A 121,896-nucleotide genomic window follows, 5' to 3' on the forward strand; every position below is an offset into this window, starting at 1 on the left:
GGCCATAGAGAAATGAAAAGCTGCGAGGTAGAATGAGTTTTTAAATTAATCGAATTTTTAAAAGTCAAATGACGGCATTTCCAAGTTTGTTTTCATGCGACCAGATCTTAACCTCTCATCGCTTGGATATTAACTGTCAATCTGAGATAATGCTGCTGCTGCTTGAGAACAACAGAAACCAGGATTATTGTGCTTCTAATGAATCGTGGGTCTCGATCCTTTACTTTACGGTCAATGAAGATCACTCCCCGCCATCCAGCCCCTCTCTCTCGCTCTCTCTCTCGCTCTGTGTTCGGAGCCCTGCATTTTAATGCCGGTTTCATAACTGTGCCTCGACATAATAGAGCAGACACAGGCGCACTGCTCCATGATATACAGTTATGTAATGCAAACTGTTTCCTACGTGTTCCGTCGCAGTATTCTTCTCTCCTCAGCCTCCACTTTGTCACATCAAATCAAGTCAGCTGAGCATTTATAGCTCCACCGTGGAGGACATTTTGCATTTTACACGCCGCACTGTTGCATTATGGTACGTTCCGTGCCAAGCCGTTTTGTAGTCGTTGGCGCAAGCGTGTGTTTGTCTTGGGCAGGATGTCAAACTATTAGGAGTGATCCATGTCACCTTCATTCTGCACAGTCGTAAGAGTTTATTTCCCTTTGTTCTTTTAGCTGTATTTGTGATGTGCTCCTCCTTCCGTTGCTTTCACTTCAGTGCAGGTTGTGTTTTGCATTAAAGGAAAACGTCCCCTTCTGTTTATGCTATGTGGCCCGTTTCCCCCATTAATGTCCAAAGAGCCCATTGTGCTCTAATGAAGAAGAAGCTGAAAACTTTTAAAGGCCCCCTATTCTAATTCGAAACAAATGACTTGTGGGAATTAATAACACTACATCTTTGAATAATTTGTACTTAGATTCTCCTGTTTCTCTTTCTAAGGGCACTTGTACTTCTCCTCTCTCTGCTCTGGCTTCACTCCAGGATCACATCAGCTCTGCAGAGCCCCCCCCCCAGATTTCAAATTCAAAGTTACCAAGAACCCAGTGACTGCTCTGAGATGTCAAAACACTGCACAGCCCCGAGCTGCTCTGTGGAATGGCGTACAATGTTCGAAGCCTTAATCACCCCATTCGCTAAATGTTTCACTGAAATTTAATCCAAATCCAAATGAGCTTTCAGGCTTTTTTTCCTCCCCAGCACATGTGCCATTATCTCTGTGAAACTGGAGGACACGAGATAGTACATGCAATCACCACTTTCATGTTTCCTGGAACATTTTCTGCAGAACCGTGGTATCAGTGTGACAGAGAGAAAATGGCATATTTAACAGAATTGTTTCTTTTTTTGCTCAGAGTGACTGTAAAGGATCTCATTAAAAATGACCCTGAGGCACGAGCTACATCATTTGATGCTAAAACGGGGTCTAGTTAAACAAACTGGTTGAGGAAGTGTTCAGCTAGGAAGTCTGCAGTCACAAGCCCGAGGGCACGTTCACATAGAACACAGGCACAGAAACACATCTCTCTCTCTCCTGCATGAGTTTGTACATTAGACCCTCGCAGGGTCTCCCACGGCTGAGCCAGACATCCTGTGCATGAATTAAACAGACGCCCGGAGGTAGAACAGCTCCGATCGATACGAGGAACAAACAAGTCGAGACCAAAGCGTTGATGAAGCAGACATTGATCCGGGCGATCCCACGAGTCTGTGGAGCTGGATCCACATCCAGTGTTTCTCAAGTGCTTTTATTTCATTCCCCCAGAAATGAGTCCAGAGTCTCACAGCACACTCAGCGGGACGTCCTTTTGCAGAGTTCCTCCTCTTAGCTGATCTCTGCTCAGTGACACACGGACGTTAACCAGACCGCTGGGCTTTTAAACCGTGTGGACCCGGCTCAGGGTTTTTAACCAGAGCAGCAGAAACAATCCTTTTAAATTATTTCAGCAGAATACTAAGATACAAATATTTTCTCACTTGTTACTATCAAACTGCATGTGAAGCGATCTAATGAGGTTTACTTTATAAAGAGCCTAAAGTTGAATTAATGGAAAACTACATTATCTAGTCATATTGTAATTATAAGAGGATATTTTGATCTTCCATATGTATTCTCCTCCAGCACTAATTTGTTCTCGCTGGCTACTCATCTATAACACAGAGAAGATATGGCTCCACATTTAGGGAAATGGATTCATTTTCTTTCTTGCCACTGATTAAAAAAGATTTATATGACTGTCAGCTTTTAAACTTGTATTTTAATTCAGGAGTTTATGTTTAAATGAGTGGTATTCAGACCTAAAGCAATTCATCAGTTAATCAATTTACTGACGGACGATTAATCAGCCCCAATTTTTTATAAGCAATTAATAATTTAATCAATTCATTATTTCCAACCAGGTTTGTACTGTCGGCCTGTCTATACAGGACATTTACTTCAGACTCTGAAGTTATTTATTTTTCTCATTTATATTCTTCAAGGATGAAATAATAACGAATAGAGAGAAGATCAGCAGATTAGAGAGTAATAAAGAATTTATTGTCAGTATCAGAAGAAAATAAAGTTAATAGAACAATTTCTCCAATTTGTTCTAATGTTTCTTTAATCATCAGCCCCACTAGCTCTGGTGAAGTCACAGGGACCAGTGCTGGAAAATATGTAAAACCATCTTTCACACTCATCGTTATGAAATACCCCAGTATAAATGAGCACGGTCGGGGGTTATAACCTTTACCACACACCCCCATGTCCCTGGAGCTTTCACTTATTCATGAGAGTAAATGGAAAGGAACATGTATTCTATGTGGGAGGGCCGATTACAAGTTTCTCCTGCTATTTCTTTAAAACTCTGGCCCCAGACCAACTAAATGAGTTAAAATGTTGCTGTGGTTTAATCCTGGAGGATGCAGTGTCAGCCCCGTCAGACACCTCCACCTCCTCCTGGTTCACCTGTAATTGGTAACAGTTAAAGGTTCAAGTGTGTAGAATTTAGTGACATCTAGTGGTGAAGTTGGATGTTGCAGCTGACTACCTCTTACCTCACCCTCCTCTTCCAAACATGAAAGAGAACATGTGGCAGCTGCAGTTGTCATAAAAACTCAAAAGGTTTAGTTTGTTCAGTTTGGACGATTCAAGTATGAAGAGATCATTCTCAAGTAAAGAAAAGAACAATTTATACAATTTAGATGATTACCCACATCACTAGGATTATTTTATAGAAGGACAACAACATAAGAACCCTTCACCTAAATCTTACACACTGAACCTTTGAGTAGAAACCGATTGGCAGCCTGGTGAAGTGGGGGGGGCGGCAGACATGCGATTGGGTCGAGTGGGGACTGACCTGACGCTGAGTGGCACTAGAAAAGAGTTTGACCGCTGAAATCGATGGATCCAACTTGACCTTCAATCGAGAAGCTCTTATCGTGTCTGGGAATGTAAATTTACGAAGCAATGAAAAGAAGAAGATTAAGACGAAGAAGAATTAGATATTATATTATACTGCGTCTCAATTTAGCTGCTGAATCCTTCGGAGGCTGCATTTAAAGAGTGGTTGCGTCAGAGTGGAGCAACTAGGTGTCGTGTCTTTCAAGCAGCAGAGTGTTGTCGGTGTCGATGTTGAAGGAAGGAAACCACGGACCCAGTACTTACATGTATACAATGTTCATAACATGGAAGTAATACAGGTCAGGACGAGCTCTAGAAACTCGGAGACAACACACAGCCAAATAGTGAAAATCTGCCTTGCCTCTGCAAGACAAGGCCTCTCATAGGGGAGATGTTTACCACAAACCTAGAGATAAAATGACCTCACCAATAATCATCTGACTAAATATGGATATGTTTTGGGACCTTAAGTTGAAGGTGCCTGCTAAATCTTTACCCATCCATTAGCAGGTCAGAGATTATTCCAAAAAGGGAGAGAACTAACAAAACACATCTGAGACGGATAGTATTTAAAAAGCCTCAGAATTTAAGAATGAACACGCCTTAGATGTTAACAGGTCATTATGGTTTATAACCATGTTAGAAAGATCGATTATCTATATATACGACATAGGCTTTCTAGCTTCGAAGTTCTGCATCAAATGTGGCCGAACAGATGCGTCCTTCCATCCGGGAGAAACAAAGGCTCCAATGGATGGGTCCTTCCAGGCCCAACTCATACCAACCTATCCCATTATCATTCTGTGAGCAATGGCACAGTATCACGCTTCAACTGAGCCGAACAGCGAGGTGAATGAGAACACCATGTAAGTTAACACAGCTACAAACATACGACCTGCACAATCAACATCTCAATTTGAAGAAAAAGGGGTAACCCTGAAAACCTCCATGATCTGTTGCAGGATTGTTGGACTGTGTCTGTTTTAGCCACTTGTGCCTATCAGTCTGACAGCTGAGTGTCTTTGCACTAACTCATTTCCATTGTGTTGCGTAAGAGACGCAGCTGGAGCAGATGCGTGGTGTTTGCAGTAGATACAGTCGTCTCTGGGCATGGGAGCGTGTCTGAGTAAATCTCTGTGTGAACAGCAGCAGCCTGTGAGATCCATCAAACCGCTGTAGGTTTCGTCAGCCACTACAAATCCCATCCAGTGTGGCTGAGACACAGATTGAATTGCAGATTCCTCAGCAGCATATCCCTCAAAATCCCCTTTTCTGAAATGCTTTGTTAAAACACACTGTTATGGGTTTCTTCTGACCTTTTCTATAATTGCGATCTCTTCGCCTGCATTTTCGATTTCAACGGCACAAACCCCGGATGTTTTATTTCCTACCTCTGGGGTTTGCATAACTACAGAGCGGCGAGGACCCTTGTTCAGTGTGTAAAAGTTAACAACATCCCCGAGGAAAGATAGGCTATGAAAAGCAATTAGACCGTCTGCCTGAACCAACGTTTAAACAGCCAACGGTTTGACACAGGAGAGTCGGCTCTTATTAGATTCCTGTGCTGTTGTATCAGTCGCTCCTGAGGAAGCCAATAGATGGATCCGCCTCAGCTGTTTGCTTTTAAATGAGTCCTCGTGCAGCGGGAAGACGCTCTCGGTTAGCGTCGTGTTTACGCCGGTCGACTGCCCTTTGAAGTTGTTTGTGTCTGAGCTGGTCCAAGAGGATGTGCACCGCTGCCCACGAGCAAGGCAGCCACATCAGAGGGAGCCGGATTAGACGTTTGGTTCTGTGGTGACGGACTACAGTGTGTAAGATGTGGCTTTGGAGACGCTAGCTGCGGGTCCTGAAGGCCGCGGATTTGGAAGGAAGGAAGTCTGGAGTCGCCCTCACTCAATCTCATTAGAAGCACATTCGATTTCAACCCCCCCCCCCCCCCCCCTTGACCACCCACTCAGCTGCAGGAGCGACCCTGCCCAACGCCGTCTCATGGAGCTGCTCCTCCCACACACACGCAGGCGCTCAGACGAGAGGGCAGGGATCCAGCTGTGGCTTGAAAACCCTCGGATAAGTACGTCCAGGAGAGCAGAAGTCGATGCTCATAATTAGTTTCATTACAGTAAAGTGCATAAGCGGCACAGCGGTGCAGTAATCCTCCCGTGGTCGAGCGTGCCAACAATCTGCCCGATGCAGTCTGACTTTTATAAAGACGACAGTTAGAATCAATAATATTTGATTGAGCTCAGGAATGTATTGGTCATAAAATGAATTATTAAACTTCATTTCAAAGGTCAAATATTAACTGGTTTCAGCTTTCTAAGGATAAGTTTATATTTTTCTAATGATTTTAGTTGACCACAGGCTTTGACAAGAAAGCGGACATTAAATATTTGTTTTCTGTAAATGTATCGGACCAAACTTTTGGACTTTCCAACAGGTTAACCATCAAAACAAATATTTTTACAAACTACTAGAAATTACAGGTAGAAAATACCTTCAGGTTGAGGCCCAAATAACAATAGAATTAATCAAATCTTTTTTATAATGCTGTATTGCCTTCACATGAAATAATATTCATATTTTTGTCAGTTTAATCAAGCTTCACCAAATTCCACACGCTCCGCTCAGTAAAAACACGATATTTTCGCCTGAGTCTCTCTCTCACAATTTTAAACAAAGTTTGTAAAATCCTGGAACCGCACCAAAGTTTCATGGTTCCCCCAAGTTCTGTAGAAATCCGTTGAGTTGTTTTTGTGTTATCTCGCTCACAAACAAACAAACAAACAAACAAACAAACAGACAGACAGATAGACAGGTAGAGATGAAAGAGTGGATGCAAGCTCTCAGAGACAGTGAGATTACAAACGAAGAAAAAGGGCCAAGAAACAAAAAATACTTTAAAAGGGAGCGGCGCTGAACAACAGTGAGGATATGAAGGAGGGAGAGATGAATTATAGCTTCCCCCCTGGAATCAATAGTCTTTCGAATCACGGCCCCGGCGAGCTACAGATCTTTTCCTGAACACAGCAGCGGGGGTGACTGATGTAGAGAGCACAGCCTCCCAGACAGACCGGAGAGAGCCGAGCGGGACGTGGGGATGGTCCTCGCCTGAGGGAACAGGGACGAGGAAAAGGCAAAACAGACTCCAAAGACAAAGACAGGATCAACATCAGGCCAGATAAACACAACGTTCTTTCTCCTGTTTGTCAGCTTCTTTCAAACAAAGTCTCCTTTGAACAAAGGGGGTGAATGCACTGCGGCAGGGTCTCTCTTAACACTTCACTGCCGCCTATAGTCCTGCACGCAGCCGCCTCATCGCTCCTATGAATTTAACCACCCTCTGGTATAGAGAGAACACTTAGTTTCACTTTGCCCAGCGAGAGATGCAGTGACTCAAGCCGACAGGTGTGATGCTCTTAGTGGTGCTCGTCCCTGAGACGGATTCACCTTACACCCATTGTCCAAAGTCATCTGGACTGAAAAAGGACGATCACTTGGTTTTATCGCCCTCGTTTCAGGACCGGCTTCGTGCCTCTCCAGCTTGTTATCGTCCGTCCATCATCCAGCTGTTATCCCATCTGTCCCGCACTACATCTCCAAAGACCTCTGACTGAGCTGAAAGGAGAAGTTTGGGATAGACCCTTAGTGGTGCTCAAGCACTAGCCTTTTTGCCCTGGATGAGAAAAGTGCCCCTTCTGCTGGAGCCCAATTTTGTCTTCATTCATAGATATTTAAGAATAAAAATGTATCTCTCTCTCAGCAATTCCCCCCAAATGTGTTTTTAAAATCAGACGGGGCATTTATTTGAGTTCTTGTGAGAATTTCGCCCCCGACACGCTCCGCGGCTCTCATAAGCCCATAAGACAGGTTCACTAGTTTTGTTTCATTTAAAATCGTAATTATTGAAACGAAAGGTAGGTCTTATGTTGAGATACTTGACAGTCTCGTGAGGTATATTGTGGTATATTATTAGTAAATCTGTCAGTTGGCCTTGTTTGGTCTGTTTTTGCCTGTTATTCATTTATTTATTCAATTTGATAATTTGAGTTAGTTAGTTTGTTAACAAAAATAAATATGTAAGTTGAAAATATCCTACTCTGTTTTTTATTTATTTATTGTTATTTTTTAATTTCAGGAATAATTTTGGCGATGGGTGCCCTTTTTGGGGGGTTTGACCACTGGCCCCCCAACATGTCTGTGCACGTGCCTGTTGCTTATAGAGTTAGATGAGAAGGCTGCTTCAACTTAATTGTGTGTGTGCACTAATTAGATAAAGCTACGGCCAGCTGGTGCTAACTTAGCTTAGCATAAAGGCTGTTTAGCAGTAAATAAAGTCCCCAATCAGCATGATTAAATCTAATTTACAAGTTTATCTTATTTGTTTCATTTGTTGTGTAAAAATCTGAATTTCTGTGTTTATTGGTTTCAGGTGTATCTGCCTATCTGCCGCCTCGTCCACGCCAACGCAGATATTTAACAAAATAAAACATTTTCCTCTGAGCACAACATTTTACTGTATTCTATTAGTTGTTTCCTTTAGCCTGATACTAAAAGTGTAACTGGAGAATAAAGCACCGGATGTTTGGTCTCATCACTTGCCGCCACAATTAACTCTTCATCACTGAAGAGAGATGAATCCTAGGTTGGCCTGAGGTGGATCAATCCACTGGAGTCTTCATTGCTCAGGGGTATTTAACTTTTACAGACATGAGATTGGTGTCAATCTCCAATCAATCAAACTCTCAGCAACAAAGCAAATCCACACTGTCTATTTCCCAAATGGCAAAACTTCTCCTGTGCTTGTTAAATCGCTCGCCACACGTCAAACACAAGTGGCCTGATTTCTTAAGATCTAAAGAAAAGGATCCGTGTCTCTCCTGAATTCATGTTTTCTATTTGTCACATTGTCCCGAGTGAACAACTGCAACCACCGCACAAACACGTTGACACATTTGCTTCTAATAGGTTCAGACATGTTTGCAACGTTTTGCCTTGTTGCTCTGATCGCCGAGGATCCGGGAAGGAAGTGATCCCGAGAACTGAAAACAGCTGCTGCCATTTAGACCGTGACGTTCAGCCCAGGAGGCAGAATCTGTTGCTTGAGGAACTCGGACCGAGACAAATTTAAAAGCAAATTCTCTGCACAATTGATCGCAACACTTTCTACACTCTATTTCTTTTTGTGCACACGTTGCCGTTTCCCTGTACCTGTGGGACCTTGTGGCACCTCATTACTGACCTTTATAGATCAATAACCTCTATCAGTATGTAAACATTGTTTGTATTTACACGCTTTTGAACTGCTGGCTGTTAATGGTGAAGAATTTGCACCCCTGGATCACTTTGACATCTGTGCCTCAGAGATGGAACTTGTGACAGAACGAGCTTTGTTTTGTCTCCTCTGCCACAGTCTGAAGACGACGCTGAAGAAGAAAGTGTCGGGCGATGTGGTCAACCTGTCCGGCATCCCGCTGTCCGGCCGGGACGTCCACCGCGTGGCCTTCTACCTGCAGAGCGGCAGCGACGCGGTGACGGCCGTGGACCTCAGCTTCACCGAGCTCCAGGACGAGAGCTTACGGCTGCTGCTGCCTCACCTCGGCGGCCTGCCCAAACTCACCATACTAGCCGTCAATGGCAACCGTCTGACGGTGGCCATCCTGAAGGAGCTGACCGACACGGTGAAAGATCCCAAGAAGTTCCCGTGCCTGGCCTGGATCGACCTGGGCAACAATGTGGATATCTTCACCGTGCCGCAGCCGCTGCTCGTGGCCCTGCGGCGACGCTTCGGCCTGCGCAGCAGCCTCCCCACCATCTACGAGTACAATGAGGCGCAGCCATTCGGTCGCTACAACCCCAACATGGAGACCTCGGTGGAGGAGCCCAGCCTGTGCGAGGAGGGCGAGGCGGAGGAGGACGACAGGGAGGAGGAGGTGGACAGGCTGGAGCTGCGGGCCTGGGACTTTGGTGCAGAAAACGTGTCCAAAACTGTCCCGCTGCACTTCTGTGGGAGGTGATCGCACAGAGCCGCTTCCTTTCAGACTGACTGGTATCCCTCTGTGTAGCCTCCTGTGTGGGCTGGTGCCAACGCGGCACAACATGAACCCAGTTTCTGATAATAACTTGTTGTGTTTCCCTCCGGATGCTCTGACGTCCAGCGATGTGACGCAGACCGTTTGTACAAACACATCGATTCCACCTCCATTTGTCCAGGAGGAGTCGGACTGAGCTGAACAGACTTTCTGTTTGTCGTCTTTTGTTTTTGCAGAAGCTTCCCATTATCTGTCACTGTCCACTGAAGCAGCTGGGGGTTAAGTGCCTTGCACAAGGGCAGAATGGCAGTGGGTGTTAAAGATTTTGGGGGGATTATTACTAATTCACATTTCTACCCGATCCTTCTTCTCTAACCACTTTGCTCCTGCTGCCCCTTTAATGTGAAAAGTCAGAATAAATCAAAGCAACTAAAAATCCCTCACTTAAGAAAATCAATCAGTTCATTTTCTGCTCATGTTTTTTTGCTTTCGACAAACAGTGTCTGAACATGAACCTCAATCAGTGAGATTATGTTCACATACAAATATTCACCTTTTCCTGTTGGTACAAAGAATTTACTAAAGAATTATTTTTGAATATAAATAGCAACTCATGGTAAATAAATGAAGCGTCCTGAACACATCTTAATTTTAAATCCAGAGCACCTCTGCCTCAGAACACGTGGATCCTTTGATGTCTTGGCCTGACCCATGCAGACGACACAGACAGTGTTCGGTCGCGAGCTGCTGAGGAACCGAGCTCCGCCTCCAGCAGGTCTCATTAGACCCGCTCAGTCGCAGATGGCGAGCCACATATCTACCCCCCCCCCCCCCCCCCCCCCGCAAATAGGACTAGCCCCTGATAATTTTGTCCACTGGTGGTGACTGATTCTATTTATACAGCGAACTCATAAGCATCGAGAAATGGATCCTTGCTGTAGCATGAATAAATTGCAATGTTTTTTTGCTTTTTACTTCTTTATATGTGTAGGTGTTATTTTTTCCATTTTTGAAAAACATGGACATATCAGACCCCACAGACAGAGAGCGTTGAGTACACAAGATCTGTTCCCTATTTATTCGAATAGGAAAGACCTCAGTTTAAACTATAGACGGAGGAGAAGATGGATGCATCTTCTCGCAAACGCCACCATCTCGAGCGTAGGGAGCCAGAGTCTGCACATGTACAGCCAATCGGGGGATTGGAGCCGCAGCAGCGAGGTGGTGATGACACACACACTCGACCAATCGCAAATCAGTCTAAGTAATTATTACCAAAGTTACTTGAAAAATTGACGTGATAAGAAATACCTCAATTGAGAGAAACTAATTATTTGTCATGTAGCCACCAGGGGGCGATCGAGACGCTTTGGCTTCACTTTTGGGGACCTGCCATGACGTCCATCTTTAAATTTAGTCAAAGGTGTCAAATTGCAGCATGTGAAAGCAACTCTACCAGAGCCTGTGTCGTTTCCTGCCTACAGATGTTTTCTCTCCATGCTAATATTCAGGAAAAATCTGTTTGTGTTTACAGGGATGTTAATGAGCAGGATGCTTGGTGTGTGAGTGTGTTTGTGTGTGTGTCTTCATGTGTGTGTGTGTCCATGAGAGTATAATTAGTGTGTGCTTCTGTGTGCATGAGTGAATTCTGGAAGTGGAGAGTACATTACTACCTTTGATCATAGAAATATAATGTTTACTCATTTGCACTTTAAGGACGACTCTGCAGAAGCTTTGTTTTTTAGGGGGAACTTGTTGTTGACATGAAAACACACTGATTGGCTCACATCCTATCACTGTTAGACGAATCCTCAGCATTCATATAAATCACTGCCATGATAAATAAAAAAACACACTGGTACACGTAGTTGATTTTGTCCTCATGAGATCGTGGCTTGCTTTTCAAGAAACAATGTTTGCCTGCTGTTGCTTCAAAAAAAAACACGGTTTGAATAAAGTGGGTCTTTTGTGGACTTCTTAAGAAGTTGGAGCATTACTGTATTTATTGTACCACAAAATTATAACATGATGCCCGAATAAAAGTGACTTTATTGATGATTGAGCATGTTGTTGTGCAGCATATCAAACAATATTTAACTAAGACCACATGGTGTTTTGTCAAATCTGGAGAAAAGTAACTGAACATTAGGCTTTTTTTTTTTATTAAATTTTTTTATATTCTCCTGGAATTCATTCGTTTTGATATATAAATGCTTTCACCTGCATTAAATTATACTTTTGGGTTTTCTATGATACATATTCATATATAAATGTTTTCACACATCCAACAATATCATTTAATTGGATTCAATTTTCTGTTCATCTGATGAATGTAACTCAAATGTTGACTTTATTTGACGTTTAGCTCTTTATTGGTATTTACTGTATAAAGTACATATAATAATAAATTGATTTATGAAGTGGGTTTCAAGGTGCCCAATGCTGCTTTACAGAGTTAACTAGGAGAAGAAAATACATTATAATTAAATAAATAAAAATAAAACCAAGGACAATGCTGAATATTCATGCGGAATATATATTTAGCTGCTATATAAATGCTCCACTGTGTTAATGAGTTGGTCACTGAGTTTGGAACTGGGGCAAAACCATTAAAGGACAGAAAAGCCGATGAGCTAAAAGACGAAAACGTCGAAAGATGAGTCTTTGTGTTTTCATCACTACAAACTCTTTCACATCATCTGAAGCCATTTTAATACAAAGATATAGACACATCTGCAAAAGTAAGTTCTATACGTTAAACTCAAGTCCTCCTGCAGATGGGGTGTATTTATGGTTTTGCTGTGTACCAGGATTATTTAGCTGCTTTTTGAAAATGAGCGATCTGATTGAAAAAAATATGTAAAAATCAAATCTATCAAGAGATATCCATTCACCCGTATTCTCTAAAGCTTCCTGGGGGAGCTGGAGCTCCATGTCTTAGGAATGTGGGAGGAAGCCGGATTTCCTACATTAAGAACCCACGCAGACAGGGCAGAACATGCACACTCCTAAAGAGACATATAACACAATGATTTTATGTGTATAAACAAAGAGAGGTGGAGCATTATTTTACATTTTACATCGACAAATCTTGCTCCATGCACTTGAGCCTTCGCCACACATAATTTGGACGTTATATGAGGCTTAAAATGCTCCAACACTTCAGGGAGACATTAAGAAACTCTACCCCTGCACCTGGTTTCCACGTCAGCATTTCATATTGTGTGTGGATGAGAATGCCGCCCTGTATGGACCCGTCAGAGGCTGAATAATAGCAACATCCTGCTAGCGAGGCATTTTCAGTGTGTGTGTGGGGGGGGAGCTGGAGCCATCCATCTTCTATTCCCAGTTTGTCCCTCTGAACAGAGGAGTGTCAAATTACACAGGATTCTGGGCTGGTTTATGGCCGACGCTCAAACAAGCTGCCGACACACTGCGGTTCAAATCGACTCGGTGCAGTTTATCAAACACAAACAGTGTCTCGTGTACAGTCGTGGGAAGTAGAGCATATACACAATCAAGTAAATACAGTACAACAATACGGCGCAGTAGAGCAAACCGCCAAGGCCCAACAACCTGCACCAAATTGCACAAGAAAAACAAATGGGCAGAGAACATCACCCCCTTGGTTCGAAGTAAATATTCTATGTAGCCATGTACTGCTTTCAAAATGAAATAGGTCAATATCAATTCAGTCGGTAGAAATAGAAATATATATTGACTCTTCTCCAGGACAATGTAGTATTAAAGTATTACAGTTTAATCTGATAAAGCTCTGCACATGCAACAGAAACATTAAAATTGTACTGATCGATTATTCATTTTACACCCAGCTTTGAAATGGAGATGATTGCCCATTGTTTGTGTATTTTGTCTTTTCCTCATTGCGAATGAGTTTTGCAATCAGATGCTCAAGTGCATTTGACCCAAAACAAACCATCCAGGTGAGTCATTACCCTCAGCCGTCTGACGGGAGCAGGACGCAGGTTGGTGCACGGCGACGTGGGAGGCAGACGGAATGTTTTCATTCCCAGAGCAAACTCCCCCACATCTTCCTGTCAATAGAACAGAGCTCGGTTAAAACCTCATAAGACCATAATACAGACCGGACTGGCTCACGCTGCAGTGCACGTAGCACCAGTATGATAATACAGATCCCTTAACTGTACTGTAAAGCAAATCACTGGTACCGCGTTAAAATACTAATAAGTATCATCGGCAAACTACATTTTAAGGTTACGTGTGATTATTCCCTGCCACTAGGCAATCAGTTTCTTATCAGTATGAGTAATCTTACAAGTCCTGAGATGATTATCGGAGAAGGGGCCATTTCAGATTTCACAATCTGAAATGTCCTTTAAGCAACATCTTCCTCTGAGAGTTCATAGCTTTCTCATTACTAATAACCAGCTAGCTAATTGGGTATTCAACAGAATGGCTGTAAAAATAAATAATTGTAATGGCTATTCAAATTATTGACTTGTACGTTTTTCCAGAGAAGGCAGGAACTGAGGTACTTGAAGTTCAAGTGCAAGTGGTACTAGAAGTTAAGGAGTACTTGAGTAAAGTGCATTTACACAGTACTTCTGTAAACCTTCTTCCCACAAATGTGTTTTATTCAAAAACAAGTCACTTGATATTATTTAAATCCGTTTCAGAGAGTTTTTTTATTAAATTTATTGCAATTAGTTGTTTTTTTGTATTCAACTTCTCTGTATGTACTACACTATGTGAGTGAGTAACTTTATGTTGCACTTTTCAACACAAGTGATCAAATGTATGCAGAATAAAGAACCAATGACAAAACAGAGCTGGAATATTTGAATCAAGTACATTTTTTATTATTTTCAACTCAGGTTTCTTATACAAATGATTAAACATTTTCCAGGAATGGCAAAACAAACGTAAAACACGAAGAGAAGTGGAGTGCTGTGATTTGGAAAGAATACATGCTCCATCTAGTGGCAATCATTGGCATCGCAAGAACAGCTCCATGTGAAAGACAAAGAAAGATATGTTTATTTATACCAAACACATGCACAGACATGCACTACACACTCATGCAATGGTAGGTAAATTTAACCTCTGCATTTTACCCATCTGTGTGCAGGACACACAGAGCAGTGAGCCACCATGTACGGTGCTCGGGGAGCAGATGTTGGGCGAGTAAGGTGCCTTGCTCAGGGGCACTAGACAGGGTACGGAGACTCTTGGATTTTTGGACAGATCAATCCAGGTTCGTCTTTTGTTGTCTCTCCGTGGAGTCGAACCAGAGACCTTCTCTGCCAATAGTCCAAGTTTCTACCACTAGACCACTGCCTCTCATGAAATGGGGCAAGTCAGAAGAAAGGGTGGCTACATCTGCTGTGTGTGTGTGTGTGTGTGTGTGTGTGTGTGTGTGTGTGTGGTCTGCCCTGCTCTCACATAAGGTGATTAAAACTCTGTTACCTCATCAGTGAACCTCAGGTAGACAACAACTCCCATGATTCCACTCTGCTCCACAACATCAAACTAGGTTTTTTGTTGTTGTTTTGAATGAAACACTCCTAGTTGTTGAAGTTACATATTGGACCTTTACACACGGTGATCATTACCAGTGCAAGAACAAACCACCACACACTGTTCAGGTCAGAAGACTTTCGTTTTCCTTTTGCACGTTTTTTTACATTTATGCATCTGGTGCCTCAACCACTCTCTTGTGGTGAATCCAGCGGGGATCCCCTGCTGTGTTCACACACGGGATTCTCCTGGATTTCCACAGACCTTATACAAGGAGCCAAGTAGAAAGTGTCTCCCTCGGATGTTTGCGTTCATGCATCTCCTCTGAGTTAAGTGCACGTCTGACAGCAGCTTACATGTAGGTATCTTGGGATGTATCCATCAAATGGAATGTGTGTGTTTCTGTATGTAAATCTGAAGTGGTTATTTGAGTCTCCTTGCTTGCTGCTGCTCATGTTACACAACTCTGTAGACAATTGGGTGTTGGACTCTCTCCAAAGATCTCCCACGGAGGTTGATGTCATCGTCTGCTTCTCATTGAAAGCTGTAATGGTTGAATTGCCATATGGAGAACAGATTTCCCTTGGAACGGTATCAGTCATCATCTGATGTGTGTTCCAGGACCTGTTACCTTTATCATAGACTGCATAATTAGAAGCAGAGCGATGGAGTGGGAGGTTTACATTGTGAAAGAGCTGCATTGTGAAACTGGGTGAACCTGGGATGCAGCTTGGGGGGAGTAAGCCCTGATCTGAGGTAGCATGGGAAGAAAGAGGGTGTTTCAAGTGTGTGTTCACTGTTCACTCAATAAGTCTGGTGTGTGTGAGCAGGATAATAAATCCAGCTTCTCTCAGGTAAAGATTTGCTGCTTTTCACCATTTCATATCATAAAGTGAATATTTGGGGGTTTTCAGACAAATAATCACAATGAAGAAGTCGAGTTGGAATCACAGAAATGTATTCTTTTAGACCAAAATATGAAAGTTCTAAGTTTTCTATGAGCGAGTTGTATAGTTTTTTTTCATGTGTATGTAAAAGATGAGTGTGACCAAACAGCCTTAAACCTCCTGAAGGAACTGGTCCACTTCAGGTAGTTTAAAACTGGGTCAGACATCTCCTGGCTGGTGTGCACATTCATCACATGGAGCCAATACAACAGGTGGATGGTGGGAGGAATGAAGGATTTCTCTGAATAAACATTAATTAACTTGTAACCATCCGTGCCAGACAACATTAAATAAGGTGACTTACATAAATCTTTGCAGCCACAGGATCGACAAAGCAACTGCATCCTTCAACAAGAACACAAACAAATATCATCACCAAGCGTTAGGGGCTATTAGGGACCAATAAACATTAATAACATAAAGTGAATTAGGGTATACAATAAGGTAACATAATGCAAAGTAAGGAAATAAACTCAACAATAGACACAATGAAATCAAACAAACTTACTGGTGCAAGTCTACATGATCTCAAACGAAGGAACAAGGCTGGTGACTCCCAGACCCTCCCCTTTCAAATCTCCTCCCCTTGACAGGTACGAGCCCTGGACTCACACAACGGGCCTTTATTCTGGTTTGAGATTCTTTAACAGATATTCTACAAATGTAAAAGTCCCAAACACTGATCCTGAAGTCCCTCAAATGCCTCATGAGTCGTCTAGTACCGACAAGCATTTTGTAGGTCAAAGGTCACAGTGGGCCCACAAAACATGCTTTTATGATCTAAAATCTGCCTTTGGATAATTTCTGTTTTAACTGGTTGACACTTGAAAAAAACACACAGGGCAGAAATTCAGTGTGTGGGTGGGGGCGGTAATCTCCGATCAACGTGTCGAAACCTGCACGAATATTTACAGGCACATCTACCCGGAGTGTTTCTATCAAAAAACAGACACGTGAGGGAAGAAATGTGTTCACTTCCATGTTCCAACACAACTTTGAAGTTTGAACACTGTGGATGAATATTCAGGCCGGTTCTGAAGCTGTAAAGTGTGTCACTGGGGGCCAGGAGGCCTCAACAAGTCTTTTTATGCTGCTGTGTGACATTAAATCAACATAGTGGGGTCACTGTTTGATATGCGGAGATGGCAGAGAATTGAAATGTACTTAGGCAGCAGCTTAACACTGCAGTTGCATCACTGTGGGTTGTGATGTCTCCTGCACACGTGCAACAGTACAGTCTTTATGATATGAGCTGCATTATAGAGCCAAAACAAACTTGAGGAGCCTTCTTTCCTCCCCCTGAGGCTCAGTTATCTCTGAGTGATGACAATAACGATGATGCAGCGCTATCTGCTGCCCCCTGCGGGCTCACTGCGAGAACTGGCGCTGTGATGGAAGAAGAAACACCCCTTTAACCTCCTTTACTGCAGGCAGCAGCCTTGTTTACCTACACACAAGCACTGGAATCCACACATGCACGTACATAGGTTAAATAGGGAGGTCAAATAATCTGTACATGCAGCTAGTTTTGGTGTGAAAAAAACAGAAATAACACTGCATGCGTTGATGTAGGTTGAAATTAAGATTAAGATTAAGATGCATTTATTAGTCTCAAACACATGCACAGACATGCACAGGCACACTCATGCAGGTAAGGAAATTTAACCTTTGCTTTTGACCCATCTGGTGCAGGACACACAGACCTTATATAATAAATACAGTTGATCTGATAAAATTGCTTTTGCAAAAGTGGTAAATTCTGCAGGGAAAATCCAAAACCCTCACATAAATGTCTACAACCTAGAAAAACCCTAAACCTAAAACCTGAAAAAAGGACTTAGCCCCAAAGAATCTTAAACCTAAACAATTATAGACCTTTAAAGAAATGTAAGCCTATAACAAATCCTGCATAAAATAATACATAATTATATAATAAATCATATTTGAATCAGGGCTCATGCAGTTGAGCGCATTACTTTCCACACGTACATGTGAAACCAAAGCTTTGAACGTAGCATGATGCGTCCGTCGGGCACAAACAAGCGTGTTTACGCACGGCGTAGAACGCCCACTCCGGCGCTGTGCACGAGCGGATTGGCTGCTAAAGATAACGGCGACTCTGTGCGCGTTGTGGTTGGCCGCGGCTCTTCTGGCCATTACGTTATGCTTACTCCACACACACAGGCAGTCGGAGAGAGGGAAGACGTAATGGTTTGATTCCCTGTGCACTTGCCATGGTCGTCGTCCTGACATTACTCGGCAGATTCCTCGAACGGGAGGTCCAATGAAGGTACGCGACTCCATCTGCGGTTGCTTTGTGCTTCGGATTCGAAAGTGATGCGGGTTTATTATGTGGGGCTTTGCGCACGATGCTGCACTGCGAGAGGAAGAGGAATACCTCCGTCCTCACGTCAATTAATGTTGTTGGTGTGACACTTAGTTGCGATTACATCAACAGGCGTTTTGCGCTTTTACGCATTATTGGCTGCTTGGGTTGAACTTGTCATCAGATATCCACTCGCCTGCTGCTGCTGCTGGTCCTGCTCTTGTCCGTATGATTTCCATTTTCTTGGCGAGTGTGCAACCCCTCTGGAAACGCTCTCCCCTGCGTGTCATAAACACTAGGTACAGTGTGTAGCCTTTAAATGAGCCCGATCTGACCCCAATGAGATAGTTCATTGGACTAAAGCCGGCGGAGCGACGTCCATTCACCGCCAGGCTCTAATCCGCTCTAATGAGATAGAGACTGCGGTCATTGAGAGAGAGAGAGAGAGAGCGTGGGGATGTTTGGGAGACGTCTCGGTGTTGACACACACACACACACACACACACAAGGTTCGGATCTCCTCTCAGGTCCGGGGCCAGTGGAGTCTCCCCGCTGTCAGACGGTGTGTGGCTCCAGCTGTGGTCCTGCAGCTGGAGCAGAGTCGGGCTGCAGCAGCGGGAGGAGCGAACTGGGGGGGGGGGGGGGGGTCTGGGCAGCTCGAGCTGAGCTCAGGACCTGGTAATAATGAAGATGTTGGCGATGATGTCATCGGTGCACCGGTGGAGGCAGGTTTGTGGCTCAGTGAGAGGTTAGACAGAGCTGGTGCCACCATCATCCACCACCACCATCAGCATCAGCATCATCAGCATCATCAACATACATACATGCATTATGTAAGAGTAATGAGCTGCTGTTTGATGCATCTGGCACTGGATCACATGTAATTGCAGTGAGGATGTGTCCTGCTGGGTGCGCTGGTCTGTAAAACATCTGTTATTGCAAAGTAATTACATGCACATACTCAAATACTTTGCACTGGAAAAAATACAGCCACTGTACTGTACTGTATTTATTCTCTCTGACCTTCATTTCATAGAGAAGCATTATCATAATTGTGTGTGTGGTGGGGGGGGGGGGGGGCTGTCATTGCAGGTACAAGCTTACTAGCTATCTAGTCCTGTCCAGTCACATAAATCTATATTTAAATATCTCAATGTTCTTGGGGTGAATGAGTGTGGTCTCTACGTGAAGGAGATGCTGGTGATTGGTTACTTTAACCAAATCCACATTTCATAGTGTGTGTTTTGGGAATAATGTCATTCTCGAGTTCAGGTTTTCAGTCAACATTGGACAAAAATATAGTTATTTAGTATTTCAGCTTTCATACACATCCAGAGTATTGCAAGGTTTAAAAATCACTTCGTACCTTAGCTAAACACTTTTTTCTAACCTAAGTATATATTCTTGTATAATCAATTTACCTGCAGAAAATTATCATCACTGTTTCCCTATAAAACAAAAAGGACTTTATTTTTTAATTTTCTAATCTGATTCAAATTGAAAAGCAGCTGTATAGCCCCTGTGGAACAGACGGTGTTAGCGTAGCTCACATCTACTGCCCTCACAGTGTATGTGTTATCAATACCAATCAGTGATGCAGTCCTGGGCTAAATATTTTAATGCAAATTCATATTTGATAAACATTTTTAATTCTTTCCTTTCAAAATCCATCTTATCTTTTCATATAAACTGGACGTCACAGACGCAAACACTAATCTCTGCTGAAATTATAAAATGTCCCAGTGCTGCAGCTCAGCGGCTCATGCTCATATTCCCGATGAGAAATGTAAGTTGACTTAGGGCTGACTTCTAAAGTGGATGGAGAGGTCTAAAGCTGTAAAGAGAGTCCGGGGGCCACGGCAGATATCTGGTGCTGGTTGTAAAACAGTCTGGTTATGCTTTAATATTCCAGGACAAACTCTGCAGCAGTCAATATGTGTTTGCATCGCCGAATCGAAAGCTCTCTCCAGGCTAGATCCTCGCCGAGTCCTCCTCTGCCCTCGGAGTAAACTGTTTAAACATTTTACTTTGCAGACACAAATCCAAACTTAGCCTGTAGCCGACTTTAATGTGCATATCTCTCTCCAGACTCCCTCTCTGCATGTGATGTCCGCAGGCGGCAGCAGACACGACTGAATCAAGAACATCTCGCGCAGGATTCACTAATGTGTAGTCTAAAATTGAGTCTTATCATTTTAGACAAACAACGAAAGGCCGTAAATTAATTTATTTATTGTCTCTGGCGAAATTACTCCCCGGTCCGAACCGTCGGGCGACTGGATCCACTTTCACCGGCGTCAGTGACATCACCAGAGAAATAAAAAAGGGTTCAGCCGACAGGGAGAGGAAATGAAATGTGAGAGAGAGACAGCTCCCGATGGAGATATGGTGAATGATGACGCTTTATGATAGTGCACAGATGTTTACTCTGCAGGCATCTTAATACTCTCAGTCTGGGTTATACTGTCTCTATGTATTGATCGCTGCTGATGTGTGCAAAAGCATAGACTGTGATTGAGCCTTGAGATGATACATAGCATTAGACAGAATTTGCCAACTAACAGAAAGATTTGTTATAACGTATACAGATGTAAGTCCTTCATCAGTTTAGCTCTCCATCCATCCATCCATCCATCCATCTATTCATTCTCTTCCATTTATACTTTGAGGATCGCACGGGCAGCTTGAGCCAATCCCAGCAGACTTTGGGCGAGAGGCGGGTCACACCCTGTAGGTCACCAGACAATTCAAAGTCTCAAGTTAACACAATCCCAATCTGCATGTTTTTGGATTGTGGGAGAAGATGCCATCTCCACACACAAAGGCCAAGGTCAAGCTGGGATTCGAACCAGGAACATTCTTGCCGTGAGGTACCACTGTAACACATTACCTCTATGAATCAATATTCAGACTCAAGATAGACAGTGTACAAAAACTGGATCAATATATATGCAGCAGGACTAGAGAGTAGAAGTTCTCCCCAAGTTCTGCAAACTAATTTGAATGTGTGAAATTGGTGGATTTCCCTTTTAAATTGCTCCACCGAGGTGTGGTGGACGGGTTTGCAGGTCAGGCACAACTGAATTATGTCAATATTTGATTTTATGAATTCTTCAGCAGAGAAGGTCCCCGGTGCGAATCCCAGCTTGGTCTTTCTGTGCAGCGTTTGCGTGTTCTTCATGTGTCTCGTTTCCTCCCACAGTCCAAAGACATGTAGAGTGAGGAAATAAATTGTCCGTAGGTGTGAATAGTTGTGTGTCTCTGTGTGTTGTCCTGTGATCCGCGAAGGATAAACTATAAATTATAGAGTTTTGCACTAAGGTAAAAGTATCTATTATTTTGCTATGAAGATATACATTTGTGATGAATCATCAATGTGAGGGAGTACATTGATTTTATTCCTTTTATTTTAATAGTCTATCGTGCAGAGATACAGGAAACATAAGGAGAGAGATGATAAGCTGTGGATGATTCCTGTTTTGTGGTTACTCACTGTTACCATTAGACTCAATGGTTCTGGGCACCTGGTTGTTTTTAGGTGTTTAATGCCCTTGACTTGATTGACATTGACTTTAATGCATCAATGTCACGAGTCAACTTTCTCCGGTTGTGTTCGGTATAAATCTGAGAGGGAACCTTTTCGGCAGAGGTTGCTCAGAAGGCACCTGACGCTGCTCGGAGGTAAGAAGTCTTATCTCACGGTTTCAGACTCGTTTCAGCTCCAATCTCCACCCATTTACACCTCAATATGGTTCCGCCCAGTATGTTAACACCTGTCTGTGTTGATACAGTTTTTCTTTTGAAGCTGTATTCCAGGGGTCAGATAACCGTTCGTGGACTCAGGCCTGAACGAAGCTGATTATCATTCCCTGGTGGTTCTTCTATTTAAATCTGTGGCACATTTACTTGTTGCTGCCCTCCCCTCTCGCTGGCCCCCTGGTTTGTTTGTGCACTGCGTCCTGGTTGTTTGCTGGTCGTGTTCCAGCAGCAGTGTGAGAAATGTCTCAATTATGTGGCCCAGTCCCAGAATTCCCAGTGTCCGGAGGTGATTGGAACCAACAGAATCCATCACTGTAATAAAGTATTTCCAAGGAAACATAAAAGATACAGCTGACAAAGGGGTTCTGGTGTTTGCTCTTGTCCCTTGTTTGTGTGTGTGACTCCCTGCCCGCAGAGCTAACCGGGCGCTAATTGAAGTGACAGAGGGATCTCTTGCTGCTGGCTCACCGCCGGATAACACTGTTTTCATTGGAGGGCTGCCGCGGAGGATGCACTAAATATTCCTTCTCAGTTGCTTCACTCCCTCGCGAGGAGGTTTTGTATCTGACCTGCGAGACTTTTTGAGCAGCCGAACATCGGGTCAAGTTTAGGCCTGGGGCAAATAAATCAAGTTGTTATGCATCCTGGTGTTAATGTGTGCGCATAAAGCTACGGGAGTCTGGGAAGCAAGATGCTTGTGACAGATTGAAATCAGGAGAAGATGCATGAAGCTAAGAATAGTCTGTTAACATCAGATGAATTAATAGCAGCTAATAAATGACATTTAATAATTTATGAAGCAGAAAGATGAAACATTTACTTCTTCTAGCTTCTCAATTTTAAAGAATTTGTGTCTTATCTTAGTGTCAATATTTGTATGTTTTGAAATGTTGGTTTGATAAAATAAGGTTTTTTAAAGATGTCACCTTGAACTGGGGGGCAGAGGTGATGAGCATTTGTCTCTATATGTTTTAACTTTTGTTGACCAAAGGATGAAGTATTTAGTCGCGATATTAGTGTGTCGGAAATCTAATAAATGAATGAAATAATAAGTGAATGGTTTGAAACCCATCCTGGACTGTGCGACTGCAGCAAGGGGCTGGACCTTCCTCCACCTTCTTCACCGTGACTCCACATATAGTGCCTGCCTCCTAAGATTACGTAACGAATCCCTAAGTATATGGAGTGAGGTCAGATCACAGGGTGTTTGTGACAAGTCGGAGCGGAGCGCCGCCTGAGGAAGAGATGTGGCAGCACCCTGTGAACTCCCTTACTTTCCCGCACAGAGCCGGGGAACCACAGAGGGCCCACATTATGCTCATGTCAGCTATTGATTCTGCAGGCCGGGGGGAACAACAGAAGACATATTCTCCTCCTCGCTGACCTCCCTTCCTCCCTCCTTCGTCTCATCAGTATGCTCCAAGGGGCCGGGCATCCCATCACGCCATCTTTGCTCCGTGTCTCCGGCCCGTCTCGTGGTCAGCAAACACATCCGGCCGAGTCCTTCCGTGTGGGCTGGAGCTGCTCGAAGTCACGGCTCTAGTTTGCACGTTTTCCTCAGGTCAATATAAGATTCTCACCCTCTCATTTGATCGTCACGGTGCATGCTATCATCTGCTTCATTTGTGGCGTATTTATTTATCAGATTGTGCAAAATAATGCAGTGACTGAGAAGTTTAACCAAGGATCTCTTTGGAAAAATGTCATTAATAGGAGCTTTCAGAGGCTTCTCCTGCCTAATTATCTCTAACCTCGAGGACTGTTCAAGAGCACTCTCGGTAATGGGCTGTCCACTACTCCCCTCCTCCCTCGCTCCCTCCCTCCCTTTCTTTCCTTCTCATTCATTCATCCCTCTTGTTTTAGTCTCTCAGCCTTTGTACCAGGAGAGAACGTGTCCCAAAGACATGCAGGGTACAGTAGAGGCCGGGGGTGGATGATTCATTATGGTTTAAATTAATTAGTAAGGGCACCAATAAAAGGAAAAAACTCATTTATAGAGCATGAGGTGAATTGTTTTAGTGTGAGAATAATAATCAATCATTCACATTTTATTTGTACAAACCACATTCCATAATCACAATTTGATTTATAACACCCTCTGCCCTTCACCCTCGACCAGAGGGACGCGTCCTCCTGACTGTTAAACTCGGATTCAGTCTCTAAATTATTCCATGTGCTCGCAGCGTTGAAGGTTTTGCAGACAGTAGTGAATCATTTCACTTTTTTTTTGCCCTGGATTTTGAGTCTCCGGCGCGAGCAAGCTGCCCTACTTTGTCTGCGGAGGTACTGCAGGCGCTATTCAGGGCTGAGAGAAATCCCCAGCTCGTCTGCTTTTCAGCTATTTACACGTGATTCTGCTAAAAAAGACACAAGAGCCGATCATCAGATCTTTAGCGGAGATAGAAACGAATGAGTAATCATTTAATTACCTCAACGTTGACATGATAATTGTAGTTTTTACACAAACACAATTCTGTCTCCATGAATTCAGAGGACATTGATTTCCTGTAATCGTACTCAAACCTTAAACATAGTTATTATGTGCTTAACCCTAAAGCTAAACTAGGCCTAAACCTTAACATTAAAACAGGTCTTCACCTTAAAATCGAATGATTTACGTGATGGGAACGGGATTTTTGTAACTATAAGTAAGACAAGTCCACATAATGTGAATGTGTAAACAGAGTTAGGTCCCCACAACATGGGTAATACCTGGACCACACACACACGAGACACAAGCACAATAAACAACAACATCACAGCGTGGTAACTAATTTAATCAGTTTATATTAATCACAACATGATGATGTTGGAATCTAATTCATAATTACTTGTACTTTGTTCAATCGTTACTTCAGTGCAGAATGCAGGATGTGGAGTTCAGGGTTTGAATATTTCATAAATATGTTGTTTAGCTTCAATGAGGAGCTGGAATGAGCCGATACATAATACATATGATTCTGTCTGTGACTTTCCCTCTTTAAAGCTGTGGAAACATTTCTCTAAAAGTTTCCCTGTGTGTTTCTATCTGTTCCTTTAGGCCGGGGCATCGTCCATGTGGGCGTCATGCTGCGGGCTGCTGAACGAGGTGATGGGCACGGGCACGGTGCGGGCGCAGCAGCCCGGGTTCGGAGCGGGCGCCGGGCCCTTCCGCTTTGCCCCCAGCGCCGGATACTCCACCTACCCGCCCACCAGCTCAGGGAGCGCCGGCCAGCTGTGCAAGGCCTGCGGACTGGCCTTCACCGTCTTCAGACGCAAGGTACACAGGAGCTGAGTGAACCAGGTTTCAGGGACAATACCAGAGATTGTTTTAGGAGAGATGTCCAAAACAGCAAGTTGACATACCAGCTGCCTAGCCCCCCCCTTCCAGGTCAGAGCAACATCAACATGAACTGCAGGGACGAGGGAACCTGCTTAAATAATCCTTCACCTTCCACATTTAGTCAGTGTTTTCTTTTTTAGATGTGTGTCTGAGTTATGCAATCATTGCGTGCAGCGGTGAGAGGGACTGCTCATTCATGGTGCATTCAAGGAAACACTGACATCCGTAATTACTGATTCACTTGCTGAGCAGAGATCCTCTTAATGTAAAATCCTGGGAACTAGGCCTTTCAATTAAGTGAATTAAATCCATGTTATATTAAATCCTTATTTCACAAATTTGTCTCTATTTTTAAGGTTGTATTCTTTTTGGGAAGTGAACAACCTCAGTATCTCCACATGCTGTATCACACATTTAACACGCTATTTAAGAGTGAACGGGAGTACAAAATAACCGGGTCAGACTGACATGAATTGACTGGATTAGAGCAGTAAGTGGAAAAGCACAGAACTCTAATACACGAACAGTTACAGGATCATCATGTTCAGTGCAACATGCACATATAATAAAATAAACAGAGGCAGCACGTTCTGCACTGTGACAACAAACTTATCTCAAGTTCAAAGTCTCTGATGAAAAGTACATTTACTCAACAAACTGTACAAGTACCTCAAAACTCTACTTGTACTTTATTTCTGATCGATGGGACTCACTTCATTTCAGCATTAAATATATGTTTTACTCAACAACACTCAACAATAGTTACTACCTTTCACATGCACATACACACAGGAGTCTAGTTGCTGTTATCAGTTCCACCGTGGAGGGATTTCTGCTCTAGATTTCTAAAGTTTGTGGGCAGCAGCAGACATACATATTTATTCTGGTATTTCCAGGGGTCTCTGCCAGTGTCAGAGTTTAATGCCGGCGTGTCCTCGCCGCTTCAGATCGCTCTATCGCCATGCAAACACCAGGTGCCCGTCTGCCGGCGGGTCGATTCCTGCATGTTTGTGTGCGAGCGTGATATTTCCACAAAATGAAAAGAGACGTGCCGGAGGATTAAGGGCCGATGATTGAAGAACTGGATCTGTTGCGGTGGAAATGTGCTTGTGCGTGTTTGTGCGTTACTGATAAGAAGATGTTTGCCGTGGTGGTCGACCTGCTCCCCTGCACGTTTGAAGTGTCAGTCCACTCCAATGCTCTGTATCAGTGTTCAGCCTCTAAGATGTCAGACATCACCAAGAACTGCTGACAGTTGAGTCTTTTTTTACTTTATTCTTTCCCTAAAACTCGAGCGCAGGATATGAGCTGCAGGATCTAATGAACACAAGATGAAATGTGCAATGATAGAAAACAGCAAGAAACAGTGGATCCTCACTTCAGAGAAACTGGAACATGCAGATTTTTTGGACATTTTTATTTCACAAATAACTCAAAGAATTTCTGATCCATTTCCAGCCAATCAACTTGGCACCTGAGCCCTCATCTATAAATCACTGACATCCAACTACATTGAAAATACAAACATTCATCAAAGAAATTTCAAAATCCTTTTTTTAATGTTTGACCTGATGGTTGTTGTCCAATCTTAACCTGTTATGTACATTCAATATTTTTCTTATTGTTGCTTTGTTGTAAATGTCTTCTACTTCTTTTATGTAAAGCACATTGTCTTTCATGAATCGTGCTTTATTAATGAAGTTCGTTATCATCAAAGTAAGAAAAATGTCCACTCATTTACACAAAATTGAAAACTAATCATTTAGTGAATCGATAAAAAAGTGTTCTCCTGTTATCGTGCAGCAGCTTCAGTGAAAGTTAGTCAATGGTGAATTATTGTTTTTCAAACTAAAACAACGTGAACAGATACTGTCGCTATCTCAGTTCCATCTTATGACCCACTTTCCTCAGCTCAAGTTAATTAAATCCCTGTTGCGATTCATTTATTCATCAAAAGTGACGTGTGGGATAAATAGTTTCTTATGCTCACAGAAGGCCGACATCAGGGCCAAATTACCAATAATGAAAAACACATTTTCTTAAGTGAATGCTGTGGATTGAATTACTCTAACAATGAGTTTGGTCGCTTCAGTCAGATGAAAAATTATCGCTTATCACATCATGCCAGTCGCTGACTCTCTTCCTCTCTTCCTCTCTTCCTCTCTTCCTCTCTTCCTCTCTTCCTCTCTTCCTCTCCTCCTCTCTTCCTTGCCTCCTCTCTTCCTCTCTTCCTCTCTTCCTCTCCTCCTCTCTTCCTCTCTTCCTCTCTTCCTCTCCTCCTCTCTTCCTCTCCTCCTCTCTTCCTCTCTTCCTCTCTTCCTCTCTTCCTCTCCTCCTCTCTTCCTTGCCTCCTCTCTTCCTCTCTTCCTCTCTTCCTCTCCTCCTCTCTTCCTCTCTTCCTCTCTTCCTCTCTTCCTCTCCTCCTCTCTTCCTTGCCTCCTCTCTTCCTCTCTTCCTCTCTTCCTCTCCTCCTCTCTTCCTCTCTTCCTCTCTCTCTCTCCTCCCCAGCACATCTGCTGCGACTGTAAGAAGAGTTACTGCGCCCTGTGCTCGGTGCTGCAGGAGAACCTGCGCTGCTGCACAACCTGCCACCTGCTGCGCGGCACGGCCTTCCAGCGGCCCCGGCTCATGCAGCTCCGGGTCAAAGACCTGCGCACGTACCTGCTGCTGCGCAACATCCCCACGGACACGTGTCGGGAGAAGGAGGACCTGGTGGACCTGGTGATGTGTCATCAGGGGTCGAGGGAGCCCCAGAGTGCGGTGCTGGAGGTGGAAGAGGACGAGGAGGAAGAGGATGAGGAGGACGAGGAGGAGGAGGAAGAAGAGGAGGAGGAGGACACACACGAGGAGGAGGAAGACGAAGGGGGAGATGACACAGACAGTCTGCACTCGCTCCCCCACTCGCACGCCGCCTCGCCCCGCTCCGCCACACGCTCCGCCTCGGAACAGTCAGTCCTCTCCGCCTCTCTGGGAGATGTGCTCAGCCCGAGTGACAGCTCAGGGACCACCAGCCAGGTCTGATGCACACACACACACACACACAAAGATACACACTCTCACACACACACACACAAACACAAAGATACACACATATAGAGGCAGGCATTCACTCACTCACTAATCTCCATATGCCATACTTCTCTCACATCTGCCCTCATTCTATCCAAGATAATTAGTTTCAGAGGTGAAATCAACTTATTTACAAGTTTCCAGTCAGGACGAGGCTCCTTCCCCTCAACTCCCCAGCAAACAATGTCTTCCCTTTCCATTACTCTTTCCATTTCACCTCCATCGAGGAGGTTTTTTGTTTTCACCCCTGTGTATGTTTGTTGGTTTGATATCAGTTAGCAACATTACACAAAATATACAGGATAGATTACCACCAAACTTGGAAGGATGTGGAAGGAACCCATAAAACACAGTGACAAACCACATGTGATTTTCTTTTTTTTTCAGTCTCTTTAACATTGCAAGTTTCGACATTTTCATTAATTTCCCAGTGAATAATTCAAGGATGTGGATGAAAACAACAGAACACATTTAAGGAGCTGATATCTTGATAACTTGATTGAATTTAAAGGCGTGGGTTGGAGTATCGCTCCACTGAGTGGTATTCAGGTTTCTCTCTTTTTGTTCGTCCTCTCATGGTGCTTTGCTCTGAATGAAGTGTCTCTGCATGAAAATCCACAAACTGGGAGGATTTGATTTCCCTCCACTGACATACAGGAAGTGGAAATGTGGTTGATAGGTTCAGATTAGAATTAGAGGTTTGGTTCATGCATTTAGTTCTAATGGTTGAGGTTCGGGTGAGGAGACACTGGATGTGTTATGTAAATGAGTGTCCTCACAAAGATAGAAGTACCAGTGTTTGTGTGTGTGTGTGTGTGTGTGTGTGTGTGTGTGTGTGTGTGGCTCCCGGACCAGCCGGCGACGCAGCTTAAGCCCTTTGCCTTTTTTAGGTCTGTTACATATAGGCTGAGTCTGTTATGTAACAGCCACACAGGTTGAGAGACTCCCCACAGCATCCCAGCTGCAGAGATACAACACAAACACTGGAGTTCATCCCTCCTCTCATCCGCTCATAGATAATATCCCTCTGTGTTGTTTTTTTTCCTCCTCTCACCCTGTGGGACATGAGGGCTGTAAGATCCTTTTGTTGTTTGGGTTCTTTACTAGCGACAGAACTATATTCTCCAAACCCACGTTTCAGTTCAGACTTTGATTTCTGAATCCAACTTGCACGTTCCAACACTGCTGATTTAAATGTGTCGGGGGGGGGCCACAGTAAAAGGGTGTTCACCATCTTGAGCCAATTAAACTGGCCTAACGTTCACCACAGGCAAGATCCCTCAATGTGACACAGGCAGTTATAGGTGTGATGAGTAATATTTACAAAATATCCCGACTTCTTATAGAACTAGACTGACACTCAGTCCCTTTAAGGTCAGCCTGGAAGAAATTACACACTCATAGATGTCAGTCCCTCTGTTCATCTCATAGTGTTAAATAAAGTGATAACAAAAAAATCCTGGATCTTCCCCTTTGTCCGGAACAGTGCCAAAATTGAAATATTTCTTGGCGGTTGTCCCATCCTTTCAACGAATCTGTGAGTAGTTTTTACATAATCCTGCTAAAAAAAATACTAGAAGAAAACTCTGACTGGACACTTTATCACCATACTGCACATATATGTACATGTATTGAGATCATCCAGAAAATTGTACACAGCACTAGTTCACAGATATGCGTCACAACATTTTCAGAGTTGAAAAAATATCTAGGATCTGCAACGTTAATGGAATCCACTCTGAAACTTATTGTGTTTGGTGTAGTTCAAATGTGATAGATATTGAAGGGACAATGAGGAATAAATCAGAGTTTGTGCCACTCAGTCACTCTCTTGAACTTAATCATTATGCTGAGCTGAATAAAATATTCTTTTAAACTATTCTTTTAAATGGTGAACATCAGACTGAGTCCCTATAACTCAAACAGCGCATGTTTTTACGAGGAGGGATTTCATAACGTGTGATGAATCAGTTACTGTGTGTCTCAATGGGCTGAGCGGTGACTAATGAGAGTTTAAACACAATTGAATTGACTTCAGTGTTTTGATCTCCGCCCACACAGGAGCATGAGGATACTCCAACGGCGTCCCTCTTGAACCTGGAGCCCACAGAAAATATCGTAGAGGTGTGATGCCTGTGTTTTTAATATAAATATATACGTAGAGCTGAACGATGTTGATAAGTAAAAGAGGCTGATCCTGCAGTTCCGTTTCCCGTGTGTGTTGTAGGTCAGTCCGGCCACACAGAGGAGGATCAGGGCTTCCCTGTCTGATCTGGACACCGAGGAGGCGATAGAGAACCTCTCCGTCCGCCAGCTCAAAGAGATTCTCGCCAGGAACTTCGTCAATTACTCCGGCTGCTGCGAGAAGTGGGAGCTGCTGGAGCGAGTGCACCGGCTCTACAGAGAAAACGAGCTGAACAGGAAATCGAGTGAGTTGGATTTCACTTGTTTGTTGAATTTGTGTGACCTCCCGTGTTCCGTCTAATATAAAATACTGTTTTCTCCCTTTTTTCTTTAGTGGAAAATGTGAGCATAACTACAGGTAATTGTCTCTCCTAATTTACTTGTTGCTTTTTACGTATGGAATAAACTCCCACCTTGCCTTTAATCTGTTTAATTCAACACAGTTTCCTACACTAATACATTTTCTCTTTCACTGCTCATTCTTATCTCTAAAGTGGTTGCATATCCTCCACCTCTCTGCAACAGTGGTGTTGGAGGTAAGATGTCTTTATCATAAAAACATGTTTTGCATCACCTCCATGAAGTGATACCGCACATTTCACTTTTTCACATTTCACATCTCTGCATGATCCAACCCTTTGTTAGAGCCCGGCTGATCTGGAATACAAATATTTGAATACCGATATATCTGCTACATGTTAGCAGGAGAAAATCAGATATGTTTTTAGTGAAGATCTATAAAATATTTATATATATATATATATTTTTAATACCACAGGATCTTTTTTCTCATTAAATTATGACTTTAATTCGTAATACTGTGGCTTTTTTTCTTGTTAAATTACGACATTATCCTCATCAAATTATGAAAACCGTCAATATGGCCCTAATACAATTAAAGCATAAATTGTGTTATTACTGCAAATTAAAAGAAAACAAAAATACAACCAGATTTAAAGAACTTGAATTAGAATTGAACTAGAATAATTGTGAATCTTTCCTGCATAGTTTATTCTGTTAAACGCAGACAGCGATAAGTCTGTGAAAGGTTTTTTTATCTGCCAGCTGATAGATCGGTCGGGCTCGAGCCATTTTTACCCTCTTGATCCTTTTTATCATCCTGTGCATTATCCCATTATGGTCGATTGAGTCATTATCTCCTGTCTTTCTCGGCGTCTGCACGTTCTGTCACTCGTGTCTCTCCTCCTTTGTGCAGCGTCTCGTTTCATCCTCTCGTCCCGTCGTTAATGCACTCTCTCTCTCTCTCTCTCTCTCCGAGCTCTTACCTCTGAGATGAGTCATCGCATTACTTCAGTGGCAGCGCGTCTCCGTCAGGTGTAATTACGTTCTCAGACTTCCTCTGGTTCTCCTGTTGACGTGAAGGGCTTGACGATGGTATTAATGGTTCGCGGTGGAGGGCCGAGCCGACAGGCCGCGGCTCTGTGGGCCTTCTGCAGCGGCGAGCAGCAGGAGCAGATTTAAGCCAATGAGCTGATCAGTCAGCTGTCAGACGTTTGACTCCTGTGAACCAGTGATGGATTAGTGGCACATTTTGAACAAATGTTTAAAAAATGTTAAATGTAGTTTCCATATTCTTGGTTTCAAATGAGCAGAATTTACATAAGCTGTCTTTTTGTTGTTGTCACTTTCGGTCTCATCACACGATCTGCAGCAGCAGATGGGGTTTTACTTTACGTCCATGTTGGTTATTAGCTCCATCGAGAAGGGTTTGTTCTCATCAGGCTCGTTGCCCGCTGGCTATCGTCTGAATCTGTTTCTAGAGATTAAGTTTTCATTGGTAGTTAGTTGTTCAGCAGGATTGAATTTGGTGGAGGACTGGGGCATAAATGAAGGAATGAGCCATTCCACTTTAGAGCTGATACACAGATGAATATCAGTTTTTGGATACAGCTGCATGTGCGGAGGTGTCCAGGGCTTCGTGCATCTACTTCAGCTCGGATTCTTTAGCTGATTTATTGACAGACGTGGTATTTATAAGAATTTGTAAAATGCTGACAAAACATTTTAAAAAGGATTTGTAAACTTTATAAGTAGTGAGTATAGAATTAGATGAGATGGTCTACTGCAGGTCATAGCAGGGCCAAACAGAGGTGAATGATGTTACTGCAGGATCGGAGGAGTTATGTTTGTCTGTCTTTTGATTAGGGGAAGTTGTTTGATTTTGGTGCAGATCTGAATGAGTGGGGCGGATCCCGGATTCTATTACGTTGTGAGAAGCAATTTTTCAACATTTTCGTGGATTTCTAAGAGAATAATTTATATATCTTGACAAAAAAATGTGACACATTTAGGCTGCTGATGTTTAAGAGGGTCCAAACAAATCTGGATTCTAGTGAATTTGAATGTGTTAATGAAACTGCTGTCACTGTAACCTAACTCCATCTTTCCCCCCACAGACGGTGTCAAAGCTCAGCTGACTGCCGACGAAAACCTGTGTCGCATCTGCATGGACGCCATCATAGACTGCGTGCTGCTGGAGTGCGGCCACATGGTCACCTGCACCAAATGTGGAAAGCGGATGAGCGAGTGCCCCATCTGCAGGCAGTACGTGGTGCGGGCCGTGCACGTCTTCAAGTCCTAAAGACTCCCGGGCGTGTGAGCGGCGGAGCGCCCCCCCCCCTCGGGCGCGCACACGTGGGGCCAGAGCTCTGACTTCACCACTGAGGAAGAAGTGCTGTGTATGACGTCTCACACGGGGGGGGGGGCTAATGCTGCAGCGGGCGCGAGCAACTCCCCCCGGAAACCAGGCGGTTGCCTCTGGCCTGGTCTGGTTCCCCCTCCTCCCCTCTCTACTAACTCATGCTCCAGTCCCACTGCTCCTCCCGGGTGGACCGTCATCAGCCGCACCGGGAAACAGACACACACCCTCTCTCTTCATCTCTCTAGGGTCTGATAAACACACAGCAGACCCCCCCCCCCCCCACACACACACACACACAAACACACACACACACACACTCACCCCTGCCATCCCTTTCTACTCTCTTTCGAGATCCTACTCGCAGGAGAGGAGGTGGAGAGGACGGTGACTTGAAGCCGAATCGGTTTGTTTCCGACGCAGCGCGGTGAGAAATGTAAGACCCCAGGGGGAGAGTGGATACGGTTCACACAGTCATGCCACATGACGCCGTGCGCCTCTCTCCCTCAGTGTTCTCTAGGATGTGCAATATCAGAGAAAAAAAATAATTTCAAGAGACTTACTCACACGTGTTTTTAGTCGTCTCACACGCAGGAGGCTGTGAGGTGCCAAACGTCATGCCTTTGTCTGATGATTGGGTTTAGGATTTCACATCAGTAGCGACATCTCATAACCAGCAAGCTCGGTGTGATAGTTTACTCCCTTTTTTTTTTTTTTCAGTTTTCTCAAATGAACTTTAGGAAATAAAAGTAAATGTTTGAACACCTACTGTGTGAATGTGCTCGGACATTTCCCTCGACCAGAACGCGGCGACATGCTGCACGGTGTTCCTGTTGAGGGTGGGAGTTTCATTCTTGACCTTTGACCTTTGAGACAGCAGTACGACGGAAAAACGGAATCATAACTTTGGACTCGTTCACAGGCGGTCATGGAGGTGTTTCAGTTGACTTGGAGATCACAGCTGTGTCTCAGTTCAGGGCCTGCGTCCTTCAGAGGCTGCGTTTGAAGGCTCTTCCAAATCGACCAATGAAATGCTTCCTTTCGTCGCCGAGAAGCGAAGGCTCCAAATGGCGGATCCGTCTTGAGACAAACTATCCCACTGAACATCTACTAATACACACGTTGAAACAAAACCAAGGGGCATAAAAACAGCTCTGTTGAAAGGTGACACCCGTAAGATGATGGAGACGGTCATCCCCTGCAGACCAGACCTTCTTGTTTTAATCTGGCCTTTCGGTCTCTGCGTGGCCCAGGAAGGAGCTGGGGTCTCCTTGGGGTTGTGTAGACCGCGTCCTCCGGAGGTAGCAGCCCATGAATTGGGACACAGCTCATACGATGCCCTAAGGAAGAGGTTTTAATGACCTGTTCATCTTTCATTTTAACAAAACTAGTTGGTTTGGAAACAGGGGCCACGCCTCAAACATACCTTTAATCACATGTCAACATATATCTGGTCAACCCTTCCCGCTCTGTTTGTCTCAGATTCTTCGACTCATCATTTCCCTTCCCTTCATCCCTTCATCCTCCCCTCCCTCCCTCTTTTTCGGTGTGGTGCATGCCTCTTGCATGTCTCGTTCTCGGTACTGGCTGGCTGGGGGGGGTTTATAACTCCACACTGAGTCTCCCTCCGCCTGTTCGCCGGTGCGTCCTCCCCCACCAGCCTATCGGACACACCTTCACCCCAACTCTCCGAATGCAATCTATCGATTTCCATTCAAAAACCTCGAAATCCGATATGGTTGGGGTGTGGTCCTTGCGAGTGAAACATCTTCCACCGAGCAACACCGTTTGAATTCCACCTACCGATTGTCCCTGTGTCCATTAACGTAGAATCTTAGGCAGGTTCAAGGTGCTACTTCCTCTTCTCTGTAGCGTAACGCCATCATCCACCTCTCTGTCACGTCCTCACTGTGTCCTTCCAGACATCGTCCACAGCACGGAGAGAGGTCCAAGAACCCTGGTTTACTTTAACCTGTTATGCAAACGAAACACTTTCTGTTCCTCATGAGATTCGGTTAACTCAGATGTCACTAATCTATCCGTGTGTACAAAATGCCTGTGGTTAAAAAAGAAAGGAAAAAACAAACCCAACTCATTTGCTGTTCGGCGAATAACATACAGTAGATAGTTTATATTGTCGTTTACTGATGAGTTATTAAATGTATATTTTTCCATGTACTCGGGGGACGACGTGATTTAAGATTCTGATCAGTGCGGAGGTTTGAAAATAAAAGATAATACACTGTTTTTTTCAGAATGTATTCCTGCTGGTTTGGGTCAGAAGAGTTCCTCATGTGCTCTGACGCCGCCATGGCCTCATTTCCTCCCACAGCGCCTCTCACCATCGTTCAGATCGGAACCCGACACCGGAGCTGTGACACTGTAACTCGGTCAAGTCTGTTTGTTTGTGGACGCTGCTGTTTCTCAAAGATGTCATTCATGGGCAGCTACAGTATTACCAGAGTAGGAGGGGTATCATGAGCACTCATAATCCTGGATCTTTATATTTTGGAATGTTGAACCTTTTTATTTTGGTAAACAAGAGAAAAAAAAAAAAGATTTATTAGATTCAATAAAATGCAGTACTACAAACCAGACCTGAGAACACCCCTCTTCATTGTGTGATCGCTCACGGCCGTGGATGTTGTGTTTCCTGCGCTGATTGTCTGATTGTTAGCAGGGTCACGCAAAAACTAGCAAACCAACTTTATTTAAACTTGGTGGAAGGGCGGGAATAAGTCCTGGATCTTTATGAAAATATCTAATATGTGCAATTTGGTGCAGATCCAAATAAAATCTGGATCTAGTGAGTTTCATACTGTTGACTGGGACTGTTGGGGCTTGTTGTCACTCACATGTAATAGTGATGTTCCAGTAATGAATATATCAGCATGTTGCTTATATTTTTATAAAATGCTTATAATCCTTCAGATTTTTATGTAATTTCTATTCCTTTCATTGTCAATCATTCAATGGATTTATATTCTGTCATTGCTCCTACATGTTCGGGGTCGGCCATTTTCGCCCTGGATTCAAATTGTCTACCTACAACCGATGTTTGCTTGGTTTGACTCCCAATAGATAAATAAGATCCTCAACTCCTCAGGGCCGAGTGCCGAAGTGTCCTTGGGCAAGATTCCAAACGCCCCTGATTCCTGTGTGAATGATGTGTGATAGAAAAAAGCGCTGTATGAATGTGACTTGTAGTTTAAAGCACTTTGATTGGTCGATAAGACTAGAAAAGCGCCTTTATAAATACTCATGTATTCCTAACAAAGCATTTTGTTTTCTGCAGCATTTAATCACACTGGCTTTTACCATGGGATCTTTAAAAAGCCAAATGACCGAAACCACACACAGTTCAGTAGTTTAAACGGATTTAATATCTCAAAGGTTGACTTTAGAGGCTTTACATGTACATTATGTACAAAGAACATTTACATTAACGTAGTAAAATCTTCTAATGAGACGTGGTTCTTTAATAAAAACAAATATTTAAATGTAAACCTCTGTTCAACAGCTACACCAAATGCAAACCCGTCAAATCATTAACGTGTAGCCTTTTTAGAAATGTATAAGTTCAATTAAGAACAAATGTGTGTATCAAGTTGAATATTATGACGATGAATACAGGCACAGAGTAAGAACAATGAAATGATGCCATAGGTTGTGATGTTTTTTTCTTTTAAACACAATTAAGTAATAAAAAAATAAAACTTTCAAGAAACAATTTTGAAAGAAAAAATAAATGTATGTCACTGGAATGTGTGAGTGAGAATAAAGAACAAAATACAAGTCCACAGATTTTTCAGATGATCGACAAATTGTCTAATATAATTTGAGATGAATGGACACGTGGTGTCTATAAAATCAGAATTTAAATAACTGTATTGCTGAAGCTTGGATTATTTAAATTGTTACTAATATTGTTTTGATATAATCTAATTAAAGACAAGGTCATCCTTCGCCTTTAGAAACAGAATGCACCACTAAACTAACCAAATATCTGGGGTCAGGACAACTTCGGGATATACAGTATAAGTTGTATAATTTTTTTTCCTTTATCATTTGGTGTCTTGTCTGTTTGACTGATTACACCTGAGTTCCAGCGCCTCATCTAAAAGATTCGTGTGAATTTAATTTCCTCCTCCTGGACTCTGCTTCCTCTTCATTAGTCTCATTTATTTATTTTTTTTTATCACGTGGAGTTCAGCTAAGGATAAGGTGTAGACAGACGGTTATAATATTTATCGGTGACTAAATCTACTGACTGTGTTGTAAATGTTTCTTCTCTGCATGCAGCCTCTAAAACGCTTCCTGTCAGTGATGGTCGACAGACACCTTTGTATACAGGCGTGTGTCAGTATAGTTCAGTAACTAGAAGCTGTTAGTAGAATTAGCAGAACGCTTGAGTGTTGGAAAAATAGGCTTTATACACATTCATATTAACTGTATCAGTGCAAATGCTTTTCTTTTTTTTAAACTTCTCTCCCACGAGGACATGGCAACGTATGCAAGTCTCATGAAAAACAAAATGTACAGTGCCTTTGTCCAATCGGAAACCAGGGCACTGACACGTATATAATAAAATATAAAAACACACCCGCACAAACACAAGCTACCGTCCTACAGCTTGGCAAGAAAATGCCTCTCGACAACAAGAGCTTAACAGTAATGCCGAACGATTATCACCCCCCATGGTGCGATACTGTACACTGGTGCATTCAATACTGCACATAAATGTAGGAAACACTTTCTGATACAAAAATAGTACTCTATAATGCAGTCAACTTTGCATTGGAACAAAAAAAAATAATAAAAGATACATCAATACAAAGGAATAAATAACGTATAAACAAGGTGCAAACATCAACAAAAAAAGAAATATTTTTGCAATATTGCCTTCACTGGACGAGATTTCCATTTTCTTAGTTTTTTACATTCGGGCTTAGCAGCACAGCTTCCCTTTATCATCAGGCTGCACAGGAAGAGACAGCTCCCCCCCCCCCCCCCTCTGCTCAGTAGTCTGCAGAGGACGCTCGGCGCCGCGGTCGTCTGCTGCCTCCATGTGGACAGTAGCTCCACCACTCGGTAAATGTCAAAGTGCCTCCGGCGTCCCTCTGTCTAGCTGATCTTCTGCAGCAGTTTCTCCTCGATCAGCTGGAACTGCACGCTGACGGACATTTCCGCGACGAACTGGTCGCACCCTTCCTTGGTCACCTGTTTGCAGTATCGCAGGTCGATGTGACATATGCTCCCGCAGCGCTTGAAATAGGTCAGTGACTGGTCTGTGACCCTGTTGCAGACTGCACGGGGAGAAATGAGGTTAGAAGAGAGGGAACAAGTGATGCGTGATGGGACACCTGCACCGACAAAAGCCACAACATGGATAAATCAAAACCTTTTAGAATATTTGAGGACATGAAATCCGAAGGCCTGATTATGCTCAGCGATGTTTTGGGTGATGGATGAAGAGGCTGATGCGCCTCCCAGGAAAACTAAATGCTTTTGCCTTTCAGCTGTATCCATAATGATTCACTGCTTTACACACTTAATGGCAATCCAAAGAGATAACAAGTGTACGGTCTGATTATTTTTAGCTTTGAGTGCACGTCCCAACGAATGGTAAAATCAATTTTCATGTAATTTAATACCTCTGATACAGCAGCAAGAAGTAACAACACTGCAGCCTTCGGAATGATCATGAGGCTGAATCAACACTTATAAAAACAGATTGAGTACAACCTGAATATATTAATGAAACAGTCCGACCAGGAACCTTTTGGTTTTTATTACCAAAGCTGATAAAAGTCTGTGAAATGGCGCAGGGGTCCTGTGCTGGAAGTAAAAACTATGTTCTTTGGAGGGTGTCCTGCAGCATCGTGAAGTATGAGCTTATTTATAGATTTGTGTTAAATGAGGTAAAAACACTATATATGATATGTGATATACATCAACATTGAATGAATTCAAACGTCATCCCTGAGTGGAAGTGAGACAGAAGCAGGCGGATTTACAGCCGACGAAGACAAGCTCGTACCCGACAGGTTGATGTCGGTGAGCGAGTCCCTGGTGGTCGTCCCTGCAGCCGTCAGGGTGTTGACCGACTGGTCCGTCACGTGGTTGCAGTAGCTGAGATCCAGCTTGGATAGCGAGGGCATGTAACGGATGATGAGGCGCAGGGATGTGTCCGTGACGTCCAACCCAGCCAGTCGCAGGTCCTCCACGTTCCTGAGCTTACTCCTGTTGTCCAGCTGACCTGAATGGTAACGTTTAAAAATGAGTGGAGATCAACAGTGAGCCAGAGAAAAAGGACAGCATTTATGTCTTTGACCATAGAATCATGTTACAATCATGGTAAAGATGGAATTTTGTGGTTGCTCATGTGTCTATACATTATGAAAACTAAGATATAGTCTATACCAAGGTCCGCAAACTGGTGGAGAGATGGAGCAGGGACCCCCTACTGTAGATATTGTTTAAAATGTGTTTTATATTAAACTGGGCTTGGTGCCATGTATAAACATAGCTACCCTGTTATTGTGCATTCAATACTAAGCTGTTAAAATATTACACAGGTTCATATATTCATGTTTTAATTTAAACATGTGCAAGGTACAGGGTGCCATGCCACTGCCATCTATAAACATACATCTTGCATACAACACTGATCTATTAAAGTAATTCACAGATTCATGTTTTTATTTTAAACATACATGTAGAGGAGACAGTGAATCATCAAGCCATCTATGGATGCCACACATACTCCCACATCAGTGAGATGTCGGACCCTGATGGGTAGCACACAACTTTACTCAAACCTTGGACAGATGGAGGTTGTCAGGCAGAGTTTTAAATCAGCCTCTCAATATGTTGGCTGCATGTTAATGTGTATTTAAAGACATTTCAATTTGTGGGGAAAAGATTGGTTAGAAAATAAATCAAGTGACCCCCCTGCAGTACCTCTGCGGACCCCCTAGGGGTCACGGACCCCTAGGGGGGGTCTCATACGACTACTATGATTTCTGCAGCTACAGACTCGTTATTCTCACAAGAAATATATGCCGATAATTAAATAACTTTCTTTCACTCCTCCACTCATTTCTGAGACAGTTTAATCAGAGTGTCAGTACCTGGCCTGTTATCAGTGGGGGGCGACAGCAGGTCCCTCATCTGGGCGTCTTTCAGTCCCTCCACCCACTGGACATCCAGAGTTCGCAGGAGAGGACAGCTGGAGGTGCAGAGAGCAGAGACGGCCACCCAGGAGCATCCTGACAGCAGCAGCACACGCAGACCTGCAGGGACAGCCAAGACCAAACATCCTGTTACACCACGCTGCATCTGTTGTGTTCTGTTGTAAATTCGATTAAGGCTTTTGTGCGGACGATAGATTGATCTGATGAACAGTCTAGTAAAGAAATAGGCCCCATTTACAGGCTGTCTCCAGAGTTTATCTGAGGTCTCAAAATCAAACAACACAGATGCTATATTCACATCTGAATAACTGAATCATCCAGAAAGAGAAGAGATAGATGAAATCCTCTCCCTGGCACCAAACACACTGAACTGAAATCTAAAGTAAACCGTCTACACTCAGGAGCCTCGGGGGACACAATTATCCATATGGAGGAGACATATGGGAGCGTGTTACTAAAACTCATGTTCAAAAAGTTTTATCTCTCACTTCTTAAAAACTGCAAATGCAACATAAACACCAGGATAACCGCCTGTAGTATATTATGTTCTCCAAATTAAATTCACTGATAAAATGGGCAGAAGGTTTATAACTTTAATGTTTGCCTTTATTTTTGACAGATGTTGTGATACCAATTTTCCCTTCCTGATTATGATACCTAGACTTTGTGTACCAATCAGATATCTGAGCATTTTAAATAACGACTTGTTTGATAATGTTTTCTAACAGCTGTTTGCTATAAACCCTGTACGGAAGTGATGATAATCAAAATCAGAATGTCTCTATTTATTAAACTGTCCATGGTTAAATTACTGGTGTTAATGGATACTACTGTGAGGTTGTGTGGAAGTGAGTCACCATCTCCTCATCTCTCTATAATTAATCTGTAGAGTAATTATCATAACCACTAAGAATCTGCAGAGTTGGAAACCTTCACTTTATTCCACTTATTATTTTTAATATGGAATAATTATACAATGAGATAACCTGAACATGAACTAGATATTTCTCAACATGTACAGCTTTTTTTTTTGGTCTTCCTTTGATCACGTTTCCTGTGATATTTAACAAACACACACAATTATGTCGGCCAGAGCAAAACCTGCATCTCATCTCATTTACTGGCTGTTTATACGAACACGAGTCCAGCGCAGTGTTTCCTGGTCGAGTGTGTCCTCACCTGGCAGCCTGTTGATCAGCCAGCTGAGCTGCTTCTTGGAGATGTTGGTCCAGCTGAGGTCCAGAGCGACTGGCTGTCTCCGGATGATGCCGCTCAGCATGAGGGGTGTGATGGACTTACATCGGTTCAGATTGATGCGCTTCCAGAGCCGCTTGTCACAGCACCTGGCGAGACAGGCAGCGGACACTTTCCCATGAGCGCTGTGCGGTGAAGTGCGGACCCAACATGTTGTCAACCCCGCGGCACATCTTGTACTCACCATCTGTTCCAGGTCCGGCAGACGCGCATGCACACGCAGAGGTCCCTGTGGGTCAGGTGACCGAACACCGTCATCCACACCTCCCGTCGCATCACGTGGGCTTCGCCGTCGCTCAGCGGCAGCCGGTCAGGTGGGGGGCTGATGGGAGGAGGGCGGATCACATGGCGCTCCATTTGAACGCATTTGGGCGGCGACCTGCAGGGGAGTGGTCGGGGGCACATGGGCGTGATGGGTGCGGTCCGGTTCCAGCCGAGGGGCGAGTGGCCACGTGGCGTCCCGTTCACCTCCCGCCCCCGATGCCGCAGCCAGTCACCCAGGTCGCCGCTGCCGTTGTTGAGAGGCCATCGAGCCTTCTGGTCATCTGCTTCGTTCTCGGGCTCAGATTTGATTGGCCTGTGGTTTTGATTGGTCAAGCAGTCCTCCGCTTTCAGTGGCCGTCTGTTTTGACTGACCACACCCTCCTCCATTTTCAGGGCCCTGCGGCTCTGGTTGGTGGTTGAGTCCTCTGTTTTTAGTGGTTTACGGTTCTGATTGGACAAAGAATCCTCATTCTTTACTGGTCGCCGATTGTGATTGGCTGGACTGTCCTCTGACTTCACTGAACCAAGGTTCTGGTTGCTCAGACGGTCTTCGGGTTGGAGAACCTCCTGGTTGAACTCTTTGCTCAGCTCTTTGTTGGGAAGCCGCCGCCGCTGATGGCGAGATCTAGTCTGAGTGGAGCTCTTCTCCTGAGCTTCTCCTGATTCGCTACTCGGTCCAGCTCGTGGAGAGTTGGAGGAGGAGTGGTCACTTTCTCTGACCGCAGATGTTCTCAGCAGTGGATTTAACATGACCTTGGCTTTGTTCTCTCTACCGTCTCTCTCTTTCTTAAGCTTCTCCTCTTCCAACTCATCTTCCTCTTGGTCCTCGTTACCGTACTCGTTTTTCTCCTTTCGATAAATCCTGTCCAAGCAGAATCCATCTCCTTCACGATCGTCATATTCCTCATCACCGTGAACCCTCTCAGTCTTGATTTGACGCAGGAGCTTCTGAGTCAGGGGATCATCCGGTTTCAAAAGTTTCTTCTAAGAAAGAAAAGGAGGGAGATAGTTATTGTAAGTACTTAGAATTTAGATTGAGTGTGAATTTAAAGGCACTTACCTTCTTTTTTACAATCACAGGTTCATCATTGGTGTCGAAAAGTTTCCTCTTTTTCCTTAGTGGGTTGTCCTCCAGCCTTGGTCGGGGCGAACCATCCAGAGTCAACAAAGGGGGCCGTTTTTTCGGGGGCTCTTCATCGTTCCTCTTGAGGACGTCTTCCCGCTCTGCCTTCCTCTTCACAGCAGACGTGGTCGTCAGCGCAGTAACCGTTGCGGTAGCCACCAGGGGAGAGTCGGGCTCCTCCTTTGAATCCCGGATTAACCGTGTTTCTTTAAGCAGCGAGCCGGGAAGGTTTGATGCGTACTTGAACCCTGGCCCCCTTTTTTGCTTTGAGGCCAAAAGGGTGGAAACAAAGAGAGCACAACTTTATTTTACTCGCTCTGAGATTCTGAGATTCAGACTCATCCAAAATAAAGTCCATACAGATGCTTACTTTCCCTGTTTTCCCCGCATGGTTGCACTTCGGACACTCCCAGCAGTTTGGCAACTCATCATTGACGACTCCATTGGAATCTTTTACCTGAACGAAAGGCGCAGATATACAGATTACTATGAAAGTCAACAACAGCTCAAATATTCAAAGTAAATTACGGAAACATCAATATGTTCCGGGCGGATTACCTTGAGACAGTTGGGATGAACGATCTCATTGCAGATGGAGCACTCCATGAGCATGAGGTTGAACTTTTCTTCCTCGTCCTCCACAGTGTCCTCCTTCCCTGCCTCTCCACACACCAGACACACTGCTGTGTGGGGAAGGACAGGCTGCGGACAACACACAGTCAAGTTGGAGTTTAGGTCTCTGGTTAAAGTCCTGGTTGGACCATTATCTGCATGTCTTTACCTACTCTCTCACAGTTTCCTTCACTGTGATTAACAAACAAGCTAACCCACACTTATACAATATCTATTAGTCAAGGTTCTTTTAAAATGCTGGTAGCTTTCTGCAGGCTTTTGAATATGTTATCAGTGGATTAAACGTACTGTATATAAACACCATGTTGTTTGAAATGTGAAGGAGAACATGTCAAAGTGATGTCAGAACATTTCACAGCCTTGGGTTTTAATCGCCCACTCACATTATCCAACTGGGAGGCCAGAAAGTCAGAAACACAGACTTTTAATTTTAATCATTGTTGCTCTGAAACCCTTTTATAGATCTTTACTCAATTATATTCATCCTGAAAACAATATGTCTTGAATTTTACAACATCCAACTAGGTGAGATACTTTAAAGTCAGACAAAGTGGCTTAAGACCTTCAAATATTGGAGCAGAAGAAACTTTCCAGTGATTGGTCATTAAAACTGAATCTATCCGTTTGTACCTTATATTTTTAGTTCCAATCAAACCCTGTCTTCTCTACATGTCACTGTCCATGGTGCTGAAACACTCAAACACATGATGAATGGTCCCTCTAACAATTCTGCTGCTGCCACTACTACCTGCTTTATTATCATTAATTGTATAAGTACTCACACAAGTGGCGTAACTAGAGTAAGTAACGATCAGCTGAAACACACTACCATCAGCTTGTACTACCCTTACAACCACGTTTAACACCCTAACAACCTCAAAACCACACAAACAAAGTCAAGCATTTGAAATTAAAGGAAAAGTACAACCATTAAGAGATCATTAAATTAGTTGTTTCATATTTTGGGGAATGCACTTAAAAGATTGATATTACTTCAAAGTCTGTTCACTAACAAACACTTACCAAGTTCAAAAACAACCAGCACATCTCATTTATGTAATTCATACACAGGCAACCTTGTAATAATGACATGTTATAATAATATTGAAAATAATCTAAAGTTTTGTGTTTATTAAACATTATTATTTAATTTTCCTACCATGGAGCATTGTCAGCCTGTTTCCAGCCTTTATGCTGAGCTAGTCAACTGATGGTTGTAGCCTCATATTGAACAAAACAAACTGATCAAGAGTCTTTCACAAAATGACAAAAAGAAAAGTTCACAATATGAACAGGGTACTTACTGCGATGCACTGCCTCATGATGCAGGACTGTTTCATGCGTCCCGGTCCACCAAACTTCTTCATGTCTTTACAGAAGTGACACTCCCCGCACTCCGTCCGCAGGCACGCCTCACACTTCCGACAGCGGGTCCGTCTTCTCCTGGCACCAGATGTTCCCCGACTGGCTGACAGCTTGACTGCAGAGGCAGGGGAGGCTGCCATCTTGGGTTTCGGCCGATTGGGAGGCCGGGGCTACAGGGACCACAGGGGATACAGTGTCAAGAACCTAAATCCATCAACCAACAAATATTACACCACTTGATTCAAAGATCACATTAATTACTGTCTTAAAACGTTATTATTCTGCTATTTATTAAGTATGCTACTAGAAGTAGATGTTGAATACTATGATATATGATAGTATTACATTATGATGAGCGTATTAATATAAGAACAGTGAGGTTAAGGATCCTTATCTCACTAAACAATAAATGGCCATCAAACTACTCTATTTATATCATTGCCTGCACCAAGATGGTTATGGTTTAACCCCTGTCCATTTGTTTACTGGTTTGCGGTTTCCGTGAAACCCAATATAAGGATGTGATACGAATTAGGAAGGAAACCATTACATTTTGGTGCAGATCCAGAAATTGGGTTTTCACTTTCTTTAGCATTTTGAGAAAGATTCTTCAACAATTTCTCTGATTTCTCACAGAATATTTCATGGATCATGATGAAAGAAAACAGGCACATCATCTAGAGGACTAATATTCATGAGTTTTTACAATTTGGTGCAGATCCAAATAAGTCATAAGGTTCCATGGGGGGACCGTTAGGCCTTTGTGGGGGTATGCGCTCTACTGAGTGACATTCTGGTTAAATCTGTGAATTGTTAAACCAATTAATGAAGATTCATGATGGAAGGTATAAAAACGAACTAAAGTGCAATTTAATCCAATGTTCTGAATTACATTGAATTTCATTTAATAACAGTTTTATGCCCCTATAATAAACACTTACAATCACGTTATATAATAAGAATGAACTGAAACAATACATAAAATTCAGATGGGGTCAGTGTTACAGCTGGATGTGTGGGGTTATGCCCGTTCTGATTCAGGGTCAATAGTCAAGACACATGCAAAACAGCACCTGCATCTATATATACACACACGTAATATATAATCTCAATCCAACACAAACCTGATAAAAACACAGCGTGCATAAACACATTATTCACGGCTGTTAAAGCACAAGGAGAAAACAAACACATCAGGAAACGTCCCCAGAGGCGTCTTCCAGATTTAGCACTTCACTTGCTTGCATGTTTGTACTTCAAAGAGAAGCTGCACTTATGGCTTCATTTCTCACATGGATCACCAGGACCCCATTACTCTGTGTTAGGGGGGCGTGAAGGCTGATTCATAACAGAACACATCAAATGTGCTCTATTTAATAAAAGCGAGGAATGGAGATGAGATGCTTTTGATCTGCATCATTATTGCTCTTGTGTTTTTATATTTTTGCTTCTTTTCAGAGCTGAGAGGAACCAAAACCTCAACAGTGCGTTTTTTTTTTACCATGAAAACCACATGTCCAAATACTGGCAACCGTGAGACGTGAGAAAAGATGAGGCAAGAAATAAACAAAGAGCGGCTGAGGACCACTGCAGCTCTTGGAAATGAAGATCAGATTTCTTTAGTTACATCGGCAGGGCAGATTTTCCTAGCGTCAGCATAGCAACAGCCACATCCCGTTCCCTAACAGAACAGTCTATGACACACAGACTTGTAACCAATAAGAACTGTAATGAGACCCTCTGACAGAAAAAGACAGCAGCCTCAGTTTTAGGCATATTACAATAATTTATTCTAACAATAGCCATGAAACAGACTGACACAGGCGGTCAGATATGTGGTTACCAGACAGGATTAGAGGGAAATATTGTGGTGGTGGGTGGGTGTGGGGGGCTTGTGCAGTCTGTGTAGGACTGTTGTGGGGGTGTGCAGGGGGAGGGGGGGGGGGGTAGCACTGGAATGAGACCAGAAAAAGAAATCCATTGCAGTGGCTTAAGCAACAGAATCTGTAACCCTGCTTTTGCAAGATCCAAGTGGCTGACAAGTCAAACTGCTCATGTCAGAGCACATATACCATATTTATAATGGCTATTACACCTTCAACTTTAACTCTAGGTGAGCGGGTTAAACAAAAAAAATGACAGAAGGAAAAAAAGATTAACAATTTTAGATGTCCTCATTGTCCCCTAAATCCCCTCCAAACCCCCCACTGGCTGCTAAGTGGGTGATCACTCAAGCAGATATCCCTCTGACAGACTTAAATAACACAAGACAACAACACCACTGATGGAATTAACCGCCTCTCGGTTTAAGTCACTACCCTCTGTGGCGTCTATGCAACAATATCTTGACCAGAAAATATGACGCTGGCAGCAATTTAGTGAGTAATTGTTGTAGCCAGACATATCTAGTGTACACACGTGCCTCTGTTGGACAGTACAAGAGACCAACTAGTAATTTCTTTGCTCTTCACAGCTCATTCAGCCGGGGATCACTATGAGAAGCAGTCTCTTATGTTCACAGACACAGCCTTGGAAGCTCTCGAGCTGCTGTGGAGAGCAGCGGAAATCAATTACTGTACATGTACTTAACATCACCCTGAAGACAGAGCGTACAGATTGAAGAAACAAGTTGCTTTTTCTATCAGAGCAGAGGAAATTCATGATTACATAACTGGTTGCAACAGAAGAACACATGAAGTGTACGCTGACATAAACAGTTTGTTGTTGTTGTTGTAGTTTCATGAAGTTTTTCAAACTATTCGGACCAAACTTCATTATTTCTCTGTCCCTCGTCTTGGAAAATGCCTGGAACACCAATTGAGTTGGCAAAAAAAAAAAAAGGGTTCACGAGTTCTTGGAGGGATTACTTTCCTGTTAAGCTTTAGAGGTGGCATATGTTGTGAAGCGAACGCTGCATGTGTAACATGTGATTGCTCTGTTACAGTGTGTAGAATGGGACCAAAGTCAAACCTCTAAGAACAGGAAAACGTAGAGCAAGAGTTACACACAAACAAACAAACGGTTTGTCAATAAGTTAAAAATAAGTTAAAATTCAGAGTAAATTACACTGTTTTCAAGATGTTGGGAAAATATTGTGCTAGATGCATGGCTCCTGGAATGTTTGACTTTTGTGGTACCTAAAGTAAGTCACTCCCCCTGCTGTTGCAACAGAAATTCAAATAGGAAGAGATAAAACAAATATATTCTACAATCAGTGTTTTTCAAATCTGACCAAATTATCGTAAAGGGGTGTGGTTCCCAGTTAAGTAAAGAGATATAATAAAATTACCAAAGACATTTCTTGCTGTGTAAGCAACTCTCAGATCCACCTGACACTGACACTGAGCAATATAAAATAAATCCCTCCAGGATGACCGCTCTCCTCCTGGCATGATGCCCTGTTCATTTTATATTCTTCAGATAATCCACATCCTCAGCTTTTACAATCAAACCATGAAAGATTCATCTTCTGAATCTACATGAATTCCCACTCCTCTGCATCTCTCCTTTCAAACAACCAATAGCAGCCCCGAGGCTCTGAGCTGTATAAACACAGCCCTTCTCCTATTGCTGGATTCGCCGGACAAAAACACACAAGCATGCACACACACACGCACAGATGTACACAAACAAAAACCTTAAAAACAACAAAGACTACAACAAACACCCAAAAATAATCAAAGACCGAGCTCAGAAGGTAGACTGAATTAATGTCTCTCCAGGTAGCTCCATTTCCTCGCTGCACTGGGATGCTGCTCACTGCTCTGTCTGGCACAAGCATTCCTCCGGTGGCCTCACTACGCCCGCCTGCAGGGGTGTGATGTGCTAACCTGCTCCGAGTCTGAGTCGTAGTCCTCATCATCAGCGCTCAGCGACATGGCCATGGCTGGTTTTCACACACCGTCCAGCTCACAGCAAACTGACATGGCTGCAGTCTCCTCCTCCTCCCCCTCCTCCTCCTCCTGCTGCTGCTGCTACTGCTGTCTGGCCTACAGCCCTCCCTCCCGCTCCAAGAGCTCCACAATACCACAAGCAGATGCAGGAAACACAGACGAGCCTGCCTCATTTATATGGATCAGCTCCATGAAAAAGAGGAGGGGTGCTGGGAGCCACAGGGCCAATGGGAGGCTGCTGTGCATCAGAATATTTACTGGGGGGGCGTCCACCTCTATCCAGTGGAAAGAGAAAATGCAAAAACGGCGTGGTCATATTCATGACGGATGTCACAGGGATGGGAGAGCCGGCTCTGCACCGGCAGCCAATGGAGCCAGATGGCATCTCATTACAAAAGACAAACACAAAGAGGCCCCATGGCCAGCAGCTGGCCTTTGGAGGGATGAGTGGGGAGTTGGGGGGGGGGGTCCAGAGGGTCCACGAGACCAATAGGAATCTCAGCACATCCTTCCTCCTGTTGAGGCTTCTCTCCCTGATACACCCGTCATGTGTTATTTGTTCAATCAATTATTCACAGTCAATTAAAGCATGAACCGTATACAAAAGATAAAACAGATAAGTCAACTGTGGCAAACTTCACGAGTTTAACTTTATATTTTACCTTATCTGGGCTGATAAACTCTATGATAATTTCTTTCCCCACTATAGTATTTATTTGTGCGCTTTAAAAAATATATTTTCATTTTATAATTGCTATTTTATTTTGAATTGCCTTCTTTTAATTTAGTCTCTGTGTTTGTTGTTTTAACTGTCTCTGCACAGCACCTTGAATCTACCTGTGTGTATAAATAAACCTGCCTTGCCTAACTAAGAGGAATCTGAAAATGAACATCTTGGCATCAATTTATTCTCTAGACAAGGTCAAGCCATTATAAAAACATATATATATTTTCCCGATTAGACAATGAATGAAAAACCTTGATTCTAACACTCTTTTCTCTCCTGATCAGCTCAAGTCTTGATAAAATCAAAAGCGAAGTGATATCGACGTTAAAACATCCAAAACGCTTACTATTATGCTTTTTCTTATTTTCAGAGGCAAATATAATATGTCTAACACGGTCAGAGTTTCAGAAAATGGGCTAAATGCATGATGGAGGTGCATCTGGTCCAGGTACTGGGAAACATAACCCTGCCCGCCCAGCAGAGGGACACACCTCTACCTGCTCGGAGCACAGCTACATTTTTTGGAAGGTTCCTCAGTAGGCCCCTCAGAATGTGCTTTTTTGTGTGTAAAGGAAAGTTGCATTTGTTTGCTTTTCCTAAATGTTAAGCTTTATCATAGCTTTAAGTGATAATCAAGTCCAAATCAACCATATTTGAGATATGAATTCATTTCAATATCAATTGCTGTAAGCTGCTAAATGAATATATACTGCCACAGAAACTGTCCCAATGCACCTGAAGTATTCTTACCTTTACGGTTTTCTTAGGCCACAACACCACAGGAAGTCCAGTGATCGCTAACTTCGGGTCGTCATCAGCATGTTCTTTTAAAACAAGCTAGACAGGCACAGGGGACAGAGAGAAATGATGTGTCACAACTATCCAGTCGTATCTATTACATCAAGCATATTCATGTTTTATAAATGTACCTTGATGTCGTCCAGCAGGGCTTGTGGGTTCTCTATTCCCTCTGGGACACACTTCTTGTTTTCGGGCAGTGACTCCAGCTTCTCAACCAGCTTCCTCAGTCCGCTCAGTTCAAACTCTGTCAAATGAGTCCATTTATTCGGAGACTCGGACACCGGAGAGTCCAAGGGGGTTTTGGGGAAATCTAGAGAAGTGGAGCCCGGATTACAGCTGTCCTCGGAGTCAATCGATAAAACAGCTTTGAGGTGTTGGCCCCTCCCGTGGTCAGGAGAGCAGGGGCCATCGAGGGCGGCCCTGTCTGCTTTCTCACCCTGGTCCTCCCTCGCTTGATTCTCGCACGAGTCCTCGTTCATGTCCTGGCTCCTCGAGTCGGAGGACGGGCTCTCCGTGTTCGCCTTCGTCTCGTAGTCTGACGGCACAAAAAAACAAAGAATAGTGAAAACATGCTGCGGAATTAAGTCTGGTGGCTGCAGAGCCCGTTGGAATGCAGCAGGACAGATGGAGATCAGAAATTTCATCCATTATTCACATCTAATAAGAGATTTAGTAACTTGAGAGAGCTAATTAGAACCGCAGCACAAGACTTTAACAACATGGGAGGGCACACAAGAGATCTTACGAGACAGCTGCACTCTTTACTCACCAATCAGCGCAGGCTCTTTACGGACCTCCAGAGAGAGGTAGGAGCGCTTGGTCAGGCAGTGCAGGTATCTCTCCAGGACGTACCAGCATATCTCGTAGTAGAAGGGGAAACGGAACTTGGAGTGAACCTGAAAACAGAAACAAAAAAACCTTAGAGATTGTATGTACATTACCGAACCGTAAATCACACTGATACAAAAAAAATGTCATTCTTTTTATCACAAGAAGAAAACATTAAATTCTGGATCTATTGAACAAATTGGCGGCACTGAAATGTTTCTGTTTCTGGTTCAAGTGACAGAAAAAAAATGCTGCATAAAGAAGTTCTATAGTTTGTGTGAATTGTCAAATGTGAAATGAGCTGTAAATTGCCTTGAGTGATCTACAAGACTAGAAAAGTGCAGTTCATTTACAGTTTGAGCTGGAAAGTGCTTCTTTCTTTCACATTGAATAAGCAACATTCAAGGTCAAGTGCCCCTTCGTGTCTTTTCAGAGCACACGAAAAACTCAGTAATAAGAGTGAAACAGATCCGCCTGACTTCTGCAGCAGCAGTCTTTTGGTCAAAGCCAAATATTTTTCCTTTGACTCCTGATTTCTCTTGAATATCCACTACACCGTCTCCCACTCCTCTCACTGTGTCACAGGTTAACTCATTTATTCCAGGCAGAATTCATTGTATTACAGTGCCGCTCAGAATTCAGCCACACTACATTGTAGTCTCCTACCTTGGTCCTATTCTCTATCTCATGGATGGTAAGCTGCATTGGGATGTTGAAGCTGTGCAGAATGTTGCCTCCGAACACCAGTGTGTCCTCGGGAGTGTAGACAGCATGAATCCAACCTTAATGACAGAAATGCAAAGGTAAAACACACATTTATAAAGAGAGAGGGATTAAAGCAGATTCATGCAAAGCTTAATAAACTGGTATAATGATCAAGTAAAGCTTTACATACAAGTGGATTAGATTAAGTGGCAGCTAATCTTTTTTTTCTCCAGGCAACTCTAAAAAAAAAAACAATGCCAACACACCAGAAGGGATGAAGAAGGTGTATCCTTGCTTAAGCTCCACTCTCTGGCATCCGTCCGCTCGGTCTCCCAGGAAGATATCGCTCTGCTTGCCAGACAGGACCCAGTCCTCGAACAGGGCAAGGTTATGAAGCGTGGGAGGCACCAGCCAGAACACCTGAGGAGAGGAATTCTTATTTAGTGGTGATGCTGTACAGTTATGGCCGGGTGAGGTGAATAATCAACTCTGTGCCCATTCTAAACCTGCCTGCCTGACCATACACATGCCAAGTTCTCAACGGTTCTCAAGACGTGCATTCAACATACAGATTAGACAGCCAGACATTCCTGGAGTTATGAGATGAATTGTGGGTTCATTCCACCATTTATCTTATATGTTTCGAGTAACTAGTATGAACTTACTTTCTGTCCCTTGAAAAGATGATACCAAACCGAAGTGCCCCCGAAGTCGATGTGGAAATCTGTGTAGCAGCCCTTCACACTCATCAAACAGTACCTATGAGAGAAAGACCATTCACAGGAGGCAAATTGTATAAATGAGATGAGTCAGAGTCGACAGGTTTGTCAGATTGACATTCATAGAAATATCGGAAAAGGGAAAAAAAGGCAGCTCAGCCCCTTATAAGACAGCAGTGATATCAGCTGTGTTTTAACGAAACATTAGCTGCCGATAAAAACACAGTCCATACAAATCACTCACACTGAGAGCTGCAGCACGGAAAATGGTTCTCAATAGGACATCTCTCCTCTGGAAGTTAATTGGGGAACAGTTAGCGCAGCGAGACATAAATGATTCACTAATTCAGCCAGACTGCAGCAGCTCTGTTTATCTAAGAAAAATCTATGCCAAGGAAATCTTTACACTGGATTATGTTGTGCATCCCACTGAGGCCGTTTATTAAAACCTAGTTAGCCCGTCTGAGCAGAAGTAGACGTGAACGTAGCAATTAAATTGTTAGTAAAGGTGTTGAATGATCAGGGCAGGTACAGGTCGTTCTGCTCCTTCTTTCTACAGCACAACACTTGGTTTGCAAGCTGCAGCTACAAATAACAAATGTGGTTCAGAGTCTGCTGTCCAGAAATTTTAGGCTGTGACATGAATTAAATTCTAATCTAAAACGTCTGCAATATCATCACTCGTATAAATCATCCCAGTTATACTGAAGTATTGTGAGGCTACAGCAGCCCGGGAAACATATGACCAAGACTCCTGCTAAAAATCTGAACGTTGAACCCTAAAGTCACATGTGAGAAGAATGAGGAAATAATTAAAAAGACAAATCACATATAATCAAAATAGTTGCCAATAATTGCCTTTTATTTTGAAAGAACTGATTGGAGAGCAAATCATGTACAGTACTTTTCCCCTCGAGGACAAAAGGATTATTAACTAAAGGAGAGTGAAAGACAGAGTGGGATTACTCAGGCAACATAGTGACAGGGAGGAATTTACAGTTTGGAAATGTTAACCACAGTTTAACTGCAGGCACTTGGCAACAGTGTCATTTCTGATAGAGCATTAGTATTCTAATAAAGTTGTAATAGGATACAAATTATTTGTTGCATTATCACGTCTACATCACCACTACACATCCCTTTGATAGTAAAATAACAGATCAACTCCGCTGGGGGGAATTAAACACTAAAGGGGTTAGGGGGCCTCCCTGAAATGTTGTTAAAAACGTCTGCTTATTATTTCATCCAGTGCAGCCCTACTAAAAGCACACACCTAACCTCAGTGGACGCTGTTTAACAAGTATAATTAAAATGATTAAATATAACTCAGGAGAGGGACAGAGTGGAAGAGCGAGTGGTAGAGCCTCTGAGTGATGGAAGGTAATTCGAGGTTAAAACAAATGGCACGATTGGTTTGGATTCTTAGCCGCGTACTACTGCCCAAAGCTGATTGGCCGAGAGGTGTGTGTGTGCAGTCAGACCACGGCTGTTAAAAGACCGTCCTCCACCATCGAAACGCTCTGCTGCCTAGCAACAATCAGGAGCACTCACAGGAGGTGGATGACACCGATAGTACTCAGCGCTCGGCGGTGATGGAGCGGTGCAGGAGACGGATTTGTATTCAAAGACCAGGAGGCAGTTGTTTACATCTCACTCTGTGTCACCTTTTACTCTCCGACTGACAGAGAAGCATTTCAGCTCATTCATACCTTTGCACTTTGGGGTACTTCATCTCGGAGATGACATTGGTGGCCTCTGTTTGGCTGTGTTTCAGATCCGGAGGCCACATGTTGTCCACCCAGTCCACTTGATCCACCTGCGAGAGCAATCAAAATGTCCCTGTCAGCCATCAACATGTTCTGTCAGTCAAACTTACTCTCTACCAGGGTCACGTTTATAAAATCCTTCATCACATCACACATAGTGCCATGTTATCTTACCACCGTGGGCCGCTTGATGAGGTTCTCCAGCTTGGTGTGGCTGAATTCGAGGCTGATGACATTGAAGAGTTTGTCCCGCTCTTCCTCTGGTGTCTCGTAATATCGGACAAACTGAGCCATGGTCATTTCAGAGCCTTTCTGAGTGCTCACGTCCATGACATCCACAGACCGACGACTCCCTGCAAGAGACAACCGGGTGAAAATCACAGACCAGTGCTGGAGGTGTCATTAACATGTGATACAATCTGTCTGTAGGTTTGGATAAAAAGAATAACATACTATTTTAGATCTATGCATGGAGATATATTGCATTGCCGGATTCTTATTCTTATTTATACATGTAATTCATTATCTTTTCCACTAGATGGCGAAACTACACACCAGCCTTGCTTTGACTTTGTTTCTCTCATGTTTCACTTTCACTTTATAAGAAAGTGGACACACACACACACACACACACACACACACACACACACACACACACACACACACACACACACACACACACACACACACACACACACACACACACACACACACACACACACACACACACACACACACACACTTTTAATTGTAGGCAGACGGTTAGCAGAAAGACAGGTATGTGTGTACGTTTGTGAGTTCACTAATTAAGTATCAGAATAAAGATGATAAACAATAAACCAATAACAGGGTTACAAAGTATGTCATTTAAACAATTCATTTAAAGAATGACAATGACATTTTAATTATGTCAATCGGCCCTAATACTTGTCCCGAGACATAAATTAGGATGCTGATCAAACAATACATGTTTAGGAGAACTCATATATTTTAAGTGGATGTCTTCAAGCAGGCGAATAAGCTTTTTATAACTTTTTTATTGCAGAGATTTGTTTCATGACCATGATTATGAATGATTATTAATTCTTATTTTGAACATCTCACTCCTTCACTGTGTACTCAAGTAGTTTTAAATATTGTAAGGTCTGTTTGCGACATCAGTAAAACATGAATGCATGAGGTTTAATGTGTGTGTTGTTGTTTGTAGTATTCAACTTACCAACTAGACCTTTGATTTCACTGACTGTAAATTCTGGATCGGGCATTCTGTACATGTGAATCAAAGAAAGGGCAAGATGACATTCAATGAATTGGTTACAGACAGAAAAAACACACATAAATATAGAAAAAGTACAGTCAAAGATTTTTCTGACCAACTAAATTGACAGAAATGGCTTCTCACCTGATGCCAAGTCCATCTTTCTCTTTGAAAATGAGCGGGATCCTGAGAGCCTCCCTTTGCACATATTCATAAGTGAAGTCTGGAACACAGTGCATAAATGTTTCGGACCGAAGAAAATGATAGACATTCAATTCATAACAACTACATTTGTCCCTGGGGGGCATATTCTTGACATTGGGCAATTCTAAGGCAAGAAGGGCATGTCAGGACAACAAGTTAAAACAAGTAAGATAACAACGTTGACTTCAGTGCAATATCCTAGACAGGTAATACTCAGTGCAGTGAACTAAAATGATAAGTAGGAGTGAAGTATATGACTGTAAAAGAACAGTGAACAGGATAAAGGCTGTGAAAACTGGTTGTTAGAACCTAGATAAAAACTGAATGATTAAAGGGATCAGTTAAGTAATAGTGCTCTGAGGTAAGTAATAAAAAGAAAGTAAAGTTATATGCATGTCTCTCTTGTATTGCAAAATGCATAAGAATAAGAATAAGGAACATGTCAAATCAGATAGAAATGTTGTGTAAGTAGTCAGTTACCTTTTCCCTCCATCAAGTGGACGAAGTTCGCGCTGTATCTGTCACTGACGAGCTTCTCCTCCACGCTGAACCCTCGGATGTTGGTGATCTCCTCCACATCGGACGGGTCCTCGTTCTCATCATACATCCTCCGGCAGATGGAGCGCTGCGATCCAAACATGTACACACATGACACAACAGTAGAGACACAAAGGCCCCTGCATCTGCATGTAAACACATCATCACAGCAAACTGGGAAGTCATGTATTAACTAACTTTAAACCGGGATTGACTACAGGCTCATCCTCAGGTTGTGCTGCTGGTGCATTAAGGTTTTTTTGGTGACATTGTTTTCCCTTGCATGTGACGTCAAGTGCAATAATCATGAAGCGACACTTGTCCTGATGAAAGGCAGCAGGTTTTCTAGTGTGTGATGTCCCAGCAATGATAAATGTTTGCACGTTTTCCCTCACGTGTCCCGACGCGCTGAACTGTGACACACATTAAAGAAGTTGTAGAACGTAAAGCAAGCGGAGGTGCCTCGGTCTCCTGCAGCACTGACCGACACCACCTGCGTCTGTAGTTGCAGACGTTAGCTTAGCTAAGTAATTAGCTCGCCTCATGAGCTAACGACAACACGGCGGATGGGGGGTCTACGCACCAGCCTGCGTCCGGATTCAGGGCACGTCTCCGCGGGGTCCGCCATCCTCTCTCGTCGGCGCCGTTTCCCCGGTGGCTCAGTGTCGGGGGAGCATCCCCGTGCGCGGCGGGGTCGCGGCAGCACTTAGCACGCTGCTCGGGTTCAAAACAAGGGGAACCATGTTTTTGTGTGTGACGTCACCGCCAGAAACCAAAACATTGTTGGACGACGTCACGGCATGAGAAGCAGCACACATGACACAACACCGATCATATGTGTGCACAGGGCCTGAACAGCTCTATGTGTCAATATGTCATCCGGGTCATAGCGCCACCTACTGATCAGTGTGAAAAATAAGTTGTTGTGATTATTATGAATTTTTTTCTTGGGCCCGCTCAGTGCTATCATGAATTTGTCCATCTTCTTCCTGTGCTTAGTTTCTCATGGGAATGAGCAGATCATCCAATCCTTAATGTTAATGTAAATGCTAAAGTTTGGCAGGCTGTAGTATTGGCAGGACTTCAACCACTTATTCATTGCACAATATCTAATACTATGTCAATTTAAAAATAAACTAAATAAAAAAACGAAAAATTAAAAAAATATTTTAAAAATATATGTACTTTTTTTATTGAAATAACATTGATTAAATTCAATTAAATTTGTTTTAATTAAATTAATAAAAACACATCCTGCGCAGAAACCTACTGCGCACAACCTGAACCCATGACCTTCTTGATGAAGGACGGCGACTTTACCAACTTGGCCACAGTGCCAGCTGATATCTGTTAGGAACTAAAAGGAATTTAAACTAACAAGATTTCAAAGATTTATGCAGAAAATGCTGAGTTATTTAGAGTTTCCTCCTCTCCATGTTTCTTGTTTTATTTCTTTCCCTTCTCTCTCTCCATCTAGCTGCCCTCCTCTCCCTTCACAGTATTTTCTCACCCTCGTTTCATTCTCTCTCTCCCTCCCTCTTCGTCACCTCCTGCTCTCAAAGTTGAACGCGGAGTTTTCAACTCATTCAAACTCACATTACGTGATTGACTTGTTATTATAACTTTCATAATAATATTTGCTGAGCTCTGCAATAATAATTTCACTGTATTTTTGTATTGTTGTATTACTGCAAGTTGAAGGTGTGAAAGACCAAGGCAAGGCTTAGACATTTTGTTTCATTCTTACAAATAATCATATATATGCATGGTATTTTATTTATTTAACTTGAATCAATTTTAACTCTTATATAAAGGCTAAGCTAAGAGCTAGCCTCCATTTGGTCCACTCCAACCTCTCAGCAGCGGATGTTGTTCTGTGAGCGCGCTGGCTTCTGGGTAATGTAAGGTGCAGACACGCTGTGCAGACCGCCCTAGAACTACACAAACCGCTTCCGCAGTTCAAGGCGAGGGTAAATGTATCGTGGGTGAACACGTTGACATGTTGATCGCTTGTTTCCGTCGCGAACAGGAGTAAGAAGAAGGAGTAACTGCGCCGGCGCTGCATGGCCGGTCCCCGGACACAAAGACACGACATGAGCCTGAACGAGCACTCGCTGCAGGCTCTGTCCTGGAGGAAGCTGTATCTGAGTCGGGCTAAACTCAAAGCTTCCAGCCGGACATCAGCTCTGCTCTCCGGATTTGCCATGGTAATGCTGTCCCCCGACATCACCCTGTGCGCTCCTCTGTGGATGAATCGCGTTATTACAGAGTAATAACATATTTATAAAGTTGTGTTGCCTGTTCTCCTCCTCTCCAGGTTGCTATGGTAGAAGTGCAGCTGGACAACAGCTACCCCTACCCCCCTGCCCTCCTCATTGCCTTCAGTGCCTGCACCACCGTCCTCGTGGCTGTCCACCTCTTCGCTCTGATGGTCAGCACCTGCATCCTGCCCAACATCGAGGCGGTCAGCAACGTCCACAACCTCAACTCGGTGAAGGAGTCTCCACACGAGCGGATGCACCGACACATCGAACTGGCCTGGGCCTTCTCCACAGTCATCGGTACTCTGCTCTTCCTGGCCGAGGTGGTTCTCCTCTGCTGGGTCAAATTCCTGCCCATCAAGCCCCTCAAGTCCAGCAATAATACAGTGTCGTCCGGCGTCGCTGCTGCGATCACCTCCACCTCCATCATGGTCCCCTTTGGTTTGGTCTTCATAGTCTTTGCTGTGCACTTCTACCGCTCCTTGGTCAGCCACAAGACTGACAGACAGTTTCAGGAGCTGGAGGAGTTATCAAACCTCACCAGGCTTCAGAACGAGCTGGACAACAGAGGGGACCCTTCCATCTTGCAGTCTCCAAGCTCACATTACCCATAGAAAAGCAATGTGGAGATAAATCTATGGTGGAACTCCTAGAATATCTCCAATCCAGAAGCCTTGTTATTGGTTCTAAATTTTTTCGTCTTTTTTTTTTTTACAGGAATGAAGATATATATATCTTACGTCTTTGTTGTGGAATTTACATTTGTAAAAATAGTTGTATTTCTAAAAGAAATGTTTGATCAACTGTGAACTCACCAATCTACCATGACGCATGTAACTTGACAATGTAAAGTCTTAACTGTGATAGTTGCTTGATTTTATCTCTTAAATTATGGCAGAGACAATCTGATCAATAACTAGGAATCCTGTCTGATACCTGCTGCCTTTATGTATCTGTTCGTCAGTGAAGACTTTCTTGGTTATTATATATATATTACTTTGCTGTGATTAATGAACCACAGGTATTTAACTCTTTCCTCTGTGTTCACCGTGCACACGATTTATTGTAATGCTCACTACTTGTATTTGTAACACCTGTATTTTTTTGTGTAGACTGGATCAACAGCTGCCAAAACTTGAGTATGGTACGAGTATGCTTGCTGACATGTTTTTAGCTCAGGCTGTGGCACTATAATAAACACTTTTTTACCAAGTGTCATTCAAGGTTTCCCAGTTTAGAAAATAAGTTGGATTTATTATCCCTCTGATGTTATCTATCATTGACACAGGTTAAGCAAGTCACATCTCAAACTTTTGAAGTTTCTGAGTAGTTTTATTACACAATATTTAGCACATATGTTTGTCCTTTTGCTTTATAGCAAACTGTGCCAGTCCTGTTGGATGGTGAACTTTCAGTCATTCTCCTGACACTGGATTATTTTAAAGAACACTTGTCTCCTTACGCATGCTGCATAATCACATTTTGACTTGTGTGGAATACTTATTGGACTTACACACTTGTCTTTGCTTCTTTTTGTAAAGCCAGAGCCCTCTACCCTTCCTTGCCTCTTGATCATCTTGTTCATCAATAGTGATCAGCGTAGGTTGACTGGGCTTCCCTCAAAACCAACTCCATGTCCACCAGCTGGATCTGTAAAAGAAGATACTGTACGTTCATGAATACCCATTTTTTATTTTGTCCTGGCAGTAATACTAAGTGGTTCGGTAAAATCAGCCAGAGTCAGAATATCGTACCTGTGGAATTTGATACTTGCTCGGAGTTGGTGTTACATCCCTCTCCGACAGGGTCCCACATTTTGCTACGCCATCCACCCAAAAGCCTTCATAAAGTCTGCCTTTATCAGAATAGTTGAACTTTCCATTACCGTTCTTCATGCCATCTTGCCACGCGCCTTCATACCAGTTTCCATTTGCTTGGACACAAATTGCAAAGTCAAGATTTCAATATCACAATCTTTGCTGACTAAATTACAGTCTGCTTTAGATTGGAGTGTATGTAAAGCACATTGCTCTTACCAAATCTTATGATGCCCTGTCCATGGCTCTTATCCCCCATCCATTCTCCCTCGTAGACATCTCCATTCTCGTAACACATTCTCCCCCAGCCGCTCCGATGGTCCTCACTCCACTCCCCCTCATAAACAGCAGAATTACTATACAAGTATTTCCCGTACCCCTGAGGGAAAGAATGTGACACAAAATATATCACAGTGTATTGACACTTAGTTATCATGTGCATATATGGCTGTATATCGGATACGCACATGTTTCTTTCCATTTTTCCAATCTCCAAAGTACTTCCTCTCATACTTCTTTGTTTCTGGCTGCAGTACACTGTAAGTGCCGTATCCATCCTGTTTTCCAAATCTCCACTCTCCTTCATAAATAGCACCAGACTTCTTCCAAACTTGAATTCCCGTTCCTTGAAAAGATCAATATACATAAACATTTTAATTGTCGTGTAATCAACCTATATAATGAGCCACAACCAAACATTCACTAACACAACACAGTATCCAACCGTGCTTGTTGTTGTCCTGCCACTCCCCAGTGTATTCATTCCCATTGGCCGAGAAAACTGTGTGCCGCAGTCCACATTTCTGTGACTTCATATCCAACAGTTTCGAAAGTGACAGTGTCTTCTGAGATGTTTTGACCAACGGCATGGCTGGAGGCAGCTTGCTGAAAATCCTACAACAGAAAACAACTGTTAGCGCCACGCCGACTAATCACACATTACACTCCACGCCATCAAGTACAGACCTTGATTTTCCAATGCATATCAATCTGTCTATAAAGTATATACTGTTATATTTCAAGTTCTGTTTTGTTGATCTAGCTGAAAAAGTTAAAAAGTGGTGTACATATTTTCTTGTTATTATTAATGGATTGTAAAATAATACTTACAAGCATCAGATGTGCAAACGCAGCTTTGTGAAATGAAAAGGAGGTGTTTCGTAGTGAATACATAATGTATTGGTCATTTGTGACCCATGTGTGTAAAACTGATATAGAAATACAAAATTCACGTTTGTTTATAACGGAAAATAAGCAAGAAAGGAAAATAATGATTCGTGGTCATCAAAAACAAAATATTTAATGAATAATTAGAATATTAAATGAACAAATACATTTATTTCTAAAATGTAACAAAGAAACACTCTAGCATGAAGTAACACAGGAAATGAATAGGGGTCATTTTTGCCCCATGTTGTGCATTAGAAGGGTAGTGATACAAAAATGTTTTTTAATAAAAAAGTAACAAATGAAAAATTACAATCAGTATTTGTGACGATCAATTGTGATGATCGTCACAATCAGAATCAGAATCAGAATTCTGATTCTGATTCTGATTCTGATTGTGACGATCAAAAACAAGCCGGGTCACTTTTGACCCATGTTGTGTATCAAAGGGTTCAACTGAAAGATTAACACTTGTTTGTGACTTATTATAGACTTTAAACTATATAAAATAACACTTCAAGGATTCATTATGCGAAGAAGTCCTTGTTGTTAGTTTGCTTTAAGGTCACTGTGTCATTGGTCATGGATTCCTATGATGTCTCAGCTGTTGTATCAGGTCCTGAGATCACAGGTGCTTCTATTGCATTCATTGTTTTTTACAAAGACAGTGCTGATTAAATGTTGCAAGTGGTGCAAACAAATGCACATGAACTCACATTTAGCATCATTAGTTTGAAGCTGGTCTAGCACTTGCTATTCACCCGACTGACAAACAGCACTGCAACTTAAAACCACACAGTCTATGCTTAAAAGCCACGTGAGTTTAGCGAATCAGACACTAACAAAAAGAACACACTCACACAAAACAGTACTTGTACCTTGGTGTTGTGTTGGAGTTTACTTTCTTCGACTAAACCAACTCAGGTCGTGAAGCTTCGGGATCAAACCAACACTGGTAATAAGTTAGCAGCTGTATCCTAGCAACACAGATGTTTACCGGATGGCTCAGTTAAAATAAAAAAATTAATGATATTAAGAGTTATTTTAAAATCACACTCAAACTCGTCTTCCGGTTTGAGTTGATGCGTATCAATTGTTGTGGGTTAATTTTATTGTGGTTTAAACGTGTGTTCGTGGTGTGGGATGTGCGCATGCGCCTTGCAGCCCATTTAAAAGCAGCGTCTGCTCGAGTGACCCGGAGAGAAGCATCCCGTCCTCCCCTCCACCGCAGCGGCTGCAGCGCCATGTCCAAACCCAAGTTCCAGACGGAGTGGGAGGAGATCGACGAGGAGCACCAGCAACTACAGGTGATGGAGGAAAAACTCACGACACCGACCCCGGTAGATTGAGTAGCTGAAGGTGCTCGTGGATTGGGGCTAGCTGTGCGCAAAGGGGCTCCCTCACTTTGGCTAGAGCTTCCCCCTTGTGACCGCCATTCATTCGCAGCTCCGAGCTACTGTTGTTAGCTTTGCTGCATCTTGTGTTTCACTTCCCTGTAACATCTCCGTGTTTTAGCAGCTGGCGTTAGCAGCAACTCGCTTGTTCTTCCTGCTGGAGTGAGATAAAGCCAATGAGCAGCTACTGGGAGTTAGCTAGCCCCCCACTCCGCGACACTGGGGAAGCTGGGGACTGTAGATTGTTCCTTCAGAAGTTACAGGTGGTGAAGTGCAGGTGTTGGCTATTGCTGTTATTTGCTAAAGTAAATGATATTGTGGTCCCTGAACGCAGCACTGTGCAGCCCTGCCAAGCTAGCTCAGGTTAGCTAGCAGGCTAACTTGAAAACAGCACAAGAAGGCTAGGATATGTTTTACTTTGAAGCAACAAAGCACCAGAGAGAGAGAGAGGGAGAGAGTCCTCTCCTCATGGCAGCATCACACATCTGAGTCATGGATCGGTGATGCTATCATGATACCCAATCTGGAGCTTCTCCGCTGGGAGACATGATGGAGGTGACTGTCAAGCTCCATAGAGAAGCTCAGATGTGTTGGTGAATCACGGAAGTCACGTTATCCACCTGTCTCTCACTGGCAGTCGGCTGCAGCCCTCCACGTTTTTGACGTCTTAACATTCGCAGCTTGCCAGGGTAAAGTCTGTGTGTGGTTCTGTTTTTTTAACTTAGTTTGATCGACCTTTAGTGAACCTCTGGAGTGATGCCTCCCTCTCCAGTTGGCCATGTGCATGTTGACATTACTGCTAAGAGGAGAAAGAAAAAAGAACTTGTGTGATCCACCTCTATTGTAAACACAAAGATCACAGTGTGACTATCGGTCGGTTTACCTTTCCTCCCAAAAGGCCAGGATCTCTCTCTGCTTTCCAAAGTGTGGCAAAGTTGAAAGCATGGATTGAACAAAGTTACAGCAGATAATTGATTGCTCTTTTAACTCATAGCCTAAAGAAACCAGTGTTTTATTTGGTGCATAATCCAGTATTTTACATTTTGGGGATCTAGAAATAACACGAAATACAATAAAAGTATTTAACCAAAGAATGGCCCTTTTTGGTGTCTTGATTCTTGAAAGTCCTGCTCGACAAGATAACATCCAGATGTTTCAAGATGTGACTAAGTGTTGGAGATACTATGAAGTCAAGAGCTCACTGAAAAAAGTTGGGAACCTGTGGTCTGGTCTTGTGACACAAATGCATGTGAACAGGGATTTTAATATTTCACCACATACGAATCATGGCTGTTTGTACTAAGAAATAAACAAGATTTTCACAGCATGACGCATTTCTGTCTCAATCTCTATTCACCAGGAGCTTTTCAGTGTTGACTGAATATTTGAAGCTTGGCAAAGATTTGTATGAGGTTAAGAAACTTCATTCTGCAAAAAAGAAATGGGTGTAACTTTCCATCCGTCATCACTATCATTTTGTTTATTGTCCATTCATCAGTCGGCAGATGTTCCTCATCTTACAGATTTCTTTTTGTTCACTTTGGTCCACAGGAAAGTCACAAAGTATACAGACACAAACTTGAGGAGCTCACCAATCTTCAGATAACGTGCAGCAGCTCCATCAGTAAACAGAGGAAAAGCCTGAAGGACCTGAGGTACAGCTTGAGCAAGTAAGTATTGCCATAAAGGTCAATGTAGAACACTGCATGTTTGTTTTTTACTGTTAGTCTATAGATGCATTGCTGTCTAGATCATCAGCTAGTCTGTCAAACTTTCATTCAAGAAAATGGTTGTGCAGCCAATCTAATGCTAAGAAACATGTTTATTACCGTTCACAGTCACCATGTATGAAATAACAAGTAGTAGAGGAAAAGTTCATGATTTTTCCAACTTAACAATATACATTTATTGTCACATTTGTAAATAAATGTACTTCCAGCTGGGTTCGGGTTATTTTGACACATAAATGTCCAGAAATTGTTCTGTGGATCTTGAGATCCTATCGGCTTCCCACTCAACAATACACAAAATGATGCAACGGCATCTGATTCTCCAGGTTGTGGTTCCCTGAACTTTGAATAAACTGGTCAATCGGCTCAATAACTGCATGTCCCTGTAAGTTTCAGAAAAAAAAGCTGCAACCGGCATTACACAGGCCAAGAAAACGGCTCATTCCAAAACAGGCGGGTTTAGTAAGAAATATGCAGTCAGTCTTGAAACTCTGGAACGAGCTGCCTGAGCTAATCAGGTCAGCGGAATCTGTAACCTCCTTTTTTTTTAATTCTTAAAATAGAGCTTTTCCTAATTTTCGTGACCGTCCATATTGCCTAATAAATCTTAATGATTATATTGACCATCACAGTTTTGGTGGGATTATATTCATGGCAATTACTGGAACTTTTTTTGGTGATGTGGTATTTCTTTTTATTCGGACTACGGTGCAAAATACTGTAAATGTTTTAACTCTGTTGCTTTGTTTTAATTTACTGCTCTGTGTAAAACTGCTTGGGTTTAGATAAGAGCTGTATAAAGGTACCTTATAAAGGTATTATACCGACTTGTATCATGTGGAGGGTTCAGATGTTCTTCCTCTTTACTTCCCCACTCACCACCATCTTGTCTGTTCTTTACAGATGTGCGAAAACGTGTGACGAGAAAGAACTGAAGCTGATCGCGGACATCAAAACACAAATCAAAGATAAAGAAAATGTCTTTTTTGATATGGAGGCATATTTGCCAAAGAGGAACGGGTCAGTATTTCTTCATGTTGCCATTTCATCTCTGTCACTTTAAGTTTCTCGAAAGTATTTATATTTTTATTGTTGCTTTCTTCTGTTTCTAGACTGTACCTCAATTTGGTCCTGGGCAACGTGAACGTAACACTTCTCAGCAACCAGGCAAAGTATGTAAAATGTTCGGTCTGGGACTAGATTTGTGTGTTTGTTGTGCGTCTCTCATTGTCTACTTGTCTCCTGGGTATTGACATAGATTTGCTTACAAAGATGAATATGAGAAGTTCAAGCTTTACATGACGATAATCCTGATGTTTGGAGCCATAACCTGCCTCTTCGTTCTCAACTATCGGTAAGATTCTTATCATCCCACTAAAGCGTTACTGTTGTGGATGTCAACAGAGTTGCTCACTATTTCATTTTCTCTCTTTTTGTTTAGTGTCACTGATGAAATCTTCAACTTTTTGCTGGTGTGGTACTACTGCACCCTGACCATAAGGGAGAGCATCCTCATGAGCAATGGCTCCAGGTGTGTTGCAGCATCAGTCCTGTCACTCTGCTGTCGGTGGAAACTGTGGTGGAAACCTGCAGGAGCACTTGCTCATTTTTTTATTTCTATTTTCTGTTTAGTTGTGATATGATTTTATAATTTGGAAAAAGTGCTTGCTGAACTCCTGAGCTACAGTTTGAACGTGTATTCATGTTGTTTTTTGTCCTCAGAATCAAAGGTTGGTGGGTGTCTCACCATTATGTGTCCACCTTTCTGTCTGGTGTAATGCTGACCTGGTGAGTTATGTTATATATAATCTGACTATTGACCTAATCCTGAATTATTTCCATTAAGAAAAATGTAGGTGTTAATTTTAATCTGTTTCTTTTACCTTGTGTCTCCTCACAGGCCGGAGGGGGCCATGTATCAGATGTTCAGAAGCCAGTTTCTTGCTTTCTCTATATATCAGAGTAAGATTATTTTTTTACACTACACTATAATATTGTTTACTTACAAGTCTGGGTAAATAAGTGTAATGTTGATTTTGTAAAGAGTGATGGTGTTTGGCGACAGCTGGTTGATTTGAAGCTTTCCTCCTCTACAACTTTGGAAAAAAGAACTATTCTACATTTTAGATGTTTTCAACTACTACTCAGATCTGTACTTTTTTTATATTCGAATTCAAAACTTTATTTCATAAAAGAAAAATGATTGTCACCTCAGCATTTTACCATTAAATGCGATGTAGTTATGCAATAAAGATATGATGGCTCTGGTTAGACTTTACTCTGCAGAGAAACAATGATTTAGCACAGATGTACTACCACTAGTGTCAATTACACAAATGTTTGGTTGAGTCTTCTGTTTCACCAGAATAGAGAACGGAAGACTGGTCACACACTAGTGGTTACAGTCATGCTCAGTTTATCACATGTGTCGACTAATGTGATGGGCCTGTGTGGTTATGGTTTGAGTGGTTATGTCAAACTGTTTTTAAATGGTTCATTTAGTTAATCACCCGACAAATTCAGTCTAAACTGAAACAGTGCTGCTCTTTCGTTGTCTTTTCTTTTGCTTTAAGATAATAAAAGCATTATAGTGTAAAGCTTCTCATCACAGACTTCTACTTGGTGTTTTTTACTGGGGGGGAGGAGGTAACTGATTTGAGACCTAAATGCAATCATCTGTGTTTCATCCCTTTTGTCCCCCAGGCTTTGTTCAGTTCCTCCAATATTACTACCAGAGCGGCTGCTTGTACCGGCTGCGAGCCCTGGGAGAGAGGAATCAGCTGGACCTCACAGTGGGTGAGTTGGCAGCTATTTTGGGTGGTTGTCATTTTAATCGTTTGAACTCTCGAGCCATTTGGAACGTGGCGTTTGAGGGGAGGGGGGTGAAAATAGGGTAAAGGTGAGCGATGGAGACAGTTGTTGCTACACAAAAGATGTTTGACAGAGGATCTTATGTGAGTGAGGCCTCAGTGAGTTTGCCGCTCTAAGGTCAGAGAGAGAGAGAGAGAGAGAGCACAGGGATCATCTGTGCCTGGTTGTTACAATTGTTCTGTGTCTCTGCAGAGGGATTCCAGTCCTGGATGTGGAGAGGCCTCACGTTTCTTTTGCCATGCCTCTTTTTTGGTCATGTAAGTCTAAACCTGTCTTTCATTTATTTTTTCTTTTGATCAAACCACAGCTTTATCGCTTTAGTTTTAAATCAGAAAGAGGGTGTGAAACATTTTACTCCTGAATTTTATTAACTTCATAAACGTGTATGTTTAAAGAGCATGTAGTTAAACAGAGAGTTTTTCTTGTATTTGATAAGGAATATTATTTTGTGCAGCTATAGTGTGCAGAAACATTCTAAATGGCTGTGCCTCCTGTTCCTTTGCAGTTTTGGCAGCTGTACAACTCGGTGACCCTGTTTCGCTTGGCAGGACATGAAGACTGTAAAGAGTGGCAGGTAAGGATCACATTGGCACATCCAAATGACAAATGAAACCTGAAGCCATTGGTTAAATATCACGACTCGAAAGGACACAACACATCAGGGACTTGATTTCTGAACACACACACATACTGACTTTATTACTGTCGACTCTGTTAGTTTGTTTTCTGTTTTCCCTCCATCTGCTTCAACATGCCCTCACCCAGCTACATTTGGAAATGGAGACATGGCCATGGTCGGAAAAATGCTTGTTCACACTTGTCTTCAAATAAAACAGATTCTCCTCTGTCCCCTTTCAGGTGTTTATGTTGGCGTTGACGTTTCTCATACTGTTCCTGGGAAACTTTCTCACCACTGTAAAAGTTGTCCACCAGAAAATCCAGCAAAACCAGGAAAAGGGACAAAAAACTGACTGAGACATAAACTCAACGAGACGCCTCAAATTCTTCCAAACGGCCAGTAACTTTGAAGCAACAGGCACAGATGGCTTGTGAGACTGACCCCAGTACGATCGGGCCGGGAGAAGAAGAAGCTTCTCCCGGGCTTTGATTCCTCCAGCGGGCTCCCGCCGGAGTATCTGGAGATCAGGCTTCCTGCTTTCTTATGACTCGTTGTTTGTGTCACTGCTCGGTCGGTCTCCACACAAAGCGTTGTTCACCTTTCTAAGGATGAGCCGTTTTGTTTTATCTCCTACATAAAACAAAGTGAGTGGAAAGAATGTGTTGTATTTGAGTGTTGGTGTATGTGAGTCTGTCTGGAAGCCTTTGTTCAAATCATATACAACTGAAAAAGAGGGCAGGTAGCGTCAATATACAGATGGGTGACAAATTAAAGGAAAAGCTTATTGTGTCAGCCACCAGAACGGCTTCAGTGTGGCTCGGCATTGACTCTAGAAGATATGACTGGAGGAAAAAACCCAGCTAATGATTCACACCATTTTCCTACTCGTCAAACTATTCAATGTGCTCTCTGTGGATTTGGGCATCGTACTTTCTTTCCAGATTTTCCTCTAACTTATCACCCGTCTGTAATTTGCCTTTTGAGGACCTAACATCTGTTATGTACATACTTCATACTTCTGTGAAGTAGCAACTGTCTTTGTCTCAGTCAAAACGTGGACATGGTCAAATTAGCACTGCGCATCATTTCTTCTACGAGTAGTTCCCAAACTCCCAATCGAGCTGTTGCACTGCTAACCGGTGTTGTTACCTGTTTATTTTATTTCTAACTAAACTTTCGTTCTCAGTCAAATAGATTCAATTTAAAAAAACATAGACTTGATACTTCCAAAGCAGGTTACATTCAGCTTCCTGAAAACAAATTTGTGTGATGTTAGAACGCAGCACTGTTGTTCCCATTAGGCAGCGTTTGCATCAATGTGTGTGTGTTTGATCTAATCCCTAAACTCTGGCTCACACTTGGTGGCATTGCAAGGTTTTCATGTGACTCACTCACTAGCGGTTCCATTTTATGACATCATTAGCATAATGCTAACAAATTGCAATGTATAGGTAGGTCTATCGTGTTTCACTCTAAATTTTAACTTGTGTAGGAAGAGCTTTGAGCGTAAGAAATGTTTTGTCACAGAGGTTCAAAGGTCATGCAGAGTTTTTTGGATTTGTCATCACTGTGCTGCTACCGTTCCCATTTCCTTCTGCAGTGATGCAGAAAGAAGTAATGATCAAACGCTGCTATTAGCACTGCTACTGTGAGGCTACGACGCACACTGATGAATAATCATGTGCTGGATTATTTTTATTTTATTCAAGTAGACGTAATAAATTAAATATTTATAAGAATTAATTAATGAATGGCCACTTCCATGGCTTTTACTCTCGTTCATTGTCTTGGTGTCTGGTTCACATTTCATGTTTAAATATGGCACTCAAGGGTGTTTTTGTCCAGGGGGCGGTGGGTTCAGACGAACAGCTGTAGTGGTGTCGGGTCTCTGTTGCCTTATTCTCCCTCCAGCCTGTCACAGTAAAACACTGCCCTGCTTCTTTTATTTTGAAAATCCAAAGACAGAAATTGTCTTTTCTTCTCCTCCAGCCTCACCCCGTTTCATACAGTAGTGCTGCTGAGGAGGGTCACAGTATTTACACATCACTTTTATTGATGATTGACGAGTTACAGACTAAAATGTTACATGAGCTGCCAGGATGCACAACACAGTGAAAGACTTCCTTGTTTTTATGATGTAGCCGATGCTAAATAAATGTTTTCATCAATCTTCTTGAATCTGTAACTGGTGCCTGAACACGATCAGTGGCGAGAGACGGTGGACAATTTCTCTGTGTACATTCTTGTAAAGAAATATTTAAAAACACGTAATTGCAATTTCTTCACTCAAACCTAAAGCAACTTATTTTAATTCAGTGTTGCCTTTGTGACTCGACTCTGATGCATTCCAGGTTTTTAACACTGGTGGGCACTGTTGGCAAAGATTAGAACTTCAGTTGATGAAGTGAAAACATTCGAGGCCAATGTTAAGATTTACTGAAAATGAACTAACCCTCCTTTTTTCTTAAGATTTAAAGCTACAGATCCATTATCAATTCAATTTCAAAAACTATTTTATAAGGGTGCTAGTTTTCTACCGAACACCATTTAAACGGGGCAGACATTTAATTGATCCTATAAAAACCTCTGGAAAATGTATTAAATAAGAGCTGATTTCAAATTTCTCCAATAAAACAAACCATATAACTTTTTTAACTGAAATATAATATATCCGTATAAAATAAGTAACCAAAAAAATCTATATTGCTTTCATTTCAAGTTATGTTAGACTTGCACATATCTCCACCCGGCCATTTCTTGCAAAATCGACTTTCCTGTTGCATCACTTTCGGTAAAAGGAGACGAACTCATGACTCAGTGGTGCCTCAACTTGCAGGAACAGAACCATCTCTTGGTGTCTTCGTGAAGTCATCACCTGTGGGGCCTCGTCTGCAGAGTGGGCTCCTCAAGGCTCCGTCCCTTCCACTTCACAAAACCACACATGCCTTCTTCCTCCTGCACTTGTTTTTTTTCCGACAGTAGGCCAGAGCCTTTTTGGCAGCCTCTCTGAAAATGTCCTCTACGTGCTCCTGATACTTGGCCGAGCACTCGAGGTAGAGCTCTGCGTTCATCTGCTGCCGGATCTCTTCACCCTACATCCAAAACCAAGAATTAGATTCTATGCCTGAAAGATAAATGTGCATTTCCATTCATTTTGCTGTAGTACAGCTAAAAGTGGTTTAAGCTTCTGGCTCTGGTGCATCGTGCTGCAGTTTATATCCTGTGACCTCAGACTGAGGTCGTTCCACAGATCAACGCCTGCACACGTCTTCTTGTCTTACCTGCGTGTATGTGATGGGAGACAGACTCAAGGCCTTCAGCTTCCTGGCACACTCCTTGTCCTTCCGGAGGTCGGTCTTGCAGCCAATCAGGATGACCGGTATGTCCTGACAGAAATGCTTCACCTCAGGGAACCACTGACGTTGAAAGGGAAATAATTAAATGTCTTGCACGCTGAGATGGAATTCTGTACGTCTGCTCGATTTAACTTTGCAGCACTTCTCCCTCTGTTTGCACTGAGAGGAGTCATGGGGTCAACGTCCAGGCCTGCATGAGTTAATCATGGCTCAAAGAATGCAGCCGGCACAAACACACCAGTCTCTGACAATCATTTACAAACTGAATTTGAACAGCAAACCTGAAACTCCAGTTGAACGGGCACATTGTGGTTTCTGTTTGCCTGCATGTGGAGCTCTGTGTGTCGGTCAATGGTCTGAAGAGGTGATTACCTTTATCAGGACATTCTCAAAGCTGGTTGGGTTGGTCACGTCGAAGCACACCAGGATCAGGTCGGCCTCTTGGTAAGAGAGCGGTCTCAGTCTGTCATAGTCTTCCTGTCCTAGAAAAAGGAAGATGAAAACTACGTGTCAGCCGATAGATAAGTTATAATTTATACGTTTACATTTTTGTGCGGGATGCAACGGCTTGAGCTTCAAGATGCAACATGTGTTACAAAGTCGGAGGCGACGAATAAAACCACATCCTGGCCCCAGCTTCCTTTCCGCTGACGTAAAGCACCCTGCTGCTCTTACACTAAAGATAAAGTGTCAAGACTTACTGTCATGGGTTTTCCTGAACATGCAATGACTTTAAAAAACTTATCTTCCATGGCAAATTCATGTTTTATGTAACCCAGAAACACTTCATGTTGGGAAATGAGTGGAAATTTTGTCTTTACCTAGTTTTTAAACCACTAAAGACTATGTTTTCTCAGGCTTTATGTGATAAATGTATTTTCTTTAACCTGAAATGATTGTAGGGGAACTTTATCCAGATACATTTATATTCTGACTAATTCAAATTCAATTAGGCACTTTAACTTCTCACAGTCTGAATAGTTTTATAAACTTTCTGTACATTTATCGTCACTAAAGCTTGTTAATAGTTTCTACCAGTCTTTGACTTCCCGAGAGAAGATTCAGACGATGCTCTGCCGTTAATGTCGACCTTTACCACTTCCTCTGTGTCCCTGCGTGTCAGAACAACCAGATAAAGACACAACGCACAGTGTCTAGATGCCTGAACTTTAATATCTGAAAAGATAAGACACTCTAAAATAATTCCTCCAACACCGGCAGTAAACAGCGACTGACCTCTAAGTCAGTGTGTGTGTGTGCTCTTTATCTGCACAGATATAATAAATATACTCCAGGCAGTTGTTCAACATCCCCAAATTGCTGTTTTTTCGCTTCATGTTAAATGTACTGAGACTTCATGAAAGTTCAACACGGATGTGATTCTTACCGGCTGTGTCATACAGGTTTAGCTGTATCTCTTTTCCTCCGAGAGAGATGGTGCTGACATATTTTTCAAACACTGATGGAGCATATTTCTGTTTTTGAGACAAGGAGAATATGCTGCTTTTAGGGTGCAGCCATGAATTGACTTATTCTTTCCTATGTCACATTTGTTTGTGTATCTAATCTTGAAAAGGACATTGTCACTGTATGACACAGCCTCTCTTACCTCTGGAAAATTTCCTCGAGCATACACGAGCAGAAGAGATGTTTTCCCGCAGCCTCCATCTCCAACAATCACAATTTTGAGTTCATCTCCCTTCTTCGTGGTGCCATTACCAGTCCCGGCACTGTTCTGTGTCATGTCGACCTCCAGCACCAGTCACACAGTTGCCAGTCGGGCCAGGGCTGAAGACGCTCCCTCCAGATTCAGCTTAGACACATGGTGAATCTTTATTTGGAAAGGCTGAGATGGTTTGCAGGCTTGTTTTATGAGAGAGGAACAGACGAGCCTCATGGTTTACCAGGTACAGCTCGGCCTCCTCACCACTTCCTGTTCCTGTCAAACCGAGGCTGTCTGCAGTCGACCCCCCCCCCCCACACACACACAGACTCCACGCTTCTCCCCTGTCCCGTGGCCGCGCTGCTCAATGAGGCAGCATCTCTGGGGTATGAATAATGCAGCAGCATCTGAGTGTGGCTGCACCTACTTCCTCTTTTGCCTGTGCTTTCCTCTTTCATTAAAGACTGGGTGGGGGCTTGATGTGAAGTACTGCCTCCGTCCACAGAAGTGTGCATGAGGGATAACACTGAAAAGGTTCCTCTTAAGCTGGAGATAAGTCAGCAAGTATTGTTGATGTGTTCATGGCAAGTATGTTCTGATGGTAAACTGGGAAGTCATGTGGGGCCTGGAGATTCTCTGGTGACAGTGAAAGAGATAAATGAGTGTCTTGTACCTTTTAGTTTAGAGTCATGTACTAGATGTACTGGAGCTGGTGTTTTATGTGAACTTTGCCTCACCTCTCTCAGGTCACTTGAATATAGACATGTTTGAATCTTTATGGTAAAAAATCCTTTAATTTCAATCCATTAAATATCAGTGAATTATAGTATATAATCAAATTTGTATTGGTTAAATGTATACCCCCGAAAACACCATTTGACCACGTTGTTATTGGGTTATATACAACTAATGGTAGCATCCATTCACGTCGTTGGTTTGAATCCTCGTGGTTACAGCAAACATGTTCTTCTACTTTCACACGGTGCTGCTGAACACGCCAGTGACATCACAGATTGGGCGTCAGGACAGGCTTCTCTCTCTCTCTCTCTCTCTCTCTCTTTCTCTCGTCCCAGCGTGTGACGTTCAGGAATCTTATCCAGCAGCACCGAGCAGAATGAAGTGATAGTTTGGAGATAATGCAGAGATACTGTCGCATACCACTATACTGTTTTTTTATATTATCTTTATGGAAGGCCGAAGGAGACAAGCTACTTTAGCGCAAGATGACTTCTAAGACATGTATGATATTAAGTGACATTTCCCTTTAACACAGCTTCAGTTTATAAATAGGGTTGAATGTTGTAATCATGGTTAGAGGCTATCAAAGACAACAGGGCATGCAGTGTGATTTTATTCATTCTTGCCTTTTCTGTCACCGCTGCTTATCCAATAACCTGGATGCCCGGGATCTCCTGAACATATCATTGTGTGCAATGAAATTAAATTTTATTCTTAAATTTGGGAATATGTGGGTTGACTACCATGGGTGTCAGGAGAGAGCCGATCATCAAGACTCAGCGTGCATATTCAGAAAGCACAACAACCCTTTGCAGATTAATCTAGATTCAATGTCTAGAGTCTAGTCGCTGAGAAAAATTCAAACCGTTGTAGGCTAGAAAGTCAAATCTAAAGGTTACATTTCCGCGGTCAGTGCCAGGAAAGGATGTATTAAGTTGGTGTGTTGGAGCGCCGAACCCTTTTGAGTAAGCTGTCCCTTTAAGAGGATAAGCTGACACTGCCCTATGCCTATTTTAAGAAGAGACACATAGTCTTCCAAGTATTTAAAACACATGCAGATCTCCTACAGCCATGTCTGTGGGTTTAGGTGGGGTGTGCTTTCAATGTGTCATGACTGGTGAAAATACAGTGTTAAATCCAGGCCTTATATCATTTGAAGCTCAAAGTTTTCGGTGTAAATTCATCAAAAAGATATATAAAAAACAAAAACAATCTGCTTCAGTTTCCACAACAACAAACCATAACATGGGTGTATATTCTATTTATTTAAACACCTCAAATTCACAGACAGGTGAGAGTATTGCCAAGCACAAACCATACTGTGAAATATTACACTGACAAAACATAGACATGCAAATATGTAAGAGCTAGAAAGAAGGAAAGGCTCATGTAAATTAAACAAATACAGTACCAGCAATCTGCATGGATAACGCCTTGAATAAGCAAGTGTGCCCATGAATAATCAAAAAACACAAAGCGCAGAGGATACCTTGTTGGATTCAGTGAACAATCCGTCAGAATAAAAGGCTGCTCATACAAAGAAAGACAGAGAGGAGGTGCATTGTCTGTCTGAGTCCAGAGAAACAGCCACACACGGTGTCCCATATGCTTTACAATAGAGTATTGTGCAGCACATGCTATAAAAAAAAATCCCTGTATAATAATAATAATAGAAAAGTGCTTGTTTGACTCAGAAGGTGAAACTGTCAACCTGAATAACTATTTGTAAAAAAGGATATAAAATTGTCCTGTGCAAAATATCCAACATGTAAAAGCACCCATTGTCACTTCATGAACAAAGAACAGTAGTCAAAAAATAGTTATTCGCCATGCAAGCAGAGAGACAGCTGTCCTGAACGAGAGAGGCCAATCCTCTGTGTGGAATATTCCAGTCTGTCAGCAGCTTGCAGAACTGAATGGCGCAACCCACCGGGGAGGAGTTTTTCCTATTTTTTTGTAAAGCCAGGGCCTAAAAATAACCATATGAGCAAATTCAAAGAGAAAAGCCTCCACTAGTGTTAAATATTCACCTTTGTAACGCAGACTTAACCATCGCAAGTTGGTCTCCATTGTGTAAGAGCTAAAAAGTAAAAAACAAAAATACAGGCATACTTGAGGAATGAGGGATTAAAGAGAGACAGAGATAGAGGGAGAGAGAGAGGGGGTGGGGAGCTGCCTCGTGACCTGCAAATGAAGGAATGCGCGCTTGGCAGCCGGAGCCGAGAGTGGAGATCAAGAAAAACAGGCCTCTGACACCGGCCACGATTGTAATGTCCTGAAACGCACTGCGCACACGCTCACAGCACCGTGCGTAAATGGCACAACGTGGAGAGCCCCCTGTTTTACGCACGCGAACATACGCGTCCCCCCATGCCTCTGTTTTTTTCAGCTCCTTCAGCAAACAAAGAGTAGAGTCGCATCTCGTTTGTTAGTTTGATGCGGCCTGCAGCGTTTGGAACACTCCATGACGGTGATCCAAAAAGAGCGAGAGAGCGAGAGAGAGGTAGAGGGGGGGGGGGGGGGAAGCAGGCGCTGAAGCTCGCTGCAGACTCGATGGTTGTTTATCACGCAGATGGAAATCTAAAGGGGCTGCTGCTGTAGCCATGGAGGAGGAGGAGGAGGAGGGAGAGGGTTCCTGGTGACCTTATATGGCGGTGTGGGGGTTCTGCAACACCATGGCAACCGGCCAGAGCTCTCGGATTACCGCCGTTGCCAGGGCGCGTCAACCGAGCGAGCGACACTCAGACAGGCGCGTGCTGACGCGTCCTTCCTCTTAACAGCGCCCTGCGCTGCGTTTATCTCTTTATTTTGACTTCCTATAAAAACATACATCGCTTCGGGAGAAAAAACAACCCCCCCCCCTCTCCCGGTGTCGCTTGGTGCAAAGACTTCACGTCGAATCACAGAGAAATGTCCTCGGAGAAAGAGCGTCTCCCCCCCACTCACACACGAGCGAGCGAGCCTCACCCAGTTATGGCGCAGCAGCATTTCACAGCACAGTGCTCGCCTTTGTCTGCAAAGAAGCCATTTTGAGACAGAGAACAGCAGAGAAACCATTGAACAAGTTTAGCCACATCACCCAAAGGTGTCTTCGTCAAAGGGAAGCAGTGACACATGCAAGATTCCTCCCTATAAGACTCCTTTTTTTTGCTCGTTTAAGACTTGGATTACATGTTTTTGAATACTCACTGTAAGTCTACAACATCAATCCAAATATGTATAAAAATACTGGTACTCATTTTTTTTTAACAAATAAGAGTTTTCACGATAACATTTAAATCCACATGTGTGATCTGTCATGTTGTCTGTCCTCTGTGAGAATACTTACGTGTTAAGACATACCAGCTTGGCAGATTTAAGTGAAACAGCTCAAAATCCATCACCTCTCAAAGAAAAACATTTCCATGTCTAGGTTAGTTTTTCTTTACACGATGTAGCTCAGTTGGAAATGTTGAAATGCAGGAGGTTATACGTGACTGCGATCCAGTCGTCAAGGAGAGGAGGGATAGTTTGCATATTGCCCACACGAGATGATGCTTGGAGATGCATGTTCGCTGGCAGAGAGGCAAATGCCAGTGATTGAAAAAAAGTTTTTTCAAAAGAGCTCTCTATCTGTCGTGCTAATGGATTCCTTCCCTTCACAGGAGACGCTCCCTCGCCCTTTATTAAAGCCATTATTAGAAGATCCGAAGATGGAGCTGAAAACGTCCCTGCCCTTGCGTTTAGGCCTGTTAACTGCATTTCACCAAAGTGCTGAGGTAAATATTTTCACCCTGAGAGTTTTCCCTCCATCTGTTTCCTCTTTGGTTTAACTGCCTTTTTTTTTACGTTATTGAGATTGTTATGAGGACAACCTGACTGGGCTTTGATTGTGTTTTAAATCTGGCCTTGGAGCAAGGTCAGCCGTCGTTTTACACATTTGGTGCGTAAAAGCCAAATGGACGGCACGGTCCCTACACCGTGCCCGAAGTTGTCTCCCCCGTTGTGGGCCGGGTATAACTCAAGTCATCATGGTTGTTAAGCGTTGCTGTTGTGAGAGGAAAGTAAGTCATTAATCAAAGCAGAGGGATTATCAGTCAACAGTCCAAATCGCAGGCGGCACAATATACTATTTTACGGAACAAAAAAAAGGGGCCATTAGTTATGCGTGGCCTGCTCTCTGTCACTATAGAGGAGCAGTGGTACTGTATAACACCTGGATGCTGTATATGTCGATATGTCAGCATGCCTGGGAACACATTTGGAATTAAAGATCAAAGTTTCTATGTAGTAACATTAAAGCCAAGAAGATATATTGACAGTAAAAAAAAAATCACTTTTAATAACAGTAAATGCATGCCTCACATATTTTTTTACATTAATGAAAGATCAAAAAACACTGTGAAATAATTATAAAAGAGTTGAACTTACTCATTGCTACTCCTATCCTACACAGGCCATAAAGTGCAATGCCAAACAAACCAGCCATTACACGTTTTGTCACTTTAAACTGTGTTTTTCTTTCCTCCTCCTCCTCTCTCTCTCTCCAAGACCATAAAGCTGTTTATTCACAACAATTTTGGTTTCCCTTTTCTTTTTTCACTTAAACGAAATATAAACACTATTATATTGGGTGTGCCATGGCCTAGTTAAGACAAAGGTCGATTCCAGGCAGAGGAAAAAAGGCTCAAAATGTCACATCCGGCACATTCTCTTCCTTCTTCTCAATCCTTTCACAGGATAGTTTTTAATCATAGTCCGTGAGAGATGAGGAAATCGAGTGTAAGATCCCTCTTTGGAACAAAGGAAACCCATATAGGCCACTGAGTCCTGTGTGTTTTTGTTAGGAAAATGGCTGCCGATGCCCCCTCTCTCTGCTCTGCGTTGAAGGACTCCTGATCCTCGCTTCTAATAGTGGACGGCTCCTCTGCTGCCGCGCGCTGATTGGTCCGTCGAGCCGCCGCTGTTAACCAGCCAATTGCCCGAGCACCGCAAAAACAGCAGGCGACGTCAAACTAAAAAAAAGTCCCAAAAATTTTTTAAGAAATACACACCAGATATTTAAAATCCACGCTGCAATCGTATCGGTATGAAAAGCGACATAAACACACGAGCGGCTACACATCCGGGTTGGCACTACTTTTTCTCTTCTGAGTGGATTAGTGGCAGACGGGGAAGGATGTAACAACCCGCCGCATTCCTACGGTTCTTCCGCATCGTTTAAATCAACTTAGCAACATCCGATCTTCGTAATTTTTGTTTTAAACAAACATAAACAGCTAGCAGTTAGCCCCACGTTAGCTCCTTTGTTAGTTCCCTCCGCAGCGAATGTGTGTTTTATTCGCCTCAAGCGGCGGTTCACTATATACTGACCCCTGTGTATATCTAGCTTGTGTTTGCCATCTGAGTAAACTCAGTCGGCAGATTCGCCACACACACAAAAAAGAGAGGGTTTAGCGACGCACGCTTTCTGCCGCCCCCGTGATTTCCTTATCTATTCGCACTCTTCGTTTTTAACGAGTCGCCTGAAAGCTCGGTGATTTAAAACAGAAACCCCAAAAGCTACGGTAAATAAAAATGATAATAAATGACAAGCGGAGGGAGAAGTAAGTTTGCGCCGAAAGTGCGCCTAGCGTCGAGGCTGGTGGGCAAGCGAGCCTGGCGGTGTATTGTGGGAGAGACAGGAGCAGCCACGGACCGGAGAGGCACACAATATGTGCTGGCTCTCGCCGAAAAGGAGGCAGTATTCTTCCGGCGAAATCATGTAATGTAAGCGGCGACCGGAGAGCGATTCGTGTCTTTTCATCAGTTCGAGAACCCCCCCTCCCTCCCTCCTCGAGTCGGATCGGACGAACCATGTCCAAGCCCGGGGAGAGAAACAGGTTGAGCGAAGACCATGGCAGAAAGCAGAGTTCAAGTAAGCTGGTTCCTTTTTCCCTCTCTCCTCTTTCTCCAGCTTCTCCTCCTCACCCCCGGTTTCCCGTAACCGGAGGTGAGCTAGGTCCCCACCACCACCAACCCCCGAACCACCGGAGCCATGCATCTGTAGCGTGTGTTTTAAAGTGTCCGCGGTGGGGGGGGTGGTGGTGGTTCACGGGCTCGCAGCAGCAGCCGTGTTTAGCGGGTTGCACTAACGGCGGCTCTCCTCTCTCCTCTCCCCCCCTCGTCGCTGCAGGTCTGGCGAACGGCATGGACGGCCACCCCGGTGTCTGCGGCTCGGCGGACAAGCGGAGTCACCACTGGAGAAGTTACAAGTTGATCATCGACCCGGCGCTGAAGAAGGGCTCGCACAAACTGTACCGCTACGATGGACTCACTTTCAACATGCCCGTAAGTGGACCGCCGGGGGGTTGAGAGGGGGACACGGCCCCGGGAGTAACCGAGGAGCCGAACCTCCTCGACCGGACACAGTGTGGCGGTGTCGCCGCTGCTGCCGCGGACATGCTCCGGCAGCATCCCCCCTTAAAAACACACAGCACGTCTGGAGTGTTGTAATCACACGACGCGACTACTTTGCAACAAGTTATTGGAGTGTGAAGCTGGGATGGATAACATTGTAACCCCCCTCTTCTCCCGCAGAACCCCGGGATGGGCCCGGTGGACATTGTCCGGGACCCGAGGATCGGTCGCCTCTGGACTAAGTACAAAGAGATGGATCTACCGGTGCCGAAGTTTAAGGTACATCCTCTGACAGGAGCTGGGGGGACCGGGGTCTTTTATCCCGGTGGGAGCAGGGGTGCTGTCAGAAGTTGCAGACACACCCCCTCCCTCCTCTGTGGGACGACAAGTGAAAGTATGATTTGTGAGAAAACCCAAAATAAATCAGACGCATGCTCCATCTTTTAGCTGTTTCAACCGGAGTGTGTGCACGTGCCTGTTCGTTGTCACCACTGCGGCAGGTCCCTTATCTCAGCTGTCAGGACCGACCCCACCGGGTGCAACATTAACCCCCGAAGCCACTTAACGACATTAACCACTCCCCCCCCCCCCTCCATTCTTCTTCCAGATCGATGAGTGCTACATCGGCCCCGTGCCTCCCAAGGAGGTGACTTTCGCGCGGCTCAACGACAACATCAGGGAAGGATTTCTCCGGGACATGTGCAAGAAGTTCGGGGACATCGAGGAGGTGGAGATCCTGTACAATCCGAAGAACAAGAAGCACCTGGGCATCGCCAAGGTGGTGTTTGAGAGCGTGAAATGCGCGAAGCTGGCGGTGCTGTCACTCCACAAGACGTCTGTTATGGGAAACATCATCCACGTGGAGCTGGACCCGAAAGGTAAACAGTGATTCACTCGTTCGGGGGAGGAGAAGACGCGTGGACTGTATTTGTCACGCGCGATCGAGCCTGGTCTCTCCTCCTCTGCGCTGACAGCTGAGTGTTGTGTGGATTATCAGGAGGGACACCGGTCACGTTACTCGATGTATAGGCGCGTTGCCTGGTGACGTGGGGGGAAATTGAATTTGATTGAATAGTAAGGCTGCTCCCATGAGCCCGGAGCTGTGGGAGCACTGGGGTCCCACTGGGCTTAATTCCAGACCTGCAAACAAACACAAACCAATCAGTCACAGCCCCCTCCCGTCTGCAAGGTGTCTGATCACTTACTTCAACAGTAATTAATTTCCCAGTAAGTCAAACTGTTGTTTTTTGATTATCTGGCAAAAACTACTATCAAGACAATGCTGTGTATTTATTGTTTACCTGGCGGCACCTTTGCACCTGTGCTTATTGAATCTGAGGAGTAATAAGGACTGATATTTATAATTAACGTTTGCATCATTATATGTCTGTATAGATGTTTTATCTCGATTTATTCTTGCAACATTACTTTAACGAGTGTAGATACTGAGCGGGTTTGTGTTGTCATTGTATGTCATTTAATAAACATTGACTCATGGCAGATCATCTTTCAGATTGCCATATTTACATAAATCATATTTATTGATTTACCCTAACCCTAACACACAAGCGTAAACAGTGTTTACAAAACAGTCAGACAGGAAACTGTTGCAAGTTCATGCTGCTCCTTTTACAAATGTGTAGAAATGATCCGATAAGCTTTATTTAACATTCACTGGCTTTATACCCGCTCTATGAACTTGGTGTCTGACCCTGTCCATGTTTACTGTTTTGCAGGTGACAATCGCCTCAGGTACTTCCAGCTCCTGATGAATGGCAGCTACAATCCGATGAACCTGCCGGTGGGTGGCGAGGAAGCCAGAGACGTTTCCCCTCGTAGCCTAGCTGAGGCCATATTGGTAAGAAACAACATTCTTAATACCTTGCATGTAATGGTAGTTGGATATTAATGTATTTCAGCGCAGTCTTAGTTAAACGTTATTGTGCACATGTGATTATTTAATGGTTGTGTTACCTTTTCGAACTGAACCAATTAACCAGTCTGAGCTGCCATGCTTATCTGTAATCCATTTCATTGGGGCAGCAGGTGGTGGAGTAGCGCAGAGGGAATGTCATCCAGACCCTTGGCTGTGGACTGAAATCACAAAGCCACTGAAATATGTACTTTGGCCTCGTAACATGAGCTCACCCAGGCATTGTGCCTAGATACTCTTATCCACCAGTTTGACCTTTGACATCCTGCAGGTGTATTCTGTGAAGCGCACCTATTGGTAACTTAGGGGAAATTGTCCCACTATTATCCATACCTGAACTAATACAGTTATACGATAGGTTCTAAGGTGCAACATGGAGACAGTGGTAGAGGTTTGTTCTGCCTGTGACTTGTCCTGATCCTGTTCTTCTCTTCCAAAGGCCTGCGAGCCCATCCGCAGGTTGTCAGAGAACAGCGTGTCGACCGGGGGAGCGGCGTTGCCACCCAGCAGCTCCTCCACTCCTCTGTCCCAGGATGCGGGCTTCTCCAGCCTAAGGCAGGACACGCCCCAGTCCCAGGGAACCCCTCTTACCCCACGCCAGTCAACTACGCCCTTTTCTCAAGACTCTAATTACTCCAGTCGGCAGTCCACGCCTGCGTACCCGTCCAGCCGACCCGAGAGCTCGGGAGGCTACAAATCCCGGAGACACGAGAGTAAGTTCCAGGATGCGTACAACCGCAGACCGGAGAGGCCTCAGTACCGAGGCAACATGTACCGAGGCTCAGGATCGGAACAGGCTCCCTTCAAACAGCAGCAACACACCCCACCTGAACCTCCACCTTCCACCCCGTCTTTCCCAGCGCCTCCCCCTGCTACGCCCACCTTCAAGTCGAACTTCTCACCCTACCAGGCTCCGCCGCTCCCTGCGTTCCCCCCGTCAGAACCTGCCTTTCATCAGCCACCGCAGAGGGAGGGCGATTACCTCCGACCACCGCAGCCGCCGCCACCACCGGCTGACTCTGACTTCATGCCCGGCAAGGAGAGACCAGAAACGCCTCCGATTCCCGAGCCCCCACCCGAGCCCGCGGGCCAACCGACCACCCCTCCTCCTCAAACGCCAGAACGCTGCCCCTCCCCTGGCTCCCCCGCGCTGGATCCAGAACGCAACAGCCTGGACTCCCGCATTGAGATGCTCCTCAAAGAGAAACGGACAAAACTTTTGCCTTTCCTCGAGGAGCGAGAGTCGGACACTGAGGTGCTAATGGAGGGAAGTCCGATTTCCTCCTCGTCCTCTCAGCTATCCCCAATTCCACCTTACGCCGGCGGCTCTCACAGTGGGCTGCAAAACTCCCGTCCCTCCAGCACAGGCCTGGAGGACATCAGTCCGACCCCGCTGCCGGACTCTGATGACGAGGAGCCGATTCCGGGAACTGCCCCGCTGGTCAAGAAAATCACTTCTCCTGTCCACGAGCAGATGAGCACCAATGACCTGCAGGATGGACAGTTTCGAGGCCACACTCCCACTGATAACATGGAAACGGTAAGACACAGTGTTCAATGATACGAGTATAAATACAGCTCGCTTATTACACTGTTAAAGGGACTAAAATGATTGTTTTGATAGTTGTGAGGTGCTGGTGTTTACACAGAGCTATGAATGACAGTTACTCAGAGGACACAGGAAGTGAGGTTTGGTTTCAGTGCGAGGTTGTAGTAGTAAACTTTCCCTTCTGGGGTGCTTCTACGGTTTCACAGTGACGGCACCACGGAGAAAGTTGTTTGCTGTTGTCAGTTTTTGTGCAAAAAATGAAAATAATCCTTAAAGAAACAGTAAAAGTAGTTTTTTAAAGTTCAAAAGTTTCATTGAAGCTCAATTAAATTCCGTAAAACGTCCTGTCTGCACAGGTTAAAGTGCTAGAACATGAAATGGTTAATGCACAACTCACAAATACCTTCACATTCCCGTGAAACTGAGCTCCTGGTTTGTAGAGTTACACATCTGGCCCGTGATGGTGTACTTCTCCACTTGCTGCTGTTCTCTTTCAAAGAGAAAGAAGAGCCCTTCTGCTGTTGGGAATTGCACACTCTCGTTTCCTCTTTCTAACACTCGCCACACTCGGAGGAAAACACAGTTTGGTCGTTGGGCCCCATTCATCACCGCATTTCCTGTTTTTTTTTCCGCCGAGGCTGATAGTGGGATTGGCTGCAGCATCTCTGCTCTCACAATTCAAGTTATCACAAAGCAAACAGTGCCAACAGGTCATTTGAGTAACGACTCCACTCCCATGCTGAGTAACCTCACTAGTTTAACCATTAAAACAGTTTGTGACGGATACGTCTTTTCTAGTATTGAACACCAGGGAAGAGAGTTTTGTTCTGTTATGTTTAAGTCTTTCATTCATATTTGCTAATATTGGTTTTTAGGACTATGTAATTTGGTTCTTGAACAAACAGCTTTGTTTTGAAACATGCTGACCAACGACTTGTGTTTGACCGCACTCTTGCGTCGTCTAATCTTTGATCTAAGATCAGCATTTAAATGTGTGATGCTCTTATTGTGGAAGTTTGTCAGAGGATCAAACCTCAATCAACAGCTACAGTTAAACCATTACTCAGTCAAATCTTTTATCTTACTCTTTAAAAAGTTAATCACCTATTTTGACTTGATCTTTTTATGCAAAGCTCTTCGATGGCTGCTTGTGTACAAACGGTATCATTACCTTGATTTGCAACTAAAACTCAGGTATTGTCTCAGCACCAGTATGGAAAATTATTTAATTTTAAATTCATTCTAAGGTTAAATATTTAGACGTGACAAAACAATCTTAACTCAAGTTTCACTTACGAGCTGTGACCTGAGCTTTTGATCTAACCTGAAGGTCTTCACACTTAAGGGATCCTAATTAAGGGAGATATGAGCTGACTGTGCCTTTGACCACCAATATCTCCCTCATATTAAGTGAAAATAGAAGTTAAAGTTTTTTATAGGAAATAACCTTTTGTTATTGTGCTTATAAAGCTTATAACGTCGTCGAGTACTCCAGAAAGTTTGTTTTTTTGCTAAGATCTGTGACAGTGAGGCACACAAGTGTGATGATTTGACACAGACTGACCCCTAAGTAGTGGGTGTTTGCACAATTTTCTCCGGAGATGAAAAAAGTCCGATGATTGTTCTTGTGTAACCTGTGAACAAAGTGATGTTCTCTTAGCACAGTCCTGACAGGCTGTCCTCCTTTTCCACACAGTGTCATCAGTCGTCCGGCGAGGACATGGAAATCTCGGACGATGAGATGCCCGGCACTCCGACCAACAGCGGCGAATGTGACAAGGGCATCGTGGTCAACTCGGCGGTGTCCCCGATGCAGACCATTACCCTCCACACCCCCGGCTTCCACCCTATGCCACACCAGGCCGCCTTCACGATCCCGCATCACCAACTGTCCCTTCACGCGGCCGTCCAGGGGCATCCCGCTCACCTGGCCGGTCATCCCGGAGTGCCTCACCATATGCTTCAACACCTGGGTCCCTACCCTCATAACATGATGCCACTGGTGCAAATGGAGCTGATGAACTGCCTGCGCTGGGAGCAGTGGAGCAACGTGCCCATGTCGTTCCAGATGCAGCAGCAGATGTTGAGTCGCATCGCTCAGACTAGAGGCCCCTACCCCTATCCGCACTTTATTGACAGTGGTGCAGCGGGGCAGTTTGCCGGGCCCTACGCCCCTCAGTCTCTCGGTGCGACGCCCACCAGCGGCAGTGCAGCGGCACCTGGACAGCAGTGGCAGCAAGCCAGCGTACCAAAGTTCAACCCCACGGTTCCTCCTCCTGGATACGAGGGGAAAAAGGAGGATCCACACAAGGCCACTGTCGACGGCGTGCTACTGGTCATCGTCAAAGAGCTGAAAGCCATCATGAAGAGGGACCTCAACCGCAAGATGGTGGAGGTGGTGGCTTTCAGAGCCTTCGATGACTGGTGGGATAAGAAGGAACTCTCGGCAAAGGTGAGTCTTTCATTTCAACCCCTCGAGATAAAAACACTAGAGGTCACATCTATACACATCTGTTTTTATTAGTATCAGTTAAATCATCTTGAAAAGCTTTCTTCCTCTTTCTTTTAACCTTACTGGAGACTGATTTTGTTTTGTTGTTTTTCCTCAGACATCTTTGACTCCAGTGAAGGGCACCGAGGGTAAAGAAGAAGAAAAACCCAAACCCAAAGAGACCATTGGTTCCAGTCTGCTGGAGAACTGGAACAAGGTCGAGGGACTGGGCTACGAGGGAATGGGGCTGGGGATCAGTTTGCGTGGAGCCATCCGTCTTCCCTCCTTCAAGGTACACACTTAAACTCGGATAGAAACGTGGATAGAGAGGAAGTGTCTATACTCTCAGACTGTTGCAATCCACTGGTGTTTAATGATCCCATGATGTTTTCAGGTGAAAAGGAAGGACCCACCAGAGGCCGCAGCAGCAGGCGACAGTAAACGAGCCCGACCCTCCACTCCAGTCGATGACGAGCTGGAGGATGAAGGTGCCCCTCTTTTGTCAATGAAGCAAAACACAAGCAAATGCACGCAGTGCTGAGGTTTCTCCTCTAAACTGAATGTTTGTTCATTTCTATCAGACCGGGATCGAGACCCAGCCGAGCTCCCCTTGGACGATTCAAAGACGGACAGCGACGGCATGTCTGCGAAGAGACGGCACGCGCGGCCGCTGGAACTGGACAGCGAGGGAGAGGAGGAGGTGGACACGTCCGGGAAGGAGGAGTCGTCGTTGTCGGACATGGCGGATGATCCTGTAGTTAGAGACAGGCTGTCGTCGGGCAAAGTAAGCTTTCTCAAAAACCACCACTCATTGCATTTGCTGATTACCGGTGCATTTTTGTAATAATATATCTGATCGTCTCTCAAGGAGAGTGGTGATGATGAGGGTGACGATGAAGACTCATCCAGCGAGAGCGCCTCCTCGGAGTCGTCTGATGACGGTACTTTAAATATCTGACAACAGAAGTAGGTTCATCCATGAAGTACATTCCCTGGAACTCACAATATTTCTTTGCCACTGTTTCTTGCAGAAGCCGAGAGTTCTGCTTCGTCCAAGGTCGGCTCGGACTCCTCGGCAGAGAGCTCAGACTCGTCCGAGAACGAGTTGAGCTCAGAAGAGGAGGAAGACGAGAAGGAGGAAGTGGAGACAGTCGGTGAAGAGTATGAAGGCAAAGGGGCTGTGACGTCCACGACCTCCTCGTCCTCGTCGTCCTCATCGTCTGATGATGAGGCGGAGGCCAAGCCCCCGAGCCCACCTGCAGGACCTGTCCTAGAAGTCAAGGAGGAGAAACGAAGCAAGGAGGTGTTCAGCAGCAAGATCAAACGCAGACCTCCGAGTCCTGTGGAGGAGAAAGTGGACCTGAAGCCGCCTTCACCTAAAGACCCAGGTAAATATCTTTAACAGCTTCTGTAGAGATCATGTGGAACCTTAAAACAAATGCATTTATTATATTTATCTGTTCTTGTCTTGTAGTCAAAGAGCGAGACGTTAAAGATGGCATCCTCCCCGTGGTGAAGTCTGAACCTCAGGAGCCTGTAGCCAGCCTTCGGCCGCCCACGCCCACAGGCACGGCGCCCGACAGCGACCAGGAGGCGAAAGCCAAAGGTAAACCCGACGCCAGGGAAGTAGCCCGCACCCCCGGTCGATTACCTCCACCCCACTTAGATCCACCTGTCCCCAAACCCGTCTCCACAGCGTTAATGCACCTCCCTCTCCCTCCTCACCCTGCAATAGAAGGTCGCTCCCTCCTTCATCCTCCCCCCGGTCCCCTGCCTGACCTCCCACAGCGGCCCAGGCTCCCCACAGATGAGGACATCCCTCGTACACCGGGTAGGGATCTGATGGAGCGTGCCCGCAGCCTGGGGAAGTCCCAGAGCACGGACACAGTGCCCAACACACCGGGTAGTGACGCCCCACTTACGGGCAGTAGCCTGTTGCTTAGCTCCCCCCACATCCCCGGTAGCCCCTTCTCCTACCCCGCTCAGTCCCCTGTCCTCAGTGCTGGAGTCCCCCGAACCCCAGGAAGAGACCTAACCTTCACCCCTGTCTTCCCTGACCCCACAGCACTAACTCTTAATAGGAAAGTGTCCTCTGAGAGCCTGGATGATAGACCCGTTTTTAAGGAGCCGCCCATTAGTGCACTGCCTAACCAAACCCTCTCCACCGGCACAGAGCGCTCAGCTAGTGTCCCTGAAGATCTGCCTGCTGGTCTCACTCTAGACGTCCCCGTGCCATCAGACACCGCTGCTTCCAAGAAGAAAACTGGACGAACCAAAGGCAAAAAGGGGCCGGAGTGTTTGGAGTCCGAGTCCACCCCGTTGCCTCATGACGCACACCTCGGAGATCTATCCACGCAAATCAAGTCGGCCAAGTCTCCCGACCACCCGAGTCTGGACTTCCGGGAAGGAGACGTCAAGCCTCACCCGGTGCTGCCAGCCGAAGACGGCTTCCTGTCCTACGAGGACGAGGCGCACGTGGTCGTGAAGCCGCCTCGGAAGGCGCGGCGGCGCTGGGAGGAGCTGCTGCTCAACAGCCTGTCCCCCGTCGCCACGCCGCCTCGGCCGTACTTCAAGCGCCGCTCTGACTTCGAGGAGATGACCATCCTGTACGACATCTGGAACGAGGGCATAGACGAGGAGGACATCCGGCTGCTGCAGATCACCTACGACAAGATGCTCCAGCAGGACAACGGCAACGACTGGCTCAACGACACACTCTGGGTCGGCCATCCTTATATCCTTTACTGCTCCAAGTCTAATATTTATGAAGTTGATCTTTTTTGCAGTTGTTACTTTTCAAAACAAAGTTTCCCGTTAAGGAAAGAGAAATCATTTGAGGAGTTCAGTTCAGTTTTAAATTGCCTTATTTGTCTTTTTAAAGCTGAGTTGTACCCTGTGTATCAACTAGCAGCCCCCTCTGGTGGTGAAACTGTGGAACTGGGATTAACTACCGCCAGTGTCTGTTTTACATTTACATTTCCATTTGTCATTTAGCTGAAGCTTTTATCCAAAGCGACTTACAATAAGTGCATTCAACCCTGAAGGTACAAACCCAGAACAACAAGAATGAACAAAGTACAATTTCTTCAAAAATAAAGCAAAACTACAAAGTGCTATATGTGGACCTATATGTCTGTTGAGTGTTAGAAGTGTTTTAGGTTCAAAGGCTTTTCAGTTTCTCCCTTGACTCCCCCGCACCTACCAACATCCCTGGAGTGAAGAAGAAGAGGCGAGACGACGGCATGAGGGATCACATGACCGGCTGCGCCCGAAGCGAGGGCTACTACAAGATCGACAAGAAGGACAAGATCAAGTATCTTCAGAGCACCAAGCTGCAGCTGGAGGAGCCGCCGGTCGACACACAGGTGAGGCGGGGAGATGACGGATTGTGAAGTCACATGACAACGTGTATGTGCGACGCATTAACCTCAAACTCTGTGTTCTCTGTGCAGGGGATGAGTATTCCTCCGCAGGTCCACGCCTCCACCAGATCCGGCTCGGAGCGGCGCTCAGAGCAGCGGCGCCTGCTCTCCTCTTTCGCCTGCGACAGTGACCTGCTGAAGTTCAACCAGCTGAAGGTAAAAAACCAATGGGATGTTTGATTCACCCTGGATCTCATTTGATAAAAGCACTCGACAAAAAAAAGATATGACGGACGAGCACAACGAACAGGCAGTCAGCTGTGGGATTTGATTTTCAAAACTCGAAACTTCAACTTCTCTCCCATGTGTCTCGTTCAGTTCCGTAAGAAGAGGATCCAATTCCGAAGGTCTCACATCCACGACTGGGGTCTGTTTGCCATGGAGCCCATCGCTGCGGATGAAATGGTGATCGAGTACGTCGGACAGAACATCAGACAGGTGAGAGGCTGTTGATATGAAGTGTTTCTCTGTGAGTCTGTAAACTGACTCTGAAAGGGCCTTATTAACTTCATGTATAGATGTAGTGCATGTTTGCTTAATCGGGTCAACCCCTTGCAATCTTTGAGTTATGATTGGACGATCAATAAATCAAACTGACGGAGACAATCAACTAAGCATGAAGCTGATTTGTCTCCTAAGGACCAAACCTGTTGAAGTATTGAAAAGTAGCAGGACAGTTTAGTTCATGAGCGTCATTTAATTTCATTAGAGTCATTGGGACAATTGATGATAATTCGATTAGAGAGTTCCTGTATTTCTGTCTGCTTCCCTTCATTTCCCAGATAAAACGATCGGTTTCCTTTTTTTGAAGTTATGAAACGTCTAACAGTTACCGCTCATCATTTCCAGGTGATCGCGGACATGCGTGAGAAGCGCTACGAGGAGGAGGGCATCGGCAGCAGCTACATGTTCCGAGTCGACCACGACACCATCATCGACGCCACCAAGTGTGGCAACTTCGCCCGTTTCATCAACCACAGCTGCAATGTGAGTCGACTGATAACTTCATGATCACTGTTGCAAAGTACATCAAGTAGAATTAACTTCTATTAAACTTGAGTACTTTTCATATACTCTATACTGTTCTTTCTACTTAAGGTATCTTCAATAGCTACTGAGAACTTTGTGATCTTTTTCACACTAAACAACACTAAGTGTTTAAAGATACTCACCATCATTCAAAATAAAAATATAAATTTAGATCAAATGTGTATATATATAAAAATATTAGAATATTATTACTCCAAGGTTCTTAGGACATTTAAACAAAAGTATTTTTCAGGTAACATGTTTTTGCAGAATAAACTGCAAATTTACCATTTCACTAAAAATATTTACAAACTTTTTAAACAACTGCAACTAAATGCTGCTCACACTTTCATGCAGTAAAAAAAAAAATGCCCAGCCTGCAGAATTAGAACTCTGTACATTTTTGAATTCACGATGCTAAATAAAGTATTGTAGAAGTATTTTTAACATAATTCTATTGCTTAAGGAGATTACCTATATATTCGTTCCACTCCAAACCGAACAACAACAACCATGAGGTGTTCATGTTTATCCTTCTGTCTTCTCTTTCAGCCGAACTGCTACGCGAAGGTCATCACGGTGGAGGCTCAGAAGAAGATCGTGATCTACTCCAGGCAGCCGATCAACGTCAACGAGGAGGTCACCTACGACTACAAGTTCCCCATCGAGGACGAGAAGATCCCCTGTTTGTGTGGAGCAGAGAACTGCAGAGGAACCCTGAATTAACGTCCGGTCGACGGCAGGAGAATCTCCTGCAGGGCGGAAAGAGAGAGTGTCGGGGGGGGGGGGCGCGGTGCAGACTCCTCGACGAGGAGAGGGAGGAGGAGGAGGAGGTGAAGTAGGGGAGGGTTTGCTTGGGAGCGAAACCTGCGACCGGCCTGGAGAAAGTTTAAGCTGCCTGTACGGAACTCTTCATATATTTAACTCTAGATTGTTTACGAATTATGGTGCTCTTGAAATTGAAAAATTGCATAGTTTTTTACGAATGACCCAGAATTTACAGAAGACTTGACATTCCCTCCCCGCCCACCCCCCAACCCCCACCCCCTCCTCTCAGCGAATTTCAGTATTTCAGCACGGCTCCTTTCCGCCTCGAGTCCTGGTTTGTACAGTTTTACACTTTTTTTGTTTTGTTTTCTTTTCATTTGTCTCATAAGCTTTACGTACACCACACGTGATACAGACTCACACGATCAGCTGCTTACTAACACTGTTGAGACGCACAAGCCCACAAGGGAAAACACCGCCTCTCTGTGAGGGGTGGGGGGGATGTGGTCGGCTCCCCATCAGTTGTCAGATGGCGATTTTTTTTTTTCCCATCCTGCAGCATGCGGGGGGGAAGCCACTGACTGAAACCCCTGCATTCTCGCTCCTACCTCCTCCTGAAATGAATCAAACTGATGAAAAGGAAAAAAATCATGAAATCCTGCCACAGAAATCTGGACATCATGGGATATCCCCCCCCCCCCGCTTTCACCAGCCAATGACGGCTCGAGCTGCTTCCTGTCGGTTTATGCAAAAGTTAAAGACGACGTGAAGAATTTGTATTAAGGATATTCCAGTGTTTTCCAACTTTTGTTCAGAGGGCTTACCTCTGACTTGTTTCCTTCAAAGACACTATATTTGTGTTTGTGTGTCTGAGAGTGAGAATGTGTGTGTGTGTGTGTGTTGAGCTTCTGATTCGAAGTATTTATCATGACATCTTGAGAGTATGTGAGTGCACCGCCCCCTGTAGGCCACAGCACAGAAGGCCGACCCATCATGGAGAGCAAATAAAGTCAAATTCAAATCTAACCCAGCATCCACTGGGCAACGTCTGGAAATACTTGTCTTCAGCTTTGGAAGAAAGAGTTGTATTCTCGTTTTCTAAGTGCCATACGAGTGCGTAACTTGCAAGTTGACGGGCGGGGGAGTCACCTGCAGGCGGGGCCACGTGCACAGAGCTGCTGCCTAACTCTCTCTGTTGGACGTTGAGGACACTGTGACTCTGCCGGTGTTTCATGTTCCCCGGTGTTGCCACGACTCTGCGGAGGTCAGAGGGTCGTTCATCCTTTATAACGTCGTTCAGATAGAAACTGAATGTCTGTGAATGCACTTCTGCTTTACGCCCTCTTCCACACGCCCACTACCCCCCCCACTCCCCTCGAGACCAAGTCAGTCATCGCTTTTCATTCAGTTTGATCCGATGTTTATATTGTATATGATTACTTGTACAGAAGATCTAAAACTTTTTTTTATCTTCACAGGGTTAACACTTTTAAGACGCATCGTTCGCTTTCTCTCTCTTCTTTTTATAAAACAAAAGACTGAGTATTTAAAAACAATTTTCAGGGATCAGTTAAAAAAGGAATATCTGAGGGTTTCAAAGGTTGTTTATTTAAAGACAAGGTCCCCTGTGTACAGGAAACAAAAGTCTCCGGCTCCCTTTTGGAAAGATTGTTTCTTGTAGAAACGTCTTCATTTTCTGCCCCTTTTTGCTTTGTAATCCTGAAATGTGTAAATACTGTAACTGTGAATACGATATAAATATATATATTTTTGTTCCCTGGGATTTGCTACGCGAACACAGCTCAGAGGTGGATGTAACATAACGGGGCGGGCGCTGAGCTGGTAGCAGGAAATTCAGCTTGTGTCAAGCTTTGTTTTTTTATTTTCTGTTTGTAAATTCTATGAAAAGTTGTTTGCGGTGTGGAGAAAAAAAAGGTGCAGAATCGGCATGGGAGGGGGAGTGAAGCATCGGCTCGTCTCATGTCTATTTATTACACGACAAATGTATGAAAAGGAAAAATAGTGGAAATAAAGCGATTTTGCATACATCCATAAACAGCTTGTTTGTTTTGTTTGATCGAACCCACAGTGTCCGACTGCTGCTGACTTTTCATGAATGAAAACAGTCGACAGCAGCTGATCGGACAAATGACTCAGTGTCAGGTCACTTTGACCAGGAGCAGGTCATGTGACCCCACCCCCCTCGGACAAGCTGAATGGAAGGATGGAGAGAAGGGGCGGAGGGAGATGGATGAATGGGTGGTAGGAAATAAGTATGGGTGGATTAATGGAAGGATGGAGAGAAGGGGAGGAGGGAAAGAAGGAAGGATGAATGGCTGAGAGTAAGGGTAGGAGGGAAGGAAGAATGAAAGGATTGAGAAAAGGGAGGGAAGATGGATAGAGGGATGGAGAGACGACAGAAGGGAGGATAGAAGGATGAATGGGTGGAAGGAAAGAAGTACGGGTGGATGAATGAAAGGATGGAGAGAAGACAGAAGGATGGAGGGAGGAAGGAAGGAAGAAGAGAAGGAAGGATAGATGGACGGAGAGAATATATGAAGGATGAATGGGTGGAAGGAAAGAAGTACGGGTGGATGAATGAAAGGATGGAGAGAAAACAGAAGGATGGAGGGAGGAAGGAAGGTAGAAGGGAAGGAAGGATAGATGGATCAGAGGGAGGGAAAAAAGAAAGGATGAATGGATGGAAGAAAATAAATGGACGGAGAGAAAAAAAAAGGTTGAAGGAAGGGAGGGAGGAAGGGAACAAATGATGAATGAAAGGAAGGAAAGAACGATGGAGGATGATTGATGGATGAAAAAGAAGGAAGTGGTGAATGATTTAAAACTTGACACGTGAATGTTTCTAAGTCTCATGTTGTGATTCCTCAGGAGTGTGACTCCGGTTCGTCCAGTTTCACTCTTCATTTCCAACTGTGTCATTGATCAACTGTGATTGAATTCAGTGAAAATCTGCAGCGTGACATCACCTCCACACAACCCTGGACTCCCATTCACCCAGAGAGAGAGAGAGAGAGAGAGAGAGAGAGAGAGAGAGAGAAAAGACTCCCAGTGTGCTGCCCCCCCCCCCCTCCCCTCTCTATCTGTATGCTCGTGTGTGTACGTGTGTGTCGCCTCGAGGCCGTGACAGGAGGAGGATGGTGTGACCACACGCAGAGAGGATGGCAGAGACAGAGACAGCATGGGCGCCCAACTCACACTCATCTCCATCTGCTGAACGAAATCAAACACACACACACACACACACACACACACGTCTCCACCGCGCAATCTGATTGGTCAGATGTTGTCACTCCAACTGTGCTCCCTCTACTTATTTTATAACATCACAATTTGATGATTACATCTTTTTGCTTATGGTATTTTTGCCTTGATAACATTTTCTGGGGGATTCCTCTAGAAGCTGTGTGGGGTCTCAGATGTGAGTAATTAAAACATTTTCCTGACTTTACAGCAGGTCTTTATATAATCCAGCAGTAATTCTGAACAGAACATGGTTAAATATGTAGATGCCTCCGATTTTGGTTAAAGTTTTAACTGATGGTCCCAAAAAAAAGGTTGGATTACAACACTATTGGCTGTAAAAGTCACATTATGGCCACATGTACAGGAAGCAACCACATATGATGTTCATAACCCTCAGTTATGACTCAGAACTGGAAACAATTTTATATCACTATTCAGAAACAACAGCGAATGACACAGAATATGTTACAATGGCTTCAGTAAAAAAGGAAATAGTGAAGAAGGATCTATCATGTGTTGTTGTTCTTTATTGTTTTTTCTCTCCACGGAGGATTTGCTGAGTTAATCCATTAATTTGCATAGTTGAAGTTGTTCTTTGCATGATGCTTGTTTACATGGAGGCCGACAGACAAAAGTTTGCATGTGGGAAACATTGCATCACATCAACAGACATGCACTTCACTTTATTTTAGACTCTTTATTGAAGCGCTTTAACAGGAGACATTTCAAATAAAACTCTGAAATTCGTTTTAGTCGCACCAACTCAAATCAAATGAACACTTCTCATCTGTGTTCCCCTCGCTGGCGCTCACAGGAGGTTCTGCTTTAGTTGATTATTTGATGATATGAAAACCAGGTGAAATGTGATAATTGGCAGCTGTGACTGACTCGTGATTGGTCGAGTGTTCGTTTCTTCATTGGAGCAAGATGGCAGCGTTAGTGGCTTCACTTCTGATCAGTGGAGGGAAGTGGAAACGCTTCATCTGTCTTTAAATACAGGCTATGAAATCCACATGTTAGCATGCCATCTTTAGCTTTATACAAAGGTTTTTAAAGTTTTCTAAAAATGAAAATGTCTATTAGCGTGCTTTAATTTTACAATATGTTGAACTACAAACGATCTCAGTCCCAAAGTCAGTAATAAAAGAAAGCAATGAAAACTGTATAATAAGCCAAGATTTGAAGAATGAGCACCTGTACAGTGTGAATAACGGCCTTCAGTCATAAATGCACGTATCAATAGCCCCAGGGCTCCTTTCACATAACTTTAAAGTGTTAGTGAGGCAGGGTACAATCATGAAAGTTAAGTGATAACAGTACTTTTCCTCAGTTTTTAAAAAATGTATTCATTGCTGGACAATCTCTACAGATCTGTAAACTCTACCTCAGGTTCAGATGTTTCTCTGGTCACAGAATAAAAATTGTGAATCCCTTCTTGTCACGTTGTTATGATTTGAACTTGAGGCAGCGCTAAAGAGCCGAGAGGAACCCTCCCAGTAAAACCATCCGAAGCAGCTGCAGGGACACAGAGGACCCGAGGGGACGCCCGGCCGTCCCCGCGAGGAGCCGGGCGTCCCTGGATGCGGAGATGGTGCGGCTGAAGGTGGGGTGCACGTGTCTGAAGTTGTTCTGCAGGGGCGTCACCTGCTCTGCATCCTCCTCCGTGGAGAAGATCTGCGAGGTGAACTGGGCCAGCTGGGGGGGGGGGGGGGGGGGGGAATAACAAACACAGTATCACCCAGGAAGCCAAGTACACCTGTACTAATGGACAGTGTTTTGTGAGACGACTTGAGATTTCCTACTTGGGACCACGAGATGAAGACGGGGACTTCGTACAGGGTCCACAGGACCACCTGGGAGCAGGGGGGGGTGGTGAGGCTGCCGGAGTAGCGGTAATACTGACTCATGTTGTGCTTCGGCAGGAGGCTCATCAGCGGGAACGGCTTGACTCTGGTCGTCTGGCCTTTAGAGGAAGGACACACGGCAGTAATGAGTGAAACGGTGACGCACAACACGAGCAGGTGCGTGTTTGTGTGTGTGTGTGTGGGTGTTTGTGTGTGTGTTTCTCACCTTTGTAAGCCACTGAGGACAGTTTTTGTGAAATGTGTCGAAAGTGCACATTCTCTGCATAAGCAACCTGCAAGAGAAGAAAGATATTGGGATGTGATTGTGAGAAAATAGACGTGAATGCTTGATTGTTTAAAATAAAATGCACCAACTGACGTCAATGAAGAATCCCAGCACGGCCAGTCCCGTCGGATCATCCAGGGCCGCTGTGATGTTGGGATGGATGGACTTCATGTTGACTATGTGCATCTGGGAAATGAAGAAGAAGGTTGAGGAGCCTGCAGGAGCCTGAGGCAGCTCCTTTGGTCTGTGACAGTGTGCAGCTGCCTACTGACCGTACTGTACCTCCATCGGGAATCTGCGTCTGTCCACCGTGTGCTCTGAGCCGTTGGTGGCCGGGCCTCCCCAGTGGAAGTGCAGCTGGATGGTGTGGTACACATCTGGAAGACCTCCACCGCTCACGGACATCCCACCGCCGACCTGCAGCACGACTGCGAGAAGCCAGAGTCAAGTCGTCGCCAACTCAAAACTCACAAATGGACAATAACACACATGCACAGCAAAGTATCTGCAGTGTATTCACCTGAGTGTCCGTCATTGTTCAGTGTCCAGTGGCCTGGCTGCGTCACATCGAAGCCCTCCAGGTGTAAAGGCCCCAGAGACAGATTCCTGTTGGTGTGCTGGTCCAGATTAATGGGAGAGTGGTGCTCTTCAAGTAAAGGGTGACATGACGGGAACATGTCTCCCCAAGCGTAAGGATCTGAGGACGGAGGACAAACCACGTGAAGCACAGGACAGAAGAGGGACTGAGTGGTGGAGTCCTGTCCCTGAGGGGTCACGAGACAAATCTGATGGATCTCAAGATGATCAGAGTCTCAAAGTTCATTCTTTAACTCGTCTCCCAACAATTTCCCCAAAAGCTTCATTTAGGAGCTGCTCTGGAGCTTTGACCATACATCACCCATTCTTCCTCAGATGGATTGTTCCCTGTTGTGGCTGAATCTCAGGCCTCTCATCCACGAGGTCAAACTGAGATCGAGATGGACCTCAGAAAAACAGTAGCCGACAAAATTCAGGTCCATTTATTTGCTCATCCAGAGTTTTCTAACGTAACCCACCACCAGCTCTGTAAACCAGATGCTCAGATTTCTTTGTCTTTCCTGCTCTCAGAGGAAAACTGGCTCAAAAACAGCTGCTGAGGAAGAACGTGTGCTCGGATCGAAAGCTCCAACAGCAAATCAATGGACCTTGTGATGAAAAGAAAACTTCTTCTCTCTCAACTCCCCTTTTTCTGACTTTTTGCTTTTGATTTTTACTCAAGTCTTGTAAAATATTAAATACGAAATCCCTCACCGTAGCAGTTCTTATTCAAATAACCAAACTGAGAGGAGGAAACCTCTCGATGATTTGCTCCCTACTCAGAAGATGAGAAACCTCTCGGGCTATGTCCATGGGTCTAAAGATGCTGCTTCATTCTAACAGCTCACAAATCAAAAATAGTTGATTAACGTTTTCCACAGACTAGTGGATTACCAGGTAGTATGCATGTTATCATGCTTGTTACCATAACAAAACCAGACTTTGTTGTTTAAACTAAACTAACAGTTGCTGGGTCACTTACCACAGTGTGGCTGATTGTAGCAGTAGTCATCTGCAACACAGAAACAGCCCAATGTCACTTTTTCCTCTGCTTTAATTCAACAAGCTTGAATTGAACAAATATCAGAAACCTTGAACACTGTTTCTAGGCCCCTCACCAGAGTCCACGGAGGACAGCAGCACCGTGAGGAGAGCAGCGGTCCACATCTTCGTCCCGCAGCCGGAGGAGCAGACAGTATCTTGAGGTAGACTGAGGAGGAGCAGCGCAGGAGTCGCCTCTTAAATAAGGAGGAGGTGAAAGCTGAGTTTTTCCTCTGGCCCTGATTGCTGGACTGTGTCATTACCAGTCTAGTGGTCTTTTTTTTTCTGATCAACAGGCTCATTGATGCACACCCACAGCCTCCCCCCCACCCCTCCTCCTCCTCCTCCTCCTCACTCTCCTCGCCGCTGCCAGCATCGATGCCCAGCGACTGGTAACCAGACCCATTCATCCCATGGGAAAGTCGAGCTGAGTTTAGAAAGCAGCAGATCGTATGGATGGTTTAAGCGTCAGCGGTGACGGCCTGGATGGGAAGATCCACCTGATCATCTGTGACCGTGTTTTTATGAGCTTTAGGCAGGTTGTCCTCTTTTAACCCTATCAGTGTCCAGCACAGTTTCAATGTAGCTTATTTGTTTGTTGAAAATCTGAGAGAAAAATGATAAAAAAAACTATATCAAGATATTGTCTGATTCGGAAATTAGTTGTGTAATAGACTTTTGAAAGTTTTATAGCTGAGATAACAGGGAAATAAAAAAGAAAACTTCATACAGAATTAATTATGTAGCTCAGAAAATAAAGATAAACTTCATTTACTTTATTCATGTCCCTTAAGTTATCTTCTGTCTTTTACACTTTTCTACAAAATGTATTCCTAACATAGTGCATCTCATCTTTTTACCCATGAGTCTTTGGCCCAACTTCAGTTTAATGTGCTAAATAAAGGAATCTGACCTGAAGTTCATCTCTAACTCTATCTCCTTGACCTTCAGATGAAGGAGTTTAATGTGATTTCTCTTCTCCACCGTCTGATAAACTCGAACCCGGGTCTTGACTGAGCAGCTGGGCATTAAGTGTGTCGTCTCCCCCGTCCCACTCGCAGACGAGGGGATTCCGTCACTACTTGGCCCGAGTGAACAAAGCCTCTCTTCTCCGGCCACCTCGCTCTGCTGCGGGGTATCACCGCCTTGTGAGTCACGCGATGCTCCAGATCCGCTTTCTTTAAATTATTCAAATCTCTCTTTGATTGCCTGTGGATTGGATTTATCCGGGAAACCCTCCATCTCAGTGCTGGAGGACGGGGGACTTCCCCTGCGTCCCACCTTAATCCTCGTCTTCGTCACTCAAAGGACTCACAGAGCAGCTAAATGTCGTGATCGATGAGGTGCGACAGACAGAGCGGTGTGTGTGTGTTCAAACCCACTGACGCATGAGACGTCCTTCATGGTGCAATTTATTTGGCATTTGATTAGATGTACATCTACCTCAGAAAAAAAAGAAATAAAAACACAGGCCCCTCCCACCTCCCCTCTGCAAATGAAGCATTTTTGTAAAATTTAAAAGGCTAAAGAAATAAAAGACAGTAGCGATTTATCATATTTTACATAAAACATTTCAAAATCCAATAAAGTTAGCTCTACACAGGATCTACAGTGTAAATGCTGCTGTTCGGGTCCTGGACGCACACAGAGAAATTTGAACTAAATGCAGGAAGGTTTTGAACCGACTGTACAGGACACACACACTTGCTGAGCTAAAAGTATATCCATCCAAAATGATTTAAATAATAATAAATCTAAAATAAAACATCTCTCAGCATGCCAGAGGATTAAAAACATGCACCGCAGCGCAGAAACATTTCAACCAAACAAGCGTTGATGAGAAAATCAAAGAGATCCAGAGCAGTGCTCCACCTCGTTTACGCACATGCATGTTACGGACCCGACAATTCAGGAGATCTGGTTTGATGGAGAATCCACTGTGGAGGGGGGGGATAGCGCAAAAGAACAAAACAATATTTCATAAAGAACATCGAAACATGACAGATGTTGCACAGTCATTCGTTCACAACTGTTTTGGTAAATGTCCGATCAAAAGTTGGATGCTGGTGGTCGTGGCTCGTCTGATCAAATCATCCTCGGGGGGAGTCAAACGATTGTCGTGGTAACCGGGGATTATCAAGTTTTTCACACTTTTCCTTTATAACAATTTTTTTTTTTGTTATTTTGCTGCAAACCAACTGAGAAACAAGAACAGACCCATCAACACCGAAACAGAAACGATTCACATCTACAGTCAGTGACGTCAGTAGCTGAAAAACAAGCTTGATAACAGATGTACTGAGAGATCTCACACACACACACACACACACTCACACGTATACATACACACACACACAGTCAGCATCCAAATGGGACAACTTACAAATCATCTTTCCAAATAGAATAAAAAAAATTTAATCGAGGGATGAGCTTTCGTTACTGAACATGGTTCGATTACACAACTACCCTGTGAAGAGTTGACAAAGTAACAACACTGCGTAATTCAACGACTTTACGATCATAATTTGTTATTTCAAATAAACTTGTTCGCCTCAAATTTAACTGATCATCACTTATCTGCACACTTGAAAAGCGCCACCGCGACCGTCCCACAATAAATCAATCAGGGTTACAACCGGCAGTCATAAATAATCATCAAAGAGAAACACAAGTTCAGTATTTATCGGTTCCTACAACATTCGCTGATACAGAACACGTCGTGTCAGCTGAGAAGAAAACCTTACAGGAGGAAACTAATCGTACCTTCTTCTGGAGGTTAAACCTCGTCACTACAAAACATCTCTCGCTGCAAATATGAGCTACAAACCTGGAAGACGGCTTCATGTACCAGACTCATAAGAAAGTGTAAGGTCAGAAGCTTTGGACGAGCGAGTAGAAATGTCATGCTGCGACAGACGGGTTCTGATGGGATCAGGATTTTGCAGATGTTTAAATCACGCAAACAGAAAAAGCACGAGGAACAAAAAGCTGGCTTCATCGTCCGTCTGTCATTGTTTCCCTGTCTTGTGCTGGACTAAAACACTAAGTATTACAAATCTGACTGGCACAGACCTGAGGGGGGGGGGGGGTATTTACATCAGGGCGTCTAGGTCAACTGAGATGTTTTCAAAAAGCTTTGCTCTGTCAACGTGGAGCTGTCTCAGATTGAACACATTGCTTTTCTTCTCTGCACAGAGACAGTTCTCTCTCTGCTGCCTCGGTTGCTGGTGGGAAAAAAAAAAACTAAAAACAAAGTCAGAAGTCCAACTGCGAAATTTTCAGAATCAGGAAATCGACCCCGTGACCTTGAAGAGACCAGGCTGCTCCAGCTCCTGATTCGTCTGTACAAATAATAACGCTCCTCTCGGCCGTCAGCGTTTTACATGAATGACACAACAACGTGCTGTGTCCTCTCCTGTGTGCGGGACGTCCTCACGACCTTCCTCCACCAGCAGGTAATGTCCGGGTGCAGCTTCCTGCCCCCCCTCCACGGTCCTATACCACGGTGCTGAGGGAGGTGCAGTCTGCAGGCATGGGGGCGGGGGCGTGGCCATCTGTCGGCGTGTCAGGCCCCACCAGGAGGGTGCTGCTATCTATGGAGTCCTCCCTCTCCTGAGTGGCCGGCGCCGAGCCCGGCATGGGGCAGGACGTGTTGGGAATATCCGCCTGCAGGCCGTCCACCATGTTGTTCATCTGGCTCGGCACCATGGACACCCTGCTGTGACCTGAAAGAAACGACATGGGGAGGAAATGAGAACTCTCTCTCTGAACACGGCGAGAAACATGAATAGTGAGACGAGGATGTGCCGGGCGTACCGAGGTCCACGTAGAGGAGGCTGTCCGGGTTGATGGAGGCCTCGTACGGGGGAGGGGGGTCGTCCGGGTGCTGGATGTCGGGGTACTTGTAGGCTGCGTACGGGGGCGGAGGCTCCTGGAAATGAAAGGCTCCTCCCTCTCCATCATCAGACAGATGCAGGGGAGTGAGGCCGGTGCCGAAGGCGTCCGGGCCGTAGTCAAAGCCGGGGACTCGTCTTCCAAGGTTAAAGTGGTGCACTGACAAGAACAAACAACAGACAGAGACAGACGGTCATCAGCTGCACTAAAATCATCTAAAACTAAATGGAATGAGTGAGCCTCAATGCAAAAGGTCATTCTTATCGAGAGGTGTGTGTGTGCTTGACATAGACTGATGCTCACAGTTTCCTCCAATCAGAGTCTCGATGCGTTCGCGCCGTCGCTGTCGGAGTCGGTGCACCATGAAGAGCAGCAGGGACAGGATGAGGAAGGACGAGATGCAGCTGACGATCAGCCTCATTCCACTGGCCATCGAGTCGAAGAGACTGTTTCCTTCTGAAGGTGAACGCGAGAGGAATAAACAGGCCAGATGAGATTATTATCGTAACCCTGAGCTTAATAACTGTTTCAATTTCTCTCATTGTTAATGTATGAATAGCAGAAATCAGTCTGAACACTCAATGTGTGTCCTAGAGTCCACAAATCAAAGCTATTACTAGACAGTAGATTCCATTAATCTTCATTATTCTTGTAAAATTATTCAATTTAGTCCATTTTGGCAATGCAGCCATGTGGTATGCACCCTAAACCCCTTTTGTTTATTGAGTCACACCCATTAAATTATATTCAACATGATGCTGTAGAATTTGAGTCATAGTTGCAGTAAATTAATTATAGTAGATTTGTGTGGAGCTCCATCTTGTGGGACCATGAGCCCTGAAGGTGACATTAAACTATTTTCATGGATTCTTTTTCAACCACAACCAGTGACTAAACTCATGAGACCACGTCCTGCCTGTGTGAGCCAGCACCGGTCAGTGAGAGGCATGAGGAGAGGGCAGTACCTGGGTCCAGGCAGGTGAACTTGCAGCACTCTTTAGGATCCTTGCGGAAGTGCTGGCAGCCCTGCGGCCGCTCGCACAGCGCGGCCACGCACATCTCCGGCTCGCCGTCGTGACACGTGCAGCTCAGACACGGGTCGTCCCCCTTGGGGGTGAAGTAGTAGCCCTCGTTTACGACATTCTCTTTTATATCCACACACGTTTGCCCTGTCAGGGGAAAATAACATGAAGACAAATTAAAAAACCACGTCACAAAAGATGATGAATTTGACCCATCCGGCCGGAAAAGAAGTCATGAGCACATACTCCTCTTGCAGAGGAAGGGGAACTTCTTGTAGCAGTTCTCGGCGTGCCAGCTGTGAAGGCCTCGTTCATTCATGCTTTTGATCTGAAAGCGCTGGAGCTGAGCACAGAAGACGTTTTCCTGGGTGGGAGACGCCTCCCCGAAACTGGTGAGACCCTCGGGTGGAAGAAACACCTGCATCGATCCTGTTGAGACAAAACACCAGACATTTTAAAACATTACCAACACTAAAGTCAAGAATCAGAAATGAACTTATCTTATTCTGACAAGGCTCCAAAAATGTTGTCTATACCTTTGTAAGCTACCTCCCAGCGGCCCTCCAGGGAGTGGTTCTGATTGGTGATCACATACTGGTAGCCCACCCAAAACCTTGAAGACAAACAAAAAGAGTTACCACATTGTTTAACTTTACATTGTCAAATGGTTTATTATAGGGTTTGTGCACATGACAGTCTGAAGTGATTAAATTGCAACGACTGGCCACTAGGTGGCCTACTAACAAAACAGAGCACTATCACTGACATAAGTACAAGTGAAACTTTTAATCTCAAAATACAGAGTTTCTGACACCAGAGAGTTAAAGTGGAAATGTTGTGGCAGCTTGTCATCGAGTAAAGAGAGACCAAGTGAAAGAAAGAGGAGAGTGCAGCTGTTGAACAGAGCCGAGCACATACGCAGATATCACAGAAACTGAAGAGCTTGTGGACACTTGACAGAATCATGAAAAAACCATTTCTGTTTAATACAATGTATCTAAATAGCACTTTTCTGGTCTTCCCTGCCACTCAAAGCTCTTTACAGTACAAGTCCCATTCACACAGCACTTGTATAGGCAGCACCTTTTCTATCGTACACATTTCATGAACGACTTCCTCTACCAAAGCCAAACATATCACATCTGATTATCTGGTAAAATAAATATATGAGGTAGATCACAGTCAACTGTAAAGTATCCAGAAAATCCAGCTTCTTCTGGAATGTGTGGAAGTCTTAGGGGAGTTTTCACAACCTCTACGTTGGTTGAATCAGACTCTGTTTTGTTTTCGCCCTCAGTGTGATTTGTTTGGGCAAGTATGAACAAAGTGTTCCCACTCCGGTCACACCAGGATCCTTTAGAGGACATGCTCTCAGCCTGGCTGTGCGTAAACTCTGAGGTGGAAATGTGATGCCTTATCAATCTGAACCAACCACCAGATGAGCTCATTCACTCCTGTACAGATGTAGCCTGGTGCACTATGCATTGTGGGTTGTGATGGACCACACTAAACTGTAGCTGTTGCATGAAGTTAAAGACAGGAAGTACAGACACCTCGGAGCAATGAGGGGAAGTGCCTGTTCTGGTATGGTTTGTGGTGATGGATGTTGGTTTACAGACTCATCGGAGCAGCGCAAACTAAAAGGTGTGAAAAAAAGGAAACACAAACTCACTTGCACTGGTCTTTGCGCTCGCAGACTTTGTCGTCAAAGTCAACCTCGATCTTTAGGATGAACTGCAGCTCCTCGTTGGTCACAAACGTGGCCAGCGAGCCGTTGACCTTCTGACACGTGTCCACGGCCTGCCAGTAGTTCTCGTTCCGCAGGTACACTTTGTAACAGCTGGCGGTCTTCTCATAGTGGTGCCACCCGTTGGGGCATTTCTCTGTGGACCAGGGAGAACCTTAACCATTATTGTTAATATATAATGAACTTAAAATGTAAAAAAAGGGGAGATAAAAGTGAGATTCTTACTGTTGAAGCGCACAGGCTGCGCCACGCCAATGACGTCTTCCACCTGGTCAAGCCCGTTACCGAACCGGAACCTCTCCTCCTTCACAGCTGCAAGAGAATTACTTAAGGTCAACAAACGAGAACCAGTCATTTATTCAACTGGTCAGCTGAGGATTTTTTTCAGTGCAAATTAGTTTGTGTTGTGCAACCTGTAAAAAGCGTGCGATGAAATCAGAGCCTGTCCGACCTCTCCTGTGTTCAAAGCTTTTTCATTTGTCTGAGAGTCCGATACGTTAACAGATAAACTGCCGATTGTTTCTGCACCAGCTCCGACTAAATCTTGCTGGTGTTTGTTAAAAGTAATGAATATGTTCCAAGACTGCTTGGACAAATACTAGTTATCCTCTAAGTGCTTTTTCTTGCAACTTTATTCAGGTTCTAATTTTCCAAACCAAGCAAAAACAACGTATGTATTAAAAACAGTAATACCGTCAATCTGAGTGAAGTAGGGGTTTCCACAACTTCTCATTTCTCAAACTAGGACGTGACCTGAACTGAAAACCTAGCTGCGAAAATTCTGAGAATCTATATAAATCTAATTTCTAAAAAAGATATGGTGTCTAATGTGTTAAGTCTTCAGACACTCTGCATCAGGGGTTAACCAAACACTTCCTCTTGTTACCTTATACGGCTGTTGGTCCTGCTGTCAGCGTTACAGTTACTGGTCTTGTTTTCAATGTGGCTTCCTTTTCTTCAGCCTGCAATGTGTATTTACTGCCAGTTGCATATTTAATAACAGTTTCCTGGTTTAGTTCTGTAGTTTGTGTGTCGACACGGTGAGGTTGACCAGTTTGCTCTGGTATTTCTCTGTGTCTGGCTGGATTTAGTGTGAATGATTGCTGAACCTAATTATCCAACAAAGAGCTAATCCCAAGAAAGAGCATTGATTTCAATACATGCTGTTGATTTAGTAGGGACTGCTCACTGAGGCGAATGTAAAACCCTTTTTTTTTATTTTTTTTAATTCAACTTCTGTATTAAAGCACAAATATGCTGCACAGGCAGAAAGACGATTCTCAGCTGCAAGACCTTTCAACGAATAATAATCAGCAGCAGATACAGAATATACCATATCCGCATTAGGGCTAGAAAGGAAACAGAAGGACATTTCTGCTTCGGTGTTCAGTGCCGCTGGCGATGATTTATTTCCTGTTTAATAAATGAGGCCTGTGTGAAACGTCCCTCAGTGTACAGTGTTGTTGACAGGCCTACAGCATCTCAGACTCTGTGTGTACAGCTGTATGGGGGTCACATGCTGGACTCAATCCTTTTCAATAATTCCCATTATGCCGTCAGAGATCTGGGGATAAGGTCTCTGGGTTTAGGAGAAAACAATAGGATTCCGGTCAAAGGCTTAGCACTGCATTATCTATGCAGCGTCGAAGAGATCAACCGACTCTAAACGAAAACACTGACACATGTGCAGGCACTAAAAATTCCACTCTCCATCCCTCTGCCATCTGAGGCATGGCAGTCCACAGCAGCTAATCTTTGTGATTCACTGTGGTGGATTACAAAGACCTTTTTCCGACCTGCAGATTTAACACTAAGTCTGAACTACTTTGTAAAAGCAAACCAGCTGGACTGAGCTGTGTTTGGGGGTTTTATTACAAACACACATGAAAGTAACTGCAAAAGGCACAGATCTCCACCAAAGTCCCAAAAGATATCAGATCCCTAAAAACGTCGGATTTCTTATAAAGATCCGATCTCATTATGTTAAAGAAATATTCCTGAATCCGCCGCGTTGTCTGAGTTCTCCACTAAGTTTTAGCGTAATCCAACGAGCCAGACAGAAGGGGGTGAAAACAGGACCTCCTTGGCAGAGGTCCTGCAGTTCAGTCATGAATGCATTTGCATTCACACTGTAGGTTACTTATTTGGCTCATATTTGGTCGACAACATGCACAACGGATCACCTTCGAGAGGCGGTGGACTAGTGGCAGAAACTTGGACTATGGTCAGAAAAGGTCTCTGGTTCGACTCCACGGAGAAACAACAAAAAGACAAACCTGGATTGATCTGTCCAAAAATCCAAGAGGATTCTCTCTACCCTGTCTAGTGCCCCTGAGCAAGGCACCTTACTCCCCCAACATCTGCTCCCCGTGCGCCGTACATGGCTGCTCACTGCTCTGTGTGTCCTTCACCAGATGGGTTAAACGCAGAGGTTAAAATTTCCCTACCTGCATGGGTGTGCCTGTGCAGGTCTGTGCATGTGTTTGGGACAAATGAATAAATGTATCTTAATCTTTGACTACAGCTTGATTATATCCCAGTGCAATTTAAATTAATCTGGGTGAATCCTCACTCATATACACGTATATAGAGCAGCAAAGTTGTGATGCAATCATCCAAATGGGGAAAAAGTCCTGTGTGTTGCTTTTCTTTGCAGAAATCAATCATGGTGTGGGTGTTGGATAACACAGTGGGTGTAAAAGGGCTTAAAATCGAGCTCTACTCACGGGGACAGTCCATCTCGTCACTCTTGTCGTCGCATGCTGTCCAGCCGTCGCACTGCCAGGACATTGGGATACACTGCATCTTCCCACTGCGGCAGGCAAACTGCCCGGGGCCGCAGCGCTGCTCTGAAACACAACAAGAGGTTGAGTGGTCAAATCTGCGACTGAGGCATCTTTCAAACAGGAGAAAACAGTCTAACGTCCAGCAGAGGACAGAAAGAGGACATCTGAGCTTTCATGGCAGATTAAAAAACAAGAGATCTCAGATGATGGTGATGTGAAAATTTGGGGTATGGAAGAAATTAAGAGTTTGATGGTGACAAGGTGCAAATTAAGGGAATATGACTCTGAATGCTTCAGTGTACATTCTATATATAGAAATCAATATTTTGACAAAGCAATGAAGGATAAATATAGATAACTGTTAGAAATTAAAAGGGGATCCTGCCAATGAGGAAATTCCACACCAGTTGGTCACTGAATAGTTTTAAATTGGTTCAGACCCGCTGATCATTTCTGAGTAATTCAATATATAGAATAAAATGAGACCACAGAGAATAAAACATGACCTCTGTGAGTTAGTCTTTAAATAACCCTGCAGTAATGAGGGCAACTGGAAAGAGGCAGCTTCAGACCTACAGCAAAAACATACTTAACCACATGTACAGGCTTATTGTCTGTTTATATCCCTCAGGCAACATTTTGAGCTAAGTGGGTCTCCGTGTCCTATGAGACGAACGTAAGCAATTCCTCTGCATCAAAGCAAACTGTGTTAAACTTTATTCATGTGATTAACAAACCAGTCTCTTATCTATCACGGGAGGGGGAAATTATCTCATGTCTAAAGAGAGCAGTGTGAAAAACTATGATTACTACTTTAAAATCACAGTTCAGTTTTTCTAACACTTTATCCAGAAAAGATCAGCTGGAGTCAGAACTCAAGCAAAAACAAATCCAGATTTGAATTTCTTTTAGGGAAAACTTTTCATCTAAAAGAGCTTAAAGGACCAAAAAAAAGGGTAAAACTAAGAAGCTGCTGATATATTCAAACAAAAGACAGCTCAGACAGCAACTACACTAGAAGACACACAGCTTTCTTACCTGACAATAATCTTGCCAGAGCTAGCCGTGGACCTGAAACAAATAAAAACAATAGAGTGACTATTCTGTCAAGTGTCTTTAACTTTGAGGAAGTTTCAATTTCACTTCTCGCCAAAGCCAGTGTGATTTAAAAAGCAGACGATGCTCAACTTGTTTGTGCTGCTGTCTATGTTGACTATAAGGAAATCTATTATTTATACTGTCCACAACCCTGGTATTAGTGATTTCCCCTGGTGCTCCCCCAGCGGTGTGTACATGAGACCATCAGCTCTTGGATACAGGTGGTCATGTGGACCCACAGTGGAGCTGGACCACCCACTCACCTCGCAAATATGGCAACGCTATTTTTACTTAGGAAATAAAAGCAGCGTTGCACTATTTCAAGACTGTGACTATTGTTCCACCTGTGTACACAGCACCTGAGCCGACGGTAAACATAAAAGATTTACAATGAGCCCACAGAGCAGAGTCGAAACTTACTCTAAGCTTGAAGATAGTCGACCCGCTCTCTTTTTATACTCGAGCTTGATATTAGCTTTGGGAATGCACTGACAAACTCATTCTATTTCAAACCAGACGTCATTGAAAGTTTTCCCATTGTTACATTTACAGCCTTACCGATATGGATTTTTGGGGCCGTTGCTGATACCGACTTTCGAGAGTTAAAAAAAGTATAGTTCCATTATGCTCTTCCTGCAAAGTGCAGCCTCGCCAATAAACTGTTTTAACAATGTATCCGTCTTCTCACGGAGCCGATACACAAGAAGACGAGAGAACTGTTCAGACCTTCTGGGGAGAAATAGCATGAACCATAATTTCAAAAACACAAGATGTACTTTTTATGCCCTAGTACTACTACGAAAGTCACAGACCTCACGTTATCAAATTGTACTGACTTTATTTTGGTCATCTTCCTGTATGTAGACATATGAAATATGTTTTCACTCTAGTTATTCTGTCATTCTTAAGCCAATGCAAACATTATCTATAAACGATGAGGCGAAAACACTTAAAGTGAACCCATCCTTTGTCGCGGACCTTAACTGACATTGTCTCCACTCTGTCAAAAGGTGTTTGAAAAGCTCTCACACACAGCCGACGCCGCCCCGTCGTACTTAAGACTAAGTGGATTGAGACGCATTACAGACCTGTCTCAGTCTCCTGGGACGACAGCTGCCTGAATGTGTGTCAGGTTGACGGATACCATTAGAGACCACGTATCCCAAATGCATTAGAGAAGATTTGTTAGTGATTTAAATTATTCATATTTGGACAAAACAAATGTATGTTGACAAGAGGAGGTGAGGAGGCAGGATTCAAAGAGGTGCGCACGGCTGCCAGCTTACTTTTTTATATCAAGACTGGTTGCGTTGCTATTTTAGCACATTGGGAACTAACCAGCGAACAGAATCCAAATCTAACTGCTTACTGCGGCTTGGAAATGTGACTAACTCTTGTTGAGCCTCATCAACATGTGTTCATGACCAGAAAAACACTTCATCAGTATTCATGGATTCTGTGCTTGTCTGATATCTGCTGCTGCAGGAGAATCCACAAGCTCCTCTTCCCCTCTCTGTTTGGTGGTGATTTCATTGCACATATTAAATATTTAATGAGGTGATTAGTTCGTCTTTTTTTGGTTTTGAAGACCATTTGGCAAATGGTCGACATCATATATCAAAGATCACTGCTGAACACACTTACTATACACTATGAAGATGGACAACATGACTGTTCCCAATAAGTAAAGCCAAAGCATCTTGATTCCCCACCTGGTGGCCAGCTGAAGTGTAGGTCTTGAACTCTGCCTCCTCCGTGTTAGTGGATTTTTTTTAATTGGAGGAAGTGGGGATGCAACGTTCATCTTTATAAACACTTATGCACATGCCTGTGTATCACAGCATTATAAGCTAATGAATGTCAACAAGGCTGTTATGAATTTGAGATTTTAAATGAGGTTGAGAATAACGAAGAGGAAGCAGGATACAATTATTGTCCATTTCTCTCACAAGCCTTGGATTTTGTCATGTCGAGTGTACAAAGGAGTAAACGCTTGCTACTCTTTGAAAAGTGAGCCTCTGCAGCTCTTACATAATCAACAGAAAAATACCATAATGACTATGAAAGCGCTTTTACTCAGTCATACTGAAAAGCAAGGGTTATGGTGAACTGTCCTTGTGCACACGTTGTTTCATCTCCAGCCTTTAATGAATCACATCAGCTCTGAGGCTCACTGGTAAAAGCACTGAGTGGGCAAAGGCAATACATGGCCATTTCATTATACTAGCCCACATTTAAAACAAGTATTTCTCTCTGGTCTGTGTGGATAGAAACAGAGCAGATCCTTCAGATGAGCCAAGCTGTTAGGTTTGTAAAAGAAAAGTAGAAGAAAGCATGCTGGGCAACATCTTGAACTGGCCTGCAAGAAGATGAAAGTATATTTTAGTGTTTCCTGTTTTGCACTGAAAGCACTTTCATTTCCCAATAGAACTGGTGTTCCACCAAACGCTCTAAAATACAGAGCTTTACCACTGAGGTTCTCCATTTTAAAAGAGAAGCTAACAAGGGTTATTTGCAAATTAATTGACACATCTAGTGTGTTTCAGTGAGGTGGATCTTTACTGACCTATATCATAAAAAACCCAAATGTATCGTTGCCCTGAGTCTAATATTTCTGCACCGTGGAACTTTCTGTGTTCTCAACATGAACTTTTCCCTGCTCAACAATCAGTGGACAGCAGCAGGAGCAGAGCGTTGCAAAACATTTCAGATGTGAGGGGGAGAAAGTCTTGTTCTCGAGCCAGAGCTGTGTGGAAGGTCAGGGCCGTCTCGCAGCCGACGGCAGCAGGAAATAACTCATATGTCTTCATCTAACATGTCACTGCTAGTAGAGGTCAAGGGAACTAACAGAAGACAATTCAAAGATTCTAGATTTTATCTTACATTTTTTAAGATAATTAGCTATATAAAACATTAACCATTCTACTGTGGGTCACCTTGTCTGTATTCCAAACCAATGACCTACTTTATGATGCAAGCGTGTATAAAGGGCTCTTAACTGAGCCAATGGGCACATCTCTGCTGCTCTGAATCAATTATCTGCAGACAACCGCTTAATAAGTTGCCCTGAGCAAAACTATTGTTCCTGCTGGTTATCATTAAACTTGCATATCCCCAAGTTCATAAACTAGTCAGAATGCTCGCAAGAAAGACATTAGTTTCATACATGAACTTTACCAGAAACAGACAAATGACAAAGCGTATAGTAGACTGGTGAAAGGTTTTCTACATTTGGGTCATTGCAAGTTAATTGTCAAATGTGACTGTTGTTTTCATCAGCTGACTGGGTGTTGACAGATGACGCCTGCCAAAAGTTCAACCGCTGCCAACGTTTTCTGTGCAGAACAAATAGTGACAAATAAGCTGCCAGAGCAACATGGCCCCACACACAATAAACAAAGTTCAGCTGACTTGTTGCACACATTTATGGCCAAGTAAACACAAAGGGAAAGAGGGCAGTCTCAATAAGCAGCGCTATTACCGGACTCTGATAAGGTTGCCTGATTTGATGATGGTTTTATATATATATATATATATATATATATATATATTTATTATCTGATGTTGTCTGTCTTGTCCTTAAAATCTGCATTTAAAAGTAGGTCAGAAGCTTTGAATAGCTTCAGCTTCAGGTCGACGGTCCACCTGACACAGTGTCTTTGTATCATCAGAGTAAACTCAAGTAGCAGGATCCAATAAATGACACTATTTGCAAGAGTAACTGACCTTGTCTTTAAAAGGGGTTCTGATCATTATTTTGAAATAAAGAAATCATCATCTCCCCAAACAATTTGAATGATAATGTTGCCTGGCTGACTGGCAAGCATCTAAACCTGGTTGAACAAGACTGAAGGCTTCTTACAGATCTTTAAAAGCAATTTGGAAGAGTGACATCTAAGCCCACTGTCAAGAAAAGCTCAAATAAAACCTTAAACTTTGTGAGCAAGTCATCCTGCTTCAGTAACCTGCTGCGGAACCAGTGTGGAAACCAGGTAAGTCGGGCGCAGAGTGGATGCTAAACTGTCAGATTCAGACATTTTGTGAAATAAAAGGGAGACATCTTTCCTGCTCACACCGGCATAATTGTTTCCATTGGATTATGTGGCAAGAAACAGGATTATTCCGTTTCTGGATGTTCAACGGGAAGTGTGTACGTGATGTGCACCAGCATGCTCTGCAAAAACACACCCTTTCTCACAGAGAACCTGTGCAAGTAAACAGATAGCCTCCTGCTGAAGCCCTGGCATGAAGGCCACATCGCAACCCAAACAATAAGGAGGGATTTCACACGACGAAGAAACCCAGGCAACACACAACCACATATAACTGTCACAATAAAAACTATGGTCTTGAGATCCCTCTTGGAGATAAGAGGATGTAGACTTTGAAAAGATAAAGGACCATAGTTGACTTGGCTCTGTTATCGTACGCAAATGAACCACAATGAGCCTCATAATAAGAAGTTAGCATGTGCACAAAAACCACAACTCTACCCAAAAAGAAGCATGGAGTTTTGTTATTTGTAATGTGTGTTCTGGGCAGGAGGTTACACCTGCTTTCTGACCCAAATAACAATATCTTTTTCCAAAGGCTGAGCTGATAACAGTTCATAATCTATACAAGCGCTAGAATCCCAAGGCCAGGAAGAGATCACAACATGCACGAGCCAAGTGACCTGACGGTTCGGTTCATAAAACACTGGCATCTTGGACACACGTGCACTGAGTATTTCCTTATGAGGGTTTGTGTTAATGGTTTTCATAACCCATGTATTGTGTCTGAAGCAATTTGGACTTCTTATCCTATATTACGACCCAGAGCCTCTTCCTGGGAAGTCATGGCTGATGCATTAGTTTATCACTGTGATGGGTTTTAGCCGTGCAGCTGCAGGGTAGAGTGAATGAGAGCCAGGGTTAGTGATGCAGGAGGAAGAATCTCTCGCAGGCATTTCAAATTACAGATTCACGGCTGAGGCAGAGAGACGAAGGAGGGATGTTGTGGAGGGTAAATCAAATCCTTTCATTCAAAGGAGTGAGGACACCAATTAACCCAAGAAGACTTTGTTTAAGAAGAAGAAGAAGAAGTACCATCATACATGATTACCCTACATGGGGGTGTGAAGTGATGAAAGGGAAGGAGAAGTACAGTAGTCGATGGCGATCATGCCCCTCCAGTCGTCAAATAAATAGAAAAATGAATAATAAGAAGTGTCAACTAGTTAATTATTAAGAGGCTGATTGGGATTTTTCTGAGAATAAAGTTGCTGTGTGGACTGTGCATCAAGTCTTTTGTCGTTTCATGAGTCATGTTTTAATTGTGTTGTATCTGCAGCACGTTGCACCAGCGACCTGACATTTCATCCCAAGATGCGACACAATCATTCTCGATCCATCTACTTAGAAGTTACAAGAATTATGATCCAGAGCACCTTCATGGGAGGTCTCTGATAATGTTGCATTAGTGTGTCGTTTGTGTTTTGACTGTGCAGCTGCAGGAATCAGTGAATGCGAGTCAGGCTTAGTGGAGGAGGAAGAATCTCTGACATGCATTTAAAGGACAGATTCACGGCTGAAGCGGAGACTGAGCAGGGATGTTGTGGAGGGTAAACAAATCCTTTGACTAAAAGGATTTCTCACTAACCCACAAATAAACTGGACAAAGAAGAATTGATTGCACCGGTGACACGTGACTTTTCATCCTAAAATACAACACAATCACTCTTGATCTAGCAACTTAGGAGAATTGAGTGAATGCGAGTCAGGCTTAGTGGAGGAAGAACCTCTGACATGCATTTAAAAACGACAGATTCACGGCTGAAGCGGAGAGACTGACGAGGGATGTAAACAAATCCTTTGATTCACAGGAGTGAAGACAACAATCTCGAATAAGTTGAGAAAGGGTTGAAACCTGCATCTTGTTTTAAAAGAAGAAGCAATGGTGGGCGTGATTTTTCTGAGAATAAAGTGGCTGTGTGGACTGTGAATTGAAGTCATTGAGTGACTTGTGATTCTATGATTGCCAAATTGTGGTTTTATTTGACCTGCTCTTACTAAACCCCCCGCCTCTGTGCCAACGCACTGCCCGACAACAGCAGCATAGCGGCGGCACGAGCCAGCCACTGGAGCCCGTGGATTCCTCCAGCAGGCCGCTCCGCCCGAACCCCTCAACTGTAATCTGTTTATCCCTCTGTCCACAGCGGCAGCCCGCGCGGAGCAGGAGCGATATAGACGGGCTTACCTGTCCGTGGTGGGTCCGTTAACGTGAGGACGAAGAGGAGAGAGAAGAGGACGAAACTGCTGCTGTCAGCCTTCGGCAACATTTATCCTCCATTCATAGTAGCTCCTCTATCCAGAAATGGGGAAACATAGACCGAGGATCTGCACCGTCGTCGCCTCCTCCCACCTTCCTCCTCCGGAACTATTACGTTAGACGCTTCACGCTGCTTTCAGACATCGTCCTTTTTATGCGTTCGAGGCGGCGGCAAACGGAGGAAGAGGGCGTTCGTGGAGCATCGTGACGGAGACGGGTCGAGGCTTTTCCGGGGCCGAGGAGCTGACGTTAGCTTCGCTGGCGCCGCCGTTAACGTCGTCCTCCTTCGAACGCTGCTCTGTGCGGAGCGGCGCTGATCCAAGATGGCTGCGGCCTCCTCATCACAACAATCCCAAACATGCAGCACACAGGGGGCAGCTGGAGGAGCCGCCGGGGCGGAGTCAGCGGATTAGACCCGGAGAGACACACTATCACCAGTGTGTGTGTGTGTGTGTGTGTGTGTGTGTGTGTGTGTGTTTGATGCGTTCAACCCAAAATACTATCACAACTTCATTTAGTAAAAGTATTTGTTATTAAATTCATAATACAAGTTAAGGAAGCAAAACAAAAGAAGGCTTAAATTAAGGCTAAGGTTCTTAAAAAATAAAACAAATGGGCAAAATAAAGGAAACTAAAAAAGATTACAAAAAGTCTCAACTGAAAAAAATGAGAAAACAATAGAAAATTTAGAACAAAAATTAAAATTAAAATAATCCACATAGCTAAGCACAATTTAAATTGTGTATCTTGTTAATTTGAAATCACCTAAAAGCTTTTATACACAATCAGATACATATGCAGATTCACTAATATACAACTATTTAAGTGGCTGTACTTTGTAATCCCTCTGGAGACACTCAGAGCTGTTTGACCCAGGGGGATGCCGAAACCTGAAATTGTGTAACAAGTAGGACATTTTACAGTCCACTTTTCCATTCATAATGAAAACATATCTAATAACTTTAACAGCAGCTTTGGGGGAAAGTAAGTACAGCACAATTAACATAGTCGCTATATTTGGCTGTGCGCAATAGAATAAGGGTCTTTAATAGGTGCCTCACAGTAATATAAAGCTGCATTTTGCACACATCCACACTGCCTGATATATGTTGACTATGAGGTTCAAAAAACGAATTAAAAGTGGCATTAGAATGAACCAGAGAGAAATAAATGCTTAAATGAAATGTCTACCTTTCCCCACTAGCTTGTGACTCTTTATCTGGAAGTCTGCCTGAAAACAATTCCCACACAGTAATATGGAAATCTATTGTGCCTGCTGTGTACGAATATGCTTTGTAATGTAAGGTTCGGCTGCTGTGTCAATCCAAACAGTTCTCAGCCCAAATAACAATGTCTGGAGAAAACGCACTGAGGGGATTTTTTCCGCTCCTGTTTTGTCAGATGATGCCCAGTTAAACTCGAGACTGCTGAAGCTTCACATTTGCTTCCGCTGAGGTTTGAAACACATTTTCTCGCACGAGAGGAGAGTTTGTCCTCCACCTCTTGTGCTGGTGCTGCAGTAAGCATCAATGCCATACAGTGTAACTTGTTCTTTCAATATAAATATAGGCAGACAAGTAAAAAAATACAAACCTAGTCTCTTCTGCTTCTGTAACAAGAACCTTTTCTTACACATGGTAAACATGTATATTAAATATGAACTAGTACTAAAATCCTATACAAGGTTAATCTTAAGTAATGCACACACCTCAGTCTACATCAGTTTGCTTCACTTCTCTATAATGAAAACAGACAATGACCTCAGACTCCCTTGAGAGTGGTAAGAAGGAAATCAAGCATGTGTGATGACTTTCCCAACAGGCCAACCTCATTTTATTAAAAGATGGCCCTGAGGTACCCTGTAACCTCAGATATTTCAAAGAAACAGATTTGAGTACATGTTTGAATATTTCTTGATGTAGCTTCAATGCTGACAGGCATGAACACACCTTTACATTTGAAGGGAGACCCTAAAAGGCCATTGGCTACATGTATGAAGAACTGGGCCAAAGGCAATTGTGTAAATTGTGTTAAAATCCACATGAAATTCTCCCCCAAAAAATGAGGGGTTTAATTATATAAAATATCAGTTCAGGATGTGCTGTTCGTAAGTGGCAGAAATTGAAACAAGAAACTTTATATTTGAGACCAAAACAAAATATAATATAACAAACAAATAATACCATAGAATTTGGAAAACATATTTCCCTGGGATCTACAGCAACCCATCGGTGCAAACATGAGACAAATAAATCCTTAGAAATACATCAGTCCACCGTACATTTTATTTATCAAGCCATCCAGTCGAAAGATGTGCTTTTAAATCACAGAAAAAATGGGTGTGGATAGTTTCTTATAAACTTTTCCACAATACAACGTCTTATCAGAGAAGCTTCTCCTCTTTAGAAAAAGTCGGCGGCTTTCCGTCTCTTGGGAAGCTGCAGCAGATTGTCTGTGAGTGATGCAACGTCCTGAGAGCCTGGTGTCTTGTTTTTGTCTGGTGTTGGCGTTCCTGATGGGGTTAGACAACCAAAGGGAGAAACAGGGGCTCTGTGTGAGGGAGATGGGGTGTAGCTTGCTCTCAGCGCTTTGTCCGTGTTTTTGCTAGACGTCAGATTGACGAGCCGCTGCAGAGCGGGGGTGAGGGCTGGGCTCAGACCTTTAGGTGTCAGACTGCAACACAAAGGTGATCAGTTAGTTCATGACAATAGTAACTTCTTAATAACTACACTAACACACGCTGTAAAAGACTTAGTTGACAGATGGAGCTGGGCGTTTTTACCTGTAGTAGATCAAATCAAGAGTGAAAAATGATGAAAGTTTTTACCTTGCAAGGTTCTCTGTGACTTTTCGAAATGCCTCCTTTTTCTTTGCACGGTTTTTAGCAGCAGCTTCATTTGCCATCTTTATACCCAGCCTCTCTCGCCGCCCAGGCTCTGGAATCTACGGAGACAACATTAAAAAGGATTAAAAAACAACACAACAACATTTTTATGTAAAGATATGGTGGAGTAATGGCATCCTGGGCCCAAAAATCCAAACTTCTGAATGCTCAGTACCTTAAATGACGGACCGTGATTCCTCTCAACATATGGTGTGTCAGACCCATCCAGACGAAAGGGTGTACTCTCGATCTCACCCCATGTCATCAGAGGTGAGTCACATACACCTGAAAAGAAATGGACAGAACAACAAAACGTTGGCAGAGCTCTCGAATCATTTATTGCTACTTTTGGTTCCAGGTGGAGAAGGATTAGAAGAAGCACTTACCAGGTGCAGGGGAAGGCGTTCTCTCAAAACCATATCCGTTCACATTTGGGGAGTCATGTGGGATGAGCTCTTTCCCATCAGGGCCAACTTTACCTTGTTTGAACTGGACAAAGGGACATGACATATGAATCTGCATCTTTCAGGAATTATACTGAGGTGTATAACCCCAATACAACATCATCCCTTATTTCTTGGTTTCATGAACCATAACCCCAAATCTTACCTGTGCATTCAGAGCCGCGGCCTGTTGAATCTGGCTTTTGTTGAGAGCTTTGCTGAAGGGGTCTACGACAAAACGCGTGTTCTTGTGAATTACCTCCCGTGGTTTTTTAAACAAAGCATCGTCATCTTTAACACCTGAATTGGAAAATGCGAAAATCACATTATATTTATTGTTTTCACACTGAAATGTTGTCATCAACTTTTGACATTTATGTTTTTAAAATATCTTACCCTCTGGATAATACATCAAGGCATTCTTTGCTTTGTACTCCCATGTTTCGAGTCCAGCTTTGACACATTCCAGTGCGGCTTTCTCCATAGATGGTAAAGCAAGGTTCTCGTCGTGGCGCTGAAACACACGATTGTTTATTATATGTTTTCACTGTAGTCAGTCAGCAATCAACTGCCTCTATAAACTACTGCCATGTAACCCTTAGAACTATTAGACTTAATACTTTTCAAAGCCCCATTTCAAGCCCTTAGTTGGTGATTGTTTGATACCCAACACAAAAATTATTCATGTAATAAGCTATTCAGTAAAAAGTACTGCAACTAACAATTTCACAAAATTCTAACTTCACAAAAAATATGTGTGATCAGAACCCCTGTTTTTCATTTTGCTTTGAATTTAAGTAAAGTAATCTGCACATGTGTACCTGTTTGTATTCAGCCTCAGCCTCATATAACCAGGAATGCTTCACTTTCTCCTTGTCTTTAGCCAGATCCATTATCTGCTCAAACGATTCATTATCCTCACTGGTATTTTTAGCCAGGAATCGATCCAGGGGGGGAAGCTCTTTTTCTTCCTTGTAATCATCTCTGCCTTCTGTAAATAAAACATTGAGAGAAGTACAGTTAGACTACTAGTAAACTTCTGTATCTCAATTTGTTTCATTTAACAAAAATATTAACACTCACCTCCATCTAATCCTTTACCGCTACGAATGGAGGAGGGAGACGCCGCGTAGCCCTCTGGTGTCTCAAAGCTGGCTGGAGTCACATCTGGCACACAAAATAAACACAGTTGAAAAGCACATTCATGACAAAATCTGGTATAGTGTAAAAAGCTTGTAAAATCAACTATTTAAAAGTTGCAACAAGAATACAAAAGCTATTCTTTCTTTCTGTGATTAAAAAAAAACAACAAGAAAAACATGGCAATTACATCACAATACTCACAAGGTGCAGAAGATCGTGGTGTAGATTTGGTCACGGATGATCCATATCGGATGGATATCTCCCTCATTCTTGCCAGGTCTCCACATTCCTCCGCGTGCAGATAGTCCTTCTGCGCTTGCAATTTGGTCACATCGGGGAAGAAGTCCCTCTGGATGATCTTCTCCAAGTTCTTATCAAATCAAACAGGTAAGAGGATCATAACATGCTCTTTTGCACTCGAGAACAAGAAACAAATTATATACGCGACCACTTTTCGAGTCTCACTTTTACCCAATCCTACATATTTACTTGAGTTGCTAGTTTCTAACAACAAACCAAGATGGTAGGGCTGCTACAGTCATTTTAATCATCGAGTTATCTGCTGATTAATCAAATTATTCAGTCAATGAAAAGTCAAGAAACAGACATAAATGTACCTGGCCCCCAACAAATCATCAAAATATTGACAGTTGAAATCTGAATGTTATTTGACTCCTAATAACTCAATACGTATGGGAGGCTATTACCTGAGGACCAGTGGCCTATTTTATAATCAAATTATTACTAGAGTATCGATATTGTTGCTTAATATCTCTGTCATTTTATTAAATTATCTATTTCACACAGTCTCACGTCCCCATGAATATCATGACTGGACAAAACTCGTAATTCCACGATTGTCAAACTAGATCTTACCTGAGTCGAACCTCCAACAGACCAACTGACATGTTTCTACAATTTCAACTGTTCCTTGAAGAAAAGCACTAAAGAGACGCTACATACAAAACGTAATCCTTTGTGACAAAAAAGACACACAAAGTTCAACACAAAGTTTGTTATGTAATGTCCGTTTCAAGTCTGTGTTTAACCTCGCTCACACCGTTGTTTTGTCTGGTTACTCCAGTTCAACACCGCCCCCCCCCCCCCCACACACGGCTGTCTGTCCTCTCCTCACCTCGATGTACTGGTCTTCGTCAAGGACCTTCCTGTGCGGCCTCCCCGTGTCTTTATTATCTGGCTGCTGCCGGATGGCCATGGTGGTCACCGCCGCGGGGACAAGAGTCCCGCACAGGGCTCTCCTGACGCTGGCGCTGCCCTCCATCGTGGAGCCCGACGAGCCTCGCAGGCTAACAGCTAGCGGAGAAGCGTTCGCCGACAAACAGCGAGCGGACGGAGACGCGAGGCGGCTTCTCAACCTCACAAACGCCGCGGACAAACGTGAAGGGACACAGTGGAAGGTCCTACGCTGTAGAAAGCTGTGAACAACTGCGAATCGTTAGCTACGTATTATTAGCATAGATCATTAGCCACAACACAGAGACAGCGTCCGACCGACGTAGTTCCGTACTGCGCGATGTGACGTCACCGGAAGTTTACCCTAAGGATATTTACGGTCGCTTTTATTATTATTGAATGAAATATATATTTTTTTTATTGTTTAAATTCAATTATATTTAATTCTAGTTATTATTTCCACTTCTCATTCTTAGTTCTCTACAGTTTCAACCGCTTTTTGACTTGTTCCTTAATTTGATCTTGGACGTTGTGAAAGCTGACAATGGATAAATCCCACGCATTAAATCAAATGTCTATTATAACTTTGATTGTAACTTAGATAGGAGACAATATGTTCCACGTTCTTTGTAAATAACATTTGTTTGTACAACATATAACAATGTTCTAAGAAGGATCTTTTTATTTGACTGAAGAATGTATTTTCAAGATCATATTAATGACATATATTCT

The 121,896-nt window shown here is 43.8% G+C and overlaps 11 protein-coding genes across 18 annotated transcripts in view; 5 read left to right on the forward strand and 6 right to left on the reverse strand.

The window, feature by feature from the left end:
• lrrc75bb (leucine rich repeat containing 75Bb) overlaps positions 1 to 10,238 on the forward strand; it is a 25,078-nt gene extending 14,840 nt beyond the window's left edge. Inside the window, exon 4 of the mRNA XM_062412347.1 lies at positions 8,791 to 10,238. Coding sequence (XP_062268331.1) covers positions 8,791 to 9,394 — 604 coding nt within the window. The 3' untranslated portion in view covers positions 9,395 to 10,238. The remainder of the gene's footprint in view (positions 1 to 8,790) is intronic.
• A 7,783-nt stretch (positions 10,239 to 18,021) lies between these two features.
• On the forward strand, positions 18,022 to 35,769 carry rnf34b (ring finger protein 34b). 3 transcript variants are annotated; one of them, XM_062412342.1, is made up of 8 exons: positions 18,022 to 18,145; positions 24,981 to 25,199; positions 27,771 to 28,277; positions 30,393 to 30,455; positions 30,559 to 30,760; positions 30,850 to 30,873; positions 31,010 to 31,051; positions 32,933 to 35,769. In XM_062412342.1, the coding sequence occupies exons 1-8, from the start codon at positions 18,140 to 18,142 to the stop codon at positions 33,115 to 33,117; spliced, it is 1,248 nt and encodes a 415-aa protein (XP_062268326.1). In that variant the 5' UTR covers positions 18,022 to 18,139; the 3' UTR covers positions 33,118 to 35,769. The 3 variants fall into 3 exon arrangements, with proteins under 3 accessions (XP_062268326.1, XP_062268328.1, XP_062268327.1); XM_062412343.1 differs by lacking the exon at positions 18,022 to 18,145 and adding an exon at positions 23,423 to 23,501; XM_062412344.1 differs by lacking the exon at positions 31,010 to 31,051.
• Positions 35,770 to 37,587: 1,818 nt separating this feature from the next.
• kdm2bb (lysine (K)-specific demethylase 2Bb) lies at positions 37,588 to 57,257 on the reverse strand. Its single transcript, XM_062412341.1, has 21 exons — positions 57,031 to 57,257; positions 56,391 to 56,535; positions 55,851 to 55,929; positions 55,668 to 55,714; positions 54,623 to 54,801; positions 54,392 to 54,498; positions 52,629 to 52,722; positions 52,230 to 52,383; positions 51,925 to 52,040; positions 51,200 to 51,326; positions 50,559 to 50,965; positions 50,380 to 50,466; positions 44,949 to 45,179; positions 43,570 to 43,713; positions 43,382 to 43,468; positions 42,949 to 43,275; positions 41,809 to 42,872; positions 41,550 to 41,713; positions 40,308 to 40,469; positions 39,215 to 39,433; positions 37,588 to 38,480 (listed from the first exon to the last, which is right to left on the reverse strand). Exons 1-21 carry the CDS (start codon positions 57,073 to 57,075, stop codon positions 38,299 to 38,301), a joined length of 4,167 nt encoding a protein of 1,388 aa, XP_062268325.1. The 5' UTR covers positions 57,076 to 57,257; the 3' UTR covers positions 37,588 to 38,298.
• A 1,065-nt stretch (positions 57,258 to 58,322) lies between these two features.
• orai1b (ORAI calcium release-activated calcium modulator 1b) lies at positions 58,323 to 59,926 on the forward strand. Its single transcript, XM_062412349.1, has 2 exons — positions 58,323 to 58,654; positions 58,765 to 59,926. The coding sequence occupies exons 1-2, from the start codon at positions 58,511 to 58,513 to the stop codon at positions 59,320 to 59,322; spliced, it is 702 nt and encodes a 233-aa protein (XP_062268333.1). The 5' UTR covers positions 58,323 to 58,510; the 3' UTR covers positions 59,323 to 59,926.
• Positions 59,927 to 60,019: 93 nt separating this feature from the next.
• On the reverse strand, positions 60,020 to 62,773 carry morn3 (MORN repeat containing 3). The gene is made up of 6 exons (XM_062412348.1): positions 62,571 to 62,773; positions 61,250 to 61,419; positions 60,993 to 61,150; positions 60,745 to 60,904; positions 60,463 to 60,641; positions 60,020 to 60,358 (listed from the first exon to the last, which is right to left on the reverse strand). The coding sequence occupies exons 2-6, from the start codon at positions 61,392 to 61,394 to the stop codon at positions 60,293 to 60,295; spliced, it is 708 nt and encodes a 235-aa protein (XP_062268332.1). The 5' UTR covers positions 61,395 to 61,419; positions 62,571 to 62,773; the 3' UTR covers positions 60,020 to 60,292.
• A 67-nt stretch (positions 62,774 to 62,840) lies between these two features.
• Positions 62,841 to 69,666, forward strand: tmem120b (transmembrane protein 120B). The gene is made up of 12 exons (XM_062412346.1): positions 62,841 to 62,999; positions 64,638 to 64,756; positions 65,720 to 65,836; positions 65,929 to 65,988; positions 66,075 to 66,170; positions 66,258 to 66,347; positions 66,539 to 66,604; positions 66,717 to 66,778; positions 67,520 to 67,612; positions 67,880 to 67,944; positions 68,193 to 68,261; positions 68,546 to 69,666. The coding sequence occupies exons 1-12, from the start codon at positions 62,844 to 62,846 to the stop codon at positions 68,660 to 68,662; spliced, it is 1,110 nt and encodes a 369-aa protein (XP_062268330.1). The 5' UTR covers positions 62,841 to 62,843; the 3' UTR covers positions 68,663 to 69,666.
• A 667-nt stretch (positions 69,667 to 70,333) lies between these two features.
• On the reverse strand, positions 70,334 to 74,064 carry rhof (ras homolog family member F). The gene is made up of 5 exons (XM_062412350.1): positions 73,272 to 74,064; positions 73,050 to 73,137; positions 72,035 to 72,144; positions 71,588 to 71,722; positions 70,334 to 71,398 (listed from the first exon to the last, which is right to left on the reverse strand). The coding sequence occupies exons 1-5, from the start codon at positions 73,404 to 73,406 to the stop codon at positions 71,234 to 71,236; spliced, it is 633 nt and encodes a 210-aa protein (XP_062268334.1). The 5' UTR covers positions 73,407 to 74,064; the 3' UTR covers positions 70,334 to 71,233.
• A 2,981-nt stretch (positions 74,065 to 77,045) lies between these two features.
• On the forward strand, positions 77,046 to 93,691 carry setd1ba (SET domain containing 1B, histone lysine methyltransferase a). 3 transcript variants are annotated; one of them, XM_062412339.1, is made up of 19 exons: positions 77,046 to 77,253; positions 77,708 to 77,821; positions 80,218 to 80,372; positions 80,622 to 80,720; positions 81,049 to 81,319; positions 82,178 to 82,299; positions 82,814 to 83,914; positions 85,620 to 86,375; positions 86,533 to 86,706; positions 86,809 to 86,902; positions 86,996 to 87,198; positions 87,283 to 87,355; positions 87,446 to 87,802; positions 87,889 to 89,148; positions 89,613 to 89,779; positions 89,867 to 89,992; positions 90,155 to 90,274; positions 90,686 to 90,823; positions 91,418 to 93,691. In XM_062412339.1, exons 3-19 carry the CDS (start codon positions 80,232 to 80,234, stop codon positions 91,589 to 91,591), a joined length of 5,376 nt encoding a protein of 1,791 aa, XP_062268323.1. In that variant the 5' UTR covers positions 77,046 to 77,253; positions 77,708 to 77,821; positions 80,218 to 80,231; the 3' UTR covers positions 91,592 to 93,691. The 3 variants fall into 3 exon arrangements, with proteins under 3 accessions (XP_062268323.1, XP_062268324.1, XP_062268322.1); XM_062412340.1 differs by lacking the exons at positions 77,046 to 77,253; positions 77,708 to 77,821 and adding an exon at positions 78,692 to 79,959 and having other exon boundaries at positions 87,889 to 88,020; positions 88,588 to 89,148; XM_062412338.1 differs by lacking the exons at positions 77,046 to 77,253; positions 77,708 to 77,821 and adding an exon at positions 78,692 to 79,959.
• A 1,743-nt stretch (positions 93,692 to 95,434) lies between these two features.
• Positions 95,435 to 98,870, reverse strand: car15 (carbonic anhydrase 15). Its single transcript, XM_062412351.1, has 8 exons — positions 98,722 to 98,870; positions 98,586 to 98,615; positions 97,548 to 97,724; positions 97,310 to 97,455; positions 97,121 to 97,213; positions 96,968 to 97,034; positions 96,700 to 96,860; positions 95,435 to 96,592 (listed from the first exon to the last, which is right to left on the reverse strand). The coding sequence occupies exons 1-8, from the start codon at positions 98,768 to 98,770 to the stop codon at positions 96,368 to 96,370; spliced, it is 948 nt and encodes a 315-aa protein (XP_062268335.1). The 5' UTR covers positions 98,771 to 98,870; the 3' UTR covers positions 95,435 to 96,367.
• Positions 98,871 to 100,043: 1,173 nt separating this feature from the next.
• dgcr2 (DiGeorge syndrome critical region gene 2) lies at positions 100,044 to 115,857 on the reverse strand. 4 transcript variants are annotated; one of them, XM_062412789.1, is made up of 11 exons: positions 115,429 to 115,857; positions 109,132 to 109,164; positions 108,034 to 108,156; positions 105,533 to 105,619; positions 105,233 to 105,443; positions 104,097 to 104,173; positions 103,807 to 103,989; positions 103,504 to 103,707; positions 102,842 to 102,994; positions 102,461 to 102,697; positions 100,044 to 102,369 (listed from the first exon to the last, which is right to left on the reverse strand). In XM_062412789.1, the coding sequence occupies exons 1-11, from the start codon at positions 115,508 to 115,510 to the stop codon at positions 102,140 to 102,142; spliced, it is 1,620 nt and encodes a 539-aa protein (XP_062268773.1). In that variant the 5' UTR covers positions 115,511 to 115,857; the 3' UTR covers positions 100,044 to 102,139. The 4 variants fall into 4 exon arrangements, with proteins under 4 accessions (XP_062268773.1, XP_062268772.1, XP_062268775.1 ...); XM_062412788.1 differs by having other exon boundaries at positions 105,233 to 105,461; XM_062412791.1 differs by lacking the exon at positions 109,132 to 109,164.
• A 1,449-nt stretch (positions 115,858 to 117,306) lies between these two features.
• On the reverse strand, positions 117,307 to 121,463 carry ess2 (ess-2 splicing factor homolog). Its single transcript, XM_062412792.1, has 10 exons — positions 121,106 to 121,463; positions 120,172 to 120,340; positions 119,911 to 119,994; positions 119,649 to 119,818; positions 119,224 to 119,341; positions 118,994 to 119,127; positions 118,771 to 118,873; positions 118,560 to 118,669; positions 118,328 to 118,443; positions 117,307 to 118,173 (listed from the first exon to the last, which is right to left on the reverse strand). The coding sequence occupies exons 1-10, from the start codon at positions 121,250 to 121,252 to the stop codon at positions 117,903 to 117,905; spliced, it is 1,422 nt and encodes a 473-aa protein (XP_062268776.1). The 5' UTR covers positions 121,253 to 121,463; the 3' UTR covers positions 117,307 to 117,902.
• Positions 121,464 to 121,896: the final 433 nt, after the last annotated feature.

The sequence above is a fragment of the Platichthys flesus genome, chromosome 19 (genome assembly GCF_949316205.1).
Source record: "Platichthys flesus chromosome 19, fPlaFle2.1, whole genome shotgun sequence".
Lineage (NCBI taxonomy): Eukaryota > Metazoa > Chordata > Actinopteri > Pleuronectiformes > Pleuronectidae > Platichthys > Platichthys flesus.

Coding starts and splice junctions, on each gene's coding strand:
- rnf34b (XM_062412342.1), top strand. Junction 25,200..27,770: donor TCACCGTCTTCAGACGCAAG/GTACACAGGAGC, acceptor TCTCCTCCCCAG/CACATCTGCTGCGACTGTAA. Junction 30,761..30,849: donor CGAGCTGAACAGGAAATCGA/GTGAGTTGGATT, acceptor TTTTTTCTTTAG/TGGAAAATGTGAGCATAACT.
- kdm2bb (XM_062412341.1), bottom strand. CDS start 57,075: ATGGCGGACCCCGCGGAGACGTGCCCTGAATCCGGACGCAGGCTG. Junction 55,715..55,850: donor AAAGATGGACTTGGCATCAG/GTGAGAAGCCAT, acceptor TCACATGTACAG/AATGCCCGATCCAGAATTTA. Junction 42,873..42,948: donor CTGTGATTGTAAAAAAGAAG/GTAAGTGCCTTT, acceptor TTTCTTTCTTAG/AAGAAACTTTTGAAACCGGA.
- orai1b (XM_062412349.1), top strand. CDS start 58,511: ATGGCCGGTCCCCGGACACAAAGACACGACATGAGCCTGAACGAGCAC. Junction 58,655..58,764: donor TGCTCTCCGGATTTGCCATG/GTAATGCTGTCC, acceptor CCTCCTCTCCAG/GTTGCTATGGTAGAAGTGCA.
- morn3 (XM_062412348.1), bottom strand. CDS start 61,394: ATGCCGTTGGTCAAAACATCTCAGAAGACACTGTCACTTTCGAAACTG. Junction 61,151..61,249: donor GCAGGACAACAACAAGCACG/GTTGGATACTGT, acceptor GATCTTTTCAAG/GAACGGGAATTCAAGTTTGG. Junction 60,642..60,744: donor ACAGGGCATCATAAGATTTG/GTAAGAGCAATG, acceptor TTTGTGTCCAAG/CAAATGGAAACTGGTATGAA.
- tmem120b (XM_062412346.1), top strand. CDS start 62,844: ATGCGCCTTGCAGCCCATTTAAAAGCAGCGTCTGCTCGAGTGACCCGG. Junction 63,000..64,637: donor AGGAGCACCAGCAACTACAG/GTGATGGAGGAA, acceptor TTTGGTCCACAG/GAAAGTCACAAAGTATACAG. Junction 66,348..66,538: donor CTCATGAGCAATGGCTCCAG/GTGTGTTGCAGC, acceptor TTTTGTCCTCAG/AATCAAAGGTTGGTGGGTGT.
- rhof (XM_062412350.1), bottom strand. CDS start 73,406: ATGACACAGAACAGTGCCGGGACTGGTAATGGCACCACGAAGAAGGGA. Junction 73,138..73,271: donor CTCGAGGAAATTTTCCAGAG/GTAAGAGAGGCT, acceptor TCTCAAAAACAG/AAATATGCTCCATCAGTGTT. Junction 71,723..72,034: donor TTGAGAATGTCCTGATAAAG/GTAATCACCTCT, acceptor TTTCAACGTCAG/TGGTTCCCTGAGGTGAAGCA.
- setd1ba (XM_062412338.1), top strand. CDS start 79,899: ATGTCCAAGCCCGGGGAGAGAAACAGGTTGAGCGAAGACCATGGCAGA. Junction 87,356..87,445: donor CTCGGAGTCGTCTGATGACG/GTACTTTAAATA, acceptor TGTTTCTTGCAG/AAGCCGAGAGTTCTGCTTCG. Junction 89,993..90,154: donor TGAAGTTCAACCAGCTGAAG/GTAAAAAACCAA, acceptor TGTCTCGTTCAG/TTCCGTAAGAAGAGGATCCA.
- car15 (XM_062412351.1), bottom strand. CDS start 98,770: ATGTGGACCGCTGCTCTCCTCACGGTGCTGCTGTCCTCCGTGGACTCT. Junction 97,725..98,585: donor CTACAATCAGCCACACTGTG/GTAAGTGACCCA, acceptor CTCCGTCCTCAG/ATCCTTACGCTTGGGGAGAC. Junction 97,035..97,120: donor TGCTGGGATTCTTCATTGAC/GTCAGTTGGTGC, acceptor CTTCTCTTGCAG/GTTGCTTATGCAGAGAATGT.
- dgcr2 (XM_062412788.1), bottom strand. CDS start 115,510: ATGTTGCCGAAGGCTGACAGCAGCAGTTTCGTCCTCTTCTCTCTCCTC. Junction 103,990..104,096: donor CTGGGAGGTAGCTTACAAAG/GTATAGACAACA, acceptor TTGTCTCAACAG/GATCGATGCAGGTGTTTCTT. Junction 102,370..102,460: donor CCTCCTCTACGTGGACCTCG/GTACGCCCGGCA, acceptor CGTTTCTTTCAG/GTCACAGCAGGGTGTCCATG.
- ess2 (XM_062412792.1), bottom strand. CDS start 121,252: ATGGAGGGCAGCGCCAGCGTCAGGAGAGCCCTGTGCGGGACTCTTGTC. Junction 119,819..119,910: donor CGGTAAAGGATTAGATGGAG/GTGAGTGTTAAT, acceptor TTTTATTTACAG/AAGGCAGAGATGATTACAAG. Junction 119,342..119,648: donor CTGAGGCTGAATACAAACAG/GTACACATGTGC, acceptor CGTGTGTTTCAG/CGCCACGACGAGAACCTTGC.